Source organism: Thalassophryne amazonica, chromosome 15 (assembly GCF_902500255.1).
Source record: "Thalassophryne amazonica chromosome 15, fThaAma1.1, whole genome shotgun sequence".
Taxonomy (NCBI): domain Eukaryota; kingdom Metazoa; phylum Chordata; class Actinopteri; order Batrachoidiformes; family Batrachoididae; genus Thalassophryne; species Thalassophryne amazonica.
In genome coordinates, this window is record NC_047117.1 from 51,796,075 (window position 1) to 51,940,253 (window position 144,179).

The window sequence follows — 144,179 nt, forward strand, 5'->3', positions numbered from 1 at the left end:
TGCCCCTCACCTCGTGCTCCCCCACCGTGAAGTTGGTCCAGGCTGCTGGCGGCGACGTGGCTGCTCCTGATGCCACAGTCTCTAAGCAAACAAAGAACAGATTGAACTCTTCTGCCAATGCGGCGTCACCTTCAGCAGGTCTGATGCGGGTTTGTAGTTGGTGAAGTGCTTGATCGCCATCCATGCCTGCCTGCTGTTGTTGCTGTCCAGGTGGTCATCGATCCTCCTCCTGAAAACCTCACTCACTCACTCACTCACTCATCTTCAACAACTTACTCCAATGAAGGGTCACAGAGGGTTGGAGTCTATCCCAGCAGTCATAGGGTTTGAGGCGGGGTACACCCTGGACAGGACACCAGTCTGTCGCAGGGCCACATATAGGCAAACAGACACATCCACACCTGCACACACACCTGTTTCCATTTCACCTAACCTGCATGTCTTTGGATGTAGGAGGAAGCCGGAGCACCTGGAGAGAACCCACCCAAACACGGAGAGAACATGCAAACTCCACACAGAAAGGCCATAGCTGGGAAAGGATACCATGACCTTCTTGCTGTGGGGCAACAGTGCTAACCACTAATCCACATTGCTGCCTCATTCATACCAATAAGTCACTAATTTTGCTGATCAATATGTGGTTTTGATCTTCCATCTAGGCTTCTTGGATGTTGAATAAAGGTGTTTTCTGGACAATGGTTTCCTTGACTTAGACCTTTGATCAAACTACTCCAAAATCTAATCACCAGTAGCTATACGGTGCATCTAGAAAGTATTCACAGCGCTTCACTTTTTCCACATTTTGTTTTGTTACAGCCTTATTCCAAAAAGTGGAGTAAATTCATTGTTCCCCTCAAAATTCTACTCACAACATCCCAAGTCTTTTTTTTGGTGACATTTTTGCAAATTTATTAAAAATAAAAAACTCCAAAATCACATGTACATAAGTATTTACACCCTTTGCTCCACACTTTGTTGATGCACCTTTGTCAGCAATTACAGCCTCTAGTCTTCTTGAATATGATACCACAAGCTTGGTGCACCTATCTTTGGGCAGGTTTGTCCATTCCTCTTTACAGCACCTCTCAAGCTCCATCAGGTTGGATGGAGAGCGTCGGTGCACAGACATTTTCAGATCTGTATTATTCATGTAATATTCCAACCAGTTCTGAAAGAAATCCTTCCGGCTGTTTTGGATTCAACTTGTCCACAGACACATAGACACATACATGGCAATGAAAACAATACCCTGCTATTGCAGCACACTGTCAGCAATAGCTGTTATCATCATGTCTTCATATTTTTGTTATATTGAGACAATGTTGACTTGAGCATTCATGTCAGAAAATAAGGAATACATCAGTTCCAGACAATTCCAGCAATGCTCACAATCATCTAGACCTTAATAAAAAAAATAAAAAAATGACACAACTTGCTCACAAAAAGCATTTACACATATTCATGCATAAATTATTGATTTTTTCCTACCCCTTCTGAGAACAACTGAATGAAAAAAGAAGAAATCAGTCCCGGGAATGTTCAAAGATGATGAATAATGCAAGAATGTCAAATTCATATTACAACCACTGACTGTGGGTATCATTTTAAAAATATATTTTATCCTTTGCAGTCCCAGTATAAATGCAATTTACTCTATTTCAAAGCCCTCCTTAAAGCTACAGTGTACAAGATTTAGTGCCATCTTGTGCTGATGGTGCAGTCAGCCATATGCCATCACTGTATACAGTGGGGCCAAAACGTATTTAGTCAGCCCCTGATTGTGCAAGTTCTCCTACTTAGAAGATGAGAGAGGTCTGTAATTTTCAAAAAAACGTGAGACTGGGTTGGGTGTAAACAAGACTCTGATGAATGTCCACGGGTGCGCAACCCTCTGTCATGTAGAAATCAATAACAACACATTGTTTCGAATGCACGTTGATGTACATTGACATTTTTTTAGCGACTGCTATGCTACGTCAAAGGCAATTCTGTGTGTGTCTGATATTGGAGGCAAAAAAACAAACAAACAAACAAACAAAAAACAACATTTGTGTAGTGACTGTCAATAAGAAAGGATTCTCATACCAGTTTCACTTCGATATCTTGAGTGTCATTGAAATAATCACATTGGAGGTCCTAGGATGTTTGAGCCTACCCTCGCGGATATGCAAGTCATGTGGGTATCTTGCTTGTTACTGAAATAATCGTGTAGGAGATAGAACTTTTCAGCCAACCATCATCTATGGAAATGATCGACTTCCCTGCCCCAACATTTTCTCATTATCACAGTCTTGCACTCATTGGTTTTGCAGAGCTTTACCACACCAGAACCATCACTGGTACAGTACATTTCCTCTGCTTTGCTCCTATTGCTAAACACTGCTAGCATTAGCCATGTCATTAGCGTCAGCTGAACTTGTTTTAGATTTTGGACTATTATTATAAAAGCCTGACAGGTAGATCTGAAAGCTGATATTTCCCCACATGTTTTTTCAACAGATAACCAATTTGTTGTTGTGCAGTTCTGAAAACCTGGGCACGTTTATTATTAGCATTAGCTTCTGCGCTGTGAGGAAGATTTCAACTTTGCTCAGCACTTACTGGCTGCACATAGAATGATCAGTGTTGTTCGCAAAGTTCAGTAATTAAACTAAATAATATTCATTGTGGTGCGCCTCCACAATACGTGTCACATTTGTTCACAAGACTGTTATAATGAGACAGATACACAATAATGGAGGAGATGAGCGTAAAAGGTATTTTACAGTGATAATTTGGACTCAACTGGATTGTCAAGGTCGGTCATCTCGGCATTTAACCTGTAGGGGCAGGTTTTGTCGGTGAACACGACAAACTCAATACAAATATGCGTGATTTGGTCATTTTTCAAAGGTGTCAGACTCATTAATAAAGTCAATTTAATGTACAAATATTAATTTCACGTCAGCTTAGTGTATAAATCCCATCGTTCCAGGAAATGAGAGCTGTCAGCTGGCTGATAGAAGCAAGTTAGAGACAAAAGCAAACCGGGTGATTTCAATAAAACAACATACAGACCGAATGAGTTTTCACCGAGCAGCCAGTCACTGAAGTGACGTGGCACCGATCTCGAGAACTGATATTTGTTGTGTTGATAAAAAAGTGTGTAAAGTTGAGGTTGACTGCAGATCGTGTGATCTATACCTGTAAAGCCTGTTAACTGTTAAATCAGTTAAATATTGATGTAATCAGTTAATGCAGTCACTGGTTTAATAAATGACTGAGGCAGCCTGTTTGCTGTTCAGGCTTTCAGCCAGGTAGTCTGAGTGCCTGCTGCTGCTGCATGAAGCCGTGACGCCTTTACGCATTGCAGCAGTACACGCCTCTCTGTGCGGGGGACCTCAGAGGTCCTCTATGGGTTGATGGACAGACACACAATTACAAGCATCCTCTCTCCCTCCCTCCCATGAGACCTCTGAGTGCAGCAGGCCTGATGGACAGCAGATGAATATCCAAAGCTAACAAATCCTCCCACCTGACATTACAGAACAGAAAAGCCTGACAGAGGTCACTGTGCCTTTCCCACAGACGAATATGACCCACTGCAGTTCACATATTGGTGACGATGCCTAAAAGCATGAGGAGCTGAAAAGAGGGATATGCTGAAAAATCATGAATAGTGCATTAGTATTTTAATTCTTTAAAATCAGAGATGCCCAGTTAAGAGCACAGTTGCACTCTTTGATATATTACACAGAAAAAAAATAAATAATATATATATATATATATATATATATATATATATATATATATATATATATATATATATATAATATATATATATATATATATATATATATGTATATAAATGCAACACTTTTGTTTTTGCCCCATTTTTCATTTCTCAAAGATATCAGGTTCGATCATCAGGAATGGTTGGACACAAATGCAAAACTAAGACAAGCAGCACTGTGGTTCAAAAAGTGAGGTATCAAGCAGAGGTCGGTACAAGTGAAGGCAGTCCAAAACAAGCAGCAGTACAAAAAAAATCAGGCAGATGCGGAGTCAGGTACACAGTCAGGTGATCAAAAAAATGATGAGGCAAGCAGGACGAGGAAAAAAACACATGAACAGAGCTGGAAAGAAGACACAAGGCGCATTGATCTGGCGACTAAATAGTGAAACCTGTGAGCCTTAAATACACCCAGGTGATGAGCTACAAATTAGGAACAGGTGGGCGTGGAAAGCACCAGAACAAGGGTGTGGCCAGACAGAGTGAAACGCCTACCACCAAACACCAAGGGGAAGACAAGAGAGAAAGGGACAGAGAAAACCCAAGCAGAGAAAGACCAGCAAGATAATTAACAAACAGAAAAACTAACCAGACACAATAACCAGCAGAGCAAAACAGTTCAAACAAGAAACAAAAATCCAAAACCTGACAGGAGCACCAAAATAATGTAATGAATTTAAATGTAACTATTTTAATCGAGCCTCATATGTGTTATTGGCCTCACGCTGGGGACCAAAAGAATGTAGTGCAATTAAATCACTTAATTTAATAATTTGGAATGAATGGCACCTCACATGGATAGCACCAAAAATATGTAATGAATTGAAGGAATAATTATTTTTGTAATGCCTCACATGGGCAGACCAGAAATGTAAGGAAATTTAAATAGTACGTTTTATTAATCTTTAATATTGAAGGGTCCTCTTTGGAGGGATCCAGTTTAAGTCACACCACATTAATAAAGCATTATTTAATTAGAATTATATCTAATTAAACCTCAGGGCACCACCTATTTAAAACATGGGTACTTTAACTTAAACAACCATTAATTAATCAATGTCAAATTAATTAATCAGTCTCAGATCTGAAAGTAGCAAATCCTACAGTACGCCTGACCAAGAGTTTCCATCTGAACACATAATGAACCACAGCAGAAATATTTACATTTTATTTACAAATATACAAGAAAATAAACAGTTACTGGCATTTTGAGCAGAGAGTGATTAAATCATTTCATTTATGGACACATTTTTTGTTTCTCATGAGATGTTGAGCAGTGGAATAAACTTAAGGAATTAAGTGAATAAATCTGATTTGAATTTAGTGATGAATTTTGAAGCCAAATATGAACAAATATGTGAATGTTTTAAAGACACTTTGCAACCAGTAACAACAAAGCGTTTGTTGAACCTTTAACGGGGTCACTTAGCCGATCCTTGAAAAGGTGGTTTTGACCCTTTCGGCGTTGGTCGTTGATGGGTTTGGTTCCGCCTTTGCACCTTGAGCCGGTGATCCCAAGGCTTCAGTGTTGGCTGGTTTTACCGACAGGATGGCTGATGCTTTGAGGGTCTTCGTTGCAGCTTGCTTGACCCAAGAGGTGAAGGCATTTATTGAAAATGGTTTCTGGTAGCTTTAAAAAGGTTGTTGGTACCAAATTGAAAGTCTTTGTGAATTTAGAAAAAGTTGAAAGAGCAGCGTTGTAAATTACAAAAAGGAAAAGTTGCTTTTCTGTAAATTCTGTTATGGTTCGGGCGTGAGTGGAGACGAACCCAGAAGCAGAGAGCAGCAAGTGAGCGGTAATAAAGGATTTATTGAACAGAATATATATATATATATATATATATACACACAAGGCAGCCTAGTTGAGTGAAGACCAGCCCGCTGAGCGGAGGAATCAGGGAGTCCGCAAACCAAAACGGCTTCAGTCCCAGCAGATGGATCCGGAGCCATGTGGCTGCCCCAAGCTGTCGACGAGGCTGGAGAGAGAGACACAGATGGTGAGTGCTGAGTCAGTCACTTCCAGAAGCGGTTCACATAGTCAGTCAGGGACAACTATCACAGCTGGTCCAGATATGCAGGCAGTTAGACAGAATGAATCAGTTCAGTTTCTTCTAGTCGTTCTTATCAGGAAAAGTTCACAGTTCAGTTCGTGTGATTATTCAAGGCAGTGTTCAGTGAGCAGTGGCTCATATGAGCAAAAGGAGAGCAAACTGATGTGGAGCTGATGTGGAACGTGTGAGCTCCATCACCTGCTGCAGGAAAGTCTTGGTTTGCTTCAGCAACAAGCTGCGACTTTCAGGCTGGTGTGTGGAAACACCAAGAGCAAAAAAAAAAAAAAAAAAAAAAAAAAAAATTGTTGAACAAGAGAAAAATGACCAGTCTTACCATGGAAGGTTTTCAGAGTTTCTGGTGAAGATAAAGTGAAGAGCCAGGGTTTATATGCAGAGACTGATGAGATGAGAGGCAGGTGTGTTGATCAGCTTGAGGCGTGCCACCTGTGCAGGGAGAGAGAGACAGGAGCAGCAGCAGCAGGAACAGGCAGCCCACAACAGTACCCCCCCTCAATGGGAGCCCCCAGGCGACCTACCATGACGATTAGGATGGTCCCGGTAGAAGTCCTGGATGAGGGAACGGTCCAGGATAAGGCCCCGCTTGACCCAGGAGCATTCTTCAGGTCCATAGCCCTCCCAGTCCACCAGATACTGGAAACCACGCCCCCGACGACAGACATCCAGTATCTTCCTGACGGTCCAAGCTGGCTGACTGTCCACAATCCGGGCAGGAGGAGGCGGAGGAGCAGGAGGGCATAAAGGGCTGGTGTGCATCGGCTTCAACCAGGAAACATGAAAGACCGGGTGGATCCACAGAGAACGGGGTAGCCGGAACTGAACGGCGGACAGATTGACCACCCGGTCAACAACAAACGGCCCAATATATCTAGGTAACAACTTGAGAGAATCCATCTGGAGCGGAATGTCCCGTGAAGAAAGCCACACCTCCTGCCTGGGCTGATAGTCGGGGGTGGGGGTCTGGTGGCGGTCAGCATGGCTCCGAGTCCGGGTCCTGGTCCTCAGCAGGGCAGAATGGACGGCCTTCCACACCCAACGGCACCGTCTGAGGTGAAGTTGGACCGATGGGACGGATATTTCAGCTTCCTGGGATGGAAATAGCGGAGGTTGGTAGCCTAGGGAGGCTTTGAAAGGGGAGAGTCTGGTGGCTGAGGAGACTTGGGAGTTGTGTGCATATTCCACCCAGAGAAGATGGTGACTCCAGTCTGTGGGGTGTGAGGTTGAGACACACCGGAGGGTAGATTCGAGGTCCTGGTTAGCCCATTCTGCCTGCCCGTTGGTTATGGATGGAACCCGGATGAGAGGCTGACCTAGGCCCCGAGAGCAGAACAGAAGCTTTGCCACACTTGCGAAGTGAACCGGGGCCCTCGGTCAGACACAATGTCCTGGGGGATGCCATGCAGCCGGACCACATGGAGGACCAGGAGTTCGGTGGACTCCTGGGCAGATGGAATCTTCTGCAGGGGCACAAAGTGGGCTGCCTTGGAGAACCGATCCATCGACTGTGAGGATGACTGTGTTACCCTGGGATGGAGGAAGTCCAGTGACAAAATCCAGTCCGATATGCGACCACGGTCGTCTGGGAACAGGAAGTGGTTATAGATGTCCAGCGGGAGGTTGATGGGAAGTCTTGCCCCGGGCACAGACTGAACACGCTTGAACAAACTCCCTAACATCCGCTTGGGCCGTAGGCCACCAAAAAGGGCAACACAGGAGTTCCAGGGTGCGATTGACCCTGGGGTGGCAGGATAGCTTGGAAGTGTGACAGAATTGTAAAACTTGAGATCTAACTTCGGGGGGCACAAAAAGCCGACCGGGCGGCCCTCTCCCAGGATCAGGATGATGGGTGAGGTCTTCCTGGATGGTTCACTCGACATCCCAGGTGAGCGCCCCCACAATCATGGATCGGGGAAGGATGGTTTCTGGAGGATCCTGCGATTCCTTTGGAGATGCGTTCTGACGGGATAGAGCATCTGACTTGATGTTCTTGCTGCCTGGTCAGTATGAAATGGTAAAGTTGACTCTACCAAAAAATAGCAACCACCTGGCTTGCCGGGGGTTCAATTGCCTGGCAGACTGAATGTACTCCAGGTTGCGATGGTCTGTCCAGATGATGAACGGGACTGCAGCTCCCTCCAGCCAATGTCTCCACTCTGCAAGTGCCTCCCTAACTGCCAGGAGTTCCCGGGTACCCACGTCATAGTTCTTCTCGGCTGGGGACAGCCGCCGTGAGAAGTACGTGCAAGGGTGGATGCGGTTATCGCCCTCTGATCTCTGGGACAGGACCGCACCTATCCCAGAGTCAGAGGCATCCACCTCCACAATGAGCTGACAATCCGGGTCCGGCCGGATAGGTGCGAGGCAAACCGGTCCTTGAGCTAAGCAAACGCGGAATCTGCCTGTGGTGTCCACTGAAAGGGGCTTTTGGAGGAAGTAAGTGCAGTGAGGGGAGCTGCTACCTGGCTGAACCCGCGGATGAAACGACGGTAGAAGTTAGCGAACCCGAGAATCTGTTGTAACTGTTTAACTGTGGATGGAACTGGCAAGTCTGTGACTGCCTTAACCTTAGCAGGATCGGGTTTGACCTGATTGTGGGATATGATGAGGCCTAAAAAGGAGACAGTCTCGAGATGGAACCCGCATTTCTCAGCTTTGACAAACAAGCGGTTCTCCAACAGCCATTGGAGTACCAGGTGAACGTGCTCGGTATGAGTCTGGGAATCCGGGGAGAAAATCAATATGTCCTTGAGGTAGACGAAGACGAACCGGTTGAGATAGTCATGCAGCACATCGTTTACGAGTGCCTGGAACGTGGCTGGTGCATTGGTCAACCTGAAGGGCATGACCAGGTACTCAAAGTGTCCCATGGGAGTGTTAAAAGCGGTCTTCCACTCATCCCCTTCCCGGACACACACCAGGTGGTAGGCGTTACGGAGGTCCAATTTGGTAAATTTGGTCGCCCCATGCAAAGAGCTAAACGCCGAATCGAGGACGGGTAATTAATGCCTCTTGCGTCAGTGGTCTCAGATCACTCACTTATTAAGTTTACAGTCTCATTCCCGTGTTTACTGTAACAAGAACCTTATTTATCATCGCAGAGACACATCAACTCTTCAACTACAATTAAACTTGGAGCCAGACTGCCTGATATCTAAGCATCACTTTCGGAAAATTATTATTCATTAGATCAGGAGTGGGCAACTTGTTCCAGAAAGGGCCAAGAGGGTGCAGGTTTTCTTTGCAGCCACTGACTCCACCAGGTGATTTCACTGATTAATATGACTTTGAGCAGATAGAATCAGTTAATCAGTGAAATCACCTGGTGGAGTCAGTGGCTGCAAAGAAAACCTGCACCCTCTTGGCCCTTTCTGGAGCAAGTTGCCCACCCCTGCATTAGATAGTCTAGTGGACAGCTTAAACTCAGAGCTCACAATCACAGTTGACATGATTGCTCCATCTACATTAAAACTGCCCTCAACCCCCAAAAAACACACTCACCTTTGTTCAATGATTACTTATGTGGCCTCAAGGATAAGTATAGCGGTCTAGAATGAAAATGGCATAGTTCAACACAAGAAATATTCTACCTCACATGGTGTGATGCTATTCTCGACTAAGCATGTACTCCTGGCTACAAAGCGGGCCAACTACTCTGATTTAATTAACAAACACAAGCATAATTCAAAGTTCCTGTTCAACATGGTGTCAACACTTGGACAATGGACAACCACCTGTAAGTCGCTCTCCATTTACAGCCCAAGATTTCTTAGATTACTTTGAGAAGAAAATAGAAGACATTAGGTTAAATATATCCCAACATGCCTTAATCCCAGCATTCCTTAGGCCGGCCACTGCACCCTGTTATCGAGATGGGTGCCATCATTGATACATTACTTAGATTGACAGAATTTGATATTATTTCACGTGAGCGTGCTGAACTTGTAATGTCTGCTAAAAGCACAACCTGTGGCCCACTGGGTATACTGTGTTGGAAATTAATAATGTGTTGCGAGTCTTGGGATCTGTTCCTACAACCCCAATTCCAATGAAGTTGGGGCGTTGTGTGAAATGTAAAGAAAAACAGAATACAATGATTTGCAAATCCTCTTCAACCTATATTCAATTGAATACACCACAAAGACCATATATTTAATGTTCAAACTGATAGACTTTTTTGTTTTTGTACAAATATTTGCTCATTTTGAAATGGATGCCTGCAACACGTTTCAAAAAAGATGGGGCAGGGGCAACAAAAGAGTGGGAAAGTTGATAAATGCTCAAAGAACACCTGTTTGGAACATTCCACAGGTGAACAGGTTAATTGGAAACAGGTGAGTGTCATGATTGGGTATAAAGGGAGCATCCCCAAAAGGCTCAGCTGTTCACAAGCAAAGATGGGGTGAGGATCACCACTTTGTGAACAACTGCGTGAAAAAATAGTACAACAATTTAAGAACAATGTTTCTCAACATTCACTTGCAAGGAATTTAGGGATTCCATCATCCACAGTCCATAATATAATCAGAAGATTCAAAGAATCTGGAGAACTTTCTATACATAAGCGGCAAGGCCGAAAACCAACATTGAATGCCTGTGACCTTTGATCCCTCAGGTGGCACTGCATTAAAAACTGACATCATTGTGTAAAGGATCTTACCGCATGGGCTAAGGAACACTTCAGAAAACCATTGTCAGTTAACACAGTTCGCTGCTACATCTGCAAGTGCAAGTTAAAACTCTACCATGCAAAGTGAAAGCCATACATCAACAACATCCAGAAACGCCGCCGCCTTCTCTGGGCCCAAGCTTATTTGAAATGGACAGACGCAAAGTGGAAAAGTGTGCTGTGGTCTGATGAGTGGATGGAAATCGTGAACGTTGTGTCCTCCACACAAAAAAGGAAAAAGACCATCCAGATTGTTACCAGCACAATATTCAAAAGCCAGCATCTGTGATGGTATGGGGGTGTGTTAGTGCCCATGGCATGGGCAACTTACACATCTATGATGGCACCATCAATGCTGAAAGGTCCATCCAGGTTTTGGAGCAACACATACTGCCATCCAAACAACGTCTTTTTCAGGGACACCCCTGCTTATTTCAGCAAGACAATGCCAAGCCACATTCTGCATGTGTTACAACAGCGTGGCTTTGTAGTAAAACAGTGCGGGTACTAGACTGGCCTGCCTGCAGTCCAGACCTGTTGCCTATTGAAAATGTGTGGCGCATTATGAAGCGCAAAATACGACAATGGAGATCTTGGACTGTTGAACAACTGAAGTCATACATCAAGCAACAATGGGAAAGAATTCCACCTACAAAGCTTCAACAATTAGTGTCCTCATTTCCCAAACGCTTATTGAGTGTTGTTAGAAGGAAAGGTGATGTAACACAGTGGTAAACATACCACTGTCCCAACTTTTATGAAACGTGTTGCAGGCATCCATTTCAAAATGAGCAAATATTTGCACAACAACAATAAAGTTTATCAGTTTGAACATTAAATATCTTGTTTTTGTGGTGTATACAGGTTGAAGAGGATTTGCAAATCATTGTATTTTGTTTTTATTTACATTTTACACAACATCCCAACTTCATTGGATTTGGGGTTGTAAATGTTTCAAATCTGCAGTGATTAAACCATTACTTAAGAAATCTAATCTTGACCCTAGTGTACTGAAAAAGTATAGGCAGATATCAAACCAATCATTTTATTCTAAAAAATTGGGTAAAAAGTGGTTTCACAGAAGCTCGTGGACTACCTTACTGAGAATAATCTCTTTGAGCCACTGCAAGTCTGCATTTAGAATCTATTATTCCACAGAGACAGCTCTTACTAAAGTGGTAAATAATCTTGTGTTTGCAATGAACTCAGACCCCAGTGTGGTTCTGGTGCTGTTAGATCTTAGCACTGTGTTTGATACAGTGGATCACTTTATTCTACTTGATAGGTTGGAGAATCATTTTTGGATTACTGGGAATGTCCTTGCATCGTTACATCATACCTAACCGGTCTTTTGCAACAACACTACCTCTAACCCTTATGACATGAAATACAGGGTTCCACAGGGGTCCATCTTAGGCCCCCTGCTTTTCTCCCTATATATCTTTGGACGTCATAATATACACCATAAATGGCACTGCATATCATCTCCAAAACATCATACTGAGAGTGAAATTTGGCGGTGGAACATCATGGTGTGGGGCGGTTTTTCAGCATACGGCACTGGCAAACGTCATATTGAAGGAAGGAAGGATGAATGGAAAAATGTACAGAGACATTCTTGATAAAAAAAAAAATTATCAGGATGATGAAAATGAAATGAGGGTGGACATTTCAGCAAGTTGATTATCCCAAACACACAGCCAAGGAAACTCTAGCATCTTAATATTCGTTCTTTGAAACCAATTGAAGATATATGGAAATAACTGAAGATCAGCGTTCATAGAGGAGGTCCACGGCACCTTCAGGAATTGTGTGGAAGAATGGCCACACCTGAGCAATGCATGTGACTGGTTTCTCCATACAGCTTCAAGATGCTGTCACTACCAACTTTTGTACAAAGTATTAAAAAATATTTAAGTAAACGTGATCAATACCTTTCCCCTGTGTCATTCCATTTTATTACACATACAGTAGTGTTCAGAATAATAGTAGTGCTATGTGACTAAAAAGATTAATCCAGGTTTTGAGTATATTTCTTATTGTTACATGGGAAACAAGGTACCAGTAGATTCAGTAGATTCTCACAAATCCAACAAGACCAAGCATTCATGATATGCACACTCTTAAGGCTTTCAAATTGGTCTATTAGTTAAAAAAGTAGAAAAGGGGGTGTTCACAATAATAGTAGCATCTGCTGTTGACACTACAAACTCAAAACTATTATGTTCAAACTGCTTTTTTAGCAATCCTGTGAATCACTAAACTAGTATTTAGTTGTATAACCACAGTTTTTCATGATTTCTTCACATCTGTGAGGCATTAATTTTGTTGGTTTGGAACCAAGATTTTGCTGGTTTACTAGTGTGCTTGGGGTCATTGTCTTGTTGAAACACCCATTTCAAGGGCATGTCCTCTTCAGCATAAGGCAACATGACCTCTTCAAGTATTTTGACATATCCAAACTGATCCATGATACCTGGTATGCGATATATAGATATATACTCTCATCAGTCCAGAAAATATTCCTTCATTTCTCTTTAGGCCAGTTCATGTGTTCTTTGGCAAATTGTAACCTCTTCTGCACGTCTTTTATTTAACAGAGGGACTTTGCGGGGGATTCTTGCAAATAAATTAGCTTCACACAGGCGTCTCTAACTGTCACAGCACAGGTAACTCCAGACTGTCTTTGATCATCCTGGAGCTGATCAATGGGTGAGCGTTTGCCATTCTGGTTATTCTTCTATCCATTTTGATGGTTGTTTACCGTTTTCTTCCACACGTCTCTGGTTTTCTTGTCCATTTTAAAGCATTGGAGATCATTGTAGATCAGGGGTGGCCAACTTGTTCCAGAAAGGGCCAAGAGGGTGCAGGTTTTCTTTGCAGCCACTGATTAACTGATTCCATCTGCTCAAAGTGATATTAATCAGTGAAATCAGCTGGTGGAGTCAGTGGCTGCAAAGAAAACCTGCACCCTCTTGGCCCTTTCTGGAACAAGTTGCCTACCCCTGTTGTAGATGAACAGGGGTAATTTTTGGTCCTATGTTGTCCTTTGACCTCCAGATTAGGGACATTACCATTATGAGGACTGCTTTCTTTCATTTAAGAAATATAGCAAAGATTCGTCCCATCCTGTCTATGGCTGATGCTGAGACTCTGATTCATGCGTTTGTCTCTTCTAGATTGGACTATTGTAATGCTTTGTTTTCTGGTTTACCACAGTCCAGCATCAGGGGTCTTCAGCTGGTTCAAAATGCTGTTGCCAGACTTCTGACGTGAAGCAGAAGATTTGATCATATTACGCCGGTTCTGGAATCCCTTCACTGGCTTCCGGTCTCCTTGAGATCAGATTTTAAGGTATTACTATTGGCCTATAAAATTGTTCACGGACTGGCACCCCCCTATCTGGCCGGCCTGGTTGAGTCCTATTTGCCGGCAAGGGCTCTGCGTTCACAGGGTGCAGGACTATTGTGTGTCCCGAGGGTGAAGAAAAGGTCAGCGGGTTACAGAGCTTTTTATCACCACGCTCCAGCTCTGTGGAATGATCTTCCTCCACAAATACGACAGTCAGACTCTGTGGAGACTTTTAAAGCCAGGTTGAAGACACATCTCTTCTCCCTGTTTTATCATTAGTATTTTATTGTGTGTCTTTTTTTATACGTTTTATTTATTTTACTTCTTTTAATTTTTTATGGTTACATTTTTTATTGTATTTTAATCTTATTTCATGTTCTTCTGCTTTTAAATGCTTGTGAAGCGCCTTGAGGCGATTACTCGTGATTTGGCGCTATATAAATTAATAAATTATTATTATTATTATATTATGAACAGCCTATAATTTTTTGCACCTGCGTATAAGTTTTCCCCTCTCAAATCAACTTTTTAATCAAACTACGCTGTTCTTCTGAACAATGTCTTGAACGTCCCATTTTCCTCAGGCTTTCAAAGATAAAAACATGTTCAACAGGTGCTGGCTTCATCCTTAAATAGGGGACACCTGATTCACACCTGTTTGTTCCACAAAATTGACAAACTCACTGACCGAATGCCACACTACTATTATTGTGAACACCCCCTTTTCTACTTTTTTTTTACTAATAGCCCAATTTCATAGCCTTAGAGTGTGCATATCATGAATGCTTGGTCTTGTTGGATTTGTGAGAATCTACTGAACCTACTGGTACCTTGTTTCCCATGTAACAATAAGAAATATACTCAATACCTGGATTAATCTTTTTAGTCAAATAGCACTACTATTATTCTGAACACTACTGTAGCTTAATTTCTGTAGACATTTTTTTTCTTTGCGCCTGTAGATTACTTGGGTTGTTACCAACATCTGGTGAAAATTTAATGTCAATAACACCTTTAGAATTATATTTACTGAGAAAAATGGTGACATGTTCAATCTGCTGTAAAACTTGCTGTCAGGTTTTATTGACATGCTTTTCACATTGTTTCATCACATTTCCATGGCAATTTTTTTTTAAATTAAACCAATTTCATCCCATTGAGATCGAGACCTCTTTTGCAACATAGCTGGACAATTATAAAGTTTCCAATTCACTTAACCCGCATGTCTTTAAATGTGGGAGGAAAACAGAGCACCCGGAGGAAACCCACGCAAACAAGGGTAGAACATGCAAAATCCACACAGAAAGCCCACAAGTGGGAATTGATCCCATGACCTTCTTGCTGTGAGGCAGCAGTGCTCACCACTAAGTCATTTACACCATTTTGGAATAAGGCTGTATCATAACAAAATGTAGAAAAGTGAAGCTCTGTCAATTTCTGGATGTACTGTATATGTATGTATGTATGCATTTTTTTTTTCCTTGCGCCTGCAGTTTTTTAATTTAAAAACTGCTGTCGTTCATTTTCATTACAGGTGTGTCTTAAAGTTTGATATCAAACTTTAAGACACACCTGTAATGAAAATGAACGACAGAAGAAGTTTTGAAATTCTATGATATGAGATATGGGATTAAGAGTAAAAGTTACAAACCAAGAGAGAATAAATCACACAGATGGAACAAAACCACATTCAGTGTGTGTGAGTCTGTCTGTCTGTGTTAGACCAAGACAGCTGATGCTGATGTTGCTTCAAACTGTTTCTAGGCTATACAAGAGGTGACGGATGTTTCCACCTGACTGTTGACTGCATGCGGCTTCCTGCATTCTGATTAATTGATGAGAAATGCAGACGTAGCAGACCTTTGTGGTCCCTCTGTGCTTTCTCACCATGTGCAAAGCGTGGCAGTGATAGTGTCTTTGGAAAAATAAAAGACATTTAACTCCCTGCAGGGGAAGAAGAACTTATTTAGAAGGTAAATGACCTCAGAAAATAGGGTTAGACTCTACCAACCGTTCTCAAAGTGGGTTCTGAAATCACCAAACTTGACACCCTCCAGTCCCTGACTTTAAATGCTGTCCATAAGAATCACAAACAGACTTGGTGACAAGGGGCTGCCCTAGTGGAGTTTAACACCCACCAGAAACAGGTATGACGAGAATGTGAGAATGCTGAGAATATGGACACAGCTCCTACTTTGGATTGCGCATTGCGGTGGACCCTGTACTCGACACTGCCACCGCACCCCCAAAGACACCTCAGGGTCCTTTTGCTAGTCAATAAAACACATGTACACTGGTTGAGCATACACCTAAACCCCCCACTAATATCGGTGTGAGCGGGACCACATTCCACGACCTGCACAGAACCACAGACCTGCAACTACAGACCTGCAAGCACCTACAGATGCTTAAAACTAAGAGTGATGAGACTGATTTTAGGAAAATGACAAACCTAGCGCTGTGATTGAAAAAAGAACTACAGAAAGCAACACTAATAGGGAAAAGATGCAAAGGTCTCTTCATGGTTAGCTTCATGGTTCACACAAAAACTTGGTGGAACTGTCTTAAAACCAATAAAATGCCTTTAATGGCTTGGTATGGTCATATACTAAGATGTTACAACAAACACACTCCAACAACTTTCAACTTCAAGCTTTCTTCAGGGAGTCAAACAACAAACACACCCAAAGGACCTTTTATAGTCGTGTTCCACCAAGAGGAATCTCCCACGTGGAGTTATAGCCCAGGAAGGGTGTGGGTATGGTTGGGAACAAGGGCGGAAGATTCCAATTGGTGGAACACGACTATAAAAGGGCATGTTTTAGTGTCAGTTCTATTTACTCCCTGAAGAGTGTTTGGGCAGTGTAGTTGAAACAAAAAAATGGGAAAATGTTGTTGTGGAGGTTGGTGTGGTGATGGTGAGATGAAGCCTGTCAAGGCTTCCGAAACGGCTTTACCAAAAGTCTTTAACAGCTCATTGTACACTACTGAAATCCTGTGGTCACATTTGATTTATAGCACAAACCTGGAGGCTGCACAGTGAATTTCATTGGACTGTAGTCGTCAGCAGTCTCATCATCATCGTTGACAACATTGATAGATTTAATGTGCATTAAATAAAAGTGTTTGCCTTTTTTTCCAATAAAAATTAGTGATTGACTGGGGAGTGATGATGTTTGTGTTGGGCAAATGAGAGAGGATGGCTTTATTGATTTTATTGTTTGTTTGTTTTATCAATTCTGAAATAACATTTCACAGTGTTGGAGCTAAGGTGATTTTCTGTTTTTTTAATTGTTTTGATTTTTCTGTAATGAGAATTATTGTGGTTGAAGGCAGGCTGTTACTTTGTTGAGCTTCATGATGATTCTTCAAAATACTCATAATAACAGTACACATAATATTACACATAATAACAGGCTCCATCAGACACAACGCACCCATCTGACACTCAACAATGAAAGAGGATTATAGTCTGGAAAGGAAGTGTTTATTTTTTTTTTATAAAAAAATCCTTTGTAATTAACTGGGAGATTCATTAGAGTCAAAATCTTTACTTTAAAAAATGATGCTGTCAATTCAGGACTGGCAGAATCACAACACAAAATTAAACAGTCTTGTGTAATTTCACCAAGAGTAGTTTTCTTTGACTATGTGATATACTGAAAAATGACACTGGTCTACACTGTAAAAAAAAGTCTATGAAATTAACAGGAAAATCCTGTAAAATCACGACATAAGAAAACTGTGAAATGAAAAACAATGCCGTGTTTAACTGACAACAATAATTTGTAAAGTGTGGAACGAAACTGAACTGTGAATCCAGCAGTACAAATATGTTAAAATAATCATATACCATTGTAGAATGTACAAACGACAGTAGTTTAAACACAGAAAAAAAACGTATTGTTTTTTTCTGTTAATTTGAATTTTACTGTTGTTTTAGACTTTACAGATAAGAATTTTCACAAATACATTGAAATACTGCAAATTAAGGGTTTGAAGAGATGCTGTGTCTGTTTAAACTACATTTTGAGGATATTTAAACATAAGGTAACCCTTGTGCAGAGATTTTATCTTCTAAACAGACAATTAATAGCTTATGTGTTCCATATATTTGCATTGTAATTATTAAAATGCAATTATTAAAATTTGCATGGATAGCAGGATTGGTGGCCAAGTGGTTAGTGCAAGTGGTTTCATTGCCGAAGGTTCCTGGTTCAAACCCCACCCCTGCCACATTTCTCCATGTAATGTGACATTTTGTCAGGAAAAACGTGTGCAAAACTTGTGCCAAAACAACATGCAGACCCACCTTGAATCTGCTGTGGTAACCCTGAGTGAAAACAAGGGAGCAGCCGAAGGAACTTAGTGTAAGTGTAAATTTACAGGGGAAAATGCTTTAATAGCGTGGCCGTGCTAATTCAACAGGAAAGGATCATTAAAATTACAGTTTGAAAATGTTGTGGTTTTTTTTTTTGTAAATGATATGTTTAAACTGTAAAATTTTACATATTTTATATAAAACCATTTATATATTCACTGTAATTTTTACAGAATTCCCCTGGCAACCACAGCTGCCAGAATTTTTCTGTAAAAACAACAGAATTGTTTTTACAGTGTAGTCACAGGCTTCACTTGAACATTCCCCCTCTGCTGACACAGGCCTCAGGACTTTGGTATCAAGAGTAACATCATTTGGTGATGGCAGAGAAAAGTGGTGGTGTGGCAGGTGTAGGTTCGGAGAAATCCTAGCAAGTAGTGCAATCAAAGGAAAGGGGTAAGAAGAGGTAAAGGATGACCTTCTGAGGTCAATGAGGCTCGTCAGCTGAAGCTAAACCCAGTAACAGTTTTGTCTTTCCAAGCAGCTCTCAGTTCCAAAGGCTGTACATAGATACATTTCCGATGGACAGGAAGTCATTGAAAGCCTTGATCTTTGTCCCGAGCCATGGCAATTGTAAATCCAGGGACTACAATTCCTGACTCAAATACGTTGCCATTAAAAAACACTAATCAGCAAATTTTCTGAGGAAACCACAATACTATTCTTGAGAAATGCAATACTCTCTCTCTCTCCTCCCTCTCTCTCTCTCTCTCTCTCTCTCTCTCTCTCTCCCCTCTCTCTCTCTGTGCAGACTGACACAAGCAGAATGTCTGCACACTGAGAGCTGCATTCTGGGGGAACAGCAGAGAGAGAGAATCCCTGCTTTCAGACATACAACTTGATTTTTCTTTCTCCCACTGAAGGAGTCAAAGCAGGGGGTGTGTGTAACACTGCTGCAAGTGTGTTTTTTCTTTGGAGGCATAAAGACTGACTGACTGGAGGATCAGAACGAGGTAAATAATGATAATAATAATAATAATAATAATAATTAAAAATGCCTGATCAGCCAAAGGCAGGATGAATGTTGCTGGTGTGTGGGACGGGATGCTCAGATGTTTTGTGCACTTGCTGAAGGATGTGGATGTTTCCATGTAGCTGACTGTGGATTTCTATGGGTGCATATATACGATCGGAGTTCGCTACTGTCAGTGTGTGTGCACATTCTGCACCAGAGGAAGTGTAATTTACAATCAGTGCACGAGTTCATGTGAGCCTGAAGTGATGCTGCTGCAGATTGTGATGAACAGAAAGAAAACCAAGAAGGAAATGAAAAAAAAAAAAAAAAACCTCAGTGCTGCAATCACTGGAATGTGACCCAGAGACAAACCTGCAGGTGTTTCAGAGCCTCTGCTACACAGAATGCAGCATATTGTTATTTTAGAATGGGTGCGGGAGAAGGGGGGCGGCGGGGGAAGGGGGTGATTGGAGGGAGTGATGATGGGATGGACCCATACGCAAATCAAAACTTGAGTTACACTGTAAAGATTGAAGGGTTACCGGTTTTCAGCGCACTTGGGAGTAAATTTAAGTCGTCTTTGGCAAACTTCTGAGTAATCCAGCCCCCCCCCATTCACTCAAACATCACTTGGCTCCTCCCAGTAACTTGCAGCACCTTACTCTAACATACCATATGCATAATTTATGATGCATGAGAATAGTTTAATTGTTCCCTTTTCTTTTCAGACACTTATGCCAATATCTTCAAGCAATGTGAAGTATTAATGTTATTTTAATAATTCTACATTATGAGAACAATAATTACTGTCATCATTATGTGGAATTACAGCTGATTGTGCCCTCTGTAAGAAATGACTGGCTATGCCACTGTGTGGTTTGCTTAAATTTAAGTCAAAGTGTAATGAGATTTTATAAACCTGATTTTGACTCAAATACTCCAAAATATCAAGCGTTGTAAAGTACTTTCTCCTGAACACTATTGCTGCAGGTGAGTTCCTGCTGAGCCATGCATTCCATCTCAGTGTTTCTTGTCAGCATCCTCTGATAGGATGCATTATTTATACTGGGTCACTACCCCAGCTACAAATGGACATCGACTTCAGATGGATATAATATGCAACATCCCATTTGAAGGTAGTCTTACGCACCTATCCGATGCAGCAATCAGATTTAAGCTCTTTGCACTGGAGCCTGACCGATATGGATTTTTTTGCAAAGATTCCTAACATTTCTTTATCAAACACTCATGACAAGCAAATTTAACTAAGGTTTGATGTTTTACAGTGTAAACATGAACTTTATTATAACAAGTGAGCCCCTTCAGCTTCTCCCCTTTTCATTCGGGGTCACTTCAGATCCGAGGTGGACCTGCATCTTGATTTGGCACAGGTTTTAAGCAGTGTGCCCTACCAGATGACAATGGGCACAGGTGGGCTGATACATGAACTTTATCATAAATAACTATAAATATAACTAACAACCAAGCAACATCGTAACTGCCATCATGCTGCCTTCACTCAGATTGGCAGTCGGTTTGTCACATCGCTCAGCATTGCCATAAAATAGACTTCTTGTCTATTTTCACCCCGCCCAGCTGGCAAAATGCCAAACACTTGTCTCGTGGCAGTAAAACACCCTCTCTGATTGAAAATGCATGGTAGCGGCCTCTGCCTCTAGTAATGACTAGGGGTGATGGGGATCCAGGCATGCTTGACAGCATTGTAGCCAATCAATGGAGCACCCTGTGCTGAACAAACTATTTCATGATAATTTACCACAGCTAAAACATTTTTTCCTGTACTGTTTATTCAGTAAAATAAAAGTTTCCATGTCTGTAAATATAAAGTCAAGACCGAAATGTTTGTGAAAGGCTCATGGACTGCATTTACAACCCCTGGCAAAAATTATGGAATCACCGGCCTCAGAGGATGTTCATTCAGTTGTTTAATTTTGTAGAAAAAAAGCAGATCACAGACATGACACAAAACTAAAGTAATTTCAAATGGAAACTTTCTGGCTTTAAGAAACACTATAAGAAATCAGGAAAAAAAAATGTGGCAGTCAGTAACGGTTACTTTTTAGACCAAGCAGAGGGAAAAAAATATGGAATCACTCAATTCTGAGGAAAAAATTATGGAATCATGAAAAACAAAAGAAGGCTCCAACACATCACTAGTATTTTGTTGCACCACCTCTGGCTTTTATAACAGCTTGCAGTCTCTGAGGCATGGACTTAATGAGTGACAAACAGTACTCTTCATTAATCTGGCTCCAACTTTCTCATATTGCTGTTGCCAGATCAGCTTTGCAGGTTGGAGCCTTGTCATGGACCATTTTCTTCAACTTCCACCAAAGATTTTCAATTGGATTAAGATCTGGACTATTTGCAGGCCATGACATTGACCCTATGTGTCTTTTTGCAAGGAATGTTTTCACAGTTTTGCTCTATGGCAAGATGCATTATCATTTTGAAAAATGATTTCATCATCCCCAAACATCCTTTCAACTGATGGGATAAGAAAAGTGTCCAAAATATCAACGTAAACTTGTGCATTTATTGATGATGTAATGACAGCCATCTCCCCAGTGCCTTTACCTGACATGCAGCCCCATATCATCAATGACTGTGGAAATTTACATGTTCTCTTCAGGCAGTCATCTTTATAAATCTCATTGGAACGGCACCAAACAAAAGTTCCAGCATCATCACCTTGCCCAATGCAGATTCGAGATTCATCACTGAATATGACTTTCATCCAGTCATCCACAGTCCACGATTGCTTTTCCTTAGCCCATTGTAACCTTGTTTTTTTCTGTTCAGGTGTTACTGATGGCTTTTGTTTAGCTTTTCTGTATGTAAATCCCATTTCCTTTAGGCGGTTTCTTACAGTTCGGTCACAGACGTTGACTCCAGTTTCCTCCCATTCGTTCCTCATTTGTTTTGTTGTGCATTTTCGATTTTTGAGACATATTGCTTTAAGTTTTCTGTCTTGATGCTTTGATGTCTTCCTTGGTCTACCAGTATGTTTGCCTTTAACAACCTTCCCATGTTGTTTGTATTTGGTCCAGAGTTTAGACACAGCTGACTGTGAACAACCAACATCTTTTTCAACACTGCGTGATGATTTACCCTCTTTTAAGAGTTTGATAATCCTCTCCTTTGTTTCAATTGACATCTCTCGTGTTGAAGCCATGATTCATATCAGTCCACTTGGTGCAACAGCTCTCCAAGGTGTGATCACTCCTTTTTAGATGCAGACTAACAAGCAAATCTGATTTGATGCAGGTGTTAGTTTTGGGGATGAAAATTTACAGGGTGATTCCATAATTTATTCCTCAGAATTGAGTGATTCCATATTTTTTTTTCCCTCTGCTTGGTCTAAAAAAGTAACCGTTACTGACTGCCACAATTTTTTTCCTGATTTCTTATAGTGTTTCTTAAAGCCAGAAAGTTGCCATTGAAATTGCTTAAGTTTTGTGTCATGTCTGTGATCTGCTTTTTTTCTGCAAAATTAAACAACTGAAAGAACATCCTCCGAGGCCGGTGATTCCATAATTATTGCCAGGGGTTGTATATAGTACTTGTCTATCTATAAAAGAAGCTTAAAGTGCTTTGCAGTAATGCTTCTCATTCACCCATTAACACACACACACCACACACACACACACACACCACACACACACACACACACACACACACACACACACACACACACACCACACACACACACACACACACACACACACACACACACACACTGATGTCAGGGTGCTGCCATACAAGGCACTGACTACACACCGGGAGCAACATGGGGATTAAGGACCTTGCCCAACGGTCCTTACTGATTTTACAGCCAGACGGAGGTTTGAACTGAGAAGCTTCTGGTCTCAAGCCCACTGCTTAACCACGAGACCATCACCTCCCCTTCCTGACTGACATTATTGGCCAACTGATATATTGGTTGAGCTCTATTTTGGTTGCTATAGGGATAAAAAGCTTTGAATATAATGCGATGCTAAAATACCATTGGCTGTAAAAATCATACAATGGGATTTTCTGAATTTTTTGTATTAGATCCTGTCTCTCACAGTTGAAATGTACCTGTGATAAAAATCACAGACCTCTCTGTTCTTTGTAGGTGGGAAAACTTGCTAAATCAACAGTGGACCAAATACTTATTTGCCTCACTCAACAAAAATATAAACGCAACACTTTTGGTTTTGCTCCCATTTTGTATGAGATGAACTCAAAGATCTAAAACTTTTTCCACATACACAATATCACCATTTCCCTCAAATATTGTTCACAAACCAGTCTAAATCTGTGATAGTGAGCACTTCTCCTTTGCTGAGATAATCCATCCCACCTCACAGGTGTGCCATATCAAGATGCTGATTAGACACCATGATTAGTGCACAGGTGTGCCTTAGACTGCCCACAATAAAAGGCCACTCTGAAAGGTGCAGTTTTATCACACAGCACAATGCCACAGATGTCGCAAGATTTGAGGGAGCGTGCAATTGGCATGCTGACAGCAGGAATGTCAACCAGAGCTGTTGCTCGTGTATTGAATGTTCATTTCTCTACCATAAGCCATCTCCAAAGACATTTCAGAGAATTTGGCAGTACATCCAACCAGCCTCACAACCGCAGACCACGTGTAACCACACCAGCAGGACCTCCACATCCAGCATGTTCACCTCCAAGATCGTCTGAGACCAGCCACTCGGACAACTGCTGAAACAATCGGTTTGCATAACCAAAGAATTTCTGCACAAACTGTCAGAAACCGTCTCAGGGAAGCTCATCTGCATGCTCATCGTCGTCATCGGGGTCTCGACCTGACTCCAGTTCGTCGTCGTTACCGACTTGAGTGGGCAAATGCTCACATTCGCTGGCGTTTGGCACGTTGGAGAGGTGTTCTCTTCACGGATGAATCCCGTTTCACACTGTTCAGGGCAGATGGCAGACAGCGTGTGTGGCGTCGTGTGGGTGAGCGGTTTTCTGATGTCAATGTTGTGGATCGAGTGGCCCATGGTGGTGGTGGGGTTATGGTATGGGCAGGCGTCTGTTATGGATGAAGAACACAGGTGCATTTTATTGATGGCATTTTGAATGCACAGAGATACCGTGACGAGATCCTGAGGCCCATTGTTGTGCCATACATCCAAGAACATCACCTCATGCACGGCCCCATGTTGCAAGGATCTGTACACAATTCTTGGAAGCTGAAAATCTCCAAATTCTTGCATGGCCGGCATACTCACTGGACATGTCACCCATTGAGCATGTTTGGGATGCTCTGGACCGGCGTATACGACAGCGTGTACCAGTTCCTGCCAATATCCAGCAACTTCGCACAGCCATTGAAGAGGAGTGGACCAACATTCCACAGGCCACAATTGACAACCTGATCAACTCTATGCGAAGGAGATGTGTTGCACTGCACGAGGCAAATAGTGGTCACACCAGATACTGACTGGTTTCACCCCCAATAAAACAAAACTGCACCTTTCAGAGTGGCCTTTTATTGTGGACAGTCTAAGGCACACCTGTGCACTAATCATGATGTCTAATCAGCATCTTGATATGGCACACCTGTGAGGTGGGATGGATTATCTCAGCAAAGGAGAAGTGCTCACTATCACAGATTTAGACTGGTTTGTGAACAATATTTGAGGGAAATGGTGATATTGTGTATGTGGAAAAAGTTTTAGATGTTTGAGTTCATCTCATACAAAATGGGAGCAAAACCAAAAGTGTTGCGTTTATATTTTTGTTGAGTATATATATATATATATATATATATATATATATATATATATATATATATATATATATATATATATATATATATATATATATATTTATATCGTCATTTACATAAAGTACATGTTCAATAAAGCTCCTCTTTCAATCAATCAATCAATGAATCAACCAGAGACAATATTTACATTTATGAGCTTTTGACAAGAGCAGATATTAGCGTTGAGTTAGCTTTGAGTAACGTGCACGCTGACGTCCACAAAATGTCCTTTTAAATCACTTTTGAGGTGTTATCAAGTCACAAAAACAGCAGTTTTAGTTTTAGAAGTGTTTATTTCTCACTCGCTTTTACATAATATATGACAAAGATGTTATATTTACACACAAATGAAACAGAGATTGCGGCTAGCTACCAGCCTATGATGTCACCATGCTAACATCAAATTAGGGTATAACCCTGTTGTGTCTGATGATATGCTAGCGGAACCAGTAAAAGGGATATTTGCGACCGTAATCCAGCATTAATGTCCACAAATCATCAGACACAAGGGAGTTATTCACATTCTAATCCAATTCCATGTCATTTGCACGGTTTATTTTGACGGTTTATTTATTTTATATTATCTGTAAGTAATTCGGTCTGTGAAGTTTACCGTAGAAACAGCGTTGTTTCTCTTGCTCTCAGCTGACCGTGCCATTATTGACATCTGCGTAGCAACACGGTCAGGGTGCGGAGTAATACATCAAATGTGAAATGGTGAATATTTTGCCACCGTCAACGTGATATTTTATGGTCAGAAATCTCACACGATTATCCAATCAGATTTGTGGAACAAATGTAACTGGTTTAAAATGTAAATCACTTCAAAGGTGTTATTAGGTTCTAAAACCAGCATGTTCAGTTTTTTAAGAGTTTATTTCTCACTAACTTTTACAAAATATATGAGAAACATGTTATCCACCCTTTTCAGGTTTCAAATCCTGCAAAACCTTGGAGAGTTCGCCGCGCTGCAAGATCTCAGTAACATTGAGAACTGCATTGAGACACTCTGATCATGCTGCACTTTAACCACTGCACACGGACAACAGCATTAACATCGCAACATGAAACTATTTTTATATTATGCCTAAAACTCTCATGAATATATTCTCTGGGTTTATAGATGTTGTTATTGCATTTGTTTTATGTAAACATGCAAGAATCACAGGCTGTCTCTCCATTATTTTCAGTGGGAGCTGCTGTGAGCTACGCTCGCTTCCTGATCATGTCGTTCTGGGGGAAAGTGAAGTTTGCTCTTTAACGTCTTCATTATTGTTCTTTACAACGCTGTTTGTCCTCTGTTTCAGACTAATATATACATATAATATATCTGAAATTTGGTTTCCGTTTATTAAATTCCACGCAGATTAAACGTAGCAGACACGGATTATTCGTTATAATTGGTTTAGGAAGTTCAAAGATTCAAAGATTCAAAGAAATTCAAAAGAACATTCAAAGAACATCCTCCCTGCACAATGAAATGTGGCTACTGCATTGAACCCATCCTATTTGCCAGTAGGAGCAGAAGTCGCCATTAGGCGCCCGGGGACCAGCTCCAGATGTACATCCCTGCCTTGGTCAACAGCAGGGCTGAGCAAACCAACACCGACCCATAACAAACAACACACACACAACACACAACACATAGGCCGGCCCGGTACATAAAACATATATATGAAAGCAAAACACGAGGGAAAAGGAGAAGAAAAAAACCCGTCATAGCTGCTGCATTACACAGCGGCAATGAGGAAAAAAAATCCCCATCAGCACAGAAAAACAATAATCACGGAGACAAAACAAGGACACAGGACAACAACCGAGATTTGAAAGGACCAGTTTATCAGAACACTCCGGAGGCAGCCTGTTCGGCGCCATCAACGGCCTTGTCCGACAGTCCTGGAGGGGGGAGGGAACAGCTCTGTGCAGTCTGAGAAGTCCTGGACAGTTCTAACACAGTTCACGTCAGAGCTGGAGAAGCTGAGGGGAGGGGGGAAGACCAGGGAGCAAGGCTTAAGTGTTGATCTTCTGAGGAGGTTTTTTTATCACAGCGACCTTGAAGTGCAGCTGTATTTGGAGAAGCCAAATGAATAGCCAGATTAACAGACGCCTGAAAGATTCCACAGTTCTGAGAACAGAGTGGCTCTCAATGCATCTGAATGTAGAATGTGGTCTTCACAGACGGTCATAGCGGGTTTCCAGGGCTGCGATCTTGCTCGAGATGTTTTCCAACGCGCGGTTAACCCCCGCCGACTGCGCAGCCACTGCCTTCCCAATCGAATCAATCATATAGGGCAGCCTGGAAGGACCAATCAAAGCTGCCTCCACTTTCTTGATTTCCGGTAAACCAGCAGAGTGCCCGCACCACACATCAGAAAGCCGGTCACCACCAAGCCGAATATGTACACATCTTCGACGTCCTCCACAGAAAGCATGTAAAGGCACATGACCTGCCATCTCCTCCACGAGTCCATCACGTAACCCATCACATGCATCCCAGCAGGACAGGTCGGGTCCTCCGCTCCCGAATGTCTTGTAGAAAAAATAGTGTCAATTGCGTTCAGAGACCACTTTAACAGATCCATTTTTGTCGTTTCCAGAAGAGCAAAGCTGCAGCCTCACAGACAACACGCCACAGAAGCAGGAAAGATAAGGAGGGAGGGAGAGGAGAAAAGTGCGTCCGTCTCGGTCGAGTGCAAGATGGCAAAAAAAAAAAAAAAAAAAGTTTAAAGTTTTCAGGGTACCATGCATGCAGTCTCTTATTAATGTGACGAAAAGCATAAAAAAAATTGTCATCATGTGGATTCTCTATGTTGTCTTGACTGCAGCGACTCTCTGGGATGCAAGGGATTATGGGATACATGAAAACCCTGGATATAAACACATAATGAAACGTTTTAGAGACCTGCCAGTGACGTCACAGTGCCACTCTACTCTGATTGGCTGTCAACTCTGTCATTCAAAATAAACAACAAAACAGATTGAAACAGAATATGACATTTTAACCTCTTCAAATACCTCTTAAAATAGATCAAGGTTAGCCATCTTTGAACTTGTCCAAGGTCTGTGTCCCAAGAATGTTCCCTGTGAATTGGAAGACTCTGGCCGTAGTAGGACTGGAATTGCTGAGCACAGACAGACGGACAGACGGACGGACAGACGGACGCAAAGTCTTGGCAATATCCGATGGCCATATTTGATGGCCTCAGGTAAAAACAAGTGCATATCGACATTGGACATTGATTTTGAATTCCAGACCATGCAGATGCTCACACTCACTCATCTTCAACCTCTTACTCCAATTCAGGGTCACGAGGGGCTGGCGCCTATCCCAGCAGTCATAAGGCATGAGGCGGGGTGCACCCTGGACAGGACCCATGCAGATGCTTTATGTATTTTTTGTCAGTCCCTTTACTCTGAGAGTGTTTTTTTGTAAAGATACATTACAGAAGCCAGGCAGTGTCAGCATAAATTCACAAAAGATGGAGTGAAGTTGTACATCAAGGTCACAGGTACCTCCACAGAATTCAGCACAGTGAGACAGTGGTGGGTTAATATTTATCAGCAGTGCATCATCATGCCCATCTGGAATATGAAAGACACTGAAGTGATCCTGCATGGCGTTTATCCTGCAGATGCAGTTTCATTGTGTGTTTTTGTGTCCCTTGGCTGCAGGTCTGTCCCTGATAACGTAACCAGTGAAGGAGAGGAACACAGAACTGCTTCATCATGAATTTTGTAATGAAAGCTGCTCTGGGAGGTGAGGAGTTTGCTGCGCTGGAGGTTGATTTAACAGCACTGCAGTATAAAGGATTTTAAGGGATGTTCAGCAGCAGCAGCAGTACTTTGTGTATATACGGGCCTTTAGCAGCGATGGCGGCAGTGTGGTGCAATAATGCATCATGGACCAACCCTGACTTCAGATATTTGCTCTGCATCCCCACAGCCAGTTTATCTGCACCTCTCAGTGCATCACTGACAGAATATTATACACTCAACAAAAATATAAACGCAACACTTTTGGTTTTGCTCCCATTTTGTATGAGATGAACTCAAAGATCTAAAACTTTTTCCACATACACAATATCACCATTTCCCTAAAATATTGTTCACAAACCAGTCTAAATCTGTAATAGTGAGCACTTCTCCTTTGCTGAGATAATCCATCCCACCTCACAGGTGTGCCATATCAAGATGCTGATTAGACACCATGATTAGTGCACAGGTGTGCCTTAGACTGTCCACAATAAAAGGCCACTCTGAAAGGTGCAGTTTTGTTTTATTGGGGGGGGGTTCCAGTCAGTATCTGGTGTGACCACCATTTGCCTCATGCAGTGCAACACATCTCCTTCGCATAGAGTTGATCAGGTTGTCAATTGTGGCCTGTGGAATGTTGGTCCACTTCTCTTCAATGGCTGTGCGAAGTTGCTGGATATTGGCAGGAACTGATACACGCTGTCGTATACGCCGGTCCAGAGCATCCCAAACATGCTCAGTGGGTGACATGTCCGGGGAGTATGCCGGCCATGCAAGAACTGGGACATTTTCAGCTTCCAAGAATTGTGTACAGATCCTTGCAACATGGGGCCGTGCATTATCCTGCTGCAACATGAGGTGATGTTCTTGGATGTATGGCACAACAATGGGCCTCAGGATCTCGTCACGGTATCTCTGTGCATTCAAAATGCCATCAATAAAATGCACCTGTGTTCTTCGTCCATAACAGACGCCTGCCCATACCATAACCCCACCGCCACCATGGGCCACTCGATCCACAACACTGACATCAGAAAACCGCTCACCCACATGACGCCACACACGCTGTCTGCCATCTGCCCTGAACAGTGTGAACCGGGATTCATCCATGAAGAGAACACCTCTCCAATGTGCCAAACGCCAGCGAATGTGAGCATTTGCCCACTCAAGTCGGTTACGACAACGAACTGGAGTCAGGTCGAGACCCAGATGAGGACGATGAGCATGCAGATGAGCTTCCCTGAGATGGTTTCTGACAGTTTGTTCAGAAATTCTTTGGTTATGCATCTATCCGCAAGGCTGTCTACTGATTTAGCATTCTCCAGATTCAAAGCTAAAATGTCAGGTAGTCTAGCCTCAAGTTCAAGGTTGTTGTTACACTAAATATGGCAGTGTAAATGTAAACCTGATAAGTTAGTGGTCTGAGACTATAGATGCGAGAGGCAAGATGTCAATATTCGTGACAGCAAACCCACGTGCAAGAACCAGATCCAGGATATTTCCACTAATATGTGTTGGGTCCTGAATGCATTGCTGGAATCCTAATGCATCCACAATTTGCATAAATGATTTGCTAAGGGGATTAGAGGGCTTATTTATGTGAATGTTAAAGTCACCAATAATCAAAATGTTATCTGCTCTAGTTGACAAACTAGAGATGAACGCACCAAATTCATCTAAGAAATCAGAGTATGGGCCAGGGGACCTATAAACAGTGACAAAATAACATAGCTGAGCTCTAGTTTTATGACCCTGACAGTACTTAGCATCGTGGGCATAACGGAGAGTCAGATGCTCAAACAAATTACAGTGGTCCCTCACTATAACGCGGTTCACCTTTCGCGGCCTTGCAGTTTCGCGGATTTTTTTTAGTGCAATTTTGCATGCTTCTTTTTTTTTAACAGCGCATTGTGTTCTGCGTCCTTATCAGGCGGCCGGTCGCGGCACCGGTCGGCATCACCGCGTTTGCTCTCACTGCCTCCAATGCACTTACTGAGTCTGCGGGCTCGGTAAACGCCACAGTGGGCCACTCACAGCGCCCCCCTCTCTGCTGTGCACAGCTGTGCCAACTCTGGCAACAGGTCCAGAGACTACGCTCGTTGTTTTGATGCGGAGCGCTCCGGCAGCCCACAAGGATAGATTTCTTGTGGAAAATCCACAGCACCGCAGGGTCTCGGTGTACCGCAGCTGCAGAGCTCCTGGCCATGACTTGGATTCTTTGCGGGTTCCCACATCCATACCCTCGGAGGCAGTGAGCAAAGGGAGAGCATGTGCATTGTGTTCTGCATGTGTCTTTTTATAATCTTCTCGCCCAGAAGAAAAAAGAGAGTGTTTACACAGGAGAGAAAAGTGAGAAATGTTAATGCCTGTTTAAGAAAAGTGTATAAAGTGTGTAGTGAGGGGTTTTACAGCCTTAAAACATCTACAATAATTGTAAAACTACGCTGACTACTTCGCGTATTTCGCCTATTGCGGGTTATTTTTAGAGTGTAACTCAATTTCAATTTGAATTTATTTTCATTTATATAGCGCCAAATCACAACAGAGTTGCCTCAAAGCACTTCACACAGGCAAGGTCTAACCTTACCAACCCCCAGAGCAACAATGGTAAGGAAAAACTCCCTCTGAGGAAGAAACCTCAAGCAGACCAGACTCAAAGGGGTGACCCTCTGCTTGGGCCATGTTACAAACATAAATTACAGAACAATTCACAGACAAATATACAAGAAATGCTATTGGCGCACAGGACAGGAGGATCGCCAACACGAATACAACTCCCATCTCTGGATGGAGCTGCACCTTAAACAGAGAGAAAAAAGAGAATCAGGCATCAGAAAGACAAAAAATACTGTATAATTTGCCATCATTAAACAACAAGAAAAACAGAGAAATACCAAGGTGATCGCCGGCCACTAGCCCTAAACTTCACTAAAAGACCCAGAATTTAGGTAAAGTTGAGGCCGCAGCCCGCTCCAATTACTAATAAATGAATTAAAAGAGTAAAAAGCGTAAAACAAAACTGTGCCAGTATGCTAGCCATATGAAAGGGAAAATAAGTGTGTCTTAAGTCTGGACTTGAAAATCTCCACGGAATCTGTCTGTTTTATTGACGCAGGGAGATTATTCCACAGAACAGGGGCACGATAAGAGAAAGCTCTGTGACCCGCAGACTTCTTATTCACCTTAGGGATACACAATAGTCCTGCACCCTGAGAACGTAAAGCCCGGGCCGGTACATAAGGTTTAATTACATCAGCTAGGTAGAGAGGTGCCAGTCCATGAATAATTATATAGGTTAGTAGCAGAACCTTAAAATCTGATCTCACTGGGACAGGAAGCCAGTGAAGGGATGCCAAAATGGGTGTAATGTGGTTGTACTTTCTGCTTCATGTCAAAAGTCTGGCTGCAGCATTTTGAACCAATTGGAGACCCCTAATGCTAGACTGCGGTCAACCAGAAAATAGAACATTGCAGTAGTCCAATCTAGAAGAGATCAATGCATGGATCAGGGTCTCAGAATCAGCCATAGACAAGATGGGACGAATCTTCGCTATATTTCGCAGGTGGAAGAAAGCAGTCCTAGTAATATTTCTAATGTGGAGGCCAAAGGACAATGAAGGATCAAAAATTACCCCAAGGTTCCTCACTTTGTCAGTGTGATGTATGACACCCGAGCTGAGTCTGAGCGTTAACTGGTCAAATTCATGCAGATGTCTCACTGGACCAAGAACCATCATTTCAGTCTTATCAGTGTTTAAAAGCAGGAAGTTTCTAGACATCCAGCTTCTCACTGCTGCAAGGCAATCTTCTAAAGATTTTATGTGAACAAGATTACCAGCAGTTATCGGCATGTATAACTGAGTATCACCTGCATAGCAGTGAAAGGTAATCCAAAAACGCCACAATATGTGCCCAAGGGGTGCTATGTAAAGGGAGAAAAGCAGGGAGCCTAAGACAGACCCCTATGGAACCCCAGATTTCATGTCACTAAGGTTAGAGGTAGTGTTACTGTACAAAACACAGTGAGAACGACTGGTCAAGTATGACATCAGCCATGCAAGGGCACTCCCAGTAATCCCAAAATGATTTTCCAGCCTATCAAGTAGAATATGATGATCCACTGTATCAAATGCAGCACTGAGATCTAACAGCAACAGAACCGCAGTGGTGTCCGAATCCATTGTAAGCAGAAGATCATTCACCACATTAGTGAGAGCCGTCTCTGTGGAATGATATTTTCTAAAAGCAGACTGCAGTGGCTCAAAGAGATTATTCTCAGTAAGATAGTCTACGAGCTGCTGTGACACAACTTTTTCCAGAATTTTAGAGAAAAATGATAGATTTGATATTGGCCGATAGTTTTTCAATACACCAGGGTCAAGATTAGGTTTCATAAGTAATGGTTTAATCACTGCAGATTTGAAACATTTAGGAACAGATCCAGAAGTTAAAGAAAGATTAATAATTTCCAGCACAGTCGGCCCAAGAGTGGGCCACAGGTCCTTAAACAGTTTTGTTGGTATAGGATCAAATAAACAGGTTGTGCTTTTTGTTGACATTACGAGTTTTGTCAGCATGCCTAGTGAGATCCTAGCAAATTCTTTAAATCTAGGTAATACCTCAGTAATGGTGCCCAACCTCAATAGCAGGGTGTAGTGGCTGGGTTAAGGCATGTCGGGATATGTCATCTATTTTCTTCCCAAAGTAATACAGGAAATGTTGTGCTGTAAAAGGAGAGCGAACTACAGGTGGTTGTCCATGCATAAGTGTTGCCACTGTGTCAAACAAGAACTTTGAGCTATGCTTGTTTTTGTTGATCAAATCAGAGTAGTAGGTCCGCTTTGTAGCCAATAATGCATGCTTATAGTCTAAGATAGCATCACGCCACGCAAGGTGAAATACTGCTAATTTTGAACGAAGCCATTTCCATTCTAGACCTCTTGCTTTATGCTTGAGGTCACACAGATAATCATTGAACCAAGGTGACTGTGATTTGGGGGAGCGTGGTTTTAACACAGGTGGTGCAATCATGTCGAGTGTAGTTTTGAGCACTGAGTTTAAACTATCCACAAGTCTGTCTACTGACTGCGTATTTGTCAAATGTGAAGCTAAGACATCACGCAGTCTAGCTTCGAGTTCAGTCTTAGTTGAGGAGTTGATGCATCGCCGTAATGATATACAAGGTTGTTGTTCCACTAAACATGGCAGCGAAACTGTAAACTTAATAAGTGAGTGATCAGACACCACTGATGTAAGAGGCATGATGTCAATATTCATGACAGCAATACCACGTGCGAGAACCAGATCCAGGGTATTTCCACTAATGTGCGTCGAATCCCGAATCCATTGCAGAAATCCTAATGCATCCACAATTTCCATAAATGATTTGCAGAGGGGATCAGAAGGCTTATTTATATGAATGTTAATGTCACCAATGATCAGAATGTTATCTACACTAGTTGACAAGTTAGAGATGAACGCACCAAATTCATCTAAGAATTCAGAATATGGGCCAAGAGGCCTATATACAGTGACAAAGTAATACAACTGATTTTTATTCTTCTGACTTTGGCAATGTGCAATATCCTGAGCAGAGCAGAGAATCAGATGCTCAAACGAGTTATATTTGTAACCCCCAACAGCTAATAAGCTAAACCTAGGTTTATAAATAAGAGTAAGCCCCCGCCTTGCTTCGCATCACGAGGGACGTGACTAAATGTATATGCTGGTGGGAAGGCCTCATTTAAGGGGAGGACAGCTGTAGGTTTAAGCCAGGTTTCACATAGCCCAATCATATCTAAGTGATGATCAATAATTAGATCATTGATCAACAATGATTTTGAGGACAGTGATCTTATGTTAATGAGACCCAGTCTAAGGACCTCAGTGGGGTTGACAGTTGAACTGTTTGGGTTTAGGGGTGGCTCCAGAGTAGCATATATAAGATGCCTAGAAGTAGGTTTAGGTTTGAGACATTCCACGCGCGTTGTAGGTAGCAGACACGAAATCTTTGCTGGAACAACCACTGGGCCATCCTCAGTTTCAACATCATCCAATATAGTAATGGGTAAAGTTTGGAAAGCATATCCCTCTATGATTTTTATGGACACAACTACAGAAGCAGGCCACAGTCTCAACTCCTGTGATAAGCGAGGGACCACTGTATATTTGTGGCCCCCAACACCTAATAAAGAAAAGCTAGATTTATAAATAAAAGCAACACCCCCACCTTGCTTCACACCACAACACACATGACTAAATGTGTACGCCGGTGGACAGGCCTCATTCAGAGGAAGGAGAGTTGTGGGTTTGAGCCAGGTTTCACATAAGCCAATCATATCTAAATGATGATCCGTGATTAGCTCATTAATCAACAAAGATTTTGAGGACAGTGATGTGATGTTCAGGAGACTTAGGGTAAGGACCTCAGTGGGGATGACAGTCTGACTGTTCGGAACACGGCAAAGCAAGCCCAGGTTCCAAGAGCACCACTGGCGCACATCAATCCGGCGAAGACGTGGACGGCTGGGCTGACAGTCCTCAGAGCCAACCAGCGGCACCACACAGGCTTTAACCGGATCCACAAGGTGCCAGGGCAGGACAGATCCCGCCAGAATTCTGTGCACAGCTCGTCCAGACGCCAAACAGCAGGCCAATCAGTGCTTCAGCTTCACTAGTCGGCCACTTCATCTCCCGCGGCGACGACTGCACTTTCGACCAAAAGGCAGCACACGAGCACGACACGATAAAAATGGGGGCGGAAAGTTCTGTCCACCCGCCGATAACCGCACCGCACCCTGAACCGAGGGCTGGAGATCCAGCAGTGTTTGGTGATCATACACCCGCAGCGACTCAGATTCAAAAACAGCACAAGTTAAAAACAATAAAATAACAAACAGACTGGAGAGCAGCAGATGAACAGCCAGACACAACGGCACCATCTTGGCAGTGTAGGTAGACAATATAGGATAGTGGTTTGCAGAATAACTTTAGAGATGAATAAGAAGAGTGTAAGAGCTCACCAAAGCATCAGATGGTGGAAGCTGAAAGAGGCAGACTGTTGTGTGAAATTCAGGGAGGAGGTTAGATGCATGTGAAGTTATTCTGGACAACTGCTGTTGTGGGTTGGTAAGATTAGACCTTACTTGTGTGAAGTGCCTTGAGGCAGCTTTGTTATGATTTAGTGCTATATAAATAAATAAATGAAAATGAAATTAAATGAAATGAAACTGGACAGTGACTGCAGATGTGGTGAGTGAGATAGCTTGGAAGGTAGTTGTTGTGACATCTGGACAGAGGAAGGAAGACAAGGAGTCTTGATGGTGGAATGAAGGCAAGTTATAGGAGTGCAATGAAATGCATTGTAATGAGAAAACAGAAGTGGCAAAGGCTCAGGAATGGGGATATTTACATGAAATTGAACACTAAGAACAGAGAAAAGGACTTGTGATGAATGACCAGACAGAGTGAAAGAGCTGAAAAGGATGTACAGCAGGTTAGAGTGATAGAGGATACAACGGAAATATGCTGACAAGTGAGTAGAGTGTGTTGAGGAGGTGAAGGGAGTATTTTGAGGAGATGATAAATGAAGAGAGTGAGAGAAGAATGGATGTTGTGGAAAGAGTAAATCATGAAATGCAACCGATTAGTAAGGATCAAGTGAGGACAGCTATGAAGAGGATGAAAAGTGGACAGGCAGTTGGTCGAGATGATATACCAGTGGAGGTATGGAAATGCTTAGGAGAGATGGCAGTGAGATTTATCCAGATTATTTATTACATTCTTGACAATTGAGAGGACATCTGAGGAGTGGAGAAGAAGTGTACTGCTTCCAATTTTTCAGAGTAAGGGTGATGTGCAGAGCTACAGTAACCACATAGGTGTAAAGTTGATCAGCTACAGCATGAAGTAATGGGTAGTAGTGGAAGGCTGAAATACGATATACATGAAAAGAGCACCAGCAGCAATGTTTGCTCTGAGAGTACTGATGGAGAAGTGTAACGAAGGCCAGGAGTTACACTGTGTGTATGTGGATTTAGAGAAAGCTCATGACAGAGTGCCGAGAGAAGAGTTGTGGTATTGTATGAGGAAGTCTGGAGGTATGTGGAGTATTACAGGAGATGTACAAAGACATTGTGGTTGTGGTGCGATGTGCAGTGGGATTACATCAAGGATTACCTCTGAACCCTTTCTTGTTTGCAATGGTGATGCAGAGGACAGTGTCATATAGAGAGGTGATCTGCTTTGGTGACCCCCAACAGGAGCAGCCTCAAGATATGTTTCTTTGATACTGTAAGATGCTTTGCTTTTCGTAGATATATGACAGTTCAATGTGAGGAGGTCCACTGGCCGAAACATGCACTCTCTGCCTGTCCACATCAAGTGCTACAAGGTGTCTGCTGTACAGTGAACAGAGACTTTATTTGCACAATTGATCCATCAGGCATGTTTATGTTATTGAGCCAAGAGAATCATGTTGTTAATGCCACTTTTTTTCATAATACCGAATATCAAGTGAGGCCGCCATTTTGAATGGTCACATGATGTGATCTAAAATAAAAAATCGATTTGGTTGCGGCAACGTCACTTCTGGTTTGCTTCCGCGACAGGTCAGTCACCGGCATGACGCGGCTGCCGACGTATTTTACCATAGAGATACATTGTGTATTTGGGAGTGGTATTTGCTCTTGAATTCCAGATTTAAGTAATTATTTGTTTGAATTTAGCTATATTTCTGTTGTTGGGTCCTTAGTGTGGCCTTCAACTATTCAGAGTGCTTGGATAATTGGTTAATATCATGCAGGAGCGATATGAAACCAAATTAGCAGCAGCAGGACTGGCATCTTGTCCTTACCAACTCAAAGGTGGACGACGGATAAATGATCCTACACAATAGCCACATATTCAATATCCTGATATTTATTCCTACCTCATAGACACACCAGGTATTTATGAAAATAATTTGTATGGTATGTCATGTTTGCATTGGGAATTGCTGGTCTGCCCCAAGACGGGAGGTCATGCTCCTGATTAATTCCCCCCAAAGTAACGCATGATATTGATCGATGTGATGCATCTTTTGGTGTGTCATCATTATGCTTGATGAAATACTGGCCTGCGCCGAGGAGGGCCATGCTGCCCAAATTTTGCATTCTGTGTTTTGTTTTTAACATTGTGATGGATTTTAATTTTCTTCCTCACTTTGTTGGTACAACCCACTGCCTCACATTGCCCAGGCATTAAAAAAACAAAACAAAACAGTGGCTAAAATGTAAAAAACTTGCATCAAATTAAACTGTCTGCTACTTAAACACTCCACCCAACTCGATTGTTGTCACCCCAGCCGGTGTTGCTAAGCACGTTGCTAAGACCTCACAGACAGAGTGCCCGAATGTGCGACCGAGTCAATGGACCAAAATCGCATCACGGATTTCAAAGTAAGTAGTGCGTAGTGCCGAGATTGGCCACTTAGCGCACCACTCAGATTTCTGTTGGCTGTTGTCTGCAACAACATCAAAACTGATTGAGACTTGGTGATATTCTGTAAATCTGAGGCAGAGTAATCAAAGTGTGAAAATAACATAAAGAATTAAGAATATTTTATTCTAGGCCATGTTTCCTGCCAGTTTATTTCTCTGAATCAAATTTATTTGTCTTTTGTTGCAATCAGTTGGCGATCGCGGGTGTCCCCGCCCATTTCAATAAATATTTTGTTGAAATTCACATCTGAGCAGTCTTCAAAATTTAGATCAACCTATGTTGACATTCGCTTCAACGCTTTACCTTAATTATATTAAACAAATGTAATGTTATTTGGTGCAGAGGTACGCTTTGACTTTATAGAGATTTGGTTAGATTTTAGATCAGACGCAGTTGCAGATTAATTTAAAATACTACATTCTCTGTCAGTGATTTCCATATTATTTGAGGGTCGTATTCTCTTGGTCATTGGGCCAGAAGCAGAGTACACTCCGGACAGGCCACCAGTCTGTCATAGAGCTGGCACAGAGAGACAGACAAAAACATGTAAAATCCCACTTAAATCCCACAAAATCCCACTTAAATCACCAATTCTGTTAACCTGCTTGTCTTTGGATGTGCGATGAAGAAGGACCATAGGGAGAACATGCAAAATCCATACAAAAAGGACAAGGTCAGAAGTGAACTTGGGACCTTGTAATTGTGAGGCAAGAGCGATAATGACCAAGCCACTGCCAGATGATCATTACTTTTGGTTTTCCAATTGGGAAAGGTGGAAGTAAGGGGTAAAGGTCAGGTGTACAAGACAGTGTTATCACCAGCAGTTAAATAGGAAGCCAAGACATGGGCAATGAAGGGGTGCTGCAATGTGAATTTGCAAAACTGAACAGATGCTATACTGATGGACTACGCTGAAAAAAGAGAAAACTGAACGAAACTGTTTCACTTGTAACACTCAAATAAATGTAATTTGTCCAAATGAAAGTCACAAATTGCTGTAAATATTTCTTAAGCTAATTTGGATCAACCAAATTGATTTGATTGTTACTAGTGGAAGCACTTTCTCAGTGTGGTCCCACAATTCTATTGTGTCGGAGAAAGACGGTGTCTAAGAAAGTGCAGGAAAGTAGGTTGAGGTGGTTTGAACATGTGATGAGAAGAGATAATGAATATGTTGTGAATAGTGATGAGAATGATAAATGGACTGTATTTCTGCAGCACTTTTTCCATCCATCAAATGTTCAAAGTGTTTCACATTCATTTACTGTAGGTGCTGCCCTCCAAGAAGCATGCTGGGAGCAATTTGGGGATTAATGACCTTGATCAAGGGCACCTTAGTAATGAGAAAGTGACAAATGCTGTTCTTTTACTTGCCCCACCCACATTTTTCTTGTCCTGCCTGGGATCACACCTTAGAATCTTCAGCTGTCCCCTCAGGGACGTGCTGACCGAAAGTACAGTTGAAGAGAAAGTTGAAGAGTAGGTGAAAGCAAAGAGCAAAGGAAGATGGGGTGATAACCAGTGTTTAGATCTCACTTATGTTTATTAGACCCCATTCCTGCCAGGCTGCTTAAGGAAATCCTACCATTATTTAATGCTTCAATCTTAAATATGATCAACTTATCTTTGTTAGTTGGCTATGTACCACAGGCTTTTAAGGTGGCAGTAATTAAACCATTACTTAAAAAGCCATCACTTGACCCAGCTATTTTAGCTAATTATAGGCCAATCTCCAACCTTCCTTTTCTCTCAAAGATTCTTGAGAGGGTAGTTGTAAAACAGCTAACTGATCACCTGCAGAGGAATGGTCTATTTGAAGAGGTTCAGTCAGGTTTTAGAATTCATCATAGTACAGAAACAGCATTAGTGAAGGTTACAAATGATCTTCTTATGGCTTCGGACAGTGGACTTATCTCTGTGCTTGTTCTGTTGGACCTCAGTGCTGCTTTTGATACTGTTGACCATAAAATTTTATTACAGAGATTAGAGCATGTCATAGGTATTAAAGGCACTGCGCTGCGGTGGTTTGAATCATATTTGTCTAATAGATTACAGTTTGTTCATGTAAATGGGGAATCTTCTTCACAGACTAAAGTTAATTATGGAGTTCCACAAGGTTCTGTGCTAGGACCAATTTTATTCACTTTATACATGCTTCCCTTAGGCAGTATTATTAGACGGTATTGCTTAAATTTTCATTGTTACACAGATGATACCCAGCTTTATCTATCCATGAAGCCAGAGGACACACACCAATTAGCTAAACTGCAGGATTGTCTTACAGACATAAAGACATGGATGACCTCTAATTTCCTGCTTTTAAACTCAGATAAAACTGAAGTTATTGTACTTGGCCCCACAAATCTTAGAAGCATGGTGTCTAACCAGATCTTTACTCTGGATGGCATTTCCCTGACCTCTAGTAATACTGTGAGAAATCTTGGAGTCATTTTTGATCAGGATATGTCATTCAAAGCGCATATTAAACAAATATGTAGGACTGCCTTTTTGCATTTACGCAATATCTCTAAAATCAGAAAGGTCTTGTCTCAGAGTGATGCTGAAAAACTAATTCATGCATTTATTTCCTCTAGGCTGGACTATTGTAATTCTTTATTATCAGGTTGTCCTAAAAGTTCCCTAAAAAGCCTTCAGTTAATTCAAAATGCTGCAGCTAGAGTACTGACGGGGACTAGCAGGAGAGAGCATATCTCACCCGTGTTGGCCTCTCTTCATTGGCTTCCTGTTAATTCTAGAATAGAATTTAAAATTCTTCTTCTTACTTATAAGGTTTTGAATAATCAGGTCCCATCTTATCTTAGGGACCTCGTAGTACCATATCACCCTAATAGAGCGCTTCGCTCTCAGACTGCAGGCTTACTTGTAGTTCCTAGGGTTTGTAAGAGTAGAATGGGAGGCAGAGCCTTCAGCTTTCAGGCTCCTCTCCTGTGGAACCAGCTCCCAATTCAGATCAGGGAGACAGATACCCTCTCTACTTTTAAGATTAGGCTTAAAACTTTCCTTTTCGCCAAGGCTTATAGTTAGGGCTGGATCGGGTGACCCTGGACTATCCCTTGGTTATGCTGCTTTAGACGTAGACTGTGGGGGGGTTCCCATGATGCACTGTTTCTTTCTCTTTTTGCTCTGTATGCATCACTCCGCATTTAATCATTAGTGATCGATCTCTGCCCCCCTCCACAGCATGTCTTTTTCCTGGTTCTTTCCCTCAGCCCCAACCAGTCTCAGCAGAAGACTGCCCCTCCCTGAGCCTGGTTCTGCTGGAGGTTTCTTCCTGTTAAGAGGGAGTTTTTCCTTCCCACTGTTGCCAAGTGCTTGCTCACAGGGGGTCGTTTTGACCGTTGGGGTTTTTCATAATTATTGTATGGCCTTGCCTTACAATATAAAGCGCCTTGGGGCAACTGTTTGTTGTGATTTGGCGCTATATAAAAAAAGAGTTGATTGATTGACTTACTAGCCATAAAAAAAAGAAGAAGGAATTACAGTTACTGTATTTACTCCATTAAAGGCCCCCTCTCTAACAAAAGTCCCCCTTGATTGGTTTTCAGCACATTGCATGTAGTGAAATTGTGCATTCCAGAGAGAACAGAGTAAAATGAAAATGAAAGAGTCCTACCTCATTGCCACAAAATCTCATCAAATGTGTTCTGGTTTACATGTTGCTTAGGCAGCTGCAGTGCCTCATATTTCAGACCATTCCTTGTTGTTGCCTGCCGTTCTCCTGCCCTGGAACCATTTTATCAGCTCCTCTTCAGTGTCCTCATAACATACTTTCCTCCCACCATCAGGCAGCCATTTTGCTGTTTTAGCTAAGGTTGGAAGCTTATCCTTGCTCCTACACTACTCCCAGATGCATTTCCTATTCACGAGCAAAATCCCAGCAGCATGGTGCTTCCTCGTCACTTCAGCTTCTTTCATGGCTTTTAGATGCTGAATAAAAACATTTGTACTGAGCCATTTTATGTAATTGTGTAGCAGCTACTGCATGCAGAGAAACAACATTCATTTTGAGTCTGCGCTGCTTCTCTTGCATGCAGTATGAATGCCCATACGTATCGTAAGGCTGTATTGTGTACAGCATGTATGCATGCACGCGCATGGAAACGATCGTCAATAAACTCCATCCATCAGAAAAACTGTGCACCGCCGGGGGCATTTAATAGAGTAAATGTGGGAGATTTAAAGAGCATACAATTTAATTTTCCATTTTACAGATGATATGACAACTCACAAAAATGAGTGAAGCTTTTAGTTGATTAATCACTTTAAAAAAAAGGAAATCAGGTGTTATAATTAATCTTTTAAAGTCAAGAATTTTTATGCTTTTATGCGACAGTTTTCTGTTAGAGAAAAATTGCATTTAAATTGTTGATGGGGCATTTTGTGAGCAAGAGGTCTGGTGTTCTAATCCTAAACAAAGCCACAAAGATGTATCACTTGGCTACAAATTGGAGTTCTTGGCACTATGTGCCAGTTGACCAAACAGTCTCAGCTGAAGGCTCTTTATGCTTGAAGGTATCTATGACCTCAGAAGGTCAAAAGGTGATGATGAGATTTGTAGCAAGGTGAACTCCAGACATAAATTTTATGAGTTCTGCTACTGGAGATTTACATTTGGCTGATCCGGTGTAGCATTGGTCTTGTAAATGACAAGTCTTGTGTCCCAACAAAAGCCACAAAGCTATATCACTTAGTTACAAATGTATTGCAGTACTACTGTAATATTTTCTCAGTAGCACTATGTAGTGATTATCTGTGGTTGTATCTGCATACCACTATTATACAGGATGAACACAAAAACACTCCCTGGCTTCAAATACTTATAATATCAAAAGTGACATGAATAATTTTACAATTCTGGTATCAACAGTTGCAGAAACTCATAAAGTTTTTTCTCTTTTGCAGATTCTTCTTCAAAATTGTAAAATCATTCATGTCACTTGTGATATTGTAAATATTTGAAACCAAGGAGTGTTTTTTGTGTTCACCCTGTATTTGGTTTTTACACGAGGCCATCAAAATATGGGCATTGGTTATTGCGAAGGTTTTGCGTCTGTCTGTACTCAGCATAAGTCCAGTCCTGTTACTGCCAGACTCTTCAAGTTCACAGGGAACATTCTTGGCACACAGATCTTGGACAAGTTCAAAGATGGCTAACGTTGACCTATTTTAAGTGGTCAAAAGGTCACATTCTGTTTCCTATTTTTATGCTATGAATCATTGAAATCTGCTTTTTTGGGGGGGAGTAACAGCCAATCAGAGTAGAGAGGCACCGTGACATCACTGGCTGGTCTCCCTTTGGCTACTAATTTAACATGGCGGAATCCACTCCCAAACCTATGCGTTTCTGCGTAAAAAGAACATGTTTCTCATATATAAAGTAAAAGCTAGCGAGAAATAAACACTTCTAAAAATGAAAATGCTATTTTTTAACCTGATAACACCTCTGGAGTGATTTACAAGACATGTTGTGGATGTCAGTGTGCACACGCATCACATGCAGTCAAAGGTAACTTACTGTCTTTTCAAAAGCTCACCTATGCACACACGCGCCCTCATGCAGACACCATGAAAACATACATGCTCATACAGCCGAGAGTTTTAGCATTGCATTATATTTACTTTCTGTGGTTACAACATAATATCTTGCTCATGATTTCTGCCAAAATTAGAAATGGCAACACAACTTCCAGCAAAACATTAACAATTTTACATTATTGGATATTTTTATGAAACCTCTCATAAAGTAGTAGTATTGCAATACATTGTTAAGAGCCTCTCCACACATAGCACGAATAAGTAGGAACCAGGGCGAATCAACGCAAAACAGCCCGAATGAGCAAACGACGAAAACATTGAGCCAACGTCAGGAGGGATACACAGTCGGGCAGGTGTGATCGATCCTGTTGCGATGGTTTTGTGCACACTTGTGCACAAAACTGTCGCAGCAGGAACACAGTGCGAGCAGCAGGAGCATGTCGAACCACATTGTGCACCTGCGGGATTTGAACCTGCAATTTACAAAAGCTCTGATTAACAGACAGAAACTTTACCACTGTGCTACCATCACTCTCCTACAACAGGAGTGTAAAATACCATAAATCAACAAGGAGATAAAATTAAAAAAAAAAAGAGAGAAATTAGACAATGTAGATGGCAAAAAAGCGCTGTAATTGCTCCTGTTGTAGAGGAAAAAAAAACCCCATCTGGAACATGTTGCACCACATCACGCCTCTGCTGTAGAGAAAATAAAATAAAAACCACGCACCATAAAAACACTGCATTTTATTGAATCCTTCTTATCAAGTGGATAAAACAAATATGAACCATCTGTTCCTCTGTAGATGACCCATGATCACAGACATGCAGTCATGACATGACATGAATGAAGCAGTGTGCTCTTATCATGTCAACATCTGCTGGCCCAGTGTGTCCATCCAGCCCCATGCATGTGTCTGGCCCAACACGCATGTCAGACACACGTCTTCAACTGCTTAATCCAATTAAGGGTCACAAGGACTTAGATACTAACTGATGTTAAAAATTTACATCAGATAGATTAGATACTCATTTGCAACAGTATCGATACCAAGTCTTTGGTTCCCCTAGCTAACATGCAGCTTTAGCACAGTTACAAGCAAGCAAGCACACAGGCCCTCCTCAACAATACAGATGCCCATGGTAACTTTTTTTTTTTTTTTTAGCTTTGTTGGCTTCACAAGGAAGATGCAAATTTATTATTCATTAATTGTTTTGGGGAGATTTGTCGCACTACCTCATACATCCAAAAAACGACAGCTGCCGCGAGAGGGATCGAATGGGCTCTCACAAGGCACTCTCTGTCTTTCGGCCACTGGTGTACATGAATAATTGTAGCGACAGGTGTACGAGGCGTTGGAGGCAGCTCCGATTTTTCACAAATGGCATACAATTCCTCTTTCACGCGCTAGTCGGCTTCAATCGTGTTATGTGTGAAGGGGCCCTAATCACTGCATGGTGCTACTGGAGAGTGTCTCTACACAGAAATGTCTCCTACCTATAGCCAGTATCACTTATCATTCAAGTCTCCTGCCTTCAGCCACGTCTTGATTTTAAATAGTTGATTTTCAGTTGTTGCATATAGACTTTCTACAGTTTTTAAACAATTTTCTACAGTTTCTTAAACAGGCTTTAACAGGTTAATTGGGGTCCTTATTAACCAATAAAATTGGTGTGATGAGATTTCTGCAAGAATAAATAAGTTCACACACAAACAAGCAGTGTTTGCACTCGTCATGCAATCTACAACCAGGATCTAGAAATGCCTGTGCGTGGATTTGTTTAATGTGGGAATGCCATTGCATATGGACAAACATACGGTCCTTGACAGATCCTTAGCCTGGTCTGTTTGCTGGGATATCTGACAGGATCAAGGTCTGAGGACCTGCTGCAGCCTTCATCTGCCTTCACAATCATTGGGTTACAAGTCATCACCTCCTCCGCCAGATCTGCTATTGAGGACTTCTTGTTTCACCAGAGCCCTATTAGCCGTCATGTTCAGGGTTCCTGTTGGGCTTTCATGGTTTCCGTATTGGCCATGGGGCACACAGGTTCCCACCATTTTTCACCACAACAGGCAATCTCCTACTTGATTTGTTACCCAGGTTTCACAACTTGGATGAGGGGATGGATCTTGAGACCCAACGTATGTATGTTCACATGCAGACTCTCTAACCTTTAAATTTAAAATTCTAAAGCAATGCAATCTTCTTTCAGTCACTTGTATTTAACTCATTAATGATCAACTCAACTATTTGGTACGGTATATTGATATTTACTATACTCTATTTAAAAATGTGAGGATTAAAGGGTTAATGTTTCACCACCACATGGGGAAAATCAACAAGAATGTTTTGAAACATTTATTTTGAATCAGTAATTACTGAAGTGCCATATAGCACAGCTCTGGATGTCTTCCATTTGAACTTTGGAACAATGTTCAAAACAGGTTTCAAAACAATCTGGAACATTGTTTCAAGTTAGCGTCACTAATTTGCAGTAACAATGAAAGGTTTTGAGCTCTCGATGTTGTGTGGGCCACTGAAGAGGAGGTACTGCTGGCCCACCACCACAAGATGGCGCCCTGCTTGAAGTGCGGGCTTCAAGCACGAGAGGGCGTCGGAGCGACCAGGAGTGACAGCTGTCACTCATCATCCGTACCAGCTGTCACTCATCCACTACTCATCACCACCACCATAAAGGCCGGACTGCAACTCCACCTCCCCGCCGAGAAATCAGCTACCATTCAGGTAATTTCTCTGCTAAGCTTAACTGTGACTAATAGTCTGATCTCATTTGCAGCCGTTTTCCTGTGACAGTGTCCTTATCTGCGGTATTGGCATTTGGTGTGGACTGTGACGGCTTCGCCTCACACCCCAAACCAGATAAGTGGTTTCACAGGAGCTGCACGAGTGTGTGATTGGAGGTGGAGGTTTTCCCTCCTAACTGTATACAGACTGTGGGATTACTGAGTGTGCAAACTCATACTCATCAGGACTGTCTCTATTCTCTGCCAGCAGTACCGGGTCTGACTGCTGAAGACAGCGGCCACCTGGGGCGCAGGGCTTGGCGGCTCCGGTGTTCTTCAGCTCCGTTGGTGGTGGAAGCTGTGTGGGATCCGGCTCTTCTCTCGCCAGGCGTCTTCTATCGTCGAGCGTGTCCACACGTCACCTGGTGTATAATTGACATTCCACCATATTGTTATTGTCTGTACGCCGTCGTGCGATTCACAACATTAAATTATTACTTTTGGCTTATCCATTGTCCGTTCATTAACGCCCCCTGTTGTGGGTCCGTGTCACGACACTTTCACAACACTCGATCTCCAGCCACAGGTTCTGTTTATTGTTAAATCAGGCTTTAATTTCTTGTTGTTTTGTATATTTCATTACATTGTTTTTCCATATCATGGGCATAATGCCTCCCCCCCCCCCCCCCCCCCCCCCCGCTTTCTAGCTTGTTAGTTGGGTGGGAAACATCATGTTCCTCCCCACAGTTGCAAGCTTAAATTGTTGCTGGATGGATCACAGTGACAAGCGCACAACATGCCCAATGTTCAGGTGGAGACAAACTACACGAGTTCACGGACAGCTCTTATTTTTGACAATCATCCAGCAGGTGGCAGACAATATGGGATATTACACATGCAAAATAAAGTTGATCTTTCAGTCAATCTGGTGCGTTAAAGTCCAGTAGATGGAATAGGGTTTGTCATCATTGTATGTTCTTTTAATTTGATGAGTTGTGCAAGATGATTGAGTTATTGTCTAGAACCAACTAACAAACTCACTCACCCACTCATCTAGATTTTTCTTTTGGTCCAAGCCCTATGTTATCACCAACATGTAGAACCTTTTTAGGTTTTGTCAACTAAATCCTTCAGCATGCATCTTAGCTGCTGTTCTCCTCCTAATTATACCAGATTAAAGCTCTAAAACTCTGCCTCGTCATCACAGCAAATTAATATTATTAAAATGCATCACTTACACATCACAAGACCAGTTAGTTGTGCAGCTAAGATGCTGAGCTGTTGTCTGAGTAACAGAGGTGTCATTACAGTTGGGATGGGGACTGAATTGTTGCCACTGCTCCTCATTGGGATGCAGAGCATGTGTCTTTCTGCAGAGCTGCTCTGCTTGGTGCCCTCACTATATAGATTCTTAAATCATCCGCATTGAACAGGAGGCTGGTTTCAAACTCTGGGAATAGATTTGACATTGAAGGTGTTTGTGCATGTTTATGAATGTTGCTGTGTGTGAGTCAGCCAGGAGAGGACTCTCTGAGACATTCACAGCTACACAAAACAATGGAGGCCACACAAAGCACTGCTGCACATAGATTTTGGACACAGTTATGTCACAAGTAAAGTCAGTAACATTAACATGAATTTTGTGGGCATGATAAAAGATGTTGTGTAAAATGTAAATAAAACAGAATACAATGATTTGCAAATCCTCTTCAACCTATATTCAACTGAATACACCACAAAGACAAGACATTTAATGTTGAAACTGATAAACTTCTTTGTTTTTGTGCAAATATTTGCTCATTTTGAAATGGATGCCTGCAACACATTTCAAAAAAGCTGGGACAGGGGCGACAAAAGACTGGGAAAGTTGATGGATGTTCAAAGAACACCTTTTTGGAACATTCCACAGGTTAATTGGAAACAGAGGAGTGTCATGACTGGGTATAAAAGGAGCATCCCCAAAAGGCTCAGCCATTCACAAGCAAAGATGGGGCAAAGATCACCACTTTGTGAACAACTGCATGACAAAATAGTCCAACAGCTTAAAAACAATGTTTGTCAATGTTAAATTGCAAGGAATTTAGGGATTCCATCATCTACAGTCCATAATATAATCAGAAGATTCAGAGAATCTGGATAACTTTCTACATGTAAGCGGCAAGGCCGAAAGCCAGCACTGAATGCCCGTGACCTTCGATCCCTCAGGCGGCACTGCATTAAAAACCGACATCATTGTCTATAGGATCTTATCACGTGGGCTCAGGAACACTTCAGAAAACCATTGTTAGTTAACGCAGTTTGTCGCTACATCTACAACTGCAAGTTAAAACTCTCCCCTGGAAAGCGAAAGCCATACATCAACAACATCCAGAAATGCCGCCGCCTTCTCTGGGCCCGAGCTCATTTGAAATGGACAGATGCAAAGCGGAAAAGTGTGCTGTGGTCTGACGAATCCACATTTCAAATTGTTTTTTGAAATCATGGACATTGTGTCCTCCAGACAAAAGACGAAAAAGACCATCTAGATTGTTACCAGCACAAAGTTCAAAAGCCAGCATCTGTGATAGTATGGGGGTGTGTTAGTGCCCATGGCATAGGAAACTTACACATCTGTGATGGCACCATCAATGCTGAAAGGTACATCCAGATTTTGGAGCAACACATGCTGCCATCCAAGCAACGTCTTTTCAGGGACGTCCCTGCTTATTTCAGCAAGACAATGCCAAGCCACATTCTGCACGTGTTACAACAGCGTGGCTTCATAGTAAAAGAGTGCGGGTACTAGACTGGCCTGCCTGCAGTCCAGACCTGTCGCCCATTGAACATGTGTAGCGCATTATGAAGCACAAAATACGAAAATGGAGATCCCGGACTGTTGAACAACTGAAGTCATACATCAAGCAAGATTGGGAAAGAATTCCACCTACAAAGCTTCAACAATTAGTGTCCTCAGTTCCCAAACACTTATTGAGTGTTGTTAGAAGGAAAGGTGATGTAACACAGTGGTAAACATACCACTGTCCCAGCTTTTTTTGAAATGTGTTGCAGGCACCAATTTCAAAATGAGCAAATATTTGCACAACAACAAAAAAGTCTATCAGTTTGAATATTAAATATTGTCTTTGTGGTGTATTCAATTGAATATACATTGAAGAGGATTTGCAAATCATTGTATTCTGTTTTTATTTACATTTCACACAACGTCCCAACTTCATTGGAACTGGGGTTGTACATACAACCCCAAATAAGAAAAACTTGGGACATATGGAAAATACAAGTAACACAGTCACAAATTCATCCATTTTCTTTGGGGGGGGGGTATTGTCTTTATAGTCTCTATAAATAATTCAGCGCTAAACATGCGTAAAATTGGGTAAAGATCAACAGCAAGAAGATGAACTCATGAGATTGTGGTGCATTTTTGTTGTACCTGCATTTCTGCACGAGTTATTTACAGTCTTAGCTGCCTTTGGCTCTGGTCCATGATTTGTGATTCGACCACTGTGAACTCCTTCCGCAGAGATGTGTGTAAAATGCTGACCACGAGAAAATCTCCCTGTGGGAAAATCAGATAATGAAACTAACCATTATTACTCAAGAAATCCATTTGTCAAGCAATCAATCAGACAAACAGGATCTGTGGGTCAACACAGCAATACTGTGGGACTGTTATTTAATCAGTGATGTTTGGGAGTGGTCTCCCCTGCAACAATTTTAGAGGTGATATAGAATGAGTACAGTGGTGTCGTGGTAATCGTATCATGGTGAGGCATAAAAATTAAACCCATACAGGGTTTTCAAATGGAGAATATATCTTGTTGTCTCACAGCAAGAAGGTTATTGGGTGAAACTCAGCTATACGTACCTTTGAAGTTTTTAGTGGTTGATTCACTTCTGATGCACTTGGTTCCTCCCCATCCAAATACATTCAGGATGGGTTAAATGTCACTATTAATCAAATAAATCTGTTGCTATGCTGATTTTGGTCAAAGTCATGTTATCGTCAAGCAGCCTGTCCAGAGTAATGTTGCACCGCTTGTGCAGTGGGCCTCATGCAAAAAGATTTTTGTAAACTGATAGGAAAAATGATCTAAAAACTCTCTGACACAGACAACAAATGAGACACCAGAGGAAACAGGTTTCAGTTTCTAAGATCTTTATTATTTAAAGCTTTAAAGGTAGATGTCATGCAGAGTGTAGGTCTGGAGACAAATATTCAGTTTTCACTTATATAAAGTCCCAAAGTGTTGCAAAGTTCATTCAATGAAATCATTTGATAGTATAAGACAGTCACTCTCAAAGTCCATTGCTGGTCGTCAATCATGCATTGATAAAACATTGTCTCACCTCATCATATAGCATAAAACAATCAGATGAACAGTCCTTTCCTTCTTGTTCATCATGCACTGATGAAATCATGTTTCGTCTCATCACATAGCATAAGACAATCAGTCTCAAATGCCTCACCTCATCAATCTTATCTGTGCTCTTTCCTCTTCAATGGCATTGTTCAATTAATTACTAAGACAATTATAATGGTAAATATATTTGACAGAGCTTTAACAACATTCACTTTTATAACATAAACTTTTCTAAAATTTGTCTTAGCTTTCTTTAACATAATGGGCTTATGTACCACATCTTATATTGGAAATGCTTGTGAATTCAGTAAATTGCTTAATTTACATGAATACTTGTGCTGAATTCTGGTTGTGTACACATCAAATATTTAAGACTATGCCAGAGGTGCCAAATCAGTGTGAGAATAGCCACAGACCTATCTCTGTAGTGTGGTATGACAACCCAGTCTCACAGCAAGTCATGATTCAGCAGCATGAAATATACATTAATCTATTGCTTTGTGATACTATGACAAAAAGCGCCTCATTTTCGTAATTTTTAGCACGAAAAAAAACAAAAAACAAAACGTGAGACTGGGCTGGGTATGATTGCCTATTTTTTTTTGTAATTTAACCATTGATACCTGGCTTTTTGACCATCCTTTACAGCTACTATTCTGATGGGGAACAGCTTCCTGTATTGGTCTGAGATCTCCTGTTGCAACTTGTTGTTTATTCCCAATTCAGTCCCTGTCAGCATCTTGGTCTTTAACAATAATCTCTCTTTAAGGTTCAAATTTAGCAACAATAGGTCATGCCCCAATCCAGTGCACACCTTGAAAAATTATGTTTTCCATGATGTCTGCTGAAATTTTAAGGTCTTTGACCATAAACCTTTTCATTTCCTTTGCATTGTTCCAGAGAACAACAATTTGACTCTCACATTTCCAGTTTGTAGGTCAAGAAGAGTGCCTTTCATTCGTGCATTCTCAAGGATGACAGACATTAGGGGAAGACAGTGAGAGCTGAACAAAGGATCAGATGATGCAAATTGAAGGAGGAAATGTGAAATTCTGAGTGTAAGTCAGAAGGTACTGGGTGTGACATTTGGACAGTGGAAGGAAGACAAGGAGACTTGGTGGTAGATCAAAGATGTCCAGAAAAGCATAAGGAGAAGGAGGTTGGCAAAAAAAAAAAGGGGGATAGTCAGAGAGATGAAGAAAATAGACAGGAGTGTTATGTGTCGGACGCAGCTCGGAGAACCGACCAGCGTTTGAAGGACCCAGTATGAAATAAGCAGAGCACGGTACAAAGGCTAACTGAATTTAATACATAACAGTGAAAATGTAATAACAGAAAGGTGCGGCCTGGCGTGGTGCGCTCCCAGCAGCGCTAACGGTCCGGAGCCAGAAGCTGTTTCGGACCCAAGGACCCCGCCGACACCCCCCAGGTGGCCGCAACAACCGAGTCTGTGAAAGAAGGAACCATTATGTGAGTCCACACTCTACACACAGAACACTTAAAAGGTGTACAAACAGCAAACACTTCCTGGCTTGATTACTGATCAGCTTCCCAACCTGCAGGCATGGAACATCCCGTTCACAAAACTCCACCGCAGTGGAAGCTGATACATGACTAACATACAGCTCAATACAATAAGGTGTGAGGGACACCACATTTACTGACTGTATAACTGTTAGTCACAAAATCCAACGTACCTCAGGAAGTGTGCTGACGAGCGTGAGACCTCACCCCCTCCTCTTTCACAGACCGTGCATCAAACCTGGACATTCTCAGCGTCCGCTGCTGATGAGATGGCTCCCAAGACGACGATCTCACCCGTCTGGTCACAAGGTCGAGTCTCTGGCAAATACACACTGTGCACTCCAGTCTTAAATGCCAACATGCTCCAATCCAGCCAGATGCACCTCAGCTGTGAGTCCTGACGAGTCGCAGGTGATCAGGGTGAGGTCCTGACAGCCTCAGCAACACAGCCACTCAGTCCCAAATGCACGCCACCTGGGAGGAAAACAAAAAGACAAACAAACCGGCAGCCAGGCCCCCCCAGCCATATAACAAGGAGTACAAGGACATGTGGTGTAAGGTGACAAGAGAAGTGGCTAAAGCTAAGGAAAAGGCAAACAGCAAGTTGTACATGAAGTTAAGCAGTAAGGAAGGAGAAAATGACTTGTGCCAGTTAGCCAGAGAAATGGGCCGAGCTGGAAAAGATGTGCAGTAGATTAGGGTGGTAAAGGATACAGAAGGTAACGTGCTGACAAGTGAGAAGAGTGTGTTGAGAAGGTGAAGGGAACACTTTGAGGAGCTGATGAATGAAGATACTGAGAGAGAGAAGGATGGATGATGTGGAACGAGTAAATCAGGAAGTGCAAGGGCTTAGCTAGGATTAAGAGAGGGCAGTTGGAGTTGGAAGTGGAAAGGCAGTTGGTCCAGACTGTTTAATAAAATTCTGGAAAGTGAGAGGATGCCTGTGGAGTGGAGAAGTACGCTGGTTCATATTATTAAGAAAAAGGGTGATGTACAGAACTGCAGCTGCTACAGAGACATAAAGTTGATCAGCCACAGCGTGAAGTTATGAGAAAAATATAGTAGAAACTATGCTTAGCAAACAGGTAAAGATCTGTGAGCAGCAATATGGTTTCATGCTGAGAAAGAGCACTACAGATGCAATGTTTGCTCTGAGAGTGCTGATGGAGAAGTATCAAGAAGGCATTGTGTGTTTGTGGATTTAAAGAAAGTTTATGACAGGGTAACAAGAGAAGACTTGTGGTATTGTATGAGGAACTTTGGAGTGACAGAGAAGTATGTGATGATGGTGTATGTAGTATAAGGACAGTTAGCAGTGAGATGCGCAGTAGAAATGACAAATTCATTCAGTTTGGAAGTGTGGTTACATCAAGGATCAGCTGAGTCCTTTCTTGTTTGCAGTGGTGATTGGTGATGCCAGAGGTTGATGGACGAGATCAGACAGGAGTCTCCATGGACTAAGATGTTTGCTGATGACATTTGAGACTAGCCTGGAAATGTGGAGATACGCTCTCTGGAAAGAAGGGGAATGAAAGTCAATAGGAGCAAGACTGTATACGTGTGTGAATGAAAGCGAGCCTGGTGGAATAATGTGATTATAAGGAGTTGTTGTGGTGTGTTCTCTGTGTCTTGTTGTTGGTTTTCTCTGTGTCTATTCCCTGGCTGTGTCTGTGGTCTGTCCTTGGTGTGTGTCCTTGTCATTTGGCCCTGTCTATGCCCTTGCACTGGATCACTGCTGTTCGGTTGTAAGTACTTTGAGTTTCCTTGTCACCTCCAGTTAGTAGCGCTGTGTAGTTTTTGTGTGTTCTTCATTTCTGGTTACCCTTCTTGTTGGAAGTCTTTATGAGTTTGTTTTTGGACTCTGCACGCAAGTGGTTTGTTGGATTGAAATTACATGGGTTCTTTTTAAAACATTAAATCTCTTGCTTCTCACTTTCCATCTGTTTTGTTGCTGCCTGCATATCTGGGTTCATTCTGACATTTCTAAACATAAGAGGAGTATAGATGGTGAAAGCAGATGAGTTTAAATACTTGGGATCAACTGTCCAAAGTAATGGAAAGGTGGCAGGAATGATTTGTCAACAAAGAAGATCTGCAAGAGTAAATGGGAACGTTTACAAGACAGTGGTGAGAACAGGTATGTTATACAGCTTAGAGACAGTGGTGCAAACAAAAAGACAGGAGGCAGAGCTGAAGATGATTTAATTCTCTTTGGGAGGGTTGAGGATGGACAGTTTAGGACTTAGCATATCAGATGGACAGCACAGATGAGACTGTTTGGAGACAAAGTCAGGGATTGAGATGGTTTGGACATGTGCACAGGAGGGACCCAGGGTATATAGAGAGAAGGATGCTGAGGATGGAGCCACCAGGCAGGAGAAGAGGGAGGCCAAAGCGGAGGTTTATGGATATGGTGAGGGAGGACATGCAGGTGGTTGGTGTGCCAGGAGGATTCAGAGGACAGGGTGAAATGAAAACGGTTGACCTGCTGTGGTGACCAAGAACGGCAGCAGTCGAAAGGAGAAGATGATGACAGATGTTGTCTTGTTGCTAATCATGCGAACAAACTCCTGCAATGCAGTGTTAGGGTTATGCAACATATTCTGTTTGATGAGAGATTCTGTGCTTGGCTGAAGTCCAAACCCTCAGACACACCTTGGGATTTCTGGTGTAACATGTCTATGAGAGATAACCTCCTGGATACTGATGATCAATACAAAATATTTCTCTCACTTCCACGCTCTCTTGCCAAGTTCTTGTAGAATGATTGAAATTTTTTTTATGTGAGTTTGAAACAAGTCGGTTTGTTTAAGATCTGTTTCGTGGCAGGAAGCCACCATGTTGGATGTTGCACAAAGTCCTGCGGGAACTGGTTCAGGCCCTCATCAGCTAAGAGCTTCCCTTGTCTCCCTTTGCCTTCTATCCTACTCCCCCCATTAATGAAGTAGCAGTCATGTTTTTTTAACATCTGCACACACACACAAGCCAAAATAAATTATGGCCAGAATAAATGTATTATAGCTTACATTTCAACAATTATGATCTGGTGCAGAGAGATTTGTGAGATGTACAGTACCATTCAAAAGTTTAATTTATTTCATTTATATAGCACCAAATCACAACAAAGGTACCTCATGGCACTTCACACCAGTAAGGTCTAACCTCACCAACCCCTAGAGCAAGCACACAGGCGACAGTGGTAAGGAAAAATTCCCTCTGATGATTTGAGGAAGAAACCACAAACAGACCAGACTCAAAGGGGTGACCCACTGCTTGGAAAGTTTGGACTTTCCCATTCAATTGACCTAATGCAAACAATATCAAGCAGCGCAGAGCGAACCATCTGGCTCACACGTGAGCAAGAGGGGAAAAGACGATGCAAGTAATCACATTTTAGCTTGTTTCACGTGGTTTATATATCCTGTAATATATCTGTAAATTTTTAATTATTAGTGGAAACGCTGCTTTGTCACTTTTTGACCCACCTCACCTGCATTTGCAATATTTTCGGATCAACTTACCCACACCGTCCAACCCTTGGGTGCCTGCAGGTTACGTGTTGACCAGTGCATCACTAACAAAGAGTCTTTTCAGATTGTTGTTCTTTTTTGAATATGCAGCAGATTTCACAGGGTTTTGCTGAGTGTGTTGGTGATGCATACGTATGTGAGTTAATGTGAAAGAGAGGTGATGCTGCCAGTGCATAAACTGATCCTCTGAGGTGTCTTTGGTTTCAGATACTGTGAGGGAAACAGATAATTGTTTGACTGTACTGATGCAGCAGATCAACAGTCATGCTACAGATGCATAGTTTGTATGTCCTGCAGGGTAGGAGCATGACATGCCCTCAATTCTGCACCAATTGCTCTGAGCTGAGGTGAACCAGAGCATCATCTTATGAGCATTAGCTGCCCAATATTAGCCAATGAAACTAGGTAGGCCAAGCCCACCACAGGATCTGTTCCTTTACAAAAAATGATCTGCTGACTCTTGCATGCTTACCACCCCAAATAGATGAGGATATTATAAGAGCTAAAATGACCTGGGAAGGAAGCTTGGCACACACTAAAAAAAGTATGGATATCTAGGAAGTATATTGAGCTTAACAACCTGCACATGTCCATCTATCAAAAGGGGTAAATGGCTCCACCTCTGTAGATTTAACTGTTGTTGTTGTTAAATATATGGATGGATCTAGTGTTTTTAATACTTCATTTTTGAACCCTTCATTAGAATGCCTAAAAGAAATTTACAATTGTGGCAATTGTTCAGTACATTCACTGATAGCAACCCATTCACTTTTTGAGAGGTTTAATTTTTACCCTGAAAGCATACTAATACCCCCATCACACATAGCCGGAATCATGCAGAATGGTGTTGGAATTATGAATCGGCGCACATCCGAAAAGTGTCAGATTTCAGTTCCAAAACATTCTGACAGCCATCTGCTGGAGTTGACACAGTTGGTCAAAATTGGCTGGCGGCCCCAGGTGTTATGCACATGTTCTAAACTCTCCGGGCACGGTCGAGATGGGACACCTATCCGACAGCGGTCTATGTGCAGTCTGAGAACCATCTAACTGCAATTTACATATTCCGATGGTGGTAAAACGGGATGCGAAATGATTTGCACGCATACGGGGGAATCTTGAGATGGCTCTGGCACCGGTATGACCTGCACGTGCCACGTATAATAATACAATAATATATTTTATAATACAAATTTGCCGTGTTGGGCATGGTTCCGGCACATTCTTGCTGTATGTGTGACAGGGCCTTAAAAGATTCTAGTAGTAATAGGATATATGGAATGCTGGATAGAGGGTCACTAACATATAAAAGGAGATCATCAGCATATAACGGGACCCTGTGACTAGTGCCCAGTCTCTTAATCCACTTAATTACATTCTCAGCCTTTAAAGCTAGTGCAAATAAGAGCAGCAAGGTTTCTGTGTAGGCTCTCGGTTGTCCAGGTGTTTTCCATAGTAAAGAAGCTTGAATCTTCGACTGAATTGGGTTGCTTGACGCGAGGACGTTTCGCTTCAAATTGCAGAAGCTTCCTCAGCTAAAATTCTTGCTCTGGTAGTCTGATTTCTGTCTTGACTCTTGTAGAGAAGAATAAACAGAAGCCACAAAAGCTGGAGTTTAAGGAGAGGCAGGATGCTGTGGGCTAGAGACTAAACAATAGCTCTAATTAGCACCAATTGTGCTCTAGTTAGCACCCTCCTAATGACAGGGCAGCACTAGCCCACAGCAGTCTGCCTCTCCATAGGAGGGGTCTGGTTAGGTTTAAAACTCCAGCTTTTGTGGCTTCTGTTTATTCTTCTCTACAAGAGTCAAGACAAAAGTCAGACTACCAGAGCAAGAATTTTATCTGAGGAAGCTTCTGCGATTTGAAGCAAAACGTCCTCGCGTCAAGCAACCCAATTCAGTCGAAGATTCAAGCTTCTCTACTAAAGAGCAGGAAGGGTTGACAACCTTGGTGTGTCCCACAGAAGAGAGGGGATGATGAGAGTGCTGGTGTCACTGACCAAACGGTACCCCCTAAAAAAATCAGTCCGCTCTGCCTTCATTGCGCATGCGTCATTAACCGTGGTTCATGGATTATCACGTCGTTTCTGCTTAAATCTGCACTCCAGTCATCATCTATCTCAGTGACAGATATCTGAAGCGTTTGTACAACAATCATTTCCACATAAATTCAGCATGATTTCATCATGAAAGATAGAGGAAGTGATCAAAACGCCGCGACTACATGAGCTGCTAGCTGATGCATTCACTTCACTTTGGTCATTTCAAAGTGTCACTAAGTATCGCCTCGTTTCTGCTTAAAATGGCCTAGTGTCTACCTAAAAACTGACTTTAAAATGATTTAAGAGGTTTTACCTTGTCATCTGATGGTTAATAATCCCATTAATCCATTTGATCGCTTTGGGTGAAGAGACTTCGTCTCAGAACTCTGAAATGATACATGCGCAGTGGAGGCAGGGTGGACCAATTTTTTTGGCGGACCGTTTGGTCTGCGACGCTGGATATTAGTACAAACTGATGCGCAAGGAGAGGAATAGAGTAGCATTCAAGAGATGAAGCCTGTGCCAAAACCAATCTACCACAAAAAACAGAATCCCTTCTGATATAATCAAAGGCATAACATGCTCTAATCTGTGGGCAAAGACTTTAGCGAGTATTTTAACATCAACAGTGCTTCAATCTTAAATATGATCAATCTATCTTTGTTAGTTGGTTATGTACCACAGGCCTTTAAGGTGGCAGTAATTAAACCATTACTTAAAAAGCCATCACTTGACCCAGCTATCTTAGCTAATTATAGGCCAATCTCCAACCTTCCTTTTCTCTCAAAGATTCTTGAGAGGGTAGTTGTAAAACAGCTAACTGATCACCTGCAGAGGAATGGTCTATTTGAAGAGTTTCAGTCAGGTTTTAGAATTCATCATAGTACAGAAACAGCATTAGTGAAGGTTACAAATGATCTTCTTATGGCTTCGGACAGTGGACTTATCTCTGTGCTTGTTCTGTTGGACCTCAGTGCTGCTTTTGATACTGTTGACCATAAAATTTTATTACAGAGATTAGAGCATGTCATAGGTATTAAAGGCACTGCGCTGCGGTGGTTTGAATCATATTTGTTTAATAGATTACAGTTTGTTCATGTAAATGGGGAATCTTCTTCACAGACTAAAGTTAATTATGGAGTTCCACAAGGTTCTGTGCTAGGACCAATTTTATTCACTTTATACATGCTTCCCTTAGGCAGTATTATTAGACGGTATTGCTTAAATTTTCATTGTTACGCAGATGATACCCAGCTTTATCTATCCATGAAGCCAGAGGATACACACCAATTAGCTAAACTGCAGGATTGTCTTACAGACATAAAGACATGGATGACCTCTAATTTCCTGCTTTTAAACTCAGATAAAACTGAAGTTATTGTACTTGGCCCCACAAATCTTAGAAGCATGGTGTCTAACCAGATCGTTACTCTGGATGGCATTTCCCTGATCTCTAGTAATACTGTGAGAAATCTTGGAGTCATTTTTGATCAGGATATGTCATTCAAAGCGCATATTAAACAAATATGTAGGACTGCCTTTTTGCATTTACGCAATATCTCTAAAATCAGAAAGGTCTTGTCTCAGAGTGATGCTGAAAAACTAATTCATGCATTTATTTCCTCTAGGCTGGACTATTGTAATTCATTATTATCAGGTTGTCCTAAAAGTTCCCTAAAAAGCCTTCAGTTGGTTCAGAATGCTGCAGCTAGAGTACTGACGGGGACTAGCAGGAGAGAGCATATCTCACCCGTGTTGGCCTCTCTTCATTGGCTTCTAGAATAGAATTTAAAATTCTTCTTCTTACTTATAAGGTTTTGAATAATCAGGTCCCATCTTATCTTAGGGACCTCATAGTACCATATTACCCCATTAGAGCGCTTCGCTCTCAGACTGCGGGCTTACTTGTAGTTCCTAGGGTTTGTAAGAGTAGAATGGGAGGCAGAGCCTTCAGCTTTCAGGCTCCTCTCCTGTGGAACCAGCTCCCAATTCAGATCAGGGAGACAGATACCCTCTCTACTTTTAAGATTAGGCTTAAAACTTTCCTTTTCGCTAAGGCTTATAGTTAGGGCTGGATCGGGTGACCCTGGACCATCCCTTGGTTATGTTGCTTTAGACGTAGACTGTGGGGGTTCCCATGATGCACTGTTTCTTTCTCTTTTTGCTCCGTATGCATCACTCTGCATTTAATCATTAGTGATCGATCTCTGCCCCCCTTCTCGGCATGTCTTTTTCCTGGTTCTTTCCCTCAGCCCCAACCAGTCTCAGCAGAAGACTGCCCCTCCCTGAGCCTGGTTCTGCTGGAGGTTTCTTCCTGTTAAAAGGGAGTTTTTCCTTCCCACTGTGGCCAAGTGCTTGCTCATAGGGGGTCGTTTTGACCGTTGGGGTTTTTCATAATTATTGTATGGCCTTGCCTTACAATATGGAGTGCCTTGGGGCAACTGTTTGTTGTGATTTGGCGCTATATAAGAAAAAAGTTGATTGATTGATTGATTGATTGAACAGGTTTCTTACCTGTGAAATTGGGTGATAGCACGCACAGTTCAGAGGATCTTTACCTGCTTTAAAATCAAGGAAATAGAAGCTTCCATATGAGTATGTGGCAACATGGGTAGTTAAAAATTTCTAGTAGTAGTGGGGCTAGGTGGTCTGAGAATTTCTTATAAGAGTCAACCGGGTACCCATCTGGCCCCGGTGATTTGCCACTGCTCATTGACTGTATTGCCTCTTTAATCTTGGAAAGCTGCAGGGGGGTGGCAAGCATATTACAATCACCGTTAGATATTTTGGACAACTTGTCAAAGAATTTGTTGAATTGTGCTTAATCACTAGAGCATTCTGACGTATAGAGTTCAGAGTAAAATCTCCTAAATGTATTTTTTACCTTTGACTTTGAAGTCAGGACACCTGCCTCATCTTGTAGATGCACAATTTGGTTTTGTGCTTTCATGGTTTTTCACTGGTGAGCTAGAAGCTTTGTCTCTGTTCATATGTGATTCCATGAGAATGAAAGAAAAGTTGTTCAGCCTCCTTTGACAAGACAAGATGAAGTTTTGTTTGGAGTAACATTTTTGCTTTGTGCAAGTCAGGAGGATGGTTATCTTAGAGTACCTTGTCTAAATTAGCAATAGATTTTTCGATGGGCCTGACGGGATTTATAAGTGTGACATGGCAATTATATAATTTTGCCTCTGGTAAAAGCATAAAGGGCTTCCCATAGCAGGGAATTAAAGGGTCCAGGTGCCAAAATTTAAATCCCTTTGGTTTAAAATCAAAATAAAGATCTAAGAAAGTGTTTTTATAGAAATTTAATAACTTTTAACTTCTCAAGGGAGGTCTGTCGTATGACTGGTTTGATAAATGATACTGTGTGGTTTAATTACACCTTCTTCGTCTTCCTTTGGCTGCTCCCATTAGGGGTTGCCACAGCAGATCAGCTGTCTTCCTTTTTCACACCAACCACGAGTATGTCTTCCATCACAACATCCACTTCCTCTTTGGCCTCCTACTTCTCTTTCTGCCCGGTGGGGTGTCGGATTTCAGTTCCATAATGTTCTGACAGCCATCTGTAGAAGTCCACACAGTTGGTCAAAATGGGCTGGTGGCCCCGAGTGTGATGCACATGTTCAAAACCCTCCGGGCGTCGTTGAGATGGGACACCTATTTGATGGCGGTCCATGTGTAATCTGACGACCATCTAACTGCAATTTACATATTCTGATGTGGCAAACGGGGTCCAAAACTATTTGAGCGTATACAAGTGAACCTCGAAATGGATCTGGCACCGCAAAGCCTGCCAGTATGACCTGCACGTGCCACATATAATAATGCCCCCCGGAGCACAAAGGAACTGTTAAAATGTATATGGCACGTTTCATCATGATAATAATTATGAATTATTATCATGTACAGTGAATGTGAACAGCGGCACACCGCCGTAAATCTGCACAGGCTGTTATATCCACAATAGACCTTACAGTACAGATAGTTGTCCATTACTTCCCATGGGCGACGTAAATAATGTGAACTATTGTCTCCATCATAACACAAGCAGCAGTGCCTCTCTGTAGTGCCCAGTAACACGAGCAGCTGCACCTCTCCATGGTGCCCAGTAACGCGTCATTGCACGCGTCAGGCTCAGAGCTGGATGGATCTCACGCTGTAATATATGACCACCTTTTAACTCTGTAGGAGATATGACATGGAACTTGTGCTGGGCCGTGACAGCATTAATAAACATGAATCTCACCTCCAACAATGGTCCAGGAGTGTTTCACAGCGTGGATGTGGACGTGAAGCCAGGACAACAGTCTGCGGTTAAAATCATCTCACCCAAAATAAAAAATTTAATCCCATGTGATAATCCAACCATTGAGGTGTCCAGAGTTACATTGTGCTCCTTAAATTAGCAAACAAGAAAAAAGAAAGTTCCCTGGAAAGGCTCTGTCTGATGCATGGGACTGCATGGCCAGCTGCCAGCAAACTTTGAGTGAAGCTGTCCAGTGGCATGTGCATGCAAACACACACACCCTGCGCACATGCTTAGTGGCCCATGCAGCATTATGCATACACACACACACACGCACACACACACACACACACGCACGTACGCATGCACGCGCACACACACACACACACACACAGCTGAGTGATAATTGCTCCATGTGTGTGCGCGAAGGGCATGTGCACCAAGCACACACACATGCTGCCTAGTTGCGCACATGGTTGTGAGGAACACAGCACTCCAGTCCTGTGTATGCCATCCAGATGTTTGGACATCGGGCAGTCTTCAGCACCTTTTATGACCGTCTGACAGCAGTCTGTATCATCTACCTGTTATCTACATGCACTTTGGATGCCATCGTGCAGGTGTGGATGACATACTCCAGATGCCTTCTGACAGGGCTGACCACGCCTCTTTTCATCCCGACTGCATTGGATTATGGCAATATTTGCCGTGTTGGGCATGGTTCCTGCACATTCTTGCTATGTGTGACGGGGGCTTTCCATCCTCAGCATCCTTCTCTCTGTGCGGTACCAGTGAAAAGTTTGCATTTCTTCCCTGTCACAGCCTTGAAAACAGTCATATCTATGCACCTACACAAAAAAAAAACATGCATTGAATGAACTCAATTCAGTTATGAGCAGGATTTCCATCTAACATATATATGTTGCCCGAACTCAAAGTGCATCCATGCAAGATGATTTAATTTCATTTAGTTGGGACTACACATATTTACGAGGTCTGTTAGAAAAGTATCCGACCTTATTATTTTTTTCAAAAACTATATGGATTTGAATCACGTGGGATTACATCAGACAAGCTTGAACTCTCGTGGGCATGAAGAGTTTTTTCACGCCTGTCGGTTGCATCATTCGCCTGTGGGCAGGCATTGAGTGAGGAGTGGTCCACCCCTCCCGTCTATTTTTTCATTGTTTAGGAATGGCTCAGAGACTGCCGCTTTGCTTGATCAAAATTTTTTCAGAAACTGTAAGGCACATCCGAGTGGACACCATTCGAGAAATTCAGCTGGTTTTCGGTGAAAATTTTAAGGGCTGATGAAAGATTATGGAGTGTTACTGTCGCTTTAAGGACAACCCACGGAGCCGGAGGGTGCGCCGTGCTCTGAGCCGCCGTCGTCAGCCTGTTTCGAGCTGAAAACTTCCAAATTTAAGCCTCTGTTGACCCAGGACGCTGTGAGAGAACAGAGAAGTTTCAGAAGAGGTCGGGATCAGCAGTTTATCCGGACATTCCACTGTTAAAGGAGATTTTGTAATGAAAGACGTGCGGACGGATTCGCGCGTCGGCAGGCAGCCGATCATGGCCCGGCGCCACAGAGAAACACCTCAGTTGGAAGCGTTACGGGAGAAGTTTGAACATGCCCAGCTGTTAAACAGTTTCTCGGATACTCTCACTCGACTGAAAACCATCTTTCCACAGGCGAATGACGCAACCGACAGGCGTGAAAAAACTCACGCATGCCCACGAGGGTTCAAGCTTGTCTGATGTAATCGCACGTGATTCAAATCCATATAGTTTTTGAAAAAATAATAAGGTCGGTTTCTTTTCTAATAGACCTTGTATTAGATGGAAATTCTGCCCATAACTGAATTGAGTTCATCCAATGAGTCATTTATTTGAGTGATACACTCAAAAAACTGACTCATTGGATTGGATTCCACCTAATAAATATATGTAGTCCCAAATAAATTTAATTATTTATCTTGCATGGATGTGTTTTATTTGAGTTGGGGCTACATATATTTATTACATAGAAATCTTGCACATAATTGAATTAAGTTCATCCAAGGAGCCATTTTTTGAGTGTACCTTCCTTCATCACTGCCATTACTTTTCTTCTGTTTTGTTATTCATGATTCCGTCCATTTTCTGAACTCACTCATTTCAGTTCAGGTCCATGGGGGTTCTGCAGCCTATCCCAACAGTCACTGGGGCCAGTCTACTGGCAGTGCTGACACACATAGATGCACACATTCATGTTCACAGTTACAGTCAATTTGGAATTACCATTTCACCTACAAGTCAAACTGGAACCTTTCAGATGTGAGGCAACAGTGTTAACCACGAAGCCACCTGTGCTGTCCTGACTGTGATTCCTCCAGGCAAATAATATAAATCTTAAGGGTCCTTGATTTTGCTTGTTTATGCCTTCAGCCACACAGAAACTATCTGACGTCTTTAGTTGTTAATTGCAGTTTGTCTACTGAGTTGTTTTGCACATGTTAACAAAATGAAGCTACAGTGAAACTTCCTGAATGCTAAATTCATGGAATTTGACTTTGGCAATCCAGCGTAGTAAGCCACAGGCTCTGTGGAACCAATGTTCTTTCAGCTGTGTGACTTCGTATAATTCAGCAGTCCATCACTGTCATAATTTAGGACTCATAGAACCATCTCACTAGCACATCTGTTTTCCTTGTGCATTGATTGCTTCTCCTCCTTAGTGCTTCTGTGCTGACACTGCACTTCTCCTGAAAGTTGAAGCTAAGTTTGACAGAGAGGGGGGTTTTAAATGAGGAAGACATTAGGCCCCAAGGTAAGGAGCTCAATCAGGCCCTGAAGGCCTCAGGCATCAGGCAGTTTGACTGCAGAAGAGAAACAGCCAATCTGTCACTGGTGGAGTTAAACATGCATAACACTGCAACAACTGTGGCCATGAGAAGAGGATTTGGGACCATTGGGCTTCTGGATCCTATCCCAGTGGTCAGTGGGCAAGAGACAGGCATACCCTGGTCAGGCCCCAGACTATCACAAGGCGTCTCTGTACATGTAACTGTAAGTTAGGTGCTGTGTACGAGGTCTGTTAGAAAAGTATCCGACCTTTTTATTTTTTTCAAAAACCATATGGATTTGAATCACGTGTGATTGCATCAGCCAAGCTTCATGCGCATGCGTGAGTTTTTTCACTCCTGTCAGTTGCGTCATTCGCCTGTGAGCAGGCTTTGTGTGAGCAGTGGTCCACCCCTCTTGTCGGATTTTTATTGCGAATAAATGTCTGAACGATTTGGAGCTTTGCTGCATCAATTTTTTCCAGAAACTGTGAGAGACCTCCAGGTGGACACCATTTGGAATATTCAGATGGCTTTCAGGGACGATTTTATGGGGATTACACAGATTAAGGAGTGCTCCAGCCGGTTTAAAGACCACCCACAGCTGCTGAGAGCACACCGCGCTCCGAGCGCCAATCGACAGGAGCATGAACGGCTCCGTGGCGCATCCCTCCGCTTACATGTTGGTCTCACAGGACGGCTTTCACATGGCTTTCAGACGGCTTTCAGACGGCTTTCGGTGGCTTTTCAGTCGTGTGACTATCCGAGAAATTGTGGATGAGACTGGACATGCCAGAACATGTCCTGTGAGGCTTCATCACGGCGTTGCTGTGCGCCATGCGGCACCGCCGCGATGCGCGGAATTCCTCTGCTCCTCTTTCCATGACAAAAACTCCTGTAACGGTGGAATGTGCCGTTCATTTCCAAACTGGACGCTGTGTTTTATCTGGGGCGTCGTCTGACTAGCACAGGAATTGCAGAAGACGTGGACATCAGCACTTTTTCGGCACACTGAGACAGACGTGCGGAGGAATTCCGCGCGTCGTAGCGGTGCCGCATGGCGCAAAGCAACGCCATGATGAAGCCTCACAGGACATGTGAGGCATGTCCAGGCTCATCCGCAATTTCTCAGATAGTCACACGACTGAAAAACCACCGAAAGCCGTCTGAAAGCCATCTCAAAGCCGTCCTGTGAGACCAACACAGAGGTGGTTTTGTGCCGCGCCATGAACGGCTCCGTGGCGCATCCCTCCGCTTCTCTTTCCATGAAAAAAACTCCTGTAACAGTGGAATGTGCCGAAAAAGTACTGATGTCCACGTCTCCTGCCATTTTTGTGTAAGTCAGACGACGTCCCGGATCAACAAAGCCTTCACGTTGGAAATGATCTGGTTGATTCAGCCTGTCGATCGGCGCTCGGAGCGCGGCGTGCTCTCAGCAGCTGTGGGCGGTCTTTAAACCGGCTGGAGCACTCCTTAATCTGTGTAATCCCCATAAAATCGTCCCTGAAAGCCATCTGAATTTTCTGAATCGTGTCCACCTCAAGGTCTCTCACAATTTCTAGAAAAAATTGATACAGCAAAGCTCCAAATTGTTCAGACATTTATTCGCAATAAAAATCCGACGAGAGGGGTGGACCACTGCTCACACAAAGCCTGCTCACAGGCGAATGATGCAACCGACAGGCATGAAAAAACTCACGCATGCGCACGAAGGTTCAAGCTTGGCTGATGCAAACACACGTGATTCAAATCCATATAGTTTTTGAAAAAAATAAAAAGGTCTGATACTTTTCTAACAGACCTTGTACCAATATACCGGACTTGCTCTGGACACTATGAATTACAACACTGGTGCCACCTTATTTTCTTCAAAAATGAGACTAAAATATTACTTGTATCTGAGTCTTCAGTTTTGCTGGTTGACGGAGAAAATGGGGATCAAATATTAATTCACTAATTACATGAGATTGTATTCTGACATTTTCAAATAAAAAAAAAATTGTACATTATTTAATTTGTGAATGGTTTTATTATTTGAAACTGTATGAGTTGGAGCTGTATGAATGGTTGAATGAAGACTTCACTGAAAAGAAATATAGCGTGTGTAGATGTTACTGCATGTCTGTTTTTATATGGACCATCCTGAATATTGATATATTTTATTATTATTACCTCCATCAACGAAGATGGAGGAAGTTATGTTTTCGTCTGATGTTTGTTTGTGAACAGCTTGGAGCCCACAATTTTTCATATATCATTATGAAATTATAGAGGAAAGTCAGGAAAAATCTTGGACAATTGGAAAAGTATTGTTAACATTGAATGATTTTTAAAAAATTCATAACTCTTGTCAATAAAGATTGAATCTCTTTCATATTTGAGAGCGTTAGTTAGGATGGTATCCTTTATCGGCTGAAAAACGTTTGAGCCAGATCTGATCCAGATTACAAATTTTGCAGCCATTTAAATTTAACATCAAAAACCCCATTTAATGTATATTTTAACATTATATCTTAATTAAACATGCCCCAATCACGCTCATATTTGAAACTGAGGTGCAGACTGGCACTCACTATCACCTGACACACTTTGATCTGGATTTGACATGGATTGTGGATTTTGTGGACATTTGAATGTAATGTTGAAATGCCTGTGTGATGTTCATTTTGCATTATATCTCAATCAAAAGTGCCTCAGTCACTCTCATTTGTGACAATGAGGTGCAAACTGACACTCTCAATGAATAGACTAAGTCTGATCTGTATCTGATCTGATTTATTGGATTTTTGATTCTTTTTAATATTGAAAAGCCCTTTTGACCTATATTTTGCATAATTTTGCATATTTTATGTTATGAGAAGCCACTTCTAACAATACTTTGACCTTGAAAATTTTTTTTCCAAGGTAAAAATTTGTGAAATTGAAAACCAGTATCGGCAGAGGTTTGCACTCTACGAGCACGGTGCTCTAGTTATTACAACACTACTACCGTTGTGTTGTGTAGGTGCAGATAAAACAGATGATGTTTCATACTTCCGGCATTTCAACTCCCTAAACGCGGCTTCGCACCGATCCGACCAGGTGAAGGGGACTTTTGTGGAGGTCAGGGCTGTCAGGGGGCTAACTACCTGACTGTAGCTCTTGATGAACCTCCGGTAGAAATTTGCAAAACCGAGGAACTGTTGTAGTTTCCTACGGTTCATTGGTTGGGGCCAATCTCTCACCGCCGCAACCTTGGCCGGATCAGGGGCGACGGAGTTGGAGGAGATTATGAACTCCAGGAAAGACAAAGAAGTGCGGTGGAACTCACACTTCTCGCCCTTCACAAACAGCCGGTTCTCCAACAACCACTGTAGGACCTGACGCACATGCTTGACATGGGTCTCAGGATCCGGAGAAAAGATGAGTATATCGTCTAGATATACGAAGACAAACCGATGCAGGAAGTCCCGCAAGACGTCATTAACCAATGCTTGGAACGTCGCGGGCGCATTGGTGAGGCCAAACGGCATGACCAGGTACTCAAAGTGACCTAACGGGGAGTTAAATGCCGTCTTCCACTCGTCTCCCTCCCGGATCCGAACCAGGTGATAAGCATTCCTAAGATCCAATTTCGTGAAAATTTGGGCTCTATGCAGGGGTGTGAACACTGAATCCAACAGAGGTAACGTGAATCGTTTGCGAACCGTGATCTCGTTCAGCCCTCTGTAATCAATGCATGGACGGAGTCCGCTGTCCTTCTTACCCACAAAAAAGAAACCAGCACCCATCGGGGAGGTGGAGTTCCGGATCAACCCGGCAGCTAACGAGTCCTGGATGTAGGTCTCCATTGATTTGCGTTCCGGACGTGAGAGGTTGTACAGCCTGCTGGACGGGTACTCAGGTATCAAATCAATGGCACAATCGTACGGACGGTGCGGGGGCAGCGCGAGTGCCAGATCCTTGCTGAAGACGTCAGCAAGGTCGTGGTACTTGGCTGGCACCGCCGCCAGATTGGGGGGGACTAAAACCTCCTCCTTAGCTGTCACACCGGGTGGAACCGAGGATCCTAAACACTCCCGGTAGCAGGTTTCGCTCCACTGAACCACAACCCCAGACGACCAATCAGTCCGGGGATAGTGTTTTAACACCCATGGAAAACCCAAAATCACTCGGGAGGTAGAAGGTGTTACATAAAGCACAATCTCCTCCCTGTGATTCCCAGACACCACCAATGTCACTGGCTGTGTCTGGTGTGTGATTATTGGAAGAAGGGTGCCATCTAGTGCACTCTCCACGGATCAGCCTCCTTTGTCTCTGATCTGATCGCTTTTTGGCCCTGCTTGTTTCCCTAGCAATGTCAGCAGGGGGAGCTGTCGTCACGTGGAGAACCCTGGCAGTGGAGCGTGGGGAAGTCGGCTCCCTTTCGGACCCGGGAGGAAGAGGGACGGCTTGTGCCTGACCACGCCCTTCGTCTCGCTCCCGTCGGTGTTCTGTTAATCGGTTGTCTAACCGTATAACCAGGTCGATAAGCCCATCTAAATCCCGCGGCTCGTCTTTCGCCACCAGGTGCTCCTTAAGGACCAGAGACAGTTTGTTTACAAAGGCGGTGTGGAGCGCAACAGCATTCCAGCCGGCTCGCGCTGCCGCGATGCGGAAGTTGACTGCATACTTCGCTGCGCTCCGACGCCCCTGCCGTATCGACAGCAGCACACTTGAAGCGGTCTCGCCTCTATGAGGGTGGTCGAACACCTGTCGGAACTCCCTCACAAACTCAGTATAAACCATTAGGAGCCGTGAATTCTGCTCCCAGAGTGCCGTAGCCCAGGCGCGTGCCTCTCCTCGAAGCAAATTTATAACGTAAGCCACCCGGCTAGCGTCTGACGCGTACATGACGGGACGCTGTGAAAAGACGAGCGAGCACTGCATCAAGAAGTCCACGCACGTCTCCACACAGCCTCCGTACGGCTCTGGAGGGCTTATGTATGCTTCAGGGGAAGGTGGGGGGGTTCGTTGAACGACCAGCGGAATGTCTGTTTCTGGCACATGGTCAGCAGGAGGAGGTGCTGCAGCAGCGCTCTGAGCATGCGCTTCCACCTGGGCGGTGAGAGCCTCCATCCTACGATTGAGAACACTGCTCTGCTCGGTAACTAAGTCCAACCGAGCGGTAAAGGCCGTTAAGATGTGCTGCAGCTCACCCAACACGCCTCCTGCTGGCGCCTGTGCACCTCGCTCTTCCATTGGCTGTTCAAGCGATGGTTGACGCCCCTCGGGATCCATGACGCTGGCCGAGAAATCCTGTTGTGAAAGTGTCGTGACACGGACCCACAACAGGGGGCGTTAATGAACGGACAATGGATAAGCCAAAAGTAATAATTAGATGTTGTGAATCGCACAACGACGTACAGACAATAACAATATGGTGACTGTCAATCATACACCAGGTGACGTGTGGGCAGGCTCGACGATAGAAGACGCTTGGCGAGAGAAGAGCCAGATCCCGCACAGCTTCCACCACCAACGGAGCTGAAGAACACCGGAGCCGCCAAGCCCTGTGCTCCAGGTGGCCGCTGTCTTCAGCAGTCAGACCCGGTACTGCTGGCAGAGAACAGAGACAGTCCTGATGAGTGTGAGTTTGCACACTCAGTAATCCCACAGTCTGTATACAATTGGGAGGGAGAACCTCCACCTCCAATCACACACTCGTGCAGCTCCTGTCTAACCACTTATCTGGTTGGGGTGTGAAGCGAAGCCGTCGCGGATCACACCAAACGCCAATCCCACAGATAAGGACACACCACAGGAAAACGGCTGCAAAGAAGTTCAGACTATTAGTCAGTGTTAAGTCAGCAGAGAAGTTACCTGAATGGTAGCTGATTTCTCGGTGGGGAGGTGGAGTTGCACCTTTATGGTGGTGGTGATGAGTAGTGGATGAGTGACAGCTGGTACGGATGATGAGTGACAGCTATCACTCCTGGTCGCTCCGACGCCCTCTCGTGCTTGGAGCCCGCACTCCAAGCAGGGCGCCATCTGGTGGTGGTGGGCCAGCAGTACCTCCTCTTCAGCGGCCCACACAACAGTCAAATTACAATACCATCTGAAGCTATAATCAATCAATCAATCAACTTTTTTCTTGTATAGCGCCAAATCACAACAAACAGTTGCCCCAAGGCGCTCCACATTGCAAGGCAAGGCCATACAATAATTATGAAACACAGTCTACGTCTAAAGCAACATAACCAAGGGATGGTCCAGGGTCACAGATCTCCCTGGTAAGTGACCCCGCATAACTTTGGATTAGAATTGTCACATGGAACGTCTGATCCTTACAAAATCCTATGAGCACATGCAGGACAAACAGACTGACAAATGGTAGGAAATCTTTTTCCCATTTAAATTGAAGGTTGGTGCACAAACATATATGCCTGGGGTCGAAAATAACCCCACTTGCTCGCTTGAGGGTTATGCAGATATGTAATTCATGTGAGTATCTTGCTTGTTATTGAAATGATCATGCAGGAGGTGGAAACTCGTATCTTGTGTCAATGATGCTAAGCGAGTTTGAAAAATTGTCTGTACGACTTGTTACTTTCTAGACTGGATGGTATTCAAACACTTGCACTGGATTTACAGCCAGCACAGTTGGGTGAAACTAGGATGTGTTTTGAATAACGCTTAGAATAATTTAAAGTCATTAAAATTAATACTGACATATCTCAGACGTCCACATTACACCTGAGGGTTGGACAGAATGGTTGCAGTGTGAATGTACATGGTTTAATCTCCAGAAGCCGACTCTCAAACTATCACACTCAGATGTGTCATCATCTCAGAGATTTGTCTCCCAAAATCTTCTCCTTTCTTTTGTTTGAATAAACCTAATCTGAGGTGCTGATGGCATTCATGACCAAGAGAACAGGCTTTCTCAGGTCTGGCACATTGTAGGGAGGGGGTGGAAGGGGAATAATTGACTTGCTGACTGTGAATCATTGCTCCACTTACAGGTTTCAATATCAGTGTTTACACAATCACTGCAGAAATACTCAGGTTTGAAAATAATCCCAAATCCTATTTGCTGGAGATCGGATGAAATACAATATGATTCTGTTTCTGAGAATGTGCATACATCTGATGATCCACAACACTGTAGCATGTAACACTGTAGCATAAAGGTTTTATCAAGATAAAATTTTACAGTGTTTGTAAACTTATATATATATATATATATATATATATATAGAGAGAGAGAGAGAGAGAGAGAGAGAGAGAGAGAGAGAGAGATATGCCATAGATAATTGGCAAAGCTTCTGGGGAAAACCTGGTCTTGTTAGGAGAGACAGCATCCATTCCACTTTGGATGGAGCAGCTCTCATTTCTAGAAATCTGGCCAATTTTCTTAAATCCTCCAAACCGTGACTATCCAGGGTTGGGACCAGGAAGCAGAGTTGTAATCTTACACACCTCGATGCAGCTTCTCTCCCCCTGCCATCCCCTCATTACCCCATCCCCGTAGAGATGGTGCCTGCTCCCAGACCACCAATAACCAGCAAAAATCTATTTAAGCATAAAAATTCAAAAAGAAAAAATAATATAGCACCTTCAACCGCACCACAGACTAAAACAGTTAAATGTGGTCTATTAAACATTAGGTCTCTCTCTTCTAAGTCCCTGTTGGTAAATGATATAATAATTGATCAACATATTGATTTATTCTGCCTTACAGAAACCTGGTTACAGCAGGATGAATATGTTAGTTTAAATGAGTCAACACCCCCGAGTCACACTAACTGTCAGAATGCTCGTAGCACGGGCCGAGGCAGAGGATTAGCAGCAATCTTCCATTCCAGCTTATTAATTAATCAAAAACCCAGACAGAGCTTTAACTCATTTGAAAGCTTGACTCTTAGTCTTGTCCATCCAAATTGGAAGTCCCAAAAACCAGTTTTATTTGTGATTATCTATCGTCCACCTGGTCGTTACTGTGAGTTTCTCTGTGAATTTTCAGACCTTTTGTCTGACTTAGTGCTTAGCTCAGATAAGATAATTATAGTGGGCGATTTTAACATCCACACAGATGCTGAGAATGACAGCCTCAACACTGCATTTAATCTATTATTAGACTCTATTGGCTTTGCTCAAAAAGTAAATGAGTCCACCCACCACTTTAATCATATCTTAGATCTTGTTCTGACTTATGGTATGGAAATAGAAGACTTAACAGTATTCCCTGAAAACTCCCTTCTGTCTGATCATTTCTTAATAACATTTACATTTACTCTGATGGACTACCCAGCAGTGGGGAATAAGTTTCATTACACTAGAAGTCTTTCAGAAAGCGCTGTAACTAGGTTTAAGGATATGATTCCTTCTTTATGTTCTCTAATGCCATATACCAACACAGTGCAGAGTAGCTACCTAAACTCTGTAAGTGAGATAGAGTATCTCGTCAATAGTTTTACATCCTCATTGAAGACAACTTTGGATGCTGTAGCTCCTCTAAAAAAGAGAGCTTTAAATCAGAAGTGCCTGACTCCGTGGTATAACTCACAAACTCGTAGCTTAAAGCAGATAACCCGTAAGTTGGAGAGGAAATGGCGTCTCACTAATTTAGAAGATCTTCACTTAGCCTGGAAAGAGTCTGTTGCTCTATAAAAAAGCCCTCCGTAAAGCTAGGACATCTTTCTACTCATCACTAATTGAAGAAAATAAGAACAACCCCAGGTTTCTTTTCAGCACTGTAGCCAGGCTGACAAAGAGTCAGAGCTCTATTGAGCTGAGTATTCCATTAACTTTAACTAGTAATGACTTCATGACTTTCTTTGCTAACAAAATTTTAACTATTAGAGAAAAAATTACTCATAACCATCCCAAAGACGTATCGTTATCTTTGGCTGCTTTCAGTGATGCCGGTATTTGGTTAGACTCTTTCTCTCCGATTGTTCTGTCTGAGTTATTTTCATTAGTTACTTCATCCAAACCATCAACATGTTTATTAGACCCCATTCCTACCAGGCTGCTCAAGGAAGCCCTACCATTATTTAATGCTTCGATCTTAAATATGATCAATCTATCTTTGTTAGTTGGCTATGTACCACAGGCTTTTAAGGTGGCAGTAATTAAACCATTACTTAAAAAGCCATCACTTGACCCAGCTATCTTAGCTAATTATAGGCCAATCTCCAACCTTCCTTTCTCTCAAAAATTCTTGAAAGGGTAGTTGTAAAACAGCTAACTGATCATCTGCAGAGGAATGGTCTATTTGAAGAGTTTCAGTCAGGTTTTAGAATTCATCATAGTACAGAAACAGCATTAGTGAAGGTTACAAATGATCTTCTTATGGCCTCGGACAGTGGACTCATCTCTGTGCTTGTTCTGTTAGACCTCAGTGCTGCTTTTGATACTGTTGACCATAAAATTTTATTACAGAGATTAGAGCATGCCATAGGTATTAAAGGCACTGCGCTGCAGTGGTTTGAATCATATTTGTCTAATAGATTACAATTTGTTCATGTAAATGGGGAATCTTCTTCACAGACTAAAGTTAATTATGGAGTTCCACAAGGTTCTGTGCTAGGACCAATTTTATTCACTTTATACATGCTTCCCTTAGGCAGTATTATTAGACGGTATTGCTTAAATTTTCATTGTTATGCAGATGATACCCAGCTTTATCTATCCATGAAGCCAGAGGACACACACCAATTAGCTAAACTGCAGGATTGTCTTACAGACATAAAGACATGGATGACCTCTAATTTCCTGCTTTTAAACTCAGATAAAACTGAAGTTATTGTACTTGGCCCCACAAATCTTAGAAGCATGGTGTCTAACCAGATCTTTACTCTGGATGGCATTTCCCTGACCTCTAGTAATACTGTGAGAAATCTTGGAGTCATTTTTGATCAGGATATGTCATTCAAAGCGCATATTAAACAAATATGTAGGACTGCCTTTTTGCATTTACGCAATATCTCTAAAATCAGAAAGGTCTTGTCTCAGAGTGATGCTGAAAAACTAATTCATGCATTTATTTCCTCTAGGCTGGACTATTGTAATTCTTTATTATCAGGTTGTCCTAAAAGTTCCCTAAAAAGCCTTCAGTTAATTCAAAATGCTGCAGCTAGAGTACTGACGGGGACTAGCAGGAGAGAGCATATCTCACCCGTGTTGGCCTCTCTTCATTGGCTTCCTGTTAATTCTAGAATAGAATTTAAAATTCTTCTTCTTACTTATAAGGTTTTGAATAATCAGGTCCCATCTTATCTTAGGGACCTCGTAGTACCATATCACCCTAATAGAGCGCTTCGCTCTCAGACTGCAGGCTTACTTGTAGTTCCTAGGGTTTGTAAGAGTAGAATGGGAGGCAGAGCCTTCAGCTTTCAGGCTCCTCTCCTGTGGAACCAGCTCCCAATTCAGATCAGGGAGACAGACACCCTCTCTACTTTTAAGATTAGGCTTAAAACTTTCCTTTTTGCTAAAGCTTATAGTTAGGGCTGGATCAGGTGACCCTGAACCATCCCTTAGTTATGCTGCTATAGACGTAGACTGCTGGGGGGTTCCCATGATGCATTGTTTCTTTCTCTTTTTGCTCTGTATGCACCACTCTGCATTTAATCATTAGTGATCGATCTCTGCTCCCCTCCACAGCATGTCTTTTTCCTGGTTCTCTCCCTCAGCCCCAACCAGTCCCAGCAGAAGACTGCCCCTCCCTGAGCCTGGTTCTGCTGGAGGTTTCTTCCTGTTAAAAGGGAGTTTTTCCTTCCCACTGTAGCCAAGTGCTTGCTCACAGGGGGTCGTTTTGACCGTTGGGGTTTTACATAATTATTGTATGGCCTTGCCTTACAATATAAAGCGCCTTGGGGCAACTGTTTGTTGTGATTTGGCGTTATATAAAAAAATTGATTGATTGATTGATTGATATATATATATATATATATATATATATATATATATATATATAAAACATTTAACACTGATCATCAAATCAGCCTCAGGGTGTATGGTTTTCTTCAGGGTGTATAAAGCCATATTCATTGGTAAAACAACTTGATAACGATTTTATCATATACTTATAAATGATAAATGTATGGTTGTGTATAAAGCCATATTCATTGGTAAAACAACTTACTTATAAATGATAAATGTATGGTTTTCTGAAGGGTGTAAAAAGCCATATTCATTGGTAAAACAACTTGATAACGATTTTATCATATACTTACAAATGATAAATGTATGGTTGTGTATAAAGCCATATTCATTGGTAAAACAACTTACTTATAAATGATAAATGTATGGTTTTCTGAAGGGTGTAAAAAGCCATATTCATTGGTAAAACAACTTGATAACGATTTTATCATATACTTACAAATGATAAATGTATGGTTTTCTGAAGGGTGTAAAAAGCCATATTCATTGGTGAACAACTTGATAACGATTTTATCATATACCTATAAATGATAAATGTTATATGGTTTTCTGAAGGGTGTAAAAACCCATATTCATTGGTAAAACAACTTGATAACGATTTTATCATATACCTATAAATGATAAATGTTGTATGGTTTTCTGAAGGGTGTAAAAAGCCATATTCATTGGTGAACAACTTGATAACGATTTTATCATATACCTATAAATGATAAATGTATGGTTTTCTGAAGGGTGTAAAAAGCCATATTCATTGGTGAACAACTTGATAATGATTTTATCATATACCTATAAATGATAAATGTTGTATGGTTTTCTGAAGGGTGTAAAAAGCCATATTCATTGGTGAACAACTTGATAATGATTTTATCATATACCTATAAATGATAAATGTATGGTTTTCTGAAGGGTGTAAAAAGCCATATTCATTGGTAAAACAACTTGATAACGATTTTATCATATACCTATAAATGATAAATGTATGGTTTTCTGAAGGGTGTAAAAAGCCATATTCATTGGTGAACAACTTGATAATGATTTTATCATATACCTATAAATGATTGAAATGAAATTACTATAGATGTTTTAAGGCTGTAAAACCACTCACTACACACTTTATACACTTTTCTCAAACAGGCATTAACATTTTCTCACTTTTCTCTCCTGTGTAAACACTCACAGTTCAAACCTTAGTAGAAAAAAAAAATAGAACATTTTCCTATAAATAATTATGATGGCTTTTAGAACTAACAAATTTAATTTTAGCGATCAACCTACGAGGTTGGACACGTAAGAAATAATTAATAGTGACTCACTAGTATTTCATAGTTCCTCTGGCCGCGCCTCTTCATCGTGGCGCCGCTCCGCTGTCCGGATTGGATGATTACTCAGGTGGTATGAAAAATATTACCCGTCCGCGAAAAGGGTGTATTGCTATTTATTCTTTAGTGTTTTACCCAATCATATTGGTGTACCATTTATAGGTATATGATATATATATATATATATATATATATATATATATATATATATATATATATATATATATATATATATATATATACACACACACACAGTGAGGAAAAGAAGTATTTGAACACCCTGTGTTTTTGCAAGTTCTCCCACTTAGAAATCATGGAGGGGTCTGAAATTTTCATCTTAGGTGCATGTCCACTGTGAGAGACATTATCTAAAAAAAAATCCGGAAATCACAATGTATGATTTTTTTAAATAATTTTTTTGTATGTTACTGCTGCAAATAAGTATTTGAACACCTACCAACCAGCAAGAATTCTGGTTCTCACAGATGTTAATTTTTTTTTAAGAATCCCTGTTATTCTGCACTCTTACCTGTATTAATTGCACCTGTTTGAACTTGTTACCTGTATAAAAGACACCTGTTCACACAATCAATCACACTCCAACCTGTCCACCATGGCCAAGACCAAAGAGCTGTCTAAGGACACCAGGGACAAAACTGTAGACCTGCACAAGACTGGGATGGACTACAGGACAACAGGCAAGCAGCTTGGTAGAAGACAACAACTGTTATGATTATTTATTAGAAAGTGGAAGAAACACAAGATGACTGCGAATCTCCCTCGGTCTGGGATTCCATGCAAGATTCCATGCAAGATCTCACTTTGTGGGGTAAGGATGATTCTAAGAAAGCTCAGAACTACACAGGAGGACCTGGTCAATGACCTGAAGAGAGCTGGGACCACCGTCACCAAGATTACATTAGTAACACATGATGCTGTCATGGTTTAAAATCCTGCAGGGCAGCAAGGTCCCCCTGCTCAAGCCAGCACATGTCCAGGCTCATTTGAAGTTCACCAGTGACCATCTGGATGATCCAGAGGAGGCATGGGAGAAGGTCATATGGTCAGATGAGACCAGAATAGAGCTTTTAGGAATCATCTCCACTTACCATGTTTAGAGGATGAGAACAACCCCAAGAAAACCATCCCAACCGTGAAGCATGAGGGTGGAAACATCATACTCTGGGGGTGCTCTTCTGCAAAGGGGACAGGACTACTGCACCGTATTGAAGGGAGGATGGATGGGGTCATGTATTGTGAGATTTTGGCAAACAACCTCCTTCCGTCAGTAAGAGCATTGAAGATGGGTCATGGCTGGGTCTTCCAGCATGACAATGACCCCAAACACACAGCCAGGGCAACTAAGGAGGGGCTCTATAAGAAGCATTTCAAGGTCCTGGAGTGGCCTGGCCAGTCTCCAGACCTGAACTCAATAGAAAATCTTTGGAGGGAGCTGAAACTCCAAACCTGAAAGATCTAGAGAAGATCTTGAAGATACAAATACAAGATGGTATGAAGGAGTGGACCAAAATCCCTGCTGCAGTGTGTGCAAACCTGGTGAAAAACTACAGGAAACGTTTGACCTCTGTAATTGCAAATAAAGGCTACTGTACCAAATATTAACATTGATTTTCACAGGTGTTCAAATACTTATTTGCAGCAGTAACATACAAATAAATTATTTAAAAAAATCATACATTGTGATTTCTTCTTTTTATTTTTTTAGATTATGACTCTCACAGTGGACATGCACCTCAGATGAAAATTTCAGACCCCTCCATGATTTCTAAGTGGGAGAACTTGCAAAATCGCAGGGTGTTCAAATACTTATTTTCCTCACTGTATATATATATATATATATAGGATTTTTTTAATCTTACAATTACTAACCCTATATATATATATATATATATATATATATATATATATATATATATATGTATATATATTATGCAGCTATTACTATTGTTGTTTATGCATCTATTACTTCTTACAGGCGTGTTTTCTTTTATTGTCGTTTATGCACCAGTGACACCAGATTAGGTGTACAGTATACAGTAGAAGCACAGTGTGATTGTTTTATTTCAGCCCCATTATGTTGGCGTACAGAGGCAAAAATACAAAAATTGTCACTGTGCAAATACATGTGCCCGTTTGATTGCTAAATGACTGGCGTTGGGAAAAATTGAGCCAATCTTTTTTAACTACGTGTCCACAGGCTGTCATTTGCTTTACTGTTTTTTATTTATTCATTTTTGCTGTCTTTCACACAGAATAAAAAGACAGATGCCTCATGGTGTGGTAGATTTTGCTGTGTCAGACGGCTTTGTGCTGATGCACCAGTGTACCTGCGTGTACTTGACATTTCAGCATGTCTTTTGTGCGATATTTGCCTTTCACATAGAAAATGGCAGATCATTAACCTGGTTACATTATTTATTTTAATTGTATAGCATAAAAATTCAAAATTGATCAGTGTTGAATGAATTAAGTATTTTGTTCTGGTGTTCATTTTATGATCTCTGGGTTGCTGTTCCTTCTCCTATATATTTCTAGTATTTGGTTTGTTTTCCCAGGACATGATTGACTAAAATCCCATATAATGAGAACTAAATGACATTGGCATTACAACATTTTGCACGTTGTGGTGGAGTATGTTTTGTAGATGATTAAGAATAAGTGTACAAATGTCAGTGGATGGTAACACAACAGCAATATGTACTGTAAATCAGGGTTGCCAACTTTGGGACTTTGGCTGGAGTGAGACTTTATGCGCACATAGCGTGCGCCAAAAATTTGTGGTAACCCTAATAATAATAATAATAATAATAATAATGATAATAAAACACTTCTCATTTACTAATAAAAATAGAAATAGAAGGGAAACTCTGCTTGGTTCTTCTCCTCTCCATCCCCCTTCCTTTTTCTGAAATATTTCCGCAAGCTCATCTACAGGCATGGGAGACACAAATAAAGAAAAATGCTTCAAATGGCTGGGGGTCAAGAGGGTCCTGGTTGGGGAAGCTGAAAGGTTTTTAGCCATGCTACTGCTTCCCAGAACCATTTTCTGCAGTGAAATTGCAAGGAGAGATAGGAAGAATGGACGCAGCTGTTTATCCAACTCTTTACAAGTTGGACAAAATATGCCAGCAAATTCTGTGCCGTGTGAGTCTGCTCCAAAATTGAAGAGAAGGAACAGACTCAAACCTAACACCACTGAAATGATCTTGTTTTTAAATAACAAAAAACCTTTTTGAAGCCCCCAAATCCCCTTCATTTTGTATAGCAATGCTCACAACAGTTTGTGCCATCTCTGTTACATACAGTATTTTATGATGGCACAATTAAATTATATACTCTCTGAGAGGAATCAACATGTTTTTCAAAGATAATGGGGCAGGCAGCAGAAACAAAAATCTCTAGGCCTTCAAGTGATACAGAAATTGTCCAGATTTGAATCTGCTGTCTGGGATGTTAGAGGATGGACAGACTGATGAATTCTGCAGCAACCTCACAGGCTTTTATTTTGAAACACAGGCTCTTATTGTGGAAACAAGAGAAAAATAGGCTTGTTTTCAAAAATGACTGATTTCTCAAAAAATATTGGTCCAATCATCTTGCTATTTTCATGGCTTGAATCCTCATGAGAAAATACATGAGTTTGCCAAAGGATGAAAGTCAGCTCTTTCTGGATTTCAGTTGATGCTCTCGATACACAAACACACGGAGGCCACTTGCCTTTTATTATATGAATGATAATTTTCACCATGGTTTCAAAATGGCCTGGCCTACAGTCAAGGTCGAGGTAATCAGCAGAGAATGGTCATTAACAGGACACTCCCAGGAACTAGACAATATGTCAGAAAATGAGTGTTGGACCATCCATCCATTTGCAATTAAGGGTCACAGGGGGATTGGAGCCTATCCCAGCAGTCATAGGGTGTGACGCAGGGTACACTCTGGTCAGGTCGCCAGTCTGACACAGGGTCGCATATAGACAAACACATTCACACCCACACGCACATCTGCAGACCATTTAAAGTTTCCAATTCACTTGTGTGTCTTTGGATGTAGGAGGAAACTGGAGCACCCGGAAAGAACCTAGAGAGAGAGAACATGCAAACTCAATTAAATTCAATTTATTTCAATTATATAGCATCAAATCACAGCAAAGCTGCCTCAGCGTGCTTCACAGGTCTAACCTTGCCAACCCCTAGAGCAAGCACACAGGCAACAGTGGTAAGAAAAAACTCCTTCTGATGATTTGAGGAAGAAACCTCAATTAAAACAGACCTAGAGGGGTGGGCCATGGGCTTGGGCCATGTTACAGACACAACTGACAAAACAAATATAGAGGAAATTTTGGGAGTCCATGCAGGTGTCCATGATGGGAGGCTTGCAGAAGAAAACACCCACTCCCACTTCTGGATGGAGTTGTTCCTCAAACAGAGAGAGAGAAACAAAACAGAATCAGGTGGCAGAAAGACAACAAATAAGGTACAATTTGTCAGCATTAAGCAAAAAGAAAAACAGAAGAAATACTAAGGTGATCGCTGGCCACTCGCCCCCAGCTTCACTAAAAAGTATATTTCGCAAACTCCACACAGAAAGGGCAGGAAGCGATCCCATAACCTTTTTGCTGGGAGGCAACAGTGCTAAGCTACCATGTCACCTAGTGTTGAAGCAGTGGTTGGGTAATGTGCTAATGAGTGGATCGAAGGCAGGTGGACATTCATGGTTCAGGAGCTAAGAACCTTAGAAAGGCAGAATGACAATACAATGAATGAAGCATTCATTGGTACACAGGAAAGATGGCAATTCAACAATATTCAGTTGAGTTCCTGGTGGTATTTGTGGCAATCACGGCTGCAGACATGAGTCTGAATCTTTGCTAAGTACAATTCTAGTTCCTCTGAAACTGAACACACTTGATCTAATGATTCTAAAAGCATGTTTTGTACTTTTGCTTGTTGTGTCTGTCTTCTGTCGCTACATGTCTCTACTGTAAGTAATACATACGAGGTCTGTTAGAAAAGTATCGGACCTTTTTATTTTTTGCAAAAACCTGATGGATTTGAATCACTTGTGCTTGCATGAGCAAACCTTGAGCCTTTGTATGCATGCGTGAACTTTTTCACACCTGTCAATTGCATCATTTTCTGGTAAGCAGCCTTTGTGTGGGTCGTGTGCAGTGTGCTCGGCGGATTTTCATTTCAAGGAAAAAGACGGAACGACTGGAGCAGTGCCGCATCAAATTTTGCCAGAAACTGGCCGACAGCCAGGTGGAAACCATTCGGATGATTCAGACGGCTTTCGGTGACTTTTTAGTCGTGTGACAAGCCGAGAAATTGTGGAAGAGGTGGGCGCTTTTGCGCCATGGTCAGCAGCAGCATGAATTTCGCTGCAATTTCATGGCCAAATCTTCTGTCACAGTGGAATGTGCCGAAGAAGTGCTGATGTCCACCTCTTCTGCAATTTCTCGGACAGTTACTCGACGGTCCCGCATCACCACAGCGTTCACTTTGGAATGATCTGGTCATTTCAGCATGTTGATGGTCGACCGGAGCGTGGCTCGCTCTCCACCGTTGTGCGGACGTCTTTACACCGGTTGTACCGCTCCTTAATCTGTGTGATGCCGAAAGGATCGTCACCGAAAGCCGTCTGAATAATCCGAATGGTTTCCACCTGGCTGTCGCCCAGTTTCTGGCAAAATTTGATGCGGCGCTGCTCCGGCCGTTCCGTCTTTTTCCTTGAAATGAAAATCTGCTGAGCGTACTGCACATGACCCACACAAAGGCTGCTTACCAGGAAATGACGCAATCGACAGGCGTGAAAAAGTTCACGCATGCGCACAAAGGTTCAAGGTTTGCTCATGCAAACACACGTGATTCAGATCCATCAGGTTTTTGATGAAAATTAAAAGGTCCGATACTTTTCTAACAGACCTCGTAAATTAAGCCCGTCCAGAGTGACAGGCTCATCTAAAGACTTGCTTTCTTGGTGCAGGAGGTCCTCCTGATGTCGGCAAGATGCTCGGTGGGGAGGAGAAGGAGGAAGACCCAGATGCAGCAAAGAAAGAGGAGGAGAGACAGGAGGCACTGAGACAGCAAGAAGAGGAGAGAAAGGCCAAGTATGCCAAGATGGAGGCTGAGAGGGAAAGGATGAGGCAAGGCATCAGGGACAAGGTGACTGAGATGACTCTACTCGTACTGTGACATACTGCAAAAAAATCAAACCACAAAACCACCATCACAACCAGCATATCCAGATACAGGAGAAAAACAAAAAACACAGGATATGTAGACAAGCAGAAGTAATAATGTGTTTATACTTTCTTCAGGTGAGTTTGATCACATTTACTTTTACATGATGAACTTGAACACATCTTTTCTTCTGAAGACCGCACATCTTCACATGACTTGTCATTGTCAGTGCCTGAATAACTCTTTTTATAACGTCTCTGTTGCCCGATTAGAATGCGTTCTGTTTCTTGCTTTGCTTCGTGTTATTTTTAACTTCTATCAAGATGATAAAATAGAACATTGATCAGCTGTTGGACAGTCATTCTGGTTCTGACTATGCAGAAAAAATAAATAGCCTTGGAAGCAAATATGGGTCAGTCAACGTTTAGAAAAAAATAACACTTTCATGCAGGTTTGTGGTAGAAATGTGAACGTTGGGCTGTAACAAATATAGTGGAACAGCAACCCTTACCAAAAAATAGCACTGATAAGTATATAAAAAGTAAACTAGAAGTATACTTGAAGCATACTTGCATATATTACTTTTTGGTAAGGGAATAATTAGAATCAAATTTAGTGGCAAGTAAGTTCTCACACACAAGGAATTTGATCTGGTGTTATTGGTGTATAAACAACAATAAAAAGAAAAGGAAAAAATACTTCTGTAAGAAGAAAATGAGTCAAAAAGACAAATAGGCACAACTATGTTCACTGTTAAATAAGGATGGGTATTGATGAGATTATATCAATATTGATTCAAATCACTGTAATACTGCCTTTTGCAAGATCGCACTGACTTGTTTTTATATGTCTTGTATTTACTCTCGACCTCAATTGAACTTCAAAAAATTTTGCTTTTTGCATGCGTTCAGCAGTCCCTTAGTGATCCAAGGTTTGTCAGGGTTTGTCATGTATCAGTATGATCAACCTTATCAACTAAAGAATTGTAAACAACAAAAACCAGCAAGTGATCACTGATGTCACTACTAAGTAATCCACCTGTTAAATTCCCAACAATAATGTTTGTTAATATATTGTCAATGAGTGTCAATGTGTTCGTAGTAATCCTGGTTGGGTGTGTTATTGCTGGATATAATCTCATACAGAACACAGAATCTTGGAATTCCGCTATATGTATATGGTCATGGGGATTTAGAAAATCTACGTTAAAGTCTCCACAAACAAATAAAAGCTTATTGTTTTTAATTGAGTTGAACATCTCAGTCAATTTTTCCACAAAAATGTGAATATTTGACCCGGGAGCCCTGTAAATACAACTTATAATTATGTTTTTTGATTTTTCACATGTAATCTCCACAGTGACACACTCCATAACACCATCCAAAGAAAATGACATATTCGCAATAATTTCACAGTAATGATTAAATCTGACATAAAGAGCCGCACCACCACCTCGTTTGCTATTTCTGGCAAAAAAAAAAAAAAAAAAAAATCATAACCCTCAAGTTGGACATAATCAACATACTTTTCTTTTAGGGCCACTTCACACAAAGTGCGAAGTTTGGTCGAAGTGCACATGAAGTGCGCATGAAGCAGGAATCCTGTGCAAAATGTGTAAAATCGTCCCTGCCTCAAACGCCTCGTACAACTGTTGCTACAACTGTTTGCGCACACCAGCGGCTGAAAGACAGAGTGTGCGCTGTGCAAAAGCATCCATCCCTCTCGCAGCAGGTGTCGGCCAAATTCCAGCTGACACGCACGAACATCTAACACTGCTCGCATGGTGCTTAGAAAATGTGTGGCCATTCGCAGCATTAACATGACAACAGTCTGCGGACAATCACTGTCGTACTGGCCAACCCAGCCTCACTGTTATGTGTCGGACGCAGCTCGGAGAACCGACAGCGTTTGAAGGACCCAGTATGAAATAAGCAGAGCACGGTACAAAGGCTAACTGAATTTAATACATAACAGTGATACAAAAAATAACAAAAGAAAGTGCGGTCTGGCGTGGTGCGCTCCCAGCAGTGCTAACGGTCCGGAGCCAGAAGCTGTTCGGACCCAAGGACCCCGCAGACACCCCCCAGGTGGCCGCAACAAACCGAGTCTGTGAAAGAAGGAACCATTATGTGAGTCCACACTCTACACACAGAGAGAACACTTAAAGGTGTACAAACAGCAAACACTTCCTGGCTTGATTACTAATCAGCTTCCCAACCTGCAGGCATGGAACATCCAGTTCACAAAACTCCACTGCAGTGGAAGCCGATACATGACTAACATACAGCTCAATATAAAAAGGTGTGAGGGACACCACATTTACTGACTGTATAAATGTTAGTCACAAAATCTAACGTACCTCAGGAAGTGTGCTGACGAGCGTGAGACCTCACCCCCTCCTCTTTCACAGACTGTGCATCAAACCCTGGACGTTCTCTGCATCCACTGATGATGAGATGGCTCCCGAGACGACGATCTCACCCGTCTGGTCACAAGGTCGGGTCTCTGGCAAATACACACTGTATACTCCAGTCTTAAATGCCACCATGTTCCAATCCATATAGATGCACCACAGCTGTGAGTCCTGACGAGCCGCAGGTGATCAGGGTGAGGTCCTGATAACCTCAGCAACACAGCCACTCAGTCCCAAATGCAAGCCACCTGGAAGCTGCAGTATTATCACACATTTCATCCTCCATTCTGAAGTGTCTGACCCCTTGTTTGTGTAAATTCTCTCAATTCACATCTATAATTTCTTCCCTTCTCATGTATTATTTGATCTCGCTACTTATGATTGGGTAGGGGTAAGACATCCTGACCTGGGTATGTTCCGCCCCACCCCTGCAAAGCAAGTCTGCTGTAGCATTATCATCAATTTCATCATACCCAAATTAATACATAGCTGAAAGAGTGGAATACAACCTTTTCATCCTCCACTCTGAAGTGTCTGACCCTTTTTTTGTGTAAATTCTCTCTTACCTCCCACCCCATCATGGACAGATGTTCTATCATATTTCAGGTTGTTAATCATGTCCATATATTTGTTAGATTTCATTCATTCATTCATTTTCAGGGTGCGAGGGAAGATATCTTAAGATACATATGAGTGTGTGCCCATTAGTCATCTTCTCTCCTCAGCTAACATCACGCGTCTGTGTAAAGTTGGATGCAGACTAAGGGCCCTGTCCCACTGGCGTTTAGAAGGATTTGCATATGGATTGCGCACAAAATTGGTCCACATTCGCCAAACAGCTGCAATATCCATGTAACATGCCTGTATGAGTCGGCCGTCATCCGAACACACCCGTGATCATCCGCAGAGGCACACATGTCCACAGCCAGGATTTTTGAGCTGTTTAAAAATCTGAATGTGGATGACATCCGCGTTACATACTCCATATACAGTGGTCCCTCGCTATAACACGGTTCACTTTTCATGGCCTCGCAGTTTCGCAGATTTTTTTGTGCAATTTTGCGCGCTGTTTTTTAAACAGCGCATTGTGTTCTGCGTCCTTATCAGGCGGGCCGGTCGCGGCACCGGTCAGCATCACCGCGATTGCTCTCATTGCCTCCGATGCGCTTTCAGCAAGCTCGGTAAACGCAGCAGCGGGCCACTCACACTGCCCTCCTGTCTGCTGTGCGGAACTGCGCCAAATCTGGCAACAGGTTCAGAGACTATGCTCGCTGTTTTGATGCAGATGTTGACCGCAGCTGCAGAGCTCCATGGCTACCGAGAGAGGACTTGGATTCTTTGCGGGTCCCGCATCCGTACCTCCGGAAGCAGTGAGTGAAGGGAGAGCACACACATTGTGTTCTGCGTGTGTCTGTTTATAATCTCCTCGCACAGAAAAAAAAAAGACAGTGTTTACACAGGAGAGAAAAGTGAGAAAATGTTAATGCCTGTTTGAGAAAAGTGCATAAAGTGTGTAGTGAGGGGTTTTACAGCCTTAAAACATCTATAATAATTGCAAAAAATAGCGCTGACTACTTTGCGGATTTCGCTTATCGTGGGTTATTTTTAGAACATAATTCCCGCGATAAATGAGGGACCACTGTATACTCAATTCATACACAATACATACTCACTCTGTGCGCTGTATATCTGCCGTTAAACGCTGATATCCGCAACTGACGGGCATTTGCGGCTTGGCAGCGGACCGGGACAGTGTGTAAAACAGATATATATCGTGTCCGTCATGTCCACATCACAAACTAAAATAAGTTGTAGTGAATGCATACAGATTGGCCACGAATAAAGCGTTTTTATTACATCTGCTTTGCAGCTGATTTGCGGACAATCTGTGAATGCATAACAAACACATCACGTAAACCCAAAGTACTATATGTGGCAGAAAGCGACATACCTGCCAGTCAGTGCCGGTCCGGCTGTGTAAATCCACAAAGACGTAATAGCTGCTGCAATCCAGGACTTTTATTTAACACCAACAAAAGGAAGAGCTGCTGTTTACCCACAACTCACGCTGAAAAAAAAACATCGTCTCACACCCTGAGCAGCTTCCCCCCTCCCGCTCCCCAAACTCATGAACAGTTAACTGTTGTGAAAGTGACGTGACACGGACCCACAACAGGGGGCGGTAATGAACGGACAATGGATAAGCCAAAAGTAACAATTTAATGTTGTGAATCGCACAACGACGTACAGACAATAACAATATGGTGGACTGTCAATCATACACCAGGTGACGTGTGGGCAGGCTCGACGATAGAAGACGCCTGGCGAGAGAAGAGCTGGATCCCCACACAGCTTCCACCACCAACGGAGCTGAAGAACACCAGAGCCGCCAAGCCCTGCGCCCCAGGTGGCCGCTGTCTTCAGCAGTCAGACCCAGTACTGCTGGCAGAAAACAGAGACAGTCCTGATGAGTGTGAGTTCACACACTCAGTACTCCCACAGTCAGTGTTCAGTAAAGGAGGGAGAATCTCCACCTCCAATCACACACTCGTGCAGCTCCTGTTTAACCACTTATCTTGGTTTGGGGTGTGAGGCGAAACCGTCGCTGACCACACCAAACGCCAATCCCACAGATAAGGCAGAACACCACAGGATAACGGCTGCAAAAGAAGTTCAGGTTATCACTCAATGATTTGAGTCAGCAGAGAAAGTTACCTGAATGGTAGCTGATTTCTCGGCGGGGAGGTGGAGTTGCAGTCCGGCCTTTATGGTGGTGGTGATGAGTAGTGGATGAGTGACAGCTGGTACGGATGATGAGTGACAGCTGTCACTCCTGGTTGCTCCGATGCCCTCTCGTGCTTGAAGCCCGCACTTCCAGCAGAGCGCCATCTTGTGGTGGTGGGCCAGCAGTACCTCCTCTTCAGCGGCCCACACAACAGGTTCCCCGGTAGAAGTCGGCCAGGAGGGCCGGGTCCAGGATGAAGCTCCTCTTCACCCAGGAGCGTTCTTCGGGTCCATACCCCTCCCAGTCCACCAAATACTGGAACCCCCGGCCCTTCCGACGGACATCCAGGAGCCGGCGCACGGTCCAAGCCGGCTCCCCGTCGATGATCCGGGCAGGAGGGGGCGCCGGTCCGGGGGTACAGAGAGGTGAAACGTGGTGAGGTTTGATGTGTGACACATGGAAAACCGGGTGGATCCGCAGTGAAGCTGGCAGCTTCAGCTTCACTGCGGCTGGACTGAGGACTTTGAGGATGGGGAAAGGTCCAATGTATCTGTCCTTCAACTTTTGGGATTCCACTTGCAGGGGAATGTCCTTTGTGGAAAGCCAAACCTCCTGCCCAGGCTGATACGCAGGGGCCGGGGCACGCCGGCGGTCTGCATGGTTCTTGGCCCTTGTCCGGGCTTTGAGCAGGGCAGAGCGGGTGGTACGCCACACCCGACGGCACCTTCTCAGATGGGCCTGGACCGAGGGCACCCCGACCTCTCCCTCCACTAGCGGGAACAATGGGGGCTGGTACCCCAAACACACTTCAAATGGGGAGAGGCCGGTGGCAGACGAGACTTGGCTGTTATGAGCGTACTCGATCCAGGCCAGATGGTCACTCCAGGCCGTCGGGTGCGCGGAGGTCATGCAACGGAGGGCCTGCTCCAGTTCCTGGTTAGTCCGCTCTGCCTGCCCGTTCGTCTGGGGGTGGTACCCAGACGAGAGACTGACGGTGGCCCCCAGTTCCCTACAGAAACTCCGCCAGACCTGGGAGGAGAACTGAGGACCACGATCCGAGACAATGTCTGATGGAATCCCATGCAGACGCACGACGTGGTGGACCAGGAGGTCTGCAGTCTCCTGGGCCGTCGGGAGCTTCGGGAGGGCCACGAAGTGGGCCGCCTTGGAGAACCGGTCCACTATCGTTAAGATGGTGGTGTTTCCCTGGGACGGCGGGAGGCCCATGACAAAGTCCAGGCCGATATGAGACCAGGGGCGACGAGGCACAGGCAGAGGCTGGAGGAGGCCTTGGGCCTTGTGGTGGTTGGCTTTGCCCCTGGCACAGGTGGTGCAGGCCTGGACATACTCCCGGACGTCGGCTTCCATAGACGCCCACCAGAAGCGCTGCCGGACCACTGCCACGGTCCTTCGCACCCCTGGGTGACAGGAGAGCTTGGAACCATGACAGAAGTCAAGGACCGCAGCCCTGGCCTCTGGTGGGACGTACAGTTTGTTCTTCGGACCGGTCCCCGGGTCCGGGCTCCGTGTCAGGGCCTCCCGGACGGTCTTCTCCACGTCCCAGGTAAGGGCGGCCATGACAGTGGACTCGGGGATGATGGTTTCAGGGGGGGTCTGACAGCTCGGTCTTGACCTCCTCTTCGTGCACCCGGGACAGGGCGTCAGATCGTTGGTTCTTTGTCCCGGGGTGGTAGGTGATCCGGAAATCAAAACGCCCGAAGAACAGCGACCAGCGGGCTTGCCTGGGGTTCAGACGCTTCGCGGTCCGGATGCACTCCAGGTGCTCCATGGTCCGTGAAAACCGTAAATGGTACCGATGCTCCCTCCAACAGGTGTCTCCACTCCTCAAGAGCCTCCTTCACCGCAAGAAGTTCCCGATTGCCGACGTCATAGTTCCATTCAGCTGGGGTCAACCTGTGGGAAACGTAGGCACATGGATGGAGAACCTTGTCGGACTCCCCGCTCTGGGATAGCACGGCTCCTATCCCTGAGTCAGAGGCATCCACTTCAACAACAAACTGGCGCTTGGGATCGGGCTGCACCAGAACCGGTGCAGTCGAGAACCGGCGTTTCAACTCCCTAAACGCGGCTTCGCACCGATCTGACCAGGTGAAGGGGACTTTTGTGGAGGTCAGGGCTGTCAGGGGGCTAACTACCTGACTGTAGCCCTTGATGAACCTCCGGTAGAAATTTGCAAACCGAGGAACTGTTGTAGTTTCCTACGGTTTGTTGGTTGGGGCCAATCTCTCACCGCCGCAACCTTGGCCGGATCAGGGGCGACGGAGTTGGAGGAGATGATGAACCCCAAGAAGGACAAAGAAGTGCGGTGGAACTCACACTTCTCGCCCTTCACAAACAGCCGGTTCTCCAACAACCGCTGTAGGACCTGACGTACATGCTTGACATGGGTCTCAGGATCCGGAGAAAATATGAGTATATCGTCTAGATATACGAAGACAAACCGATGCAGGAAGTCCCGCAAGACGTCATTAACCAATGCTTGGAACGTCGCGGGCGCATTGGTGAGGCCGAACGGCATGACCAGGTACTCAAAGTGACCTAACGGGGTGTTAAATGCCATCTTCCACTCGTCTCCCTCCCGGATCCGAACCAGGCGATAAGCATTCCTAAAATCCAATTTCGTGAAAATTTGGGCTCCATGCAGGGGCGTGAACACTGAATCCAACAGAGGTAACGGGTATCGGTTGCGAACCGTGATCTCGTTCAGCCCTCTGTAATCAATGCATGGACGGAGTCCACCGTCCTTCTTGCCCACAAAAAAGAAACCAGCACCCATCGGGGAGGTGGAGTTCCGGATCAACCCGGCAGCTAACGAGTCCCGGATGTAGGTCTCCATTGATTGGCATTCCGGACGTGAGAGGTTGTACAGCCTGCTGGACGGGTACTCAGCGCCCGGTATCAAATCAATGGCACAATCGTACGGACGGTGCGGGGGCAGCGTGAGTGCCAGATCCTTGCTGAAGACGTCAGCAAGGTCGTGGTACTCGGCCGGCACCGCCGCCAGATTGGGGGGCACTAAAACCTCCTCCTTAGCTGTCACACCGGGTGGAACCGAGGATCCTAAACACTCCCGGTGGCAGGTTTCACTCCACTGAACCACAACCCCAGATGGCCAATCAATCCGGGGATTGTGTTTTAACACCCATGGAAAACCCAAAATCACTCGGGAGGTAGAAGGTGTTACATAAAACACAATCTCCTCCCTGTGATTCCCAGACACCACCAACGTCACTGACTGTGTCTGGTGTGTGATTAGTGGAAGAAAGGTGCCATCTAGCGCCTGCACCGACAATGGTGACGGTAAGGCCACTAGAGAGAGCCCAACCTCCTTTGCCCATCTGCTATCCAGCAGATTCCCCTCCGACCCCGTGTCCACCAGTGCTTGGGCGTGAAGGGTTAGATCCCCACTCAGGATCGTGACTGGGATTCGTGCAGATTGTCGGGGTTTCCCCACGTGGGTGTTGTGACCCACCCTTAGCCCAGTCTCTAAGGACGAGTGCTGCTGTTTTGACCGTTTGGGGCATTCTCTCTGTGTGTGCTCGGTAGAGCTGCAGAGAAAACACTCTCCACGGATCAGCCTCCTTTGTCTCTGATCTGATCATTTTTTGGCCCTGCTCGTTTCCATAGCAACGTCAGCAGGGGGAGCTGTTGTCACGTGGAGAGCCCTGGCAGTGGAGCGTGGGGAAGTCGGCTTCCTATCAGACCCGGGAGGAAGAGGGACGGCTTGTACCTGACCACGCCCCTCGTCTCGCTGCCGTTGGTGTTCCGTTAATCGGTTGTCTAACCGTATAACCAGGTCGATAAGCCCATCTAAATCCCGCGGCTCGTCCTTTGCCACCAGGTGCTCCTTAAGGACCAGAGACAGTCCGTTTACAAAGGCGGCGCGGAGCGCAACAGCATTCCAGCCGGCTCCCGCTGCCGCGATGCGGAAGTCGACTGCATACTTCGCTGCGCTCCGACGCCCCTGCCGTATCGACAGCAGCACACTTGAAGCGGTCTCGCCTCTATGAGGGTGGTCGAACACCTGTCGGAACTCCCTCACAAACTTAGTATAAACCGTTAGGAGCCGTGAATTCTGCTCCCAAAGCGCCGTAGCCCAGGCGCGTGCCTCTCCTCGAAGCAAATTTATAACGTAAGCCACCCGGCTAGTGTCTGATGCGTACATGACGGGACGCTGTGAAAAGACGAGCGAGCACTGCATCAAGAAGTCCGCGCACGTCTCCACACAGCCTCTGTACGGCTCCGGAGGGCTTATGTATGCTTCAGGGGAAGGTGGGGGGGGTTCGTTGAACGACCACCGGAATGCCTGTTTCTGGCACACGGTCAGCAGGAGGAGGTGCTGCAGCAGCGCCCTGAGCACGCGCTTCCACCTGGGCGGTGAGAGCCTCCATCCTACGATTGAGAACACTGCTCTGCTCGGTAACTAAGTCCAACCGAGCGGTAAAGGCGGTTAAGATGTGCTGCAGCTCACCCAACACGCCTCCTGCTGGCGCCTGTGCACCTCGCTCTTCCATTGGCTGTTCAAGCGATGGTTGACGCCCCTCGGGATCCATGACGCTGGCAGAGAAATCCTGTCGTGACACGGACCCACAACAGGGGGCGGTAATGAATGGACAATGGATAAGCCAAAAGTAACAATTTAATGTTGTGAATCGCACAACGACGTACAGACAATAACAATATGGTGGACTGTCAATCATACACCAGGTCACGTGTGGGCAGGCTCGACGATAGAAGACGCCTGGCGAGAGAAGAGCCGGATCCCCACACAGCTTCCATCACCAACGGAGCTGAAGAACACCGGAGCCGCCAAGCCCTGCGCCCCTGGTGGCTGCTGTCTTCAGCAGTCAGACCCGGTACTGCTGGCAGAAAACAGAGACAGTCCTGATGAGTGTGAGTTCGCACACTCAGTAATCCCACAGTCAGTGTTTAGTTAGGAGGGAGCACCTCCACCTCCAATCACACACTCGTGCAGCTCCTGTTTCACCACTTATCTGGTTTGGGGTGTGAGGCGAAGCCGTCGCAGATCACACCAAACGCCAATCCCACAGATAAGGACAGACCACAGGAAAACGGCTGCAAAGAAGTACAAATTATTACTCAATGTTTTGAGTCAGCAGAGAAAGTTACCTGAATGGTAGCTGATTTCTCGGCGAGGAGGTGGAGTTGCAGTCCGGCCTTTATGGTGATGGTGATGAGATGAATGAGTGACAGCTGGTGCTGAGGATGAGTGACAGCTGTCACTCCCAGTGGCTCCGGCGCCCTCTCGTACTTGAAGCCCGCACTCCAAGCAGGGTGCCATCTGGTGGTGGTGGGCCAGCAGTACCTCCTCTTCAGCGGCCCACACAACATTAACCCTCGCATGACAAAATGAACATTGACTTTGTGATCAACTTGTCCAAGTCCAGCACTTGCTCCAGAGGCTGTATTGTTGGTGTGAATAGTGATGCTGACGGCCCGAGTGCGCTTATTTTATGACTGCAATGCAGATGCCGTGCACGTGCAACACGTGCGCGATGCATTCATAATACACCTGTAATACTGCTGTGATAATCTCAATGTGTCGGATCAGTTTCCTCACTAAATGCGTTATATAACCGTGATTGTTCATCATATATTTGCTATATATTATTAATATATCCGTAATTCATACTGGGACATTTGTCATTTTTGGCCATTTTTGTTGCGGACGACAACGAACGCCCGCAATTTTGTACTCAATTCATGTGCAATTAATCCTCTCCCCAGTGGGACAGGACCCTTATACATGCTTCCAGTATGCAGAATGTTTCTCCTCCTGTCACACCAGGCAGCTGCCTGGCATCTGTGGCGGCTGGACCTGCAATGTAGACTCCCAGACTAGGCTTAGGTGTAAAAGAAGTCAACTTTATTCCAGGCTCTAATTTGGTACACATGTAATCAGGCAGCGGAGCAGAGGTACAATCAGGATTAGGCAAGGATGCAGTGGTGGACGGGCAGGGGTCGGAGGCACAAGCAAACACAGAGTCCAAAGATCAATCAATCAATCAATCAACTTTTTTTTTATATAGCGCCAAATCACAACAAACAGTTGCCCCAAGGCGCTTTATATTGTAAGGCAAGGCCATACAATAATTATGAAAAACCCCAACGGTCAAAACGACCCCCTGTGAGCAAGCACTTGGCAACAGTGGGAAGGAAAAACTCCCTCTTAACAGGAAGAAACCTCCAGCAGAACCAGGCTCAGGGAGGGGCAGTCTTCTGCTGAGACTGGTTGGGGCTGAGGGAAAGAACCAGGAAAAAGACATGCTGTGGAGGGGGGCAGAGATCGATCACTAATGATTAAATGCGGAGTGATGCATACAGAGCAAAAAGAGAAAGAAACAGTGCATCATGGGAACCCCCCCACAGTCTACGTCTAAAGCAGCATAACCAAGGGATAGTCCAGGGTCACCCGATCCAGCCCTAACTATAAGCCTTGGCGAAAAGGAAAGTTTTAAGCCTAATCTTAAAAGTAGAGAGGGTATCTGTCTCCCTGATCTGAATTGGGAGCTGGTTCCACAGGAGAGGAGCCTGAAAGCTGAAGGCTCTGCCTCCCATTCTACTCTTACAAACCCTAGGAACTACAAGTAAGCCTGCAGTCTGAGAGCGAAGCGCTCTATTAGGGTGATATGGTACTACGAGGTCCCTAAGATAAGATGGGACCTGATTATTCAAAACCTTATAAGTAAGAAGAAGAATTTTAAATTCTATTCTAGAATTAACAAGAAGCCAATGAAGAGAGGCCAACACGGGTGAGATATGCTCTCTCCTGCTAGTCCCCGTCAGTACTCTAGCTGCAGCATTTTGAATTAACTGAAGGCTTTTTAGGGAACTTTTAGGACAACCTGATAATAAAGAATTACAATAGTCCAGCCTAGAGGAAATAAATGCATGAATTAGTTTTTCAGCATCACTCTGAGACAAGACCTTTCTGATTTTAGAGATATTGCGTAAATGCAAAAAGGCAGTCCTACATATTTGTTTAATATGCGCTTTGAATGACATATCCTGATCAAAAATGACTCCAAGATTTCTCACAGTATTACTAGAGGTCAGGGAAATGCCATCCAGAGTAAAGATCTGGTTAGACACCATGCTTCTAAGATTTGTGGGGCCAAGTACAATAACTTCAGTTTTATCTGAGTTTAAAAAGCAGGAAATTAGAGGTCATCCATGTCTTTATGTCTGTAAGACAATCCTGCAGTTTAGCTAATTGGTGTGTGTCCTCTGGCTTCATGGATAGATAAAGCTGGGTATCATCTGCATAACAATGAAAATTTAAGCAATACCGTCTAATAATACTGCCTAAGGGAAGCATGTATAAAGTGAATAAAATTGGTCCTAGCACAGAACCTTGTGGAACTCCATAATTAACTTTAGTCTGTGAAGAAGATTCCCCATTTACATGAACAAATTGTAATCTATTAGACAAATATGATTCAAACCACTGCAGCGCAGTGCCTTTAATACCTATGGCATGCTCTAATCTCTGTAATAAAATTTTATGGTCAACAGTATCAAAAGCAGCACTGAGGTCTAACAGAACAAGCACAGAGATGAGTCCACTGTCCGAGGCCATAAGAAGATCATTTGTAACCTTCACTAATGCTGTTTCTGTACTATGATGAATTCTAAAACCTGACTGAAACTCTTCAAATAGACCATTCCTCTGCAGATGATCAGTTAGCTGTTTTACAACTACCCTTTCAAGAATTTTTGAGAGAAAAGGAAGGTTGGAGATTGGCCTATAATTAGCTAAGATAGCTGGGTCAAGTGATGGCTTTTTAAGTAATGGTTTAATTACTGCCACCTTAAAAGCCTGTGGTACATAGCCAACTAACAAAGATAAGTTGATCATATTTAAGATTGAAGCATTAAATAATGGCAGGACTTCCTTAAGCAGCCTGGCAGGAATGGGGTCTAATAAACATGTTGATGGTTTGGATGAAGTAACTAATGAAAATAACTCAGACAGAACAATCGGAGAGAAAGAGTCTAACCAAATACCGGCATCACTGAAAGCAGCCAAAGATAACGATACATCTTTGGGATGGTTATGAGTAATTTTTTCTCTAATAGTCAAAATTTTGTTAGCAAAGAAAGTCATGAAGTCATTACTAGTTAAAGTTAATGGAATACTCAGCTCAATAGAGCTCTGACTCTTTGTCAGCCTGGCTACAGTGCTGAAAAGAAACCTGAGGTTGTTCTTATTTTCTTCAGTTAGTGATGAGTAGAAAGATGTCCTAGCTTTACGGAGGGCTTTTTTATAGAGCAACAAACTCTTTTTCCAGGCTAAGTGAAGATCTTCTAAATTAGTGAGACGCCATTTCCTCTCCAACTTACGGGTTATCTGCTTTAAGCTACGAGTTTGTGAGTTATACCACGGAGTCAGACACTTCTGATTTAAAGCTCTCTTTTTCAGAGGAGCTACAGCATCCAAAGTTGTCTTCAATGAGGATGTAAAACTATTGACGAGATGCTCTAACTCTCTTACAGAGTTTAGGTAGCTACTCTGCTCTGTGTTGGTATATGACAATAGAGAACATAAAGAAGGAATCATATCCTTAAACCTAGTTACAGCGCTTTCTGAAAGACTTCTAGTGTAATGAAACTTATTCCCCACTGCAGGGTAGTCCATCAGGGTAAATGTAAATGTTATTAAAAAATGATCAGACAGAAGGGAGTTTTCAGGGAATACTGTTAAGTCTTCTATTTCCATACCATAAGTCAAAACAAGATCTAAGATATGATTAAAGTGGTGGGTGGACTCATTTACTTTTTGAGCAAAGCCAATAGAGTCTAATAATAGATTAAATGCAGTGTTGAGGCTGTCATTCTCAGCATCTGTGTGGATGTTAAAATCGCCCACTATAAGTATCTTATCTGAGCTAAGCACTAAGTCAGACAGAAGGTCTGAAAATTCACAGAGAAACTCACAGTAACGACCAGGTGGACGATAGATAATAAATAAAACTGGTTTTTGGGACTTCCAATTTGGATGGAAAAGACTAAGAGACAAGCTTTCAAATGAATTAAAGCTCTGTCTAGGTTTTTGATTAATTAATAAGCTGGAATGGAAGATTGCTGCTAATCCTCCGCCCCGGCCCGTACTACGAGCATTCTGGCAGTTAGTGTGACTCGGGGGTGTTGACTCATTTAAACTAACATATTCATCCTGCTGTAACCAGGTTTCTGTTAGGCAGAATAAATCAATACGTTGATCAATTATTATATCATTTACCAACAGGGACTTAGAAGAGAGAGACCTAATGTTTAATAGACCACATTTAACTGTTTTAGTCTGTGGTGCAGTTGAAGGTGCTATATTATTTTTTCTTTTTGAATTTTTTATATTATATATAATATATAATTATATTATATATAATTTTTTATTATATATATTCTGTCTCTCACAGTTGAAGTGTACCTATGAAAAAAAAATATATATAATATATATATATATATATATATATATAAATCAGAAAATCACATTGTATGATTTTTAAATCACTGATTTGCATTTTATTGCATGAAATAAGTATTTGATCCAATAGAAAAACAGACCTTAATATTTGGTACAGAAACCTTTGCTTGCAGTTTCAGAGGTCAGACGTTTCCTGTAGTTCTCAACCAAGTTTGCACACTGCAGCAGGGATTTTGGTCCACTTCTCCATATAGATCTTCTCCAGATCTTTCAGGTTTCCAGTTTTAGCTCCTTTCAAAGATTTTCTATTGAGTTCAGGTCTGGAGACTGGCTAGGCCACTCCAGGACCTTGAAATTCTTCTTACAGAGCCCCTTAGTTGCCCTGGTTGTGTGTTTGGGGTCATTGTCATGGTAGAAGACCCAGCTACAACCCATCTTCATTGCTCTTACTGAGGGAAGGAGGTTGTTTGCCAAACTCTCACTATGCATGACCCCATCCATCCTCCCTTCAATATGGTGCATTCGTCCTGTCCCCTTCGCAGAGAAGCACTCACAAAAATGATGTTTCCACCCCCATGCTTCACGGTTGGGACGGAGTTGTTGGAGTTGTTCTCATCTTCCAAACACGGCGAGTGGAGTTTGAACCAAAAGCTCTATTTTGGTTTCATCTGATTACATGACTTTCTCCCATGCCTCCTCTGGATCATCCAGATGGTCACTGGCGAATTTCAAACGGGCCTGGACATGTCCTGGCTTCAGCAGGGGGACCTTGTGTGCCCTGCAGGATTTTAAATCATGACAGCGCCGTGTGTTATTAATGTAATCTTTGTGACTGTGGTCCCAGCTCTCTTCAGGTCATTGACCAGGTCCTCCTGTGTAGTTCTGGGATTCTCAGAATCACCCCCATGAGGTGAGATCTTGCATGGAGCCCCAGACCAAGGAAGATTGACAGTCATCTTGTGTTTCTTCCATTTTCTAATAATTCCGCCAACAGTTGTTTTCTCACCAAGCTGCTTGCCTGTTGTCCTGTAGTCCATCCCAGCCTTGTGCAGGTCTGCAATTTTGTCCCTGGTGTCTTTAGACAGCTCTGTGGTCTTGGCCATGGTGGATAGGTTGGAGTGTGATTGATTGAGTGTGTGAACAGGTGTCTTTTAAACAGGTAATGAGTTCAAACAGGTGCAATTAATACAGGTAAAGATTGCAGAATAGGAGGACTTCTTAAAGAAAAACTAACAGGTCTGTGAGAGACAGAATTCTTCCTGGTTGGTAGGTGATCATATACTTAGTTCATGCAATAAAATGCACATTAATTATTTAAAAATCATAAAATGTGGTTGTTTTTTTTTTTTTGTCTCTCACAGTTGAAGTGTACCTACAATACAAATTACAGACCTCTCCATTCTTTGTAGGTGGGAAAACCTGCAAAATCAACAGTGGATCAAATATGTCCACTCCTACTTTATGGATGCAAAACCACCCTTAAGTGACACTGTCATAATACATGTACAGTTATGCAATGTGGTTGTTTTGGTTTTCCTTCCTGGATAATCTGTTTACTCTGCCTTGGTTCAGGTTGTGGTCAAGGGTAGGCAGAGCTCTTTGAGTCTTTCGGCCCATTATTAGTTGAGCTGGGTTTACACCAGTACTGCTCCATCTACTAAATCTGCAACACATAAGTTTCAAAAGTTTCATAAGTTTCTTTTTGTTTTGAGATCCCATCTTGTGTTTCTTCCATTTTCTAATAATTCCGCCAACAGTTGTTGTTTTCTCACCAAGCTGCTTGCCTGTTGTCCTGTAGTCCATCCCAGCCTTGTGCAGGTCTACAGTTTTGTCCCTGGTGTCTTTAGACAGCTCTGTGGTCTTGGCCATGGTGGATAGGTTGGAGTGTGATTGACTGAGTGTGTGAACAGGTGTCTTTTATACAGGTAATGAGTGCAAACAGGTGCAATTAATACAGGTAAAAAGTGCAGAATAGGAGGACTTCTTAAAGAAAAACTAACAGGTCTGTGAGAGACAGAATTCTTCCTGGTTGGTAGGTGATCATATACTTAGTTCATGCAATAAAATGCACATTAATTACTTAAAAATCATAAAGTTTTTTTTATTGTTTTGTTTTGTTGTTGTTGTTTTGTTTTGTCTCTCACAGTTGAAGTGTACCTACAATGCAAATTACAGACCTCTCCATTCTTTGTAGGTGGGAAAACTTGCAAAATCAACAGTGGATCAAATATGTCCACTCCTGCTTTATGGCTGCAAAACCACCCTTAAGTGACACTGTCATAATACATGTACAGTTATGCAATGTGGTTGTTTTGGTTTTCCTTCCTGGATAATCTGTTTACTCTTCCACATTGGTTCAGGTTGTGGTCAAGGGTAGGCAGAGCTCTTTGAGTCTTCCGGCCCATTATTAGTTGAGCTGGGTTTACTGGGTTTACACCAGTACTGCTCCATCTACTAAATCTGCAACACATAAGTTTCAAAAGTTTCCTAAGTTTCTTTTTGTTTTGAGATCCCTTTTGCTGTTTGTACCACTCTTTCAGCATGCCCATTTCCCTGTGTATGGTGCAAGACGGAAGTTATGTGTTTGAAATAAAGCTCAGAGTGAAAATTTTAAAGTCTCTGCTCAAGAACTGTGGGCCATTGTCACCATTCACTTCATCTACTATTTCATAGCGGTCAAAGGTAGCTTTCAGCTTTGTGGCCACATAGGCACTAGTAGTCGTACACATATGTAGAATCTCTGTGAATGATGAATAACTGTCTGAGATGACTAGGTTTGTTGTGTTTACACAGGTCTATGCTCATTGAGTTCCCTGGCCTGTCAGTGTGGAAATCACAAGCTCTCTGGTCTGGGGTCTCTTACATTTCTGGCATGCCTGGCAAGCTAAGACCTTATGTTTGATGGGTTGATATTCCTGGAACCATCATCTGTCCCTGATGACCTTCCTGGATAAAGTCTAACACATCAGTCCTCAATATCTCGGGTATCAATATTCATTTGACCCTAATCATCAACACCTTGTGAACTGACAGACTGTTCCAAATGGGGGAAAACTCTCCAATAGTGGGTTTTATATTACTTATGTGTTCAGGCCACCCAAACTGTATGTACCTTAGGGCCCCTTCACACATAACACAAAATTGGGTGAAAGAAACAGAAACCAGCCGAAAATCCACAAACAAAAAACGAAATGGGGAACCGCAAAACATTCCACCAGCTGTCAGGAGGGACACACTGTTGGACAGCCGTGAATGATATGCAGCAACGGTTTTGTGCACACTCGTGCGCACACATGAACACATAGCGAGCACCTGGAATGTGTGGCACCATATTGCTCTCCCACAGCAACGGAGCAATTACTGGACATATGCTGGACATAAATCAACATATATATGGAAGCCCACAATAATGCGAGAGCACAGAATCAGAACATCACAAGATCAATGATTGTACTGTTTAAATGTAACAGTCATGTTACTGGTCATGAATCTGTTGTCACTGTATAAAAAACCCACACAGCAGTCTCTAATAATTAATTCCTGTTATGAAGGGTGGGCAATAAATACAGGTCATCCTCCTGCTCCACATGACTCATGGTCATGCACGTACACATGCTGATGGAGTGACATGAAGGACTGTCACTTGCTGAAGAACACTGCGTCATATGGCCCATATATGACTCACATGGTGGAGGTGACAGTCTGACTGCCAGCTGAGTGTTCACATGATCACACAGTTCTTTTCACATGGAGAGTGTGCCTGATGTTGTGCGCACTTTGCGCTTGCTGCAGGCCATTGGAAAAGCGTTTTTTTTTTTTTTATGTATTTCCACGTGAGGACAGCATCTCAAGCACGTGTCTCACGGTGGAAAGTTGTAAGGTCATGTGCGTCATCATCCAGCTGAGTTGAGAATACACAGCGGTCAGCTGTTCCAGCTGTGCACTGCACCGGACAGCAATTGCACTCTGGGACCCTCAGCCACAACTGACAATGTTGGATCATGGTGTGTGTGTGTGGGGGGGGGGGGGGGGGGGGGGATGACACACTCCACAAGCCATTTGTGTTGGGGGGGGAACACTGCATTCTTACATGCCATTTCTGTGTGTGTGTGTGTGTGTGGGAGGGGGGAGTTTGACACAGTCACACCCATGTGTGTTGTTTGATAACGGCACATTCGTGTGGCACTTAGACATTTTTCACAGACAGTGTGAATGTAGTCATCTGCACTCCACTATTGTGCCAGGAGAGTGACTAGCCCCACCTTTTCTAAGTGCCCAGCGAGTAGTGTTGGATGTTCATGTGTGGTACCTGTGGTACCAGGTGTGGCACCTCTTGCCCGGTGCATAGTCTGCTAAGAAGTTTAAAAAATATGAGTAGCGTTTGGCAGTGAACTGGCACATTATCAAGATCTTTTGTGTTCGTCAACAGAAGTCGGAGTTTGTGATCTGTAATCAGCTTGAACTTTTTCAGCTGTGTAGATATTCCCAAACCATTGACAGCCCCACACACATACCAGACACTCCTTCACTATCTGAGCATTCCTGGTTTCTGTCTTGCTCAGGTTTGGGAACAGTATTCCACAAGCTTCCGGCCTTTCCTGTGGAGCTGCATCAGCATGCCCCAATGGGTTTGACATCAGAAAATGCCAGTATGGATGAGGCTGTGAGGAGTATTTTGATCTGCTGGAATGCTAATTGTTGTGCTGGACTCCATGTCCATGCAGACTCTGACTTCAGCAGCTCATACGGGGCTGCCCCACTGTACCCAGGTTAGGGATATATTATATTTCCCCAAGTAATCTTTTATGATGAGAAATCGCTTTAGTCTGTGGATGTTTCTGGTTGGGGTGAGGTTGTTTATTACGGATACCTTGGCTGTGTCAGGTTGGATGCTATGTCAGTTTCATGGTCCAAAGTGTGCACTTTTCCATATTCAGCTTTAGCCCAGTGGTCTGTAGATGCTCCATGGCCCTCTGTAGCCACTGATTTTACTCTGCCATGATGAATGATACTGTCTATATGCACCATTGTTACTTGCAGGCATCCCAGTGTCTCTACCACCTTTCTCTGGAATACTACAGGGGTGCTGGAAATTACAAAAGAGAGGCATTTAAAACAATATCTGGCAAATGGCGCGACAAAGGCTGTTAGTTTCTGGCAGTTTTTGTGTCACAGTATTTGTCAGAACCCTGCTGTTGTTTCCATTGATAAGAACACTGTGGATCCTCTCAGCTGTGATCTCCTCCACCACTGGCAGAGCACACCCCTCCCTTTTGACTGCTTTCTTCATCCTCCTGAGGCCAATGCAGCCTCCTGAGGTCAGCACATATAAGACTGGCTTATTTTAGGCACACACCATGGGGACATGCCACTTTGTGGGCTGGGTTACTGTCAGAGTTGAGCCTGAAAAAGAGAACAACTCAAATAACACAGAGAATGATCACGCAGGAAAAACTGAGTTTCTTTCCAGATCAGGAAAGAGCAAACGGACATGACCCTCGTCACTAACCATCCCGTCAGCTCTGAAGGGTCCCGCCCACTTGCCTCCTGTATTTATTGAAACAAAGTTGCATACAGACATATGGAAGAGACAATATACAAAAAGTGGCGACACAGTGGCGACCCAAAGTCTGTTCTCACATCGATATGAAAACTGTTATGGCTTTACGCCTCCAGTCTCACGGTCTTCTCATAACATGAAGAAAACAGCGTCAACCCTGAGCTGGTGTGCAGGTCACACCGCTCTCTGTTCAAGGCTGGACTGTTAATTAAAATGTACATGTGGATCGGGAGGTCTGGGTGGCTTTGCTTGAGCTGCTGCCCCCGCGACCCGACTACGGATAAAGCGGAAGAAAATGGATGGATGGATCTGTGTTTAGTGAAAAACAAGGCTACTCCTCACACTTTCCATGTGAGCAAAAGTTCATCTTCCCATGTGAGCAGTTTAATGATTATTATAGCAGTTCAGTGATTAACTTAGAAAGTAATATTAAATGAGATCACACGTGTGTGTGTGTGTGTGTGTATATATATATATATATATATATATATGTATATATATATATATATATATATATATATACACACGTATATATATATATACGAGGTCTATTAGAAAAGTCTCCGACCTTTTTATTTTTTTCTAAAACCATATGGATTTGAATCACGTGTGATTGTGTCAGACAAGCTTGAACCCTCATGCACATGCGTGAGTTTTTCCACGCCTGTCGGTTGCGTCATTCACTTGTGAGCAGGCTTTGAGTGAGGAGTGGTCCACCCCCTCAGCGGATTTTCATTGTCAGGAAATGGCGGAATGATTTGGGCTTTTTTTTCCATCAGAATTTTTTCAGAAACTGTGAGAGACCTCCAGGTGGACACCATTCGGAAAATTAATATGGCTTTCAGGGACGATTTTATGGGAATTACACAGATTAAGGAGTGATCCAGACGGTTTAAAGACCGCCCACAACTGCTGAGAGCGCGGCGCGCTCCCAGCCCCCATCAACAGGCTGACACCCCGCTGGAACAACCAGATCATTTCCAACGTGAAGGCTTTGTTGATCCGGGAACTCGTCTGACTTTCACAAAAAGGCTGAAGATGTGGACATCAGCACTTTTTCGGTACATTCCACCGTTACAGGAGTTTTTTTCATGGAAAGAAAAGCGGAGGGACGCGCCACGGAGCCGTTCATTACGCGGGACAAAACCACCTCGGTGTTGGTCTCACAGGACGGCTTAAAGGTGGATTTCAGACGGCTGTTGGTTGCTTTTCAGTCGTGTGATTATCCGATTGTGATTGTGCATGAGCTGGACCTGCCCCAACATGTCCTGGAAGGCTTCATCACGGCGTTGCTGTGCGCCATGCAGCTCCACCGTGACGCGCGGTGGAGCCGCTCCTCTTTCCATGACAAAAACTCCTGTAACAGTGGAATGTGCCTTTCATTTCTAAACTGGACGCTGTCTTGATCCGGTATGTCGTCTGACTAGCACAGGAATTGTGAAAAGAGTGGACATCAGCATTTTTTCGGCACATTGAGACAGACGTGCGGAGGAATTCCGCGCGTCGCGGTGAAACAAAGACAGGATCAAAGACATAAACAAAGACATTAATAACTGATAAGTACCTTGAAAATTCCCTATCCATTACCTTATCTGTGATGCCCTTTGTCTCTGTCTTATCTAGGTCTTCTTTACCAGACTATCTGAGGGAAATTCATGCAATCTGTGCAGTGTGTATCACATAGAGTAGTGCATCATCTTGAAGCACTATTTTCACACGATGTGTTTTGAGGAGGCTGAAAGCTATACCATCACCATGGATTTCATTAATACTTTTTACCTGCCCCAATGAATGTGCAACTGGTCTGCGTAGTAGCAAAGGTGTACCTCCATTGGACCAGTCCTGAAACTGGACCACCAGCCGTCCTCAATTCCATACAATTCCATACAAGGGTATTGCATCACTGCAATGTTGAAATAACAACAGCAGACAAAATTTCATGTTCATGTTTATTATGTCACAATGACATAATAAGTTTGTATAGAATTGAGAATGGGTGGTGGTCCAATTTCAAGACCTATCCAATATAGGTTTTTCACACTCCAATTCAACATGCAAATCCACCTTGGATTTCCTGTGGCGACCCCGAGTGCAAACAAGGGGGCAGCTGAAGGGACTTACTTGCTTACACTCTCCTAACTACAAAAAAAAAAAATCTAGGAATGCTTTTTCGGCTAGTATTCTACTGTGTTCACTGTGGACTGGCCTACACAGTTTCAGTGATCACCTGGATTCCTCAATGTTGCTTTGAGGCCCGGTCACATGGCACTTAATGTAGGGCAACAGAGCCCAGAAGAAACAAGAAATCTGGACTTTCGTTGACTTTTGTTGGCATTGTTTAACCTTCGTGCAGCTTTGTTCCTGCAGCTGGCGCTTCGTCAGGATTTTTAAACTGTTGAAAAATTTGAATGAATGCCTCCGAAAACCTCAAGTTGTCCATATTTCATTTTGCTGTAGTTCTTGGCGGCTTCTTATTGTTTACATAGTTTTAGTAACGTTAGCATTCAGTTTGACTTCATTCGACCAGCTGAATGTTTTCAAACTGTACAGAAGTGGTTTGTGAGCGCTGTTGTGGAGAGAGATGCAGGTCCTCCACGATGGTGCTGGTGTGTGTGGTGTGGGGCTTCTGCCGCTGCGTGTGATGTGGCAAGCACTGCATGTGGCGGTGCTAGCTGGCCAGGAAGAATTTCTTGGCCTCCTGCACCAGCGCATGACAGTCCATGATTGTGGAGTTGTTCCAGCGCTGTATGCACCAGAGGAGAGAGTGGCTGCACAAAAAGTCTGGCCAGAGCTGCAGCATTCTGTTCATGAACTCTGAAGGGCTTGCTGTTCTCCAGCCCGTGCAGAGAGAAGAGCCTTCTGGCTCTTTCAGTCTGACAGTTCAAAAGTTTGGAAGTGAGGAAGTGATCCTTGATTGCTGGGTATTTGTTTGTAGATAGACAGCACTATCTCTCTCTCTCCCTCCTCTCCCTCTGTCTCGCTCTCAATGCTGAAACAAGAGACGGACAGTTTTAAGTTAGCTTGTGAGTTTAAATGCCAATATTTTCTACTTTTTTTTTGGGGGGGGGGGGGGGGGGGGGGGACACAGAAGGACTCTGAACTTTGCGATCTGATGTTCCCAGCCCTGACAAGGAAGCAGTGTGTCCCACTGTACACCTGCAAACCTGAATGCAAAAAACAAAAAACAAAAACACGAAGGCAGGAGTGCAGCAAGGGCTACACACAACAGAACGCATACATTAAAAGCAAACATACGCAGCTGCAAGCAAATCTACGAAAGCAACGACATGTGAAAAATGCTGAGTATGCGCACATTTCGGTGCAGACAGCGATTAGAATTATGGTATTTGAGAGATTTGAGAAATATTTGGTGTGTTTGCAGTTTGTACAGAGTATTTAGTGTGTGTGGTTACTGTGATAGTGGATTTTTTTTTTTTTTTTTTTTGTAAAAATGAGGCGTCTTATGAATGATGAGCAAGTGCTTTAGTTTTTTGTCTTTTTAGCTGGAGCAAGACGAAGCGCAGAGCGTGTCATCAGAGTCTGAACCAGACAGTGAGAATTCTGATGATGAAAGAGATGATCCCTCTTTTGTTCTGGACAAGGAACCAGAGCAGATGGATCCACCGAGGTGCACACAGATCTCCACAGTAGGTCGGATCATGAACTTCTGTTTGCAGCTTCTCCAGGAGTCAGGCACTACAGAGCCCTGTCCCAGCGCTGAGTCTTGGAATGCAGAGATGCAGACACACACTGCTCCAGCAGTGCCTCCAGTAATCTGCCTGGTCTGAATATTGAATTCAGCTGTCCATTGTTCATTTCCTGATTCTGTGCCGACAACTGAGCCTAAAACGTGAGCTGTATTCCCTACTGACTTCCTTCACAAGTTAGGTTGGACACATTCTTTTCCAGTAGTCTGTTTTCTTGCACCTGATGTATGTGGACTTGATTACGAGGCAATTTCTATGTTTCTTGTTCATTGTTTCCCACATCTGCTGCATGTTTTACTGTGATCATTATGTCTGTATTGTCAGCTCTTTGGGTTGGAAGTCAGTTTGAAGTAGATGAAGGTCCTCCATCAGCACTGCACCCCAGGAGGAGTACCACCCTCCCCAAGTCACCATTGGTGAGACTGAACTACAGCCAGTCCAGCAGTTCACCTACCTGGGGTGCATCATGTCATCAGATGCCAAGATCAACAGAGAAATTGACTGGCAAAGGCGATTAATGCATTTGGCAAATTGTACAAATGCATGTGGAACCAGACACATGCATTTGTGTCTGGTTCATTCATTATGAACAATATGTGAGATGTGCTACACGAAATAACAGCATATTAGACAAATGCTACAGAAATGTTAAAAATGCCTATACTGCCACTTTGAGGCCCCCTGTAGCCAACTCGGACCATAGCACTGTTCACTTATTATCTTCATACAGGACTGTATTAAAGAGCTCTAAGCCAAAGACAAAACGGGTAACATTATGGTCTAATGACAGTATTGAGACTCTAAAAGGTTGTTTTCTCAGTACAGACTGGAACATATTTCACAGCCAGGACCTTGACTCTGCTACAGAGGCAATTACAGACTATATTCATTTCTGTATTGAAAGTGTTGTCATAAAAAAGGATGTTGTTATATATCCAAATAACAAACCCTTCACTACTAAGCAAATCAAAGACTGTATTAACAGAAAGAAAATTGCTTTTAAAACTCATGATAAGGCTGCACTGATATCAGCACAAAAAGAACTTAATCAGCAATTGCGTGTAGCAAGGAGAAAACAGAAAGAGCTTTTAGAACTTAATTTTAATATTTCAGACACCAAGAGAGTCTGGGATTCTATGAAGGCTATCACAAACATGAACCCTTATAAAAAGCATTTTATATCACTTGATGACTCCAAAATGGCCAATGAGTTAAATGATTTTTATTTGTGATTTGAGACACATGATTTCTCTGAAAAGTGTAACAAGGAGCTGGACTCCCTACCCCCCTCTGATAATGCGTCACATAGACTGTGGATTGATCCACAACAGGTCAAAGCATTGGATGTCAACCCGTCACTTATACGGTGGTTTCACTCTTTTTTGACAAACAGAACACAGCAGGTTAAGGTAAATTCTAGCCTGTCCCAAATCAAAGACATCAGTACTGGAGCACCACAGGGATGTGTGAGCTCACCTGTCCTTTTTACTTTATATACTAATGAGTGTTCAGCCAAGCACCCTGGGAACTATATTTTTAAATATTCAGACGACTCAGCACTTCTGTGCTTACTTCAACAGAATGATGATTTGAATATCTATCATTCAGAGGTGAGGCAGTTTGTTGAGTGGTGTGATTCCAGTTACCTTACTTTAAATGTTAAAAAGACAGAGGAAGTCATTTTTGACCCAAAGTTAGTTGGCAATCACAACCCTGTAATTATACACCAGCAACCAATCACACAGGTGCAATCGTACAAATATCTTGGTGTCTGTATAGACAGCTCCCTTACATGGAACACTCATGTTGACTGGTTATGTTCCCGCTTGAATCAACGACTCTATTTTCTACGGCGTTTGCGTTTTCATGGAGTCGACCAAAAAATTATGTTACTGTTTTATCAGGCAGTTCTTGAAAGCATTCTAAGATATGGCATAACCACTTGGTTTGGGAACCTTCCTGTGTCCCTAAGATCAAAATTAAACTACCTTGTTCTCACAGCAATGAAAATCATTGGTTTGAAACAGTATAACAATCCTCAGTCAATTTTTGATCAGTGCGTGATGAAGCAAGCGGACAGAATTCTTTCTGACTCCTCCCATGTTCTGCACACGCAATACGAGTTGCTACCATCGGGCCGGCGTTTCAGAGTCCCCCATTGCAGACTGAATAGATATAGGAACTCTTTTGTTCCTATATCAATCATAGCCCTTAACAAATATCATAATAAGAAGTCCAAGACAAATTTCCCCATGGGGACATTAAAAGTATATATCTATATCTATCTATCTATCTACACCTTAAAAAGGGCACCAAGATCATTGTGTACTGAGTCATTGCCCTTACCACCTTTCTGTACAGCTCTGAGTCATGGATTACCTACTGTTACCACCTATAACTCCTCGAGCTCTTCCACTAGCGCTGCCCCTGCACCATCCTCACTATCAAATAGTGACTTCCTCACCAACGTTGAAGTCCCTAAACAGATGGAGGTCACCAGCATAGAGGCCATACTGCTGAAGTCACAGTTACATTGGACAGGCCATGTCTACAGGACGGAGGACCATCGCCTTCCCAAGATCGTTCGAGCTGCCCATTAGTCATCGCAACAGGGGGAGCATCAAAGAAGGACTGCTTGAAGAAATCCCTCTGTGCTTGTCACATCGACCATCACCAACGGTCCACCCTTGTTGTGAGCCGCGATGACTGGCCCATGCTGTCTCTGCCTTTGAAAACTCCCACACAGGGCAGGTGCTAACCATTTGGGTGCCCTACGCACAAATGCTTTGTGGTGTTCCCCCTGAAATAAACAATAATTCAGAATTTGTCAGTGCGGTTCTCTTTAGTTCCAAAACAACTTCTCAGTACACGATATTAAATTCATATCAAGTTATTATTTTAATAATAATTTCTTAATGTTTTGAAAACAGCTGCAAATAAATAATTTTGCATTAAAAATGGCACCAAACATGACAAGAAATAAATTTAAAATAGAGAAATACTGCCACCATTATTAAAAAAATGATTTGTGCAACCACAGTAGACTGATCTTTGCACTGAACATACATAACATAAAGTATTCAAGAATTTAGCCTTGTAAACATACATGTAAGTGATAATGTGCAAATTTCTTCAAGTAAGTAATATACATGTACGAGGTCTGTCTATATATATATATATATATATATATATGTGTGTGTGTGTGTGTGTGTGTGTGTGTGTGTGTGTGTGTGTGTGTGTGTGTGTGTGTATGAGGGCTGTCAATAAAGTATAGGTCCTTTTTATTTTTTTCAAAAACTATATGGATTTCATTCATATGTTTTTACGTCAGACATGCTTGAACCCTCGTGCGCATGCGTGAGTTTTTCCACGCCTGTCGGTGACATCATTCGCCTGTGAGCATGCCTTGGGAAGGAGTGGTCCCGCCCCCTCGTCGGATTTTCATTGTCTGGAAATGGCGGAATGAAAAGGACTTTTTTTTCCATCAGAATTTTTTCAGAAGCTGTTAGAGACTGGCACCTGGAAGCCATTCGAAAAATTTATCTGGCTTTCGGTGAAAATTTGACAGGCTTCACAGAGAATAAGGTCTGTTACTACAGCTTTAAGGACCCCTTTAAGGACACTCGGTGCGCCGTGCTCCGAACTGCGACGACGCGGCACAAGCCACCGGACCATTTCTAAACGGATGGCTCTGTGGATACGAGACCGTCGTGTGCTCTTTCTCTGGTTATCACAAGAGCTGGACATCAGCCATTTTCCGGCAGATTTCACTTTTAACAAGAGATTTTGTCATGGAAAGCCGCACGGAGGCTTCACGTGTCACGACCGATTCGCTTTGGAAGTGAGACAAAGGAACACCTCCGTTTCGGCATGTCAAAGGACAAGTTTGGACATGTCTATCTCGGCTTTCAATGGTTACCAGTCCAGTAAGTATCAGTGAAATTGTGGAGAGCTGGACATGTCCAAACTTGTCCTCTGACACGCCGAAACGGAGGTGTTCCGTTGTCTCGCTTCCAAAGCGAATCGGTCTTTACGCGCGAAGCCTCCGCGCGGCTTTCCATGACAAAATCTCTTGTTAAAAGTGAAATCTGCCGGAAAATGGCTGATGTCCAGCTCTTGCGATAACCAGAGAAAGAGCACACGACGGTCTCGTATCCACAGAGCCATCCGTTTAGAAATGGTCGGGTGGCTTGTGCCGCGTCGTTGCAGCTCGGAGCGCGGCGCACCGCGTGTCCTTAAAGGGGTCCTTAAAGCTGTACTAACAGACCTTATTCTCTGTGAAGCCCGTCAAATATGAATGGTTTCCAGGTGCCAGTCTCTAACAGCTTCTGAAAAAATTCTGATGGAAAAAAAGTCCTTTTCATTCCGCCATTTCCAGACAATGAAAATCCGACGAGGGGGCGGGACCACTCCTTCCCAAGGAGTGCTCACAGGCGAATGACGTCACCGACAGGCGTGGAAAAACTCACGCATGCGCACGAGGGTTCAAGCTTGTCTGATGTAAAAACATATGAATTAAATCCATATAGTTTTTTAAAAAATAAAAAGGGCCGTTACTTTATTGACAGACCTCGTATATTACTTTTATTATTATTATTATTATATATCTCAACCTCTCAATCTTAACCTTGGACATCTGTCCAGAACATGGTGGAGAGTTCAGCAGGCGCAGTGTTGGCGGGGGAGCGAAGTGGAGAAGTCAGCGTTTTTAAGTGCTGTGCATCCACAACAGGGAGAGGAACAGGTGAAATCACGCCAACGCTGAAGAGACGATACCTGACCGCGTGGACAGATGCGTAATCTTGTGCATAATCCAGTGCATAAAGTCTCCAAAATTAATTCTTATGAGGAAAAGAACAGGGTTGCGGGTCTGTCCTCGTGCAGATGGGAGCTGGAGTCAGATTTAGTCCCCGCAGGGCAGAGTCAGGGCGGTGCTGTTGGAGGTGAGCTCACTGATGGAGGAAACTGCGAGCTGGAGAAGAGAGCTCTTGAGGCACAACACAAGGCAGTGTGCTAGCATGTGTCATGGCCGCACATCCACGCTGACTTCGGCGGGCGATACGGATTAACAGTGTCTGACAGCCGCACTTTGCACCTGATTTTCTGGACTTCCCCGCAATCCTCCACCGCTGGTTACCGCCTGGCTGCTGCAGTTCTCCGTGGGCCCTCCAAACACAGCCCGATGACATCACCTCCAAAATGTTTGAAGGGGGGAAAAATGCAATCCGATTTTATTTATTTTTTAAAACATTGAAAGTTTAAGCAGTTTCCCTTAACACGGGGGAAAACACAAAACTCTCTTCGGTTTGTGCAAAGGGAGAGAGAGAGAGAGTGAGTGAGTGAGAGACAGAGAGAGAGAGAGACAGAGAGAGACAGAGAGAGAGAGAGGGAAAGAAGTCCAAGGTAGAAGAGGTGCAAAGATCGCCACTTTGTGAAGAATAAAAGTTAAATAGGTGCACTGGAAAACATGTTTACCCCAACATCACACTGACAGATTGAGGCTAGATACCAAAAAAAAAAAAAAAAAACAAAGCCCAGAAAAAAAAAAACCCTCTCTGTTTCATTCATAAGCGGGGCCGGAGACAGGCGTGCATTTTTAGCACTTTTAAATCAAATCAAATCAATTTTATTTATATAGCGCCAAATCACAACAAACAGTTGCCCCAAGGCGCTTTATATTGTAAGGCAAAAGCCATACAATAATTACAGAAAAACCCCAACGGTCAAAACGACCCCCTGTGAGCAACGCACTTGGCGACAGTGGGAAGGAAAAACTCCCTTTTAACAGGAAGAAACCTCCAGCAGAACCAGGCTGAGGGAGGGGCAGTCTTCTGCTGGGAATGGTTGGGGCTGAGGGGAGAGAATCAGGAAAAAGACATGCTGTGGAAGAGAGCAGAGATTAATCACCAATGATTAAATGCAGAGTGGTGCATACAGAGCAAAAAGAGAAAGAAACACTCCCCAGCAGTCTACGTCTATAGCAGCATAACTAAGGGATAGTTCAGGGTCACCTGATCCAGCCCTAACTATAAGCTTTAGCAAAAAAGAAAGTTTTAAGCCTAATCTTAAAAGTAGAGAGGGTGTCTGTCTCCCTGATCCGAATTGGGAGCTGGTTCCACAGGAGAGGAGCCTGAAAGCTGAAGGCTCTGCCTCCCATTCTACTCTTACAAACCCTAGGAACTACAAGTAAGCCTGCAGTCTGAGAGCGAAGCGCTCTATTGGGGTGATATGGTACTAAGAGGTCCCTAAGATAAGATGGGACCTGATTATTCAAAACCTTATAAGTAAGAAGAAGAATTTTAAATTCTATTCTAGAATTAACAAGAAGCCAATGAAGAGAGGCCAATATGGGTGAAATATGCTCTCTCCTTCTAGTCCCCGTCAGTACTCTAGCTGCAGCATTTTGAATTAACTGAAGGCTTTTCAGGGAACTTTTAGGACAACCTGATAATAATGAACTACAATAGTCCAGCCTACAGGAAATAAATGCATGAATTAGTTTTTCAGCGTCACTCTGAGACAAGACCTTTCTAATTTTAGAGATATTGTGCAAATGCAAAAAAGCAGTCCTACATATTTGCTTAATAAGTGCATTGAAGGACATATCCTGATCAAAAATTACTCCAAGATTTCTCACAGTATTACTAGAGGTCAGGGTAATGCCATCCAGAGTAAGGATCTGGTTAGACACCATGTTTCTAAGATTTGTGGGGCCAAGTACAATAACTTCAGTTTATCTGAATTTAAAAGCAGAAATTAGAGGTCATCCATGTCTTTATGTCTGTAAGACAATCCTGCAGTTTAAGTAATTGGTGTGTGTCCTCTGGCTTCATGGATAGATAAAGCTGGGTATCATCTGCGTAACAATGAGAATTTAAGCAATGCTGTCTAATAATACTGCCTAAGGGAAGCATGTATAAAGTGAATAAAATTGGTCATAGCACAGAACCTTTTCATGCACTGATTTTTTTTTTTTTTTTTTTGGTGCCCCCTTGGGACTTGGTGCCCTACGCACAGTGCGTGATGAGCATGCGTGGAACAGCAGCACTGCTCCCACAGAGCCACTCTTTAGTTCCAAAGATGCAGGAGGAAGAATGGAGACGCTGTGACACTGAATCCTGACCTGACCTTCATTTACAGCCGCTGCAACCAGACCTGTTTGTCCCGAATCAGCCTCATCAGCCACAAGCACACCTGCAGTTGACATGGACCACCACTTCCATAATCTTTGAACTGTTCTTCCAGGTTATGGGAGCATTGAATAAACTAATCAATGAGGACCGCTACCTTCATAATCTTTGTCACTTTTTATGTTATTTTCAATGCGTTGTGTGGTTTTGGTGGCCTTGTGCTCATTTCTCTGTCTTTCCTTGCAATCTAACTTGGGCTTTTATTTCCTCTTGCTGATGGCTTTCCTTAGCCATCATTTCCAGAGTGAATTTTTGGGTGCACTGCAGTTTTCACAACAGGTCTTTGTCTCGGATGACCACAACAGTCCACTCCCTAATATGTTCTTCACAATGAGCTTCAAAATTGCCATGCTGCAAAAATTTATCAAGGACATGAATAAATGCTTGCACTTTCTCCCCTTTACGCTAAAAACATGCTCTCTCGAATTACATTACTTTTCAACATGAAATAGGTGTCAGGCTTCTCTGTTGCCACTGCAAAGTCACTGTCATTATCTTCTCTGAAGATGAAGGAACCAAAATCAGCCTCCTAACCTAATGAATAAATCAGAGCGCCCACCCGCACCGCACCATCTTCCTTATCCAGCTCCGCTGCTATTCAGCAGCACATGAAGTGTTTCTTATCAGCCTGTTCAGCCACTTTATTGCAGCAAAAATTGTCCAGTGGGTTAAACTTTGTCATCTCCAACCCATAGTCACTTCTGACACCATGCAGTAAATCTTGTTACTTTACTGTGAATTCCATCTGGTTGAACTGGGATAATGCAGATTAAATGGCTTGCCCAACAACCTAGCTTGATTGGGAATACAATATGTAAACAGAGTTCATTGACGGGGACTAGCAGGAGAGAGCATATTTCACCCGTGTTGGCCTCCCTTCATTGGCTTCCTGTTAATGCTAGAATAGAATTTAAAATTCTTCTTCTTACTTATAAGGTTTTGAATAATCAGGTCCCATCTTATCTTAGGGACCTCGTAGTACCATATTACCCCATTAGAGCGCTTCGCTCTCAGACTGCGGGCTTACTTGTAGTTCCTAGGGTTTGTAAGAGTAGAATGGGAGGCAGAGCCTTCAGCTTTCAGGCTCCTCTCCTGTGGAACCAGCTCCCAATTCAGATCAGGGAGACAGATACCCTCTCTACTTTTAAGATTAGGCTTAAAACTTTCCTTTTCGCTAAGGCTTATAGTTAGGGCTGGATCGGGTGACCCTGGACCATCCCTTGGTTATGTTGCTTTAGACGTAGACTGTGGGGGGTTCCCATGATGCACTGTTTCTTTCTCTTTTTGCTCCGTATGCATCACTCTGCATTTAATCATTAGTGATCGATCTCTTTTTCCTGGTTCTTTCCCTCAGCCCCAACCAGTCTCAGCAGAAGACTGCCCCTCCCTGAGCCTGGTTCTGCTGGAGGTTTCTTCCTGTTAAAAGGGAGTTTTTCCTTCCCACTGTGGCCAAGTGCTTGCTCATAGGGGGTCGTTTTGACCGTTGGGGTTTTTCATGATTGTTGTATGGCCTTGCCTTGCAATGTGGAGTGCCTTGGGGCAACTGTTTGTTGTGATTTGGCACTATATAAGAAACAAGTTGATTGATTGATTGATTTTCATATATTATTTCTTTATTTGCAGATGGAAGTTGCATAACAGCTCAATTCCTCATATTCAGTTACCTTCTCATATGTATGGTAGTTTCATTTGTTTATATATTGACTCTGAGAGTAGTAACTGCAGTATTTATTTGTTTCTCCTCCAGTACGGTTTGAAAAAGCGCGAGGAAGCGGAGGCGGAGGCAGCAGCCGCTGTCGAGGAGCCTGCAGCGGGCAGCTTGACTCGACCCAAGAAGGCCGTGCCAGCCGGCTGTGGGGATGAGGAGGAGGAGGAAAGCATCATGGACACGGTGATGAAGTACCTGCCAGGTCCACTTCAAGATATGCTGAAGAAGTAGGCTAGCAGGGAAGCTAGCTAACGGTACCTAGCTTAGTTCATAGGTTACATTCACAAGGTTTTCTTAAATGACAGTTGGTTTCCGTCCACAAGAAAAGTAGAATCAATCTATTGTGCAATGAAACTAAATCAGGTTTTAATGTTTTGGGATTCAGACAAACCAAACATCACTTTTATGTGACACAGGTGGGAAAACATGAGCCATTGTGGACTTTAGCCATTAGACTAAGCTAGGCCGATGCTACGGCCAGCTGAACGTTAGCTTGACTGGCGTTAATGTTAGCCATGTTACACTGATGAAGCTAACGGCAAACAGAGGGACTGAACTCACTAAGATAGATGTTTATCATTCTAAACTGAGAAGTTTTAAATGACTTTATTCTCTTCTTTTTTTATTTTTTGTCTCCTCTGCGATAGCTGCAGAGTCCTCTTGCAGCACTTAAACATAATCTTTGTCCACCATGCTCAATCTTATTTTATTTGTACATAAATGCATATAAGCCTCACGGTGGACGAGCAAATATTATATAATATCAATGAAACAAATATACTGTGTGTCTGTCTCTAAATTAAAAATATGATCACTTGATAAGCCATATTTTAAAAAGGAAATTTAAAGACAACTGTCGCGCGTCTGTTACTAAAGCTACCATTGTTTTGTCGACCCACCATGTCAGAAATATTTGTGAAACTCTTTTGCACAGTATTAAACATTAATTGTCACACCCTCGACTCTGTCCCGGTGGCCAGCATCATGGTGTAAGTTAGCATTCATAGTGTAGTGTTTAAAAATGTTTCTATTCCCCTGTTCAGTGTGTCAGACCTCTTGCATGCCATTTGTCTGGACAAAATTGTTATGTGACGTTGTACAACCCCCACCCCCTTTATCACCTTATTTATCATGCAAAAAATATTAAGGCAATAACTCCTATTTTCTAGTGTGGTTTCACTACTATGTGGATTTCACAGTTGATATCAGTACAACAAATATGTAGGCATTCAGGAAATTTTGTTTACAGGTTTGCACTTTCTTGGGTTTTGTTTCTTTATGTTTGGGAAGAATGACCTTGTAGCAGTTTATGCAACAGCTTTCAGCTTTCAGCCATAAAACACTAATTTACAGTATATATACACACTTACTATCAGGATCTAGTACTGGGAAGAATCAACTCGATTCATCCTTATGACTTCAACATATTCATGATTTCTAAGGTATAACGAGCAGTATGAACTGAAAGTATTTGACATTTGAAGATGTGTAACAAAGAGCTTACCTTCTCTGGACACATACTGAAGTGAATACTGCTCTATGGTGACAAAGGAAAAGCTGATTTGTTGGAAAACACAACATGAAATAACGTTTTATTCACTTCTGCACATTGTTGGTTAAGATGTGAGAATGAGTCGCTGTCAGTGACATGGAATGTCATGAGCAATAAAGGATTATTGTTGTGTATGTTTCTGCCTGAGATTCAATAAAATTTAAAGCCTTGTTCAAATATATTAATAATGTGTTAATCTTCTTTTCTCTGAAAGCTATAGAGTAAAAAGCAAGTCAAAAAACAAGTGGGAAAAAAGGTTGAAATATGAAAACATGCAAATTTTCCTTTTGCTAAACAAGAAGCCTTCCTTATGCCCACTGGAACATCCATCCATCTATTTTCTACACCCGCTTATTTTAATTAAGGGTCACAGGGGTACTGGAGCCTATCCCAGCATTCATAAGCCGTGAGGCGGCATACACAAGTGTGCATGAGGCGAGATGCCAGTCACAGGGAGAACATGCAAACTCCACACAGAAAGGCCTCAGGTGGGAAGCGATCCCACAACCTTCTTGTTGTGAAGTAACAGTGCTAAAAACTAAGCCACCGTGCTGCCCAAAACACAAAGAACTTACATCTAACCTTCAGCACATGCAGCATTCATAGTGCAACAACATAGTAAGTCCGATTATAGGCCTTGATGTCCTTCAAGCAGGTACAGAATCTGCTAATGTGAAGCTGACAAGAGTCTAGAACTCCCCCTGGAGGGAGGCCAAGTTACTTCCCCAGCCACCCATTTGAGTGGACCAAGACATTCTTTGGTGTCTGCATCACTGAGGACCTTTTCTGGACATACACCTGGCTAAGAGAACTGAGCAGAGGTTGGACTTCCTCCAGAGGCTGAAGCCGGTGAGACGTCCCTCCACCATCCTGATCATTTTCTATTGGAGCACTGTGGAGAGAAATCTAACAAGCTGGATTACATCTTGGTTTTGGTTTTCAGCATTGTGTTGTTTTTCATAGGAAAACCTTACAACGTGTTGTGAGGATGACAGAAAAAGCTAATGGGGTCTAATGGGGTCTTGCTTCCATCCATAGAGGACATATACGGGGCAAATGCAGAAGGAAAACCATCTGTGATAGACATCTTCCACCCCTCTCACATCCTGTTCCATCTTTGGAGGGCGGTATGCATTTTCAGAGGCCCGACGTTCATGCCCAGTCGCCCAAAATGACAGATATTTGCCCGAGTTAGACAAGGACAAATATCCTCCCCCCCGTGGACAGTTCTTGGGCTGCGCACGCTATGACATCATTTGTTTACGCACAGCGGGCGGGTATAGCCAGACGTAATCGTCGACATAAATCTACGATACCGGCCCAGCAATACCCCGGTAAAGTGATAATAATAATACAATAATAATAATATGTCTAACTCAAATAATAATATGTCTAACTCGCGAATATCTGTCATTTTGGCCGACGGCGTAGATGGAGGGACTCAGAAAATGCATACCGCACGACAACTGCATGTTATTTGCATTATTATCACTTACTGAGATACACAACAAGTGGAATAACGTTAACAATATTTAATATAATTTCAAAACGCACGACACCCAGCAAACGCATACATAAAAAGGTGGCTCACTTTAAGTTTTGTTATGTTGACTGGCGCGCGCTGCTCTCCAAATTCACCAGTGCGTCCTTCATCAAGCTGGCTGCTTTGGCTCCTGTTCATTGTCTGACTATCCATGAGAAAATCATCTGTAATATCCATATTGGGACCAACACACACTTGTCGTCTTTTCATCTTTTCGTCTGCGGACAGTTCTTGGGCTGCGCGCTATGATGTCATCAGTTTATGCACAGCAGGCGGGTATTGGGATACCGCCCACTACTGTGGGCAGGTATAGACAGGTAGCGTAAATGTAAATCTATGCTACCGGCCCAGCAACGCCTCAGTATGTGATAATAATGCTTAACGCTGTTGTCTGCAGAGTCAAGTCATTTATCTTAATCCTCTACTTATTTTAATTACATTTTATGCCTTGTCTTTTTTTTTTTACTTAAGCAATTGTCTTTGCGTATTGTATTTTGAACAATTTTTCAATTGAATTTTAACTGTGGGGTGTGTGATGATTTTTCAGCTGGTGCTAGAAACACAATTTCCTTCCTCTTTTTTTTTTTAACTTGTATGGTCGGAATGACAAATAAACTGAACCTTGATCCGGCACAATTGCGAACCCAGACACTCTGATTCCCCATTCAGCTTCCCAAGTGCTGCAATCAGAGTATTCATTGATTCCACAAAGATCCCAGTATTGTTGGCAAAATCAGTGTCAGTATGGACCATTCAAACAAAATATGTCACTATGTCACTGGTTTCCACAACTTGACCAATGCCCAGTCCATCCAAGCACTGAACAATGTAGAAGCAGAACACATCCCTCATGAACATCAGTTTTCACTGGGGGAGGCTGTGCCTCTGATATGGAAAATGCAAATTAAAAAAGAATAAATGTGACCCTTACATCCATCTACTGATCTCCTGTTCAAACTTGCTTCATCTAACTTGTGAGTCGTGAACAAGATGAAATATTTAAACTCCTCCACTTGGGACAATAACTCTCCCCTGGCCCAATTCATTTTCAATTTATTTTATTTTATTTATACAGTGCCAAATCACAGCAAAGTTGCCTCAAGGCGCTTTAGCGGAGCAGATATGTGGATGAATCGTGACATTGACGATAAACGCATGAAATTTGGCACAGTGTTCGAGTATACCCTAAAGATGATTTTTGGCTATAGGGGCATTACAGATGCGGCCATTTTTCACGTGTTGTTGCTTTATTAGTAGCTCAGGCTCTAGACCACCAAAGATCTTGATCCTGGTGCCTAAACCTACAATTTTAAGGATGAGGAATGCATGAGTCAGGGAGGGATATTATGGTTTTTCGTGGACTGCCACCGTGTTTGCCACTGCAGTTTTCACATTAACGCATTAACTCCAAGAACTTTCATCCGATTCTTTTCAAATTATCTGGGAACATTCATGGCCCCCTGAGGATGAAGTCTATTGATTTTGGTGACCGTAGGACCTTTCCTCTAGCACCACCATTAGGTCAAACATTTGAATTAGGATTAGTGTATCTTTAAAAGCTTTCTTCTAAATCAATGAAATCTAACATTTTTTTGTTTGTTTGTTTTAAATGACAACAAAAAAGAGGTCACACAGCTACAGTGAATGCTGAAATGCAATGCTAGCTCTGAAAACTGCGGTGGCATAGTGACAACAAAAAGAGGTCACAGTTATAGTTAAATGCAAAGTTAGTTCTGAAAACACAAGCCACCACAGTGGCAAAGCGCAGTGCACTTAAGCTCTGCCTTGAAACATTTGCTTCGCCTCGTTGAATGGTATGTTCCAGCTTTCACCTCATGAAATATTTGTACCATTGAACTCATAAACATTCATTATTTGTATTATAATAATAATAAGCTGCGTGTGAAGCGTCCGGGATGAAAATCAGCACCTCCAAATCTGAGGCCATGGTTCTCGACCGGAAAAGGTGCTTTGCCCTCTTCAGGTCGGTGGAGTGTCCTTGCCTCAAGTGGAGGAGTTTAAGTATCTCTGGGTCTTGTTCACGAGTGAGGGACGGATGGAGCGTGAGATCGATAGACGGATCGGTGCAGCATCTGCAGTGATGCGGCCGCTGTATCAGACCGTCGTGGTGAAGAGAGAGCTGAGTAGGGGGGCAAAGCTCTCGATTTACCGATCGATTTACGTTCCGATCCTCACCTATGGTCATGAGATTTGAAAGAACGAGATCGCGAGTACAAGCGGCCGAGATGAGTTTCCTCCGCAGGGTGGCTGGGCGCTCCCTTAGAGATAGGGCGAGGAGCTCGGTCACTCGGGAGGAGCTCGGAGTCGAGCCGCTGCTACTCCACGTTGAAAGGAGTCAGTTGAGGTGGCTCAGACATCTTTTCTGGATGCCCCCTGGACGTCTCGCTGGAGAGGTGTTCCAGGCACGTCCCATTGGGAGGAGGCCCCGAGGAAGACCCAGGACACACTGGAGGGACTACATCTCTCGGCTGGCTTGGGAATGCCTTGGGGTTCCCCCGGAGGAGCTGGGGGAGGTGTGTGTGGATTGGGAGATCTGGGCGGCTTTGCTTGATTTGGATTTCACTCTAAATATTCTCTTATCTGCTGCACTATATATGAGATGTAAGATGCTGCTCCTCAGTGTTTCTCAGTTGCCCTCAGAACATTTATATACATTTTTTTCTAAAATTATCTTCCTGAACTCAAACTGAAAGCAAATCTCTACAACTTGATATAAAATAATTAAAAATATAAAATCCAGCTTCCTGATGAAGTGGTGTAGAGGAGGATTTTCTTAAAAAGAAGACCTGAAAGTTCAGCTACAATCTGACAGAAAGTACATTTGAGATGCAAAGCCTAGATTTGATGTTTTTGGTGAAAGAAACTTTTGTAGTTCTTCATAATTGATGTAAATAAAGTCCAAGACACACGAGGTCTATTAGAAAAGTATTCGACCTTATTATTTTTTTCAAAAACCATATGGATTTGAATCACGTGTGATTACATCAGACATGCTTGAACCCTCGTGGGCATGCGAGAGTTTTTTCACGCCTGTCAGTTACGTCATTCGCCTGTGGGCAGTCTTTGAGTGAGGAGTCGCCCACCCTCTCGTCGATTTTTTCATTGTTTAGGAATGGCTCAGAGACTGCTGGTTTGTTTGATCAAATTTTTTTCAAAACTGTAAGGCACAACTGAGTGGACACCATTCGATAAATTCAGCTGGTTTTCTGTAAAAATTATAACGGCTGATGAGAGATTTTGGTCCGGTAGTGTCGCTTTAAGGACGGCCCACGGCGCCTGACGGCGATCTGCGCTTCAAGGCGGCAGCGTCTCGGCATGAGGAGTTTATTCGGACATTCCATTGCTAACGGACATTTTGTAATGAAAGAACGTGCGGGCAGAGTCGCCTTTCGGGCCGGACCCGACCGCGGGCGGTCGCGACAGGAAAAACACCTCCGTTGAAAACCTTAACAGGCAAGTTGGAACATGCCCAAGCTGCAGAGGTGTCAAGTAACGAAGTACAAATACTTCGTTACTGTACTTAAGTACACTTTTTAGGTATCTATACTTTACTCCATTACTTATTTTTCTGCCTACTTCCGACTTCTACTTATTACATTTTCACACAAGTATCTGTACTTTCTATTCCTTACATTTTTAAAACAAACAGCCTCATTACTCTTGGCTTCAGCGCCGGTGGATGTGCGCTGACGCCTCAGCGCACATCCACCGGAAGCTCGAGGTGCCAGCGCACATCCACCGGCGCGGCTTTACCGAGGTGCCAGCGCGGATTTATCTGACCATGGGTCCGAAGAAGGCACTGACGGCGGAGGAGGGAGACGATATCAAGAAGTCCCTGGACTTTTTGTCTGAGGAAATCTCTGTTGTTAAAATGCAGCAGAAATCCATTATGGAGCTGGTGGAAGAAGTGAAGGCTCTCCGGATCCAGAATGCCGAGAAAGACCGGCGTCTGGTGCACCTGGAGAACCGTGTTGCAGAGTTGGAACAGTACACAAGGATGAACGACGTTATTATTACAGGAATTCATATTAAACCTCGATCCTACGCACGGGCGGTGTCAGAAGACAGCGGAGGGGAGGCCAGTGAGCAGGAGGCCAGCTCAGTGGAACAACAGGTGGCTGACTTCCTGCAATCTAAAGGTATTCAAATGGACTGTAATAACATTGAAGCGTGCCACCCCCTGCCCAGGAGAGAGGATGGAGACAAGCGAGCAGTTATAATGAGGTTTGTCAACAGAAAACATAAAATGGCATTGTTAAAACAGGGACGGAAACTCAAAGGAACAAATGTATTCATCAATGAACATCTGACCAAAAGAAACGCAGACATCGCCAGGAAAGCTCGTCTCTTAAAAAAGCAGGGAAAAATTCAACAGACATGGACATCCAACTGCAAAACATTCATCAAACTGAACGGAACACCAGAACAAGCGAAGGTTATGGTAATCAGGAACATCAAGGAACTGGACAAATACGACCAATAAGGTATGAGGACACAAACACATCACAACACCATGACACAGACCAGAGGAACCTATTCATCTACTACATCATCTACATCTGGAGACAAGAAGGATATAACTCAAAGGATTGCTGATCATGGAAAAGTAGAACTGAGAACATTTAAATACACAGACCACAATGTACTGGACTTGGAGCACGATATAGACCCGGACAATAATTTCTTCTCAAATATTAATGACAGTTGTTGCTATTATACAGATGAACAGTTTAATCGGATCATTAAAACGGATAACAAATTATCAATAATCCATTTCAACAGCAGAAGTCTGTATGCAAACTTTAACAACATTAAAGAATATTTAAGTCAATTAAAAAAAAAATTAACATAATTGCTATATCAGAAACATGGATCAATGAAGATAAAGGAATGGATTTTGAACCAGTCGAAGCAGTGGTTTGCAGATTGAAGCAATGCTTCAACCTATTGTTTAGTTTATTCTTTCTTTCTTTCGCTTAATTTTCCCCCGCTAAAACCCTAAAGAGCATACTTCTGTGAGTATTATTTACCTTTTCTATGTTAAACCGACCTGTTATGGTCTTCTGAAACAGTTGATAGTTGTATTTTATAACTTAAAAATGGGAGCGACGCTAACACGTTAGCATGTCTATGGCATTTTCAATGTTAAAAGTTAGCATGAAGCAGTTCCAGCTGTCTTCACGTTCGGGTGCATTTGTTTTCAAATTGTAATATTTCTTAAATTTATTTTTGTTTATATATTAATAATCTAATGATAATTATTATATACAATTTCAGAGAAAGAGACAAAAAGAACCTGAATAGAAACACAACAGAAAATAAAATATAAAAGCAACTAACAATGAACATACATACATACATACTAAAATAAATAAGTGTTTCCTGTGAACACCTAGTGACTCTTACACCTCCATTTCATCTCTGTTTTATTTAAGTTTAATGACAGTTTGTTTCGGTCAAACCATATTGTCAATGTGTTAATTTCTTCAGTGATTTCCTCCAGAACTATCTGCCAAACTAGAAAACTGCTGCATCCTAGTAAGAGCAGAATACTACTGGAATGAATCTGAATAAGGAAAGTTTTTTTTTTCTCACTAAATGGATGCTGCACTCACTGCAGTTTATTGTCTGGAATAGTCCCAGATTGCATTTCAGAGCTTCTAGAATTGAAGCATTTTCATGCAGGTGGTGTTGGGGGGTAATTTTGGGTTTTGGGTCTTGGGCCACATGTAGAACGAATCAGTTTTTAAATTAAGCTTTCAATTTTTTTTTTTTTTTTTAAGGTTACTTTATACTTTTATACTTTAAGTAGGTTTTGGAGCACATACTTTTTCACTTTTACTTGAGTAAAGAGGTCAAGTTGATACTTCAACTTTTACCAGAGTGTTTTTAAACTGCAGTATCTATACTTCTACTTAAGTAACAAATGTGTGTACTTTTGACACCACTGCCAAGCTGTTAAACAATTTCTCAGTTACTCACTTGTTGAAAACCATCAAAAGCCGCCTGAATTTTACAAATGGTTTTCAACACAGAGGTGTTTTTCCTGTCGGGGCGCACACAGATTCGCCGAGTCGTGACGGAAATGACTCGGCGAATTTGCGCACACGTCTTTCATTAAAAAATGTCCTTAAACAGTGGAACGTCCGCATAAAGTCCTCATGCCGGCCTCTTCTGAATCTTCTCTGTTCTCTCACGATGTCCTGGGTGAATTAAGCCTTAAATTAGGATGTTTTCAGGTCGAAACAGGCCGACGACGGCGCCTGGAAGCGTTGCGCGACGTCCCGCTTCGTGGGTAGTCCTTACAGCGACAGAAACACCCCATAATCTCTCATCAGCCGTTAAACTTTTCACCGAAAACCAGCTAAATTTCTCGAATAGTGTCCACTTGGATATTCCTCACAGGTCCAGAAAAAATTTTGATAAAGCAACGCGCGCCGTCTCGAGCAGCATATGAAACAAAGGAATTCAGCTGAGAGGGCGGGACCACATCTCACTCAAGGCCTGCCCACAGGGAAATGACGTCACAGACACGCGTGAAAAAACTCACGCATGCGCACGAGGGTTCAAGCATGATTGGTGTAATCGCACGTCATTCAAATCCATATAGTTAAAACAATAAATAAAAGTGTCGGTTTCTTATCTAATAGACCTCGTATTCAGTGACTTGGAAATGTTCATGTTTCCATTCCCTGACTTGTCTAAAGAAAACTGGTAATAAAACTGATTATTATTTACAGGTTTTATCAAGTTTTACAGTTTTGCTTTCAGTTTGAGTTTGAAGATCATTTTCGAAATTTTTATTCTTTATTTTTTTTGTATTTCTTGTATTTAAAATGGCATAAACAAATTAAAATGTGTGAAATTCCAAGTGTTCCAATAATTTTGGAGGGCACAGTATCCTAACCTTATGATGAGTGCAAAATGAGTGTGGTATTATTACTGTTTTGTTTAAGAATGTTTAATTTTCACTGTTGCTGCACTTTGTGTCAAATCATAGTCATATTGTACACTCAATAAAAATATAAACGCAACACTTTTGGTTTTGTTCCCATTTTGTATGAGATGAACTCAAAGATCTAAAACTTTTTCCACATACACAATATCACCATTTCCCTCAAATATTGTTCACAAACCAGTCTAAATCTGTGATAGTGAGCACTTCTCCTTTGCTGAGATAATCCATCCCACTTCACAGGTGTGTCATATCAAGATGCTGATTAGACACCATGATTAGTGCACAGGTGTGCCTTAGACTGCCCACAATAAAAGGCCACTCTGAAAGGTGCAGTTTTGTTTTATTGGGGGGGGGGTCAGTATCTGGTGTGACCACCATTTGCCTCATGCAGTGCAACACATCTCCTTCGCATAGAGTTGATCAGGTTGTCAATTGTGGCCTGTGGAATGTTGGTCCACTACTCTTCAATGGCTGTGTGAAGTTGCTGGATATTGGCAGGAACTGGTACACGCTGTCGTATACGCCGGTCCAGAGCATCCCAAACATGCTCAACGGGTGACATGTCTGGTGAGTATGCCGGCCATGCAAGAACTGGGACATTTTCAGCTTCCAAGAATTGTGTACAGATCCTTACAACATGGGGCCGTGCATTATCCTGCTGCAACATGAGGTGATGTTCTCGGATGTATGGCACAACAATGGGCCTCAGGATCTCGTCACGGTATCTTTGTGCATTCAAAATGCCATCAATAAAATGCACCTGTGTTCTTCGTCCATAACAGACGCCTGCCCATACCATAACCCCACCACCACGGGCCACTCGATCCACAACAATGACATCAGAAAACCGCTCACCCACACGACGCCACACACGCTGTCTGCCATCTGTCCTGAACAGTGTGAAGAGAACACCTCTCCAACGTGCCAAATGCCAGCGAATGTGAGCATTTGCCCACTCAAGTCGGTTACGACGACGAATTGGAGTCAGGTCGAGACCCCGATGAGGACGACGAGCATGCAGATGAGCTTCCCTGAGACGGTTTCTGACAGTTTGTGCAGAAATTCTTTGGTTATGCAAACCGATTGTTTCAGCAGCTGTCCGAGTGGCTGGTCTCAGACGATCTTGGAGGTGAACATGCTGGATGTGGAGGTCCTGGGCTGGTGTGGTTACACGTGGTCTGCGGTTGTGAGGCTGGTTGGATGTACTGCCAAATTCTCTGAAACACCTTTGGAGACGGCTTATGGTAGAGAAATGAACATTCAATACACGAGCAACAGCTCTGGTTGACATTCCTGCTGTCAGCATGCCAATTGCACGCTCCCTCAAATCTTGCGACATCTGTGGCATTGTGCTGTGTGATAAAACTGCACCTTTCAGAGTGGCCTTTTATTGTGGGCAGTCTAAGGCACACCTGTGCACTAATCATGGTGTCTAATCAGCATCTTGATATGACACACCTGTGAGGTGGGATGGATTATCTCAGCAAAGGAGAAGTGTTCACTATCACAGATTTAGACTGGTTTGTGAACAATATTTGAGGGAAATGGTGATATTGTGTATATGGAAAAAGTTTTAGATCTTTGAGTTCATCTCATACAAAATAGGAGCAAAACCAAAAGTGTTGCGTTTATATTTTTGTTGAGTATATATCATACTGATATGAAAATTCAGTAAGGTATATCTTCTATTATACATTACAAATCTAAGGTGGAACTCTACTCACATTTACTAAGGTACACATAAATATCTTTAAAAAAAGAGCGAGAGAGTAGAGCCACTTAGGTGATGGTCTTGAGAACTAGGGATGGTAGGTTGAAAAGCTTTTTTATCCCTTGGGAACTCTCCCTACCCACCAAAGTGGCTCAAGAATATGGACAGCATGTATATAAGTGACATTTACATGACAATTTATATGACAACATTGAGATATGATAATTTGGCCGTATTGTACAGCCCTACTGTCAACTAGCTGAAAACTTTGAATATTAATTTACATCTACATTTTAAAAAAAATGCTTAAAGTGACAGGGGGTTAAGAGGGCTGTAATTAGGGGAATCAGCTGAGAAGCATAAAAATAAAAATGCTTAAAAAGGTGGGGAGTATAGAGGGCAGAGCCCCTCCAGAAGCTGAAAGACAAAATAAGGAAAATGCTTAAAAAGGCAAGGGGTCTGGGGGGGCATGCATTGCGATGTGTCGCATATTACCACACTATGGAACCATCTTAGGTCCTGGATGGCAACCATCCATGCAGATAACTGGTCCATCCCTACCTGTAGAAAGTACCCATCACAGCCAGGTGATTCATGGGTCACCCCTTCACCTTCTCCAGCAGCTAAGGTCCCCAAAACTGAGGCACCTGCATGCTGGGTCATGCCCAGAGAAATGTGGCACATGACCAAAATATTATAGCTGATGTTCTCTCACTATGCAAGTGACAGTGCTTATTGGAGTTTCCCAAAGTAAGTGTTTGTATGACACTCATTACAGTGGTACTCAGTGGTCCTCTGAAGAGACTGGACCAAGACATCCAGCCTTCGCATTCAGTCAGCGGTTAACATCGAAGTCTCACAACCATACAGTAGGACAGGAAGCACCAGGACCCGAAACACTTGCACCTTTGTTCTCCTGCAAGGGTATAGATAGTGTGCAGTGATGTCACACACAACACACGGGTTTGTTAACGGATGGCAAGCTCCGTGTACACCGCAGCAGGGCCAATGCTGGATCGTCGGTGTACAGTCAAGCTAATTTGTCAGATATAGCAAAAGTGCTCCATCCTGAACATCAGAACAGGTATGTAGAGAAAACAGAGATGATGTGGATTCCATACAATATTTCCATCAGAAGCTCACCAATTTTATCAATTTTGAGAGGAAGCCAGATGTGCAATATTCAGACATTTCAACTATTTTATCAATACTTCAACACCCTACACAGGAGAAGCCCTGAAGGCATATAGAAGTTTGGATGCCTACAGCTTCTTCACAGCTGGATGGGTGCAGAATGTCGTCATCAGTCGTGTTACTGATGGCATCTCAGTAATCAAAGCCTGAGTAGTAAAACTCACCCAAACTGTCAGTATATAAACCGGATACTGGAACTCACCAACCAAATGTTCCAGTGTTGTTTTATAAATTTCTGTATAACTGATTTTTGCTCGCATCAGAAAAAACGACCTGTCCGATCGCAATGCATTTCCATTAAAAACCCCTTACATGTACCAGACGGATCAGTCTGGATGTGCACAGTAACAGAGGTACGAAATTAATGTTGGGCACTGACACTCACCGATTCGAAGAAAGTGGGCACCGTGTTTCCATGATTAAAAGACCGGTCGTTTGTTTTTTCAAACCATGCAAACACCTCTGTCCAGTCACCTCATGACTCCATAAGCTTGTCCCAGACATCTAGTGATTTCAAAAGTGAAGGACCCAAAAACGTGAATATCACTGCCAAGATGAGTGAATGTCTCAGCAAGTTTGACACTTTTACCTCATTCAGATTCGTTTCTGGTGATCATGCCCAAAAAAATCACTGAAAGCATATCGAGTCAAAAAAACATGCACAGAGTCCTTATGCAGCCTCTTGTGTACTACAGTCAGAGTATCCATTGATTCTGCAAAGATTACAGCATCCTTCGTGAAGGCAAGCTCACTAAACATTTCCTCTCAATCTGGGGCACTAAAGGGGCTGGTTTGTACACTATACAGGCTGTGCATGGTACCCTGCAGCTTCTTGGAGATCCCATAAATTACAGTGAGGAAAATAAGTATTTGAACACCCTACGATTTTGCAAGTTCTCCCACTTAGAAATCATGGAGGGGTCTGAAATTTTCATCTGAGGTGCATGTCCACTGTGAGAGACAATCTAAAAAAAAAAAAAAAATCCAGAAATCACAATGTATGATTTTTAAAAAAATGTATTTGTATGTTACTGCTGCAAATGAGTATTTGAACACCTGTGAAAATCAATGTTAATATTTGGTACAGTAGCCTTTGTTTGCAATTACAGAGGTCAAACGTTTCCTGTAGTTTTTCCCCAGGTTTGCACACACTGCAGCAGAGATTTTGGTCCACTCCTCCATAAAGATCTTCTCCAGATCTTTCAGGTTTCGAATTTCAGCTCCTTCCAAAGATTTTCAATTGAGTTCAGGTCTGGAGACTGGCCAGGCCACTCCAGGATCTTGAAATGCTTCTTACGGAGCCCCTCCTTAGTTGCCCTGGCTGTGTGTTTGGGTTCATTGTCATGCTGGAAGACCCAGCCATGACCCAGCTTCAATGCTCTTACTGAGGGAAGGAGGTTGTTTGCCAAAATCTCACAATACATGACCCCATCCATCCTCCCTTCAATACAGTTCAGTCGTCCTGTCCCCTTTGCAGAAGAGCACCCCCAGAGTATGATGGTCACTGGTGAACTTCAAATGGGCCCGGACATGTGCTGGCTTGAGCAGGGGGACCTTGCTGCCCTGCAGGATTTTAAACCATGACAGCATCATGTGTTACTAATGTAATCTTTGTGACTGTGGTCCCAACTCTCTTCAGGTCATTGACCAGGTCCTCCTGTGTAGTTCTGAGCTTTCTCAGAATCATCCTTACTCCACAAAGTGAGATCTTGCATGGAATCCCAGACCGAGGGAGATTGACAGTCATCTTGTGTTTCTTCCACTATCTAATAAATTATCATAGTTGTTGTCTTCTACCAAGCTGTTTGCCTGTTGTCCTGTAGTCCATCCCAGCCTTGTGCAGGTCTACAGTTTTGTCCCTGGTGTCCTTAGACAGCTCTTTGGTCTTGGCTATGGTGGACATGTTGGAGTGTGATTGATTGAGTGTGGGAACAGGTGTCTTTTATACGGGTAACAAGTTCAAACAGGTGCAATTAATACAGGTAAAAAGTGCAGAATAAGAGGACTTCTTAAAGAACAATTAACAGGTCTGTGTGAGCCAGAATTGTTGCTGGTTGGTAGGGGATCAAATACTTATTTGCAGCAGTAACATACAAAGAAATTATTTTAAAAAATCATACAGTGTGATTTCCGGATTTTTTTTTTTTTTTTAGATTATGTCTCTCACAGTGGACATGCACCTAAGATGAAAATTTCAGACCCCTCCATGATTTCTAAGTGGTAGAACTTGCAAAACCGCAGGGTGTTCAAATACTTATTTTCCTCACTGTATCAGGCTCACCCTGTCACCTGACTCTGACTCACTGCAAAAGTCAGCATGTGTTGCAAAGTACTGCCAGGATTTACAATACCTACATGTCAATTCACAGTTTTTAAAAACCTATTTTTTCTGTCACCTTTAAGTGAATGAAATCTACCAAGGGGTGTGTGTGTGTGTGTGTGTGTGTGTGTGTGTGTGTGTGTGTGTGTGTGTGTGTGTGTGTGTGTGTGTGTGTGTGTGAAGTTTTGACTCACTGGATGAAGTGTTGAGAAATGTTGGTTTCTCAGAATGCAAAAGAACCACATCCTCCTTTTCCTGAGTCAGGCTCAAAACTTCTCTGTCACTCTGCAGTTTGTGACCGTATAGAAGAAGTATTCTTTGCAATTGACTCTTAAAACTTGTCATCATAATATGAGGTCTGTCAATAAAGTATAGATCCTTTTTATTTTTTTCAAAAACTATATGGATTTCATTTATATGTTTTTACGTCAGACATGCTTGAACCCTCGTGCGCATGCGTGAGTTTTTCCACGCCTGTCGGTGACGTCATTCACCTGTGAGCACTCCTTGTGGGAGGAGTCGTCCAGCCCCTCATCGGAATTCCTTTGTCTGAGAAGTTGCTGAGAAACTGGCGCTTTGTTTGATCAAAATTTTTTCTAAACCTGTGAGACACATCGAAGTGGACACGGTTCGAAAAATTAAGCTGGTTTTCGGTGAAAATTTTAACGGCTGATGAGAGATTTTGAGGTAATACTGTCGCTTTAAGGACTTCCCACGGAGCGGGACGTCGCGCAACGCTCTCAGGCGCCGTCGTCAGCCTGTTTCAAGCCGAAATCTCCACATTTCAGGCTCTATTGATCCAGGACATCGTGAGAGAACAGAGAAGTTTCAGAAGAAGTCGGTTTCAGCATTTTATCCGGATATTCCACTGTTAAAGGAGATTTTTTTTAATGAAAGACGTGCGGACGGATTGCAGCGTCGGCTCGCAGCCACCTCGACGCTCCACCACAGGAAAAACACCTCTGTTGGAAGCCTTAAGGACAAGTTGGAACATGCCCAACTGTTAAACAATTTCTCAGATACTCCACTGAAAGCCATCAAAAGCCGCCTGGATTTTACAAATGGTTATCAACACGGAGGTGTTTTTCCTGTGCCGCCGCACCGCGCCGGCTGCATCCCGACGCACGGACCTGTCCGCACATCTTTCATTAAAAAAAATCTCCTTTAACAGTGGAATATCCGGATAAAATGCTGAAACCAACTTCTTCTGAAACTTCTCTGTTCTCTCACGACGTCCTGGATCAATAGAGCCTGAAATGTGGAGGTTTTCAGCTTGAAACAGGCTGACGACGGCGCCTGAGAGCGAAGTCCTTAAAGCGACAGTATCACCTCAAAATCTCTCATCAGCCGTTAAAATTTTCACCGAAAACCAGCTTAATTTTTCGAACCGTGTCCACTTCAATGTGCCTCACAGGTTTAGAAAAAATTTTGATCAAACAAAGCGCCAGTCTCTCAGCAACTTCTCAGACAAAGGAATTCCGACGAGGGGCTGGACGACTCCTCCCACAAGGAGTGCTCACAGGCAGATGACGTCACCGACAGGCGTGGAAAAACTCACGCATGCGCACGAGGGTTCAAGCATGTCTGACGTAAAAACATATGAATGAAATCCATATAGTTTTTGAAAAAAATAAAAAGGACCTATACTTTATTGACAGACCTCGTACACACACACACACACACACACACACATATATATATATATATATATGTGTGTGTGTGTGTGTGTGTGTGTGTGTGTGTGCCCTATTATAAATATAAACGCAACACTTTTGGTTTTGCTCCCATTTTGTATGAGATGAACTCAAAGCTCTAAAACTTTTTCCACATACACAATATCACCATTTCCCTCAAATATTGTTCACAAACCAGCCTAAATCTGTGATAGTGAGCACTTCTCCTTTGCTGAGATAATCCATCCCACCTCACAGGTGTGCCATATCAAGATGCTGATTAGACACCATGATTAGTGCACAGGTGTGCCTTAGACTGCCCACAATAAAAGGCCACTCTGAAAGGTGCAGTTTTGTTTTATTGGGGGGGGATACCAGTCAGTATCTGGTGTGACCACCATTTGCCTCATGCAGTGCAACACATCTCCTTCGCATCATCCGTGAAGAGAACACCTCTCCAACGTGCCAAACACCAGTGAATGTGAGCATTTGCCCACTCAAGTCGGTTACGACGATGAACTGGAGTCAGGTCGAGACCCCGATGAGGACGATGAGCATGCAGATGAGCTTCCCTGAGACGGTTTCTGACAGTTTGTGCAGAAATTCTTTGGTTATGCAAACCGATTGTTTCAGCAGCTGTCCGAGTGGCTGGTCTCAGACGATCTTGGAGGTGAACATGCTGGATGTGGAGGTCCTGGGCTGGTGTGGTTACACGTGGTCTGCGGTTGTGAGGCTGGTTGGATGTACTGCCAAATTCTCTGAAACGCCTTTGGAGACGGCTTATGGTAGAGAAATGAACATTCAATACACGAGCAACAGCTCTGGTTGACATTCCTGCTGTCAGCATGCCAACTGCACGCTCCCTCAAATCTTGCGGCATCTGTGGCATTGTGCTGTGTGATAAAACTGCACCTTTCAGAGTGGCCTTTTATTGTGGGCAGTCTAAGGCACACCTGTGCACTAATCATGGTGTCTAATCAGCATCTTGATATGGCACACCTGTGAGGTGGGATGGATTATCTCAGCAAAGGAGAAGTGCTCACTATCACAGATTTAGACTGGTTTGTGAACAATATTTGAGGGAAATGGTGATATTGTGTATGTGGAAAAAGTTTTAGAGCTTTGAGTTCATCTCATACAAAATGAGAGCAAAACCAAAAGTGTTGCGTTTATATTTTTGTTGAGTATATATAATAGGGCACACACTTTAATGTAAATATGCCAGTTTTAGCATAATACTAATTTCCATCCGTAGTCTCCAGACATAAAATATAAAACACAGAGCATTTAACAATCATAAAAACATTGATAATTTACAATATAATACACTGTCATATTTTAATATAACCCAGAGCCATATAAAGGAGGAATTAATCTGTTCCGGTCAAGATGGAGGTTAAAATGCTGTTGTCTCAATATAAAGTGCAGGAAAGTACTGAGGTAGAATTCAGTTGTAGGTGTGTACAGGTACAGTCAGTTTTATTATAAGATGCTGAATTAAAGTGCTTTGTCGCGATAGTAAAGTGCTAGATACAGCTGCAGTATCTCTTTAAAGTGCTGGTGTGCATAAGCTTACCTATGTGTTGTTGTGTGCGTGTATATGAAAGTATATTGTTTTCGCGTGTCTTTAACTCGTAATGATTACAGGTTTGTTATCTTTCAGCCATGTTTTAAGCTGTGTCTTGAATAAAGCAAATGTGGGGCTGAACCTGATTGTCGTTGGCAGAGTATTCCATGTGCTATTGCCCCTAATAGAGAGTACATTTTGAGCAAAGACAGTTTTTCAAAATTTGATCTCGCAATCACACCTAGCGGAGGATCTGGTGTTAATTTCATTGTTACTTTTCCTGTTAATATAATTCCTCAGAGGGAGTGGGGCCAAATTGTGTAGAGACCTGTACACAGCACAACACATTTTAAATAGCATGAAATTCTCAAAACTTAAAAGCTTATATTTTTCTAAGATTGGACGGTGATGAGAAATCTTTTTGGGTTTTTTTGTTTTTTTGGTCCAATATTTTTATGGCTTTTTTGTACAATTGTTCTACTGGTTTCAGTACAGTTGTTCCTGCAAAGGACCATGTTGTAATGCAATACTCTATATGTGACATGAAGTGTAAGTAAGATTTGGCCGCATCTATTGTAATAAACGGTCTTATCTGTTTAAAATTAGATCGATTGAACTTTACAGTGTGATTTACCTTTTTGATACGTTTTTTGAATGTAAGATTTGGGTCTAATATCACTCAGAGACAAGGGCGTAGGTTTGGTCTCAGCTTTGGTAGGGACAATACCACCCCACCCCCCCCGGCCCCCCTGCCCACCACCATCACCCCCTAACCCACTCATACCATTAGACGCACAAGTACAGCATAATACATAACATATGATGACATAATGCTGAATAATTTAACACTTTATTTACAATATTAAGTGTGTAGGCAAACAAACAAATAGCTTAAATAACAAAATTGCACCCAAAATCACGAATCTATTCTATAGGCCTACACCTGAGAGAACAAGACAACAAAAAAAAATACTTGTGGAGCTAACAAAAAAAAAAAAAAAGTTTTTGCAACGAAGATGTATAATCTATTCTCTTCATCAATAATGCAGTTGTGGGTATCTGGCAACCTAATTTGCCAAAAAAAAAAAAAAAAAAAAAAAAAGGGATTTCCAATAACATATATGGTGTATTACGGTAAACGTAAGCCTGTGATGTCATAACGCAGAGGAAAAACACGGAAGTTTCACACTAGTGCGCCGCTGATTCTCATTACCGTAAGTTCTCATGTAAGCCCTCACTCTGAAAAATTTCAACACTGACAGCAAGCCAAGAACCCGTGCTTTCCAACAGTGTGCTATATGTTGCATATATTATGGTAAAGTGCGTTCGGTGACTTTTGAAACGAGGGAAAAGTATGAAAAAGAGCGCAAAACTGACAGAAAGGTACAGAGACAGACAGCAAACATAAATGTAGTATTTTTTGAGGAAAAGGCAGGGTGTTAGTGTCATTTGTGAAGATGTGTTTGTGTGGGTGTGCAGTTTATTTTAAGTGTGGCGCACAGCATTGTTCGCAAGCCCCGCCCTTCTTGTTTTTCTGCACCGGAGCAGTGTTGCCAGATATGAAATATGAAGCTATCGTACCAAAACCTCAAAATTATCGTATTTTGGGAGAAATTATCGTACACAAACAAAACGCATACAACGTAGCTATTTTTGCGTTTTTTTTTTTTTTTAATTTACAAAGAATTTTGTCACATTTTTAAACAGTAATTATAGTAATGGGGAAACTATGGCACAGAAAGAACACAAATGCACTACCAGACTAGAAAGATTTTTTTTTTCTGTGAAGGGACACAAACGTGTCAATTACCAGACTAGAAAGAGTCGAATTCAACCTTGAGCCACCCATCCTCTGTGCTCCGGGACCTCCCACTTTACAAATGAAGCACTGCCTGCCACGAGATGCGCTTTGTTTACATCCATGTGAGAAGAACGTGAGCCAATGAAATTGCAACATGGTAACCCTGTCACTCTGGCACATCGAAAACACAAAACGTGACGACTAAAATTATAGTGTCGAGTTCACAAAAAAATAGTGAATGATTTTGATATATAAAAAAAATGCTAAATATTGGTAGGGACTATTTTGCCATCCCAAAATATTGGTTGTGACTTGTCCCTATGGTCCATATGCAAACCTACGCCCCTGCTCAGAGATATTTGAATTGGTTCACAAGCACAGTTCTTCCCCTTCCAAGAAAACATGGGATCTGGCTAACTTAATTGGTCTTTTGGTGAACATCATACATACAGTTTTTTGGTGTTCAGCAGAAGACAATTTTTATGTAGTCATTTGTGTATTTTACATAGTGCATTTGTGAGGTCTACAGATATTTTGTCACTCTTTCCCTGGGTCAAGATTACTGCGTCATCTGCATACATAGTTCAGAGCACACATCGGGGAGATCATTTCTATACAGAAAGAATAATAGAGGGGCTAATATTGAGCCTTGTGGAAGACCAACATAACTAGGGAGATACGAGGATGTGGCACCATCCACAACAACACGCTGCTTTCTGTTCGAAAGATAGGATTGAAACCATTGAATAGTATCCTCTGAAAAATTAAAATATGAATTGTAAAAATTGAGATATTGAATTAAGGATTCTGCATATTAATACATGGACTGGTTGAGCGCCCTTGAACTTCACTGTGCTGAGGGGACTGGCACTATAGAAGTTATTGTATAGTATTTTTATGAATGGTTTTCTTTGTTTTTTAGGCAAAGAAGGAGGATGAAAGAATTGGTACTGGTGTTAATGCTGACTCAGATGCTGGGGTGGATGAAGCCCTGGGCGACGATGTGGATGCCGATGCCATGGGCGACGATGTGGATGCCGATGCCATGGACCATTGTGTAGTGAATGATGACGCCATGGACGGCAGTGCCATGAGTGATGATGCCACAATTAGTCATGGGTCAGATGAGAAGTGATTCATTTTATACTGAGAACTTATGCCTCCCCCTCTGTAAGGTGCGGGGGAGACATGAAATAAGTGCCCAATTTTCCTTGCACAACTTTTTTCCTGGATGCCATGATCATCAACTCGACTGGACTGACGCTATGTTTGTTTTGATCCACATTTGTGATCCACCCAGCATTGTGGGAACAAATCAAAAGCTGTGTTCACCACGGGGACACGTTTCGGCACTATTCAGGATTATTTGAGTTTTTTTTTTTTTTTTACCGATGACGAACAATGCGTAAAAAAATCTGACCGATGCAACTACATCGGTCCAAACCGGTCTGGATCCGGGACTGATGTTGCTGCTTTAAAGGGTGGGCGGTGGAGACATCTTCAGTTTTTGTTTAACGTTGACCCTTCTAGTTCATTTTATACTGAGAACTTATCCATGGCTTAATGCTATTGTAACTGTAATAATACTGGATGATGTCACCTGGCTTAGTACCTGAGAGATTGGAGTGTATTTTACCTGTTTCTATGACTGTATTATTTTATGTGTTTATTTATTTATGTAAGGTAGCAGGGGTGGTGGCCAAGTGGTTAATGCGCTTGGTTTCAGTTCGGAAGGTTGTGGGTTCAAATCCCACCCCTGCCACATTTCTCCATGTAATGTGGAGTTGCGTCAGGAAGGGCATCCGGCGTAAAACCTGTGCCAAATCAACATGCAGATCCACCTTGGATTTGCTGTGGCGACCCCGAGTGCAAACAAGGGAGCAGCCGAAGGGACTTACTTTATTTATTTATGTAAGGTAAATTATTCTATTGAAGTTTTATTGCACTGAAGTCACTGATTGAGAAAAGAAATTTCATTTTCTAGTGTATACAATTGCACAGTGAAAATAACAACAAAATCTTTAAACCTTAGTCATGGGTCACATCACGGATGAGAACTGATCCCTGGCTTAATGCTATTGTAATTGTAATAATAATGGAGGGCGGATGAGAACTAATCAAGTTACTGAGAACTTGTCCATGGCTTAATGCATTGCTATTGTAATAATACTTCTAAAGTAATAAACTTGCAATTTACAGACTCATGCAATGTTCACAAACTGTCATTAAACTTAAATGACAGGGATGAAATGGAGGTGTGAGAGTCACTAGGTGTTCACAAGAAACACTTATTTCTGTATGTATTTATTTATTTATGTTCATTGTTAATTGCTATTATATATTTTCTGTTGTGTTTCTATTCAGGTTCTTTTTGTCTATTTCTCTAAAATTGTATATAATAATCATTAGATTATTAATATATAAGCAAAAATAAATTTAAGGAATATTACAATTTGAAAACAAATGCACCCGAACGTGATGACGGCTGCAATTGCTAAATGCTAACTTTTAACATTGAAAATGCTATAGACATGCTAACACGTTAGCATCGCTCCAGTTTTTAAGTTATAAAATACATCTATCAACTGTTTCAGAAGACCATAACAAGTTGGTTTAACATAGAAAAGGTAAATAATACTCACAGACGTATGCTCTTTAGGGTTTTAGCAGGTGAAAATTAAGCGAAATAAATAAATAAATGAAGCAATCGACGGAAGTACTGCTTCAATCTGCGAACCACGCTTCGATTGGTTCAAGGTTCAAAGCAAAGCCGCGCTGCAGAAAAGTTGATTAAGGACCCGCTTCAGGGTCTGTAATCAATGTAGAGAAATGATCATTTTACTGACAAACACCCGCCAAAACAACAGCCACTCTGAAGGACCGATAACAGAATCGTTAAGCACAAAGCTTATTGATGTCGGTGGATCGAATAATTTCTTAACGATACCCGAAAGGAACCAGTTCTCGATACCCATCCCTATATATATATATATATACGAGGTCTATTAGAAAAGTATCCGACCTTATTATTTTTTTCAAAAACCATATGGATTTGAATCACGTGTGATTACATCAGACATGCTTGAACCCTTGTGGGCATGCGAGAGTTTTTTCACGCCTGTCGGTTACGTCATTCGCCTGTGGGCAGTCTTTGAGTGAGGAGTCGTTTTTTCATTGTTTAGGAATGGCTCAGAGACTGCTGCTTTGTTTGATAAAATTTTTTTCAAAAGCTGTAAGGCACAACTGAGTGGACACCATTCGATAAATTCAGCTGGTTTTCTGTAAAAATTTTAACATCTGATGAGAGATTTTGGTCTGGTAGTGTCGCTTTAAGGACGGCCCACGGCGCCTGACGGCGATCTGTGCTTTGAGGCGGCAGCGTCTCGCCGTTTCAAGTTGAAAACTTCCACATTTCAGGCTCTGTTAACCCAGGAAGTCGTCAGAGAACAGAGAACTTTCAGAAGAAGTCGGCATGAGGAGTTTATTCGGACATTCCATTGTTAACGGACATTTTGTAATGAAAGAACGTGCAGGCAGAGTCGCATGTCGGGCCGGACCCGACCGCGGGGGGTCGCGACAGGAAAAACACCTCCATTGGAAACCTTAACGGACAAGTTGGAACATGCCCAAGCTGTTAAACAATTTCTCAGTTACTCACTTGTTGAAAGCCATCAAAAGCCGCCTGAACTTTACAAATGGTTTTCAACACGGAGGTGTTTTTCCTGTCGCGGCGCACACAGATTCATATGGTTTTTTTAAAAAAATAATAAGGTTGGATTCTTTTCTAACAGACCTTGTATATATATATATATATATATATATATATATATATATATATATATGTGTGTGTGTATATGTGTATGTATATATATGTGTATGTATATACAAGGGTAGGTTGAAAAGTTCTAAGGCTCACTATGATAGTTAATGCATTAACTGCATCATAGTGAGCCTTAGAACTTTTCAGCCTACCCTCGTGTATGTATGTATGTATGTGTGTATGTGTGTGTATATATATATATATATATATATATATATATATATATATATATATATATATATATATATATGGGGGATTTTAGTCAGTCTCACTCCAGCAATTTCTCATTTTTTATTCCAGGATGTCATTATAAATATTGGCTCAATCTTGAAGATCCTGATATTGTTCTAGAAGAACCACACTCTTTTACTGAACAACAAAACTCATTGTTAAGAACAATTCACATTTTATTTTCAGTCATAAATTATTTCAGTATCACTGAGGTAACACACGGTCAATATGATGAAATACGCATCATTTATTTCAGTCTGCATAAAGCAAAGAAAATATGAGAGGCATCATGAAGGACATGACACCTGCCTTCAGTTTGTATCAAGCTGCCAAATCTGTGGAAAAATCACCAGCATACCCAGCGGTTTTGCATATTACATAATTTAAATTGATATAAAAGTTTTGTAGTTTCAAAACTACACATTGCTAGAGAAGCATCTGAGTTCTTGCATCATCAAGATGTCCAGGATATCTGGGATCAACCGCGAGGCCTCACAGGTGGCGTTCTACCAGACGACGGGTGACAGGATGAGGCAGGTGAACGCTGTCACCGGATACCACCAGTTGACCATGTGGCTGGCACTGCAGGTGTTCACCAAACTGTTGGATGCTGAGTCGAGCAGTTCCCAGTCTGGCAATGTGGACAGCCTTCCCTTAGATTAAATAGTATTTAGAGTAAAACAAAAATCATCAGTATTTACAGAATTGAGTTAATTTTGTAAAAATCAATGTTAAGACAGAAAAGTGAATATATCAATGATACATGGATGACACAATAGAACAAACGCTTATTTACATTGTGGTCCATCTGAGGCTAAAACTTGACAAAATTGAGGTGCTCAGTTGAACATGTACAGATTGCAAAGACATAATCTCATCAATTAATATAAGCAGCAATAAGTGGACAGTTTATATATATATATATATATATATATATATATATATATATATACACACACACACTGGGATACCAATAAAACAAAAGTACAAATTGAATAGAGAACAAGAAGATCTTAATAGATTAAAAAAATAGCAACTTTATCCCTGTGCAAATGTAGACGACAACAAATTTAGCACCAAGTTTTGGACAAGAAAATAATGGACTAGAAGATAAGCTAGTCTTTTGGACAAGAAATCACATAAAAACAAAACAGAAGGATTACATTCCTTTTCCCTTTGCTGACTAAATAAAATTGACTTTAACTGTCTTTTAAAACTTGCCTTGTTGCTAATCGACTGCAAGATCTATATTTTATACAAGATATATTTTATCTGAATTGTTCCATCTTTCAACCTAACTGGTTGTTTACAGACAATCTCAGCAATAACAGAGCAGCACCGACGATGCTTTTTCATTTTGGCAGCAGGGTGACTTTGTGAGTGATAATCGGGGCAGCTACAAAATGTAAGGCTCTGTAAATTATTCATAATTGATCAAAATATTTGTTAATTTTTTAATCTTATTTTGTGATGTTTGATATCATCGATTCCCAGCAGAATATAAGGAAGCCCTGACTGCAGAGCAAAGACTGAGACTCTGGACCTTTACCAAATCATTCAACTGATCTGAATTTGAACAAAACTGACTTGAAAAAGAAGGTTAACGCTGTATTTTCCTCCATTTTGTGTGTTAGAAAATGGTTAATTTCTTTATGTTTTAATTAAAGTTATTCATCAGTTACAGGAGTTGTTTGTGCTTCACTTGGAAGTGGATGTTTTCTGATAACAGCACGTTTTAAAACCTACATGGAGTGAATCATCATTAAAGCTTCTTGATACTTAAATCTTTTTATTTATTTATTTATTTATTCTGCAATTAAACTCCACATTTTTATTCTGAGTAATTGTTTGGGTGGAAAAAAAAATCTGTTTTGTAACGAGTTTTTGATTTGTTTGGTTGCCATGGGTGACTCGTGCCGTCAGCTCTCTCCAATGTCACTCCTCCAGCCAATGCAAAAGAGTCGGTATTGGTTTATTTGGTCACGTGACTTTTAGTCAGGAGTCTGACATTTTGCTGATTGGCTGAGACACGCCGCTCTCTGATTGGCTGCAGCCTTTGTTTACAACGTAGCGCTGGTACCACAGTCTCTGGAGGACCAACTTACATTTTCGGCGATTACGCCCCAGCCAATCACAGAGCGTGGCGTGATAGCCAATAGCGGCCAACGTATCAGATGGACCAATCACAGCCATGTTTTCAAAAACACGCCTCCGTCTCTTTGTATAAAAGACTGTGGTACCGGCGCTAATTCGCACATCAGCGGGACACACAAGGAAGGAAACTAATAACTGGACATCTTTACCTATTTACAGCAAAGTAAGACTTTCTACAGTTTTGGGTTTAATGACTTTTATTACTGGATCGTCTGGCAACCTTTTAAAATAAATAAAAAATTCAAAATCAGGTGCAGCTACGTTTTTAATGGTTTTAATTATCAGTTGTAGTTTGTGTTTCATTTGAATGGAAATGTTTGATCGCAAGTCTGGAGTAAAAATAAATCAAGGCTTCTGATACTTAAGTCACTTTGTAAACATTGTTTATAGTAAAATCGACAATTCTATCCCGAGTAATTGTTTCAAAATAAATTATTTTAATATAGACATTTTTTATTCATTTATCCTTTGTTGTTGGGTTTGTTTGTTTTGGTTGCCATGGGTAACACCTGACGTAAAATCGCTCCGACGTCATTTTTCACTCAGCAACAGTAAACAGTTTACACAACTAGTTAGCAGCTGGATGTGCTTGGAACAACATGAATAAGTGGACGTCTTGACCTGTTTACAGCAAAGTAAAAATTTCTACTGTTGGATTCTTATAATCTTGAGACCAGCTAATTGTTTACAGGTTTGTAATGACTTTTATTACTAGAATATAGTCACTGGCGACCTTTAAAAATAAATAAAAAGTACAAAATCAGGTGGCTATGTTTTTAATGGGTTTTAATTATCAGTTGCAGTTTGTTTTTCACTTGAATGGGGATGTTTGTCTGATCACAAGTTATATGGAGTAAAAAGATACTTAAAATCACTGTAAACATTTGTTTACAGTTAAACTCAACAATTCTTTCCTGAGTAATTGTTTCAAAATAATTTATTTTAATATAGTCATTATGTATTTATTTTTGGTTGTAGGGTTTTTTCTTTGTTTGTTTTGTTTTGTTTGGTTTGGTTGCCATGGGTGACACCTGATATCAAATCACTCCAGTGTCATTTTTCACTCAGCAGCGATTAACACTTAGTTCACACAACTAGTCGCTTGGAACAACAACTGGACATTTTCACCTATCTACAGCAAAGTAAAAAATGTTAAAATATTCGCACCATCCGATTTATCTGTTTATTTGCTTCTACAGTTCCAGAAAAAACATAGTTGTCATTGGCAACCTCTAATAAAACCTTTCAAAATAACTAATGAATAAATAAAGAGTAATAAATCAAGCACAGCAGACGCCTTCAATAATTATTTCTGATTATTGTGAACATTCAAAATCTCTTTCTCTGAGTTTTGGGTAACTTGATGCT

At 42.6% G+C, this 144,179-nt stretch overlaps 1 protein-coding gene across 1 annotated transcript; it reads left to right on the forward strand.

Annotated features, from left to right (window-relative positions):
• Positions 1 to 19,048: 19,048 nt before the first annotated feature.
• Positions 19,049 to 118,003, forward strand: cplx2l (complexin 2, like). Its single transcript, XM_034187485.1, has 4 exons — positions 19,049 to 19,192; positions 28,676 to 28,760; positions 83,301 to 83,479; positions 116,306 to 118,003. Exons 2-4 carry the CDS (start codon positions 28,730 to 28,732, stop codon positions 116,495 to 116,497), a joined length of 402 nt encoding a protein of 133 aa, XP_034043376.1. The 5' UTR covers positions 19,049 to 19,192; positions 28,676 to 28,729; the 3' UTR covers positions 116,498 to 118,003.
• The last annotated feature ends 26,176 nt before the right edge of the window (positions 118,004 to 144,179 follow it).

Excerpts from the sequence above, each read along its gene's own strand:
- cplx2l (XM_034187485.1), top strand. The coding sequence starts at position 28,730 with ATGAATTTTGTAATGAAAGCTGCTCTGGGAG. Across the intron at positions 28,761-83,300 it reads AATGAAAGCTGCTCTGGGAG|GAGGTCCTCCTGATGTCGGC; the intron begins GTGAGGAGTTTG and ends TTCTTGGTGCAG. Across the intron at positions 83,480-116,305 it reads GGCAAGGCATCAGGGACAAG|TACGGTTTGAAAAAGCGCGA; the intron begins GTGACTGAGATG and ends TTTCTCCTCCAG.